General features: G+C 37.0%; 16 protein-coding genes and 1 pseudogene across 30 annotated transcripts; 10 read left to right on the forward strand and 7 right to left on the reverse strand.

Annotated features, from left to right (window-relative positions):
• Positions 1–252: 252 nt before the first annotated feature.
• On the reverse strand, positions 253–9,231 carry LOC124412437. Of its 2 annotated transcripts, XM_046892295.1 has the most exons (11): positions 8,539–9,231; positions 7,705–7,765; positions 7,353–7,624; positions 6,699–6,900; positions 6,281–6,292; positions 5,371–5,533; positions 5,122–5,199; positions 4,736–4,893; positions 4,490–4,612; positions 1,335–1,479; positions 253–1,255 (listed from the first exon to the last, which is right to left on the reverse strand). In XM_046892295.1, the coding sequence occupies exons 1-11, from the start codon at positions 8,646–8,648 to the stop codon at positions 900–902; spliced, it is 1,680 nt and encodes a 559-aa protein (XP_046748251.1). In that variant the 5' UTR covers positions 8,649–9,231; the 3' UTR covers positions 253–899. The 2 variants fall into 2 exon arrangements, with proteins under 2 accessions (XP_046748251.1, XP_046748252.1); XM_046892296.1 differs by lacking the exon at positions 6,281–6,292 and having other exon boundaries at positions 254–1,255; positions 8,539–9,229.
• Positions 9,232–9,458: 227 nt separating this feature from the next.
• Positions 9,459–20,692, forward strand: LOC124412438 (protein mini spindles). Of its 4 annotated transcripts, none has more exons than XM_046892298.1 (36): positions 9,459–9,708; positions 10,223–10,289; positions 10,368–10,561; positions 10,673–10,879; positions 10,970–11,089; positions 11,214–11,389; positions 11,545–11,768; positions 11,888–12,082; positions 12,149–12,329; positions 12,405–12,517; positions 12,610–12,820; positions 12,893–13,053; positions 13,121–13,272; positions 13,357–13,575; positions 13,662–13,845; positions 13,940–14,137; positions 14,261–14,497; positions 14,602–14,764; positions 14,852–15,021; positions 15,088–15,249; positions 15,359–15,631; positions 15,710–15,913; positions 15,997–16,132; positions 16,213–16,406; positions 16,496–16,695; positions 17,130–17,318; positions 18,061–18,234; positions 18,314–18,476; positions 18,562–18,720; positions 18,801–18,988; positions 19,070–19,232; positions 19,348–19,521; positions 19,609–19,758; positions 19,851–20,040; positions 20,132–20,292; positions 20,476–20,692. In XM_046892298.1, the coding sequence occupies exons 2-35, from the start codon at positions 10,233–10,235 to the stop codon at positions 20,257–20,259; spliced, it is 6,009 nt and encodes a 2,002-aa protein (XP_046748254.1). In that variant the 5' UTR covers positions 9,459–9,708; positions 10,223–10,232; the 3' UTR covers positions 20,260–20,292; positions 20,476–20,692. The 4 variants fall into 4 exon arrangements, with proteins under 4 accessions (XP_046748254.1, XP_046748253.1, XP_046748255.1 ...); XM_046892297.1 differs by having other exon boundaries at positions 19,851–20,031; positions 20,108–20,292; XM_046892299.1 differs by having other exon boundaries at positions 9,460–9,708; positions 19,851–20,031.
• Positions 19,950–23,768, reverse strand: LOC124412444 (transmembrane protein 165). 2 transcript variants are annotated; one of them, XM_046892314.1, is made up of 7 exons: positions 23,515–23,768; positions 23,257–23,415; positions 22,982–23,183; positions 22,561–22,736; positions 22,250–22,435; positions 22,030–22,135; positions 19,950–21,867 (listed from the first exon to the last, which is right to left on the reverse strand). In XM_046892314.1, exons 2-7 carry the CDS (start codon positions 23,383–23,385, stop codon positions 21,791–21,793), a joined length of 876 nt encoding a protein of 291 aa, XP_046748270.1. In that variant the 5' UTR covers positions 23,386–23,415; positions 23,515–23,768; the 3' UTR covers positions 19,950–21,790. The 2 variants fall into 2 exon arrangements, with proteins under 2 accessions (XP_046748270.1, XP_046748269.1); XM_046892313.1 differs by having other exon boundaries at positions 23,257–23,768.
• Positions 23,769–26,398: 2,630 nt separating this feature from the next.
• On the forward strand, positions 26,399–35,179 carry LOC124412440 (soluble guanylate cyclase 88E). Of its 5 annotated transcripts, none has more exons than XM_046892302.1 (14): positions 26,399–26,771; positions 29,225–29,370; positions 31,080–31,270; positions 31,343–31,556; positions 31,622–31,895; positions 31,969–32,092; positions 32,159–32,300; positions 32,366–32,492; positions 32,577–32,781; positions 32,892–33,038; positions 33,111–33,243; positions 33,345–33,572; positions 33,657–33,983; positions 34,659–35,179. In XM_046892302.1, exons 3-14 carry the CDS (start codon positions 31,103–31,105, stop codon positions 35,075–35,077), a joined length of 2,508 nt encoding a protein of 835 aa, XP_046748258.1. In that variant the 5' UTR covers positions 26,399–26,771; positions 29,225–29,370; positions 31,080–31,102; the 3' UTR covers positions 35,078–35,179. The 5 variants fall into 5 exon arrangements, with proteins under 5 accessions (XP_046748258.1, XP_046748261.1, XP_046748260.1 ...); XM_046892305.1 differs by having other exon boundaries at positions 34,680–35,179; XM_046892304.1 differs by having other exon boundaries at positions 33,345–33,566.
• A 3,850-nt stretch (positions 35,180–39,029) lies between these two features.
• On the forward strand, positions 39,030–42,211 carry LOC124412445. Its single transcript, XM_046892315.1, has 2 exons — positions 39,030–39,181; positions 41,507–42,211. The coding sequence occupies exons 1-2, from the start codon at positions 39,179–39,181 to the stop codon at positions 42,092–42,094; spliced, it is 591 nt and encodes a 196-aa protein (XP_046748271.1). The 5' UTR covers positions 39,030–39,178; the 3' UTR covers positions 42,095–42,211.
• Positions 42,212–44,159: 1,948 nt separating this feature from the next.
• On the forward strand, positions 44,160–51,619 carry LOC124412439 (transient receptor potential protein). The gene is made up of 18 exons (XM_046892301.1): positions 44,160–44,387; positions 44,793–45,025; positions 45,092–45,236; positions 45,319–45,414; positions 45,603–45,745; positions 45,912–46,113; positions 46,227–46,397; positions 46,491–46,725; positions 47,168–47,320; positions 47,418–47,563; positions 47,647–47,753; positions 47,827–47,960; positions 48,043–48,166; positions 48,250–48,445; positions 48,546–48,710; positions 49,611–49,833; positions 49,988–50,422; positions 50,861–51,619. The coding sequence occupies exons 2-18, from the start codon at positions 44,871–44,873 to the stop codon at positions 51,424–51,426; spliced, it is 3,396 nt and encodes a 1,131-aa protein (XP_046748257.1). The 5' UTR covers positions 44,160–44,387; positions 44,793–44,870; the 3' UTR covers positions 51,427–51,619.
• Positions 51,620–51,848: 229 nt separating this feature from the next.
• Positions 51,849–53,781, reverse strand: LOC124412447 (cytochrome b5-like). Its single transcript, XM_046892317.1, has 4 exons — positions 53,526–53,781; positions 52,801–52,929; positions 52,579–52,649; positions 51,849–52,218 (listed from the first exon to the last, which is right to left on the reverse strand). The coding sequence occupies exons 1-4, from the start codon at positions 53,646–53,648 to the stop codon at positions 52,179–52,181; spliced, it is 363 nt and encodes a 120-aa protein (XP_046748273.1). The 5' UTR covers positions 53,649–53,781; the 3' UTR covers positions 51,849–52,178.
• Positions 53,782–55,623: 1,842 nt separating this feature from the next.
• Positions 55,624–60,683, forward strand: LOC124412442 (protein cramped-like). The gene is made up of 11 exons (XM_046892308.1): positions 55,624–56,063; positions 56,179–56,408; positions 56,909–57,166; positions 57,230–57,433; positions 57,649–57,839; positions 57,922–58,404; positions 58,522–58,695; positions 58,790–58,933; positions 59,639–59,983; positions 60,073–60,186; positions 60,500–60,683. Coding segments are annotated over exons 1-11 (2,256 nt in total). The 5' UTR covers positions 55,624–56,061; the 3' UTR covers positions 60,611–60,683.
• A 5,914-nt stretch (positions 60,684–66,597) lies between these two features.
• Positions 66,598–70,319, forward strand: LOC124412443 (ETS-related transcription factor Elf-5-like). 4 transcript variants are annotated; one of them, XM_046892309.1, is made up of 7 exons: positions 66,601–66,774; positions 66,903–67,041; positions 68,480–68,749; positions 68,851–68,925; positions 69,121–69,204; positions 69,295–69,496; positions 69,954–70,319. In XM_046892309.1, exons 1-7 carry the CDS (start codon positions 66,619–66,621, stop codon positions 70,087–70,089), a joined length of 1,062 nt encoding a protein of 353 aa, XP_046748265.1. In that variant the 5' UTR covers positions 66,601–66,618; the 3' UTR covers positions 70,090–70,319. The 4 variants fall into 4 exon arrangements, with proteins under 4 accessions (XP_046748267.1, XP_046748268.1, XP_046748265.1 ...); XM_046892310.1 differs by having other exon boundaries at positions 69,304–69,496; XM_046892311.1 differs by lacking the exon at positions 68,851–68,925 and having other exon boundaries at positions 66,598–66,774.
• A 9,412-nt stretch (positions 70,320–79,731) lies between these two features.
• On the forward strand, positions 79,732–81,644 carry LOC124412754 (ETS-related transcription factor Elf-5-like). The gene is made up of 7 exons (XM_046892875.1): positions 79,732–79,847; positions 80,020–80,285; positions 80,408–80,677; positions 80,769–80,843; positions 81,001–81,067; positions 81,144–81,341; positions 81,500–81,644. The coding sequence occupies exons 1-7, from the start codon at positions 79,732–79,734 to the stop codon at positions 81,627–81,629; spliced, it is 1,122 nt and encodes a 373-aa protein (XP_046748831.1). The 3' UTR covers positions 81,630–81,644.
• Positions 81,645–82,829: 1,185 nt separating this feature from the next.
• On the reverse strand, positions 82,830–85,932 carry LOC124412490 (protein arginine N-methyltransferase 3). The gene is made up of 8 exons (XM_046892390.1): positions 85,719–85,932; positions 85,073–85,426; positions 84,817–84,989; positions 84,591–84,749; positions 84,141–84,328; positions 83,712–83,938; positions 83,260–83,619; positions 82,830–83,167 (listed from the first exon to the last, which is right to left on the reverse strand). Exons 1-8 carry the CDS (start codon positions 85,729–85,731, stop codon positions 83,058–83,060), a joined length of 1,584 nt encoding a protein of 527 aa, XP_046748346.1. The 5' UTR covers positions 85,732–85,932; the 3' UTR covers positions 82,830–83,057.
• A 728-nt stretch (positions 85,933–86,660) lies between these two features.
• On the forward strand, positions 86,661–89,184 carry LOC124412491 (annotated as a pseudogene).
• Positions 87,392–94,861, reverse strand: LOC124412488 (phosphoribosylformylglycinamidine synthase). Its single transcript, XM_046892387.1, has 19 exons — positions 94,549–94,861; positions 94,317–94,458; positions 94,090–94,240; positions 93,606–93,996; positions 93,434–93,546; positions 93,075–93,335; positions 92,893–92,966; positions 92,632–92,788; positions 92,210–92,556; positions 91,859–92,095; positions 91,606–91,731; positions 91,287–91,514; positions 90,979–91,177; positions 90,586–90,851; positions 90,287–90,503; positions 90,035–90,214; positions 89,793–89,957; positions 89,427–89,705; positions 87,392–89,333 (listed from the first exon to the last, which is right to left on the reverse strand). The coding sequence occupies exons 1-19, from the start codon at positions 94,812–94,814 to the stop codon at positions 89,161–89,163; spliced, it is 3,972 nt and encodes a 1,323-aa protein (XP_046748343.1). The 5' UTR covers positions 94,815–94,861; the 3' UTR covers positions 87,392–89,160.
• Positions 94,862–96,097: 1,236 nt separating this feature from the next.
• LOC124412489 (mediator of RNA polymerase II transcription subunit 25) lies at positions 96,098–101,185 on the reverse strand. 2 transcript variants are annotated; one of them, XM_046892388.1, is made up of 15 exons: positions 101,070–101,185; positions 100,763–100,966; positions 100,572–100,617; positions 100,203–100,327; positions 99,877–100,096; positions 99,114–99,720; positions 98,545–98,963; positions 98,037–98,218; positions 97,751–97,913; positions 97,476–97,667; positions 97,207–97,386; positions 96,844–97,032; positions 96,720–96,779; positions 96,431–96,553; positions 96,098–96,348 (listed from the first exon to the last, which is right to left on the reverse strand). In XM_046892388.1, exons 2-15 carry the CDS (start codon positions 100,882–100,884, stop codon positions 96,208–96,210), a joined length of 2,769 nt encoding a protein of 922 aa, XP_046748344.1. In that variant the 5' UTR covers positions 100,885–100,966; positions 101,070–101,185; the 3' UTR covers positions 96,098–96,207. The 2 variants fall into 2 exon arrangements, with proteins under 2 accessions (XP_046748344.1, XP_046748345.1); XM_046892389.1 differs by having other exon boundaries at positions 96,098–96,345; positions 101,070–101,180.
• Positions 101,186–101,443: 258 nt separating this feature from the next.
• Positions 101,444–104,467, forward strand: LOC124412492 (WD repeat domain phosphoinositide-interacting protein 4-like). Of its 2 annotated transcripts, XM_046892393.1 has the most exons (8): positions 101,444–101,678; positions 101,759–102,026; positions 102,110–102,350; positions 102,564–102,712; positions 102,814–102,915; positions 103,118–103,236; positions 103,307–103,440; positions 104,328–104,467. In XM_046892393.1, the coding sequence occupies exons 1-7, from the start codon at positions 101,630–101,632 to the stop codon at positions 103,411–103,413; spliced, it is 1,035 nt and encodes a 344-aa protein (XP_046748349.1). In that variant the 5' UTR covers positions 101,444–101,629; the 3' UTR covers positions 103,414–103,440; positions 104,328–104,467. The 2 variants fall into 2 exon arrangements, with proteins under 2 accessions (XP_046748349.1, XP_046748348.1); XM_046892392.1 differs by lacking the exon at positions 104,328–104,467 and having other exon boundaries at positions 103,307–103,482.
• On the forward strand, positions 104,177–105,308 carry LOC124412493 (39S ribosomal protein L22, mitochondrial). Its single transcript, XM_046892394.1, has 4 exons — positions 104,177–104,244; positions 104,342–104,560; positions 104,663–104,876; positions 105,022–105,308. The coding sequence occupies exons 1-4, from the start codon at positions 104,206–104,208 to the stop codon at positions 105,240–105,242; spliced, it is 693 nt and encodes a 230-aa protein (XP_046748350.1). The 5' UTR covers positions 104,177–104,205; the 3' UTR covers positions 105,243–105,308.
• A 103-nt stretch (positions 105,309–105,411) lies between these two features.
• LOC124412494 (60S ribosomal protein L39) lies at positions 105,412–106,386 on the reverse strand. Its single transcript, XM_046892395.1, has 3 exons — positions 106,265–106,386; positions 106,042–106,145; positions 105,412–105,538 (listed from the first exon to the last, which is right to left on the reverse strand). Exons 1-3 carry the CDS (start codon positions 106,265–106,267, stop codon positions 105,490–105,492), a joined length of 156 nt encoding a protein of 51 aa, XP_046748351.1. The 5' UTR covers positions 106,268–106,386; the 3' UTR covers positions 105,412–105,489.
• Between the last annotated feature and the right edge of the window lie 5,723 nt (positions 106,387–112,109).

Raw genomic sequence — 112,109 nt, forward strand, 5'->3', positions numbered from 1 at the left:
GGTACACCGAATGAAACACTCATACATCGTAATTCAGTATATTTATATTCTAATTTCCGAACACTTTTATTTTTTGTATAAAGTAGCTAAGTGACATTCGACTTGACTCGATATTGAAAGAAGATAAAATGAGAGTGATTGTACCTAACTTATTTTCAAATGTAAGACATAAAATTAGAAAAGAATTAAATCAGCAATTATTATTGACAGTTACATGCAAGTACAATTTGATTAAAAGGTGGTTGAAATCGTGAAGAAAGCAAATATGAAATAATGATCGCAATTAATACGTCATTTGAAAAATAGGTATCTAGATCATTAGTTTTGAAAGTCATGGAGAATATTTGCGATTCAAGAAATTTGTGGTTTTGTTAATTCAAACTCGATTGGCTACCATAATTTAATTTATTTATGCAAATGTACGACGATTAAATTAGGATTTATTAAATGCACGTGGAATGGTGTACTGGTAATTTCAATTTTGGGACAATTTAGCTGTGTCAAAACGATTTTTTCTGGAAACAGCTTAACTTTAAATGCAAAACCTTACGTATTATCTCTTACATTTATCATATTTTAGCTTCTGTTCTTTATACATTTTTTTTTTCTTTTGCCATTTGTTCTTGTTCGTCCCAAGAGTTTATAGTTCATACCTCTTTATCACGTATTTGTAAATTATGATACTTCAATTCTTTGAGACTGAAGTTAAGCGCTGATTTCAACAAAGCTACGCCGACCTACTTCATCCCATTGGCCCAGGCTGGTTCTGAGTTGAATAACGTTAAAAGATAACCAGAGTCGACGCTAGCTGCCAATGTCATGAAACAAATCTGACGTTGAACTTTCTTTTCGTAACTATAAATAAAGTTGCCTAAATATCGACTTCTTTTATTATCTTCCTATATTCTTGGTTTATAAGTCAACGTAACATGAAACGTCTGCACGTCCATTTCAGTGCAATCTTGTGGCCCTATGGGACTGTCGTTTCTTTGTGCGACTGTACCGTCTTTATCGTTTAGTGTTTCCTCATTATTTTTTAACATTTTCTCAGCTGGTTGTTCAAGAGATACTCTAACTGTCTTTGATTTGGTGACTTCCGAAGAACGAGATTTAGAAGCTTCCGCAGCTCGAACCTTTGCTCCGTTTTCCTTATTTCTACGCGACGAGCTGCGATGTAAGCGTGATTTTTCTCGAGATGAGTTTCGACGAAGGCTTGGTCGTTTTACAGATTCTGCGCTTGCACTGAGCCCTGCAGCTATAGATAAATTCAAGGTCTCACTCACAAATCCCTCTTATATTCGTAACTGAAGCACTTAAAGTTGTGAAGTACTCACCGATGTTACCAGAAGATGATCTGTTTGATCCGCGCAAGATATGCATAGCTGTGGGGTCACTGTCTGTCGCAGCAATTCGTTCACCTACTGGTGTCAGGAACCATTCCGATCTAGTCCTCATTCTTGCTGTCTGCCTTTCATGAACCTAAAGAAAAAAAAAATCACCTTACAAATGCAATCAAGTTAAGGAGTGAAAATACTTGACATTAAAACCATGGGTATGTATGAATAGACAGTATTTCATTTTTGAATCGCGTACTAAAATTTGGCTGTTTCAATTTGAGTATACCACCTGTACGTTTCACATCCTTGTTTTAGTATGCATAAATACTGTAAATACTCAATACTACATTTGACTTATACATATGCCTATGTGTTTACTGTATTAATAGAACATAATCAGTTTCTTAGAAGTTATAAGAAATAACTTACTAAAAATAAGACCAGTGATTAATTATGATATATCGAGCTAGTACGGTACGAACCATAAGGTATGGTATAACTAATTGTATATGATTGGGATGAGTATGAATAAGTATACAACAAAGGAGAAAAAAAAATAGATGCCAATAATGCTGGCACTAATTATTTTCAAAAATAGGTAAGGAATTCGTGATCAACGTGCAACATGCATAAGCAGGTGAGCCAAGTAAACAAACAAAAAACAAGAGCAAGTACGTGTATGTGCGGAATTGAAATCTAACGAAAAAACGGAATAATTTTTTTTGAAAATAACTAGTGCGTGCATTGCAAAGCAAATAACGACAAAAATTTATAAATGTATTAATATCTATTGATAATATTTGGGATACAAGAGTTTTTCATTTTGTTTTGTTTGTATATATACAGTTAAGGTTGTAGTCTAAATTTTAAGTAGGAAAAATACATAAAGATATCAGTCTCCTTAATTCTTTTACATATACAATCATGCAACGCTTGTATGACAATAATAATTAATAGCGTAAATAGTTTTTTATTTTTATATACAATTCAAGATACGTAACGAAGTAGAGTAAATCAGACTGTAGGATTTCATAAAATAATACAAACAAATAGTTAAAGAGAGAAATATTAGTTTTCATCTGATTTGGAAATGTGAGCTCATAAACATAAGAATGTCAAAAGAATAGTATTATTCTTTTACCTCGAAGCAGAGACAGAAATTGTAATAATAGTTTTGAGTTCAACGTTAGCCTAATAATAATTAAAAATTGTGATGCAGGCACAAAGCTGTAATTAGAACAAACAATCCGATTCTTCGGTTTCAGAAATAAATCAAAGCAAATATCAGAAAGCGCATCGGTATTTAAAAGTAGTTATGGAGATCTAACAACAATGGAAGATGTGGAATCCAGCCAAATCCGAGCTGAGGCGATACTTGATACTGTCGCACACTTGCAATTAATATGCGCTTTCCCAGAATCCATTAATACTTGAACTCAAACCAACATAGGATTTGGTCTAGGTACGGGTAGAATTATGGCACAGATTGTTTCACGTGCATATCTAAAATTTGGGAGATTCAACTTCATCTGTTAACTACTTTTAAAACAACGATTCATACATTGAACACAATTAACATAAAGACAAATTATTCAATGTACAATTCATGGGGTATGTGCTTTACAAACAAACAATAGCTCTAAGCACTGTCCAGGGTCTAATAATACAAGTAGTAATCACTAATATTAATATTAATAATAATAATAATAATAAGAATAATTATAACAACAACAACAACACTAATAACAGTAATAATATTAATGATAGAACAAATCATGGCAGTAATGGTAAAAAGCATAACCCTTCTCTTTGGTAGATTGAGCCTGCACTCCCGCAGTGTTGAATTGTGGGTTTATTGTGCATAATGTAAATTAGGTAATTTTTGAACAGTGAATATCATGGATATTCTGAGTATCTAACAACTTTGATAAGTCTCAAGCTGTGTATCAATGATGGGATAAACTCTGCCAAATTTCAATATCCAAGTTATACAGTATTACAGTGAAGTTGAGACCTAGTCTGAAATTCACAACTAGATTCCAGGTGATTGACAATATTGCAAACAATTGATGTGATATAGTATTGAAGATAATTTTCTTCGATTTATTTCATTTTCGATAGGATTAAAATCCAATATTTTAATGGATGACAAGAAATAGCATCATTGGAAAACCGTAAAACAAATCGAAACTGTTCTACTATTTCACCATTTTTTTAAATGCGATAATGATATTTGACAGTATGGTTCAAAAACAATGACCATCAGCATGCAAATTTAAGCTAATACCATATCCTAATGTATCCTAACTAAAAATCCTTAATTCATATTTTATATTTAGTTTATTAAAGTCTTTGAATAATGTTTGTGATACCAAAATTGTTCATTTCTGTGCATTTTAATATTACACCTACATATGACGATTATCCGTTTACAACCCGAAATAAAAGAAACCAATGATGTGTATAACAATTTACGGAGAACTGATACAGGTCGGTTCATTTGTGTGATGTATCGAATATTTCAAATCCGTATTCAGTTACGCAATAACTAATTACAGTCTTACTGCAGTGAACGAATTAACTCATCAATACAAATGAATTAATGAAAAAGAATTTTTTCGTCGCGTTTGAGCATCTCAAAGTTTATCAACTTTCGAAGTAAATTAATATACGTAAAAACACAAACATTCAATGTTCTTTAAATTTCGTATTCTAAAGCATTACATTATATATTTAAAATTAATTTGGAGATTTCAGGGCAAATATTATTTTACTTTTTACCAACTAAGCCTTTACGAATCATATCTATTCTTATGTTTTTTCGTATATAGTTTTCATTCTACTCAGACTAAAAAATTCTCTTTGAAAAACGTTACCTGCTAATATAGTAATAATAAAGCCAATACATGACGTATGTGAACTTATTGTCAGTCATTTTCTTCATTGCTGTTCTTTGAATCATATAATAGCTTTAGTACCACTATCAGATTATGTAATTGTATTTTATACATTAGGTCCTCAATTTGAACGTCAAGCAGTGCTACATTGAACATTCTTTTAACTGACAACTCAGAAACTGGAATGCTTCACTCAGTCACGTGTATTAAGCAAATATCTACAATACAAAATTTTTAGGCTTCTCCCACGCCTACCTGTGGTAAGTAACTGAGACTCTTCGTACTCTCTGCATACCGATTGACAGCTCTGAGCTCATCTAGCGTCATACCGGCATGCCGCGAATGATGACTGCCATTACTGGATGATCTGCTTGAAGCCTGTGGTAAATTATATGATACGTATCTTTCTGAGAAATCTTATTTTTTCTTTTCTCTAACCAAGTGCAATGATTTAAGAGTAAAATAAACTTTGATGCTATAAATTACGCAATTAAAACTAACCTGAAATAAACCGTTCTCTTCGAGACTAACTGATAGCCGGGTGTAACTCTCGAGTAAAGTATTTTCGGGTATTATTCCAAGAGACGATGTAAGATCCAAAGATTCTGGTACATGTATTAAAGCTGGTGTGGATTGCGATTCTTCTTGGTGTGACATTGCTGAAATTAGACAGTTTCCATTTAGAAAAGAAACAATGTGATGTTCCTCGAAGTTGCTACTTCTCAAGAATGTTGTCCTCATTTGAAAATACGAAATGTCAATTCTGAATTAAACTATTGAAATTGATTGTTCAGTATAAAGTAACCACTGAGGGGTTAATGCAAAAGTTTCATGCACAAGGATATTAGGTTACAAATATTAGATATGGAATAAGTTTCTGAACTTACATTCTAAATTAAATTTTAGGCCCCATCTTTCACATTCATACTGTAGCCATGTCTTTTCTGCTTCTAGTGATAATTGCCCTGAAACGAATGTTTTGGCTTGAAATTTTTTTCTTTTGTCTTTCAAACCTGTTCCTTGCATTGTAATTTACATGCACGGCACTCATAGTGTGATGAAATACTATTCTTAAGATGAATAGAGATTGGTAACTGACTGGGTGTACAATGGATTTGGTGTGCTAAAATACTTACTAGAAACTATTGTATCAGGAGGATAACGAAAGCTGAAAATCCAGTCTTCTTCCACCTTCAAAATTCTTCCTGTGATACGAGCATAAAACTCATAGTTTTCTCTTCCAAATAAATTTGAAACACCAAAATTGTCTATCATGAACTTCATTATTCGAGTTGCAACCTGGGAAAAATTTATATAAAATTAATTAATCTCAATTTAATTTGTTATTTCGAATAAGACAAGAATGTCTTTATGTTCATTAAAAAGGTCTTTTAATAAAATTCTTAATGAAACGAGTAAAACTTAATTGTACCAATTTAACAAAGCTATGATAAAAGGAGTACAGGAGGGGCTAATCGAACGGTAAATATGATATCAATAATGCAGAATTGCACTTTTGTGTACAGTACAAAATTATGTTTTTTGAAGAAGAAAATGTCAAGCAGAATGAGTCTGAAAAATTTCTGGAAAATTGCAAACTGCAGTTGCAAAAGATTACTCTTAGCTTCTAAAAATTCACACAGAGCTTGTGATACTTCATAGAGAGAATTTGATTTTTCAGAATTAAATTTTTGACACCCATTTTCATATTCTTTGAAACATATGGACAGTGAAATTTGACTGTGCTGTAGCATGTGGTTTATTTCAAGAGTTTTAAAGCAGTGAAGAGTGTTCAATATCAGGCGCATTACTCAGATATAAGAAGATGTGCAAACAAGTTTCATAAAACGATTGATAGAATAGTATTGGCACAAGGTGGCAACAACACCTTTTTATTACCTGTAACGCAACATTATATATTGCACTATGAGACACACGAATGCAAATGGAAGGTGGTGAAACAATGAGATTATGTAAATTAGTTAGCAACCTTGGGACAGTACAAAAATCAAACATGTAACACAATTGATAATGTTGTAAACTTACTGAGACCTCTGCCTGATGGTGATTGTAAGCAAACATAAAACAAATGGTTATATGATATAGCAGCACACCAAGTGAGCACGGCTCATGATGCATTGAAATCCAATATTGTTATGCGATCCGTATGTGTAGTTAAAGAATTTAAAAAATTCACTCACACTATCATTTATGACAAGTCATGTTTGAATTCTACTCTGTTTACTACTACACACTGTGTTAAACGTTAGTATTATTCATCACATATTAATTCAACATTATCTTTTCATTATTTCAAAAAATTAATTAGTTTATATAATCTAACTCCAATACGATGAATAAATCTTATAAAACCACTATTTTTCAAGAGAAACGATATCGACGTATTTTGGAATAAATCCATACAGAGTAAGTTTGAAAAAATTAATAAGGTATCACAGTGTACCTTGAACCTGAGCACATCTTCCATTTTTGCTGTTTTTCCATCACTTACACAGCTCTGGAAAAAGGAAGGAGCCACAGATACTCCCAGGGCTTCGCTGGACATTCCTGTACGAGCTCTTTCACTGTTCACTGCGACTACCCTGAACGTTCCAAACAACAGTACAAGCAAGCGTTGTGTGTAGACTGGTAGAGATGTGATTAATCTATAGAAAACAGATAGATAAGAAAATCATTTAAAAGTTAGACAAGTCATAAACCCTTATGTCATTTAACTAAAATTTAGTTCCAACAGAAGTCCAAAGTTCAAGATAGTGTTGTTTGATCGCTATCTTAATCTACCAATTCTCTTTGTTGATGATACTAGATTCTCTATCAGATTATAAATTGACATGCTGCCTCATTCGAAAGATAGTCCTTGAATGGATATGTTCTTAACTAGAAACTGAAATATTTCTATTCCAAAGTCATAAATTCAAGCAAGAAATTACTGAAATATTTCTATTCCAAAGATGAGTGAACGTGAACGAATGAAAAATTGCACCACACAGTTAGCAAATTAAAAAATTTAATCCCTTTCTTTTGAGTAAAATTTTTCTAAAAGTTTACTTTGTTTTTGGGTGTCTAATGGCTACAGGTACTGATCACTTATACTTACTTATGAATCTGGTCCCTCTGTTGCTCGATGCTGTCCAACTGTATAACTGTAAAAAGCTGCTGTTCACCCTCTCTGCCAAATACTCCGCCAGGAATTTTACGTAGGAACTTTTTGAGAACACTGGCTATGGTATAGACGCTAAAGTTATCCATGTTCACCAGTCGACCGGTTTGCAAGAAATGTATAAGCTTCTTCATGTTTCCTTGGTGTCCCGGCGCACGAAAAACATCTTTTCTAAGTGGTGCTTCTTTGTTTAATTTAAGAATCAGAACCTGCAATGTTATTTGTGAATGCTTGAATATTAGGAGAACGACAAACCTTGGTATTCCAACAGCTGATTAAATATTCTTACCAATAATGGGCCGGGTATATCATTCTTGCAAACTTCGTCCAGTGGTACTCCAAACTTCACTCTGAAACAATATTATTATTAACATAAACCACATATTCAACTAGCATTCAAGTACGTACAAATTTCTAATTCTAAGCAATCATTTTCTGTTATAATGTTGAAATTAAAAGCTTATCTCAACTATTGGAATAATTATCAGGTATTATTTACATGTTCAGATTACAGCTGTCTGATTAATTAATAAAAGGAAAACAGCATCAAGGTGATTTTGTTGTATAACTGATACATATTAGTATTCAACTTTCTACTGTTTGCTTTATTTCGCATTTATAATATTCTGGGAATAATTGCCAGACTAGTTTCTAATTAGAAGGTTGTATTATATAAACGAGATCATAACTTTCTGGAAGCTAGTCGTTACTTTTTACTCTAGTTTTCACATTACTTTATCAATTTGAAAAGACATGAGAAAGAATTTAGTAAACGTAGTACCGTACACAACTTTTCCAAGTTATCTTTTCCAGATTAATAAGCACAGTAAACAAATGAGCTATGACAATTAAACAAGGAGAATGGAGAAGAGTGTATTTGAGAAGATGCATCGGTATAAACGATATGTAGGGTTCAGGACTGTCGGAACAGTGCATTTACATTAACTTGCTGAAATGCTGATTCCAGGAATGCAGATGAATGGCAAATTGACTCAACAACAATAGAGTGGAATTGGAAAAACGAAGGAAAGATAAGCTTGATGTGTAAAGAATTTTGTAAAATTTTAAAGAAGCTTACAAAAGATACGGTATTTCAGTCAAGAGTGAAGTTGAAGAGACTAACTTTTCGAGACGCCTAGGGTACGGCGGGACCGAGGACGGGTGCCCGCAGCTTGTCACGACATTTCCCAACGTCGCCGCTCGACGATGCATCCTTTCCGTCCAGCTGCTCATTATACACGCGGGGTTACACCCACGCAAACTTTTTACGCGGTGCGCGTGGGACGCTAACTGGCGTCCAGGTCGCCCAGGAACTTCTGCTGTCGCTGCGACGGACGACACTTCTACCACGCGCCACACCGCGATGATAACAAAACCCCCCCCACCACAAGGCGCTGCTACCTGTGGCAGCGCGGAGCAACACGAAGCCAAGGTATAACCGTTGTCGAACTTATGTGGATCATGGGATATCCTAACCTCGTCGATCCGAATATACACGATGCATTCCTCAAGCGCGACTGGTTTTGTGGCCCACAATAGGCCACAAAATGTAACCTATCTCTTCAATAAATGATGAAGACTGTTAAACCCCGACATTTTTTAACCACGGTCTTTCTCAGACTGACCGCAGCCAAAACAATTCGACACATGAAAACATTTCCACGGGGGAGAAAGTTAACCACACCTCTCTCACTTCATTTCAAAAAATCAATATGGCCTCGGTATGTCTTTATTAAATCCGTGTTCTTAAACGTCACAGAATATTTACCATCTTCTGCTGGCCTCTCTAGTAATAAGTAGACAATCAGCAATCGCGAAACTTTTTTATACCTAGGTGACTGAAGACTGTCCGGTTACGTAAATGGCTACCGCCGATAAAGAAGCTACCGCATCGCCAACACGTCTTTTTGTGACCCCAGATTAACCCACCGAGTACTGATCACGAAAATTTTGCGAAGGGACAACCGTCTTTCATTCCTTTCGTTAACGGTTTACTCAAATAGGTGCAGTGGTGCAGTCCATGTAAACTGAACTATAATACAAACCGGGCTTAACGCCTTGTCTTTTTTGTTTGCATTCTGTCTTGACAGTTACAGTTGAGGCATTAACCATTTGAAAATAGTTGTAAGCGATCACATCGCCAGCGGCAGAGCATGTTCTTGAGGATTCTCTGTTACTTTTTGGTCTGATATTTATTATTTATTTATAACGTGAGAGTGGTGTGTAAGATTCGCGAGTAACCTATTAACTGCGACGAACTCCTAAATTCGTTGCAAGGATCCTCGATTGCAAGGCAAGTCCATTTTCCGTTTGATGAATCACTAGGGAGCGAAATTTGTTGCTCCTTAACCGTCGTTTCTATCATACCAAATAGGGAATCAACCTTCAACGTTTTCTTACCATGCAATTTCACCTTTCAAGGAATTATAACTATTGATTTTCCTTCAACACAAACCTCATGACCAAATCAGGTTACACAATTATCTCATCATTAACCCAAACATGTCCTATAATACGTTCGGGTTCCAACGTGATTAAGGACAGCTTGTCCCTTTATCCTTGTGTATTTTATCTTCATCAGAGACTCAATTGAGCAAATAAAAAAACTACAATCAACATTCAGTTGCCTCTGTTTACATATTCTCAGAATTAACATGCACAGAATTTATTCGCAAATGTCAACCATGGTCTTCCTTAGAATGAGGAAATTCTGCAAAATTTGAGCTTTTGAAATTAAAGTATGTTGAAATTCCATAATATGATTTGATTTTAAAACTTTCTTTGCTTTTTTTTTTATTGCATTACAGAAACGTTAGAATGGAAGAAGATACCGAATACACTAAATTGCCAGTCGAAGATCGCTGCGTGCATAAGGTATAAAAATTTGCTTTGATTTAAAAGATTTTATCTTTGCGTTTACTTGGTACTCAATATTCGAACAATGTTCTTTAGTTGTGGAAAGCCCGACTGCACGGATATGAAGAGTGTGCAAAAATATTCAGACGTATTGACGACGAGAAATCACCAGAATGGAATAAATTTCTTGGGCTTGTAAAAAAATTTGTTACGGACAGCAATGCTGTAGCCCAAGAAAAAGGATTGGAAGCGGTACTGGCCTATGTTGAAAATGCTGCAGCAGCTGGAAAGTAAGAAAACTGAAGATTGGATAAAAAGTTTTGTAATTGAATAGTGTCTAGCTAATTTAATAATATAATTTTCTACCTACATCATCACACTTGAATTCATTCCACTGTCAGGACTGTCGGAGAAGTAATGAGTGGCATCGTATCCAAGTGTATTGCAGCGCCTAAAACAAAGACTAAAGAACTGGCTGTTCAGATAACTCTCATGTACGTAGAAATAGAAAAACATGAAGCTGTCCAAGAAGAATTACTAAAGGGTACTGAAGCAAAAAATCCAAAAATCGTTGCAGCATGTATAGCTACATTGACGCTTGCCTTGAGGTATACTGTTACCTTATGAACTAATAAAATCATTCAAAAGTACATTTATTGCAACTTTTAAATAATTGATTGGTTTACTTTTTTTTACAGAGAGTTCGGGCCCAAAGTCGTCAGCGTGAAACCTCTTATTAAGAAGATGCCAAGCTTTTTGGAAGACAGAGATAAGTCTGTAAGAGAAGAAGGAAAAACAATGGTGGTAGAAATCTACAGGTGAATTTTACTTACTCGGTCTTCCTTTGAATTCGATGATCAGTCCTACTCTTGGTTTCTCCAAGATCTTAGGCTGTACTCGGCATATTACAATATTCCAAGTTCCAACCTTTCCTTGCTTCAGGTGGATCGGCGCGCCTTTAAAACAACAGCTTAATACTTTGAAGCAAGTACAGATAACTGAACTTGAAACAGAGTTCAACAATCTTAAAGGTGAAAAAGTTGTACCCATTCGTTATCTCAAATCGCAGAAACCAAAAGTAACCTGTGTCGTAGACTCAGGTGCTGGAGATGTAGAAGGTCAGTTGAATGGTGGCTCTAAGAATAATAAATTTTACAATATATCTTAAATAATTTTGCTACTTTGAGAAAGTGAAAATTATCTAGTATCTTGCGATTCTTCATAAAGTTTCCAAAACCATTGTACATTTGAAATAAATATATTAACATTTAAGGTGATGAAGAAGAAGAAGACGATGCAGTGGCACCAGACATCGATCCTTACGAACTTTTGGACCCTGTTGATATTCTTTCAAAACTTCCTAAAGATTTCTTTGATAAAGTTGAGGCTAAGAAGTGGCAGGAACGAAAGGAGGCTATAGAGGCTTTAGAAGCTCTTTGCAAAAATCCTAAACTCGAGAGTGGCGATTACGGAGATGTCGTCCGAGCTCTGAAAAAGGTAAATATTGTATTGGCACACACTTTGTAAACATTTTTTCACACAGAAAAGTCAGAGCCTTTACAGAGAATAGAAGCTATTTCGTCTAAATCATTGATTTCTTTTCTTTTCCCTTGTAGATTATAAGCAAGGATTCAAATGTGTTGGTTGTGGCGATGGCAGGAAAATGTATGGCTGGACTAGCTACTGGATTAAAAAAACGGTTTCAACCTTATGCTTTGGCTTGTTTACCTGCCATACTTGAGAAATTCCGTGAAAAGAAACAAAACGTTGTTCAAGCTCTGAGAGAAGCTGCAGACGCAATATTTCTCAGCGTAAGCTTGAAAACAAATTCAAAAAATCTAGATCTTTCAGCAAAGTAACAATTATTTGATTTACAGACGACCATCGAAGCTATTATGGAAGATTCTTTAGCTGCATTGGAAAATAAAAATCCTTCTGTCAAGGCAGAGACAGCTGCTTTTCTGGCAAGGTGTTTTGCACAGACTCCACCACCAAGCTTAAATAAGAAACTGCTAAAAGCATATACTGGAATGCTTATCAAGACTTTGAATGAGCCAGGTAGGGATTTCAATAGAATTTGAATATTTAGAGAAACAAGAGATTTCATACCAGATGGTTCTTTCTGTTTCACAGATCCTACCGTGAGAGATAATTCAGCTGAAGCTATTGGTACAGCATCAAAGTTAGTTGGTGAAAAAGCAATATCACCGTTCATAGCTGACTTAGATAACCTGAAGATGGCAAAGGTCCGAAGAAACCAAAAAAGCATATTTTCATTTTCAACAGAGGATATTAAAAAATATCATTTATTTGAACATTGGTTTTAAATGTTTTTCAGATCAAGGAATGCTCTGAGAAAGCAGTGATAGTTGTGAAATTACCAAATGTCCGAAAGGCAGCTGGCGATAGACCAAATACAGCCCCTGCAAAAATAGAGTCACCTTCAAAGTCAAAAGAAAATGACCATCCAGTTAAGTCTAAAAAACCAAATGCTACCGCTAAGAAGTCTACCACCAAGAAAACAACCACTTCGTCCATGACAAATTTAGGTATGTCGATCCATCAGCTGCCGTTAATTTTATTCACTCACCATTCAATTATTTATGCTTTCACTTCACTAGCTTCGAAGAAATCATCTACGGCAAAAGTACAAGTCGAGAAAAATTTGAGCAATGAAGAAGTTGATGAATTGGCAGCACAAGTTTTACCCGCTGAAGTACTCTCTGGACTTACCGATAGTATTTGGAAGACACGTTTGGCTGCTGTTGAACAATTAATTCAGGTAATTTGGATTTCGGAAGCAGCAATTTTCAAGTTAATACCGAGTATTTTCTTACTCTATTTACTAGGTTGTCAAAGAAATGGAGACCGCGGATGTTCCTACACAAGTCATTGTCCGCACTTTGGCTAAGAAGCCTGGCCTCAAAGATACTAACTTTCAAGTTCTTAAGCTTCGGTTAGAAACAGTAAAAATGCTGGCAGAAAATTATAATTTCTCAAGGTACAGCATTCTATGCAATGATGTTTAACTTTTGCTTGGCAAATTCGTAGTTAATATTTCATCGTCTATAATCTGTTCTTCTAGCACCGTGGCTGAGTATTGTGTTATAGATGTAACTGAAAAGCTGGGCGATGCTAAGAATAGTACCGCAGCTGGTGAAACTTTAATTGCAATTGCGGAAGCTACGAGCTTAGAATCAGTGGCTAACGAGGTAATGGGATTTGCTTTTAATCAGAAAAATCCAAAAGTGCAGCAGGAAACCTTATTGTGGCTTGCTAAAGCTGTTGAAGAATTTGGCCTTGTGTAAGTTTCATTCTTTCACTTCCATTCCTGATTGAAAACCTGCAAATGATCTATTTCCGTAATCCTGACAACTCTCAAATTTTCAGAATCAATCTCAAGGCTTTGATGGAGAATATTAAGAAGGCAGTTACTGCTACAAATCCGAGTGTACGCACTGCTGCTATTTCGCTTCTTGGTACGCTGTATGTCTATGTAGGAAAACCACTTCTCATGTTTTTTGAAAACGAAAAACCAGCTCTGAAACAGCAAATTGATCAGGAATGTGAAAAGGTAACATTTGAAGTTACATTGTTTTTTTGCGGTATATGAATAAAGAAAGCCTGTAAAACAATCTAGAATATTTAATGTGATCTAATTACTTCAGCGTATCGGAGAATCGCCTCCAATTCCAACACGTGGTACCAAAGGCAAGAAGAATAAAGTTGACGAAGATGACGATGGTGATATAGAGCAAACGGAATCAGTGCCTCAAGTGGATATATCTGATCTCATTCCCAGAGTTGATATAAGCAGTCAAATAACAGAAAGTCTGCTCAATGAGCTTGCGGATAAAAATTGGAAGGTACGTTTGTTTAATGTTTTCTGAATCGTAATCCTCAATAGCATTCATATTGTTTATAAACTCAAGAAAACTAAATGACTGGAATTTTTCTTGCTTGAAGTTAAAAACCGAAATCAATTTTAGGTACGCAACGAAGGGCTTCAAAAAATAAATACGTTACTGACAGAGGCAAGGTCGATAAAAGGATCAATTGGCGAACTTCCCCAAGGACTAGCTTTAAGATTAGTTGACAGTAATAGCAAAATAGCGCAGTCTACATTAGGCGTTTGTCAAACTCTAGCAACAGCTATGGGATCGCCAGCTAAACAGCATATTCGGACGTTATTCCCTGGGTTTCTGCAGTGTCTCGGCGATTCTAAGGTAAATTGACTGTCATTTACATACTGCACTAGCTCTGCGGTATATCTAAATACGAATTTTATTGAAATATGACTTGACGTAATTTTTTTTTTTAATAACTACAGACGTGGATTCGGACAGCTGCAATTGCTTGCATGAACACATGGGGAGACCAGTGCGGATACAAGGAATTCTTCGACGGAGAAATGATTGGAGATGCTCTGAAATCTGGATCTCCAACTCTCAGATCTGAGCTTTGGAACTGGCTTGCTCAGAAACTACCACTGAGTATGTTTTCGCAGTATTGATTCCACGAATATTTATTTTGTCGTATATTGAATTTATATATATATATATATATATTTTTTTTTCTAGTTCCGGTAAAACAGATTCCAAAAGAAGAGCTTACAGTTTGTTTACCGTATTTATTCAGTAATTTAGAGGATCGCAATTCTGATGTTAGGAAAAATGCCCAAGAAGCAGTTCTGGGCTATATGATTCATCTTTCATATGATACTATGGCACGTGCGTCAGAGAAACTGAAGGTAAAATTTTGTATATCATTATGTCAAGTACCCAATAATTCTACATTGTGATTTGAATTATTTCAGCCTGGCTCTAAATCTGTCGTTCTCGCAGCCTTAGAGAAAGCGCGACCTAATTTACCTGTGAAACCACTGCCGAAAAAACAAGCCCCAGAAAATACATCACAGCCAAAAACAGTTAAAAGCGGTGGAGCAATGAAAGCAGGCAAAACGGCCATCAAAACTAAGGTAGCTACATATCTACATAAAATCCTGAGTCGCAAGCCAAAATATGAATCCTAAATATAGTCGACCGTCAATTGATTGAAAAATGTAACCATTGTCATTCTGTATTAAGGCTGGAAATGGATCTAAGCCTAACAGTGCTCGCAAGAAGGATGATGATGTGGATACTAGTCCATTGTTAGCCACAAATAACTTGAAACATCAAAGAGTCATTGATGAACAAAAGATGAAAGTGTTGAAGTGGAATTTTACAACCCCACGAGAAGAATTTGTGGAATTACTCAAAGAATTAATGACTACTGCGAACGTGAATAAAACACTGATGTCAAACATGTTCCATTCTGATTTTCGGTATCATCTAAAAGCTATAGAATCTCTGACAGAGGTAACTTTACAACTGTGCAGAACTTCACCATCCAATATTTATACATGTATCATAACTTCAACATTTTTTTTTTCTTAGGATTTGGCCGATAATAGCAAAGCTTTAGTCTGTAATTTAGACCTGATTCTCAAGTGGTTGACATTGAGATTCTTTGACACAAATCCTTCTGTACTATTGAAAGGTTTGGACTACCTCCAAACCGTTTTTAATATACTCATTGAGGACCAATATCACATGCTTGAGAATGAAGCCGCCTCTTTTATCCCATATCTTCTTACCAAGGTAATTAAACAGTCTACGAGAGAAATGGCAACTTTGCAACATTATGCATCAAATACTTCTATCGAATGATAACGTATTTACAGATAGGTGACTCAAAGGACACTGTACGGAATGGCGTTCGTGCTTTATTTAAACAAATTGCTTTAGTATTTCCAGTGAGCAAATTATTTTCTTATGTTATGGAGGGTATTAAGTCCAAGAATGCTCGCCAAAGAACAGGTATGCATTTAAGTTAGTCTACCCCAATTTCTACAAATCGTTGATTGTAAAAAATTAATTTGGTCTTACCCTTTCTCCAGAATGCCTTGATCAATTAGGTTTACTAATTGAAAACTATGGAGTATCTGTATGCCAACCCAATGCGTCTGTAGCTTTGAAGGAAGTTGCCAAACAAATTGCGGACAGGGACAATTCTGTTCGTAATGCAGCACTCAATTGCATAGTACAGGCATACTTCCTTGAGGGAGAACGAGTCTATAAACTTATTGGACAGGTGAAATTAATTAACATCTATTTCCTGCTCTCAGAAATAATATCTCATGCCAAGTGTACAAATACTTACACGTACTCACACGCTAATAGATTTCCGAAAAGGATCAATCGTTGTTGGACGAGCGTATCAAGAGAGCTGCAAAGAATCGTCCAATAAAATCCGCCTCTTCAGCTAGAATTGTTGTACCCCCTACCGCCTCCACCAACCATGTGTCAGATGACGGTGAACCTGATTTTGATGAAGAAGATGAAGAACCATTTGAACAGGAGCCAGAACCAGTGCATGATCCGTAAGTTGTTATTCGAAATAATTTTTTTGCCCTTCAACTGTCGAGTTATGCAGAATCTTTATCTTATGCAATATATTCTCCATTTCCATTTCACCATTTGCTATCTACCTATAATGTTCCAGTTTACTTACAATTAGAATAGATGAAATTAATTACACACATTAATCTTCTTTCTTAGTGTTATAATACAATATTTAAATGTATATTATGTAGCAATTGGAGTTTTTTGTAAATAAGAATTGAATGTGATGAAATTTTCTTATTTAACATATCTGACCTTTCTTTCACATCGTTAACATCATCATAAACTCTGATTATTTGAAGCTTGATAAGTATTTTTGCCAAATTTGCATTCATCACTGATTATTTATCATTATAAAACTACTCATCAAGTTGTCTGACTGCATGCGCTTGCTTTTCTAATGGCTCTGCAGAATCGACGATCAGAAAAAACCAATGATAAAGGAAGCGAGTTGCAAGGTCGTCGAAGACATTCCGCAAGTTGATTTAGTTGAGCCGGTGCAAGGGAATACGGAATCTTGCGAAAAACATCAACTTCAGGATACACAATCTTCTTCACCAAATCATCAGCCCGATAATTTGCATCATGATAATGTTGAAACGTTTGTCTTTCTCATCATTTTCTTACGTGTGTTTCTACCTTTTGGGTGCTTTACCAAACGGGTTATGGATACTAACACGTAGCTTGGTCACAAACTCAAATCACTAATTCCAACTTTTCTTTGCTCACAAATTAATTTGTGAACAAAAGGACAATTTCGTCGTACTCGCAAAATTAATTTTATCGTATTGATCTTGAATGAATCCGTGAGTATGTTTGAATGAAATATAGGTTTCAGTTCATCGTGGAAAATACTTACAATTTATACAAGTTTAATTGAAGTGTGTTGGTTGTATCAGTGTATCTTGATGAGTTTGATTTTGATAGAATAATATCAAACATGTTATGTACATGTCCGTATATTTGTTAATTATAAGTTCTTTGAAACCCCTTGCATGTTTCCAGCTGAAAATTATCTGTTTTTCTCCTGTACATCTGATTCTTCTGATTTCACTAACTGCGACTGATGTGTGGGGTTTTATTTTGTAAGAAATCGCTAAGCTGGTTCGTTTATAGTGATTGCGTGATTAGTTCATAGACGTGAACTTTGGGTCTTCCTTATGCACCTATTATAGACCGGTGCAATTCATGTATTGCTAATCTCTTTTATTCTGAGTATTTCACTTATAGGTAACATCTGGAGTACAATTATCTATTGTAGATGTAGATTTGTTGTTATTGAGTTATGTCTTCTCAGACAGAATCATATATTTTTTTATCATACAATATACAATTTATTCCAGAGTTCCAGCGCAACAAATACGTCCCAAAGTTTCTGGACCGTTTGGCCTTGATTTGGAATGGTTGGAGAGAATTGAGTCAAGTGCTCCTGTAAAAGTTCGTAATCCAAAACTTATAGAACTTAGTCTCTCCGACCTAAATGAACCAGTGAAGTTGCTAAATCCTACAGCAACACAGTGAGTGTTTAAGTTTGGATAATTTACTTTGCTATCATTATTTGATTATTAGATATTGAATTACTGGGATAATTTTCAGAATAATTCCCATTTCGCCACCAAAACTGTTGGTGCCAAAATCTGCAGTTCTATCCTCGTTAACATCGCAAATTGAAAAAGATGACACTTTGGATCGTGAAATATTAGCGATGGCTAGTAATGATCTTCAGGTTGCGTTCCAGGCATTAAGCAAAGTGGACAGTGTTGGTGTCTAACTCTTAATTAATTTTATACTTCACATTCTTTGATCTGCATACTGAATAAAATAATTGAACAATTTGTTTGCAGATATTAAAATCGCATCAGGCTAATTTGCTGCAAACAAAGGAAGATAAGTTTATTGGTGCTGCAAATTCACAATTAAAAATTCTGCAAACTTATCCCTTGCATTCGGGAATTCCCGATGTATCAAAATGTTTCAGAAATACTTTTATGGTGATACTTTCGGTAAGAAATTGTTATATGTCTAGTAAATTATTGAAAATTTTATCTTTCTCATTTATCATTATTATTATTATTTTATACAGTTTTACAACACCGGTATTCTTGGCAAAAATGTCTCAGCACTACAATTGAAAGAACTTGTGGACCAACTGATCAGTTTACTAGCAGAGAATAAATTAGATCAGTTAAATGATGTTGATGCTTATAATCGTGTGATTAATACCATTGTTGTCAAGGTGATAGATTGTTCAAATCACACAACAATTATTTGGTGAGTTATAATAATTTCTACCCAATATTAATATTGAATAATACGATCTCTATCTTGTAACAATACGAAACATCGTTCCAGTGTACTCATAAAATTACTTCACGGTTGCGCACAATCTAATGCACTTCCAAAATACGAAGAATTGGTAATGAAGTGTTTATGGAAAATAGTCAAGATTATGCCAAGCTGGGCTGCAGATTTAGATTATGATCCAATTCTTCGTGAAGTACACTATTTCCTGAAAGTGAGTAATCTCCATGTAATAGTAGAATTTTAGCACACCAAATTTATGTTATTTCTGATTCGGACTTTCATTTTTTTTTTTCTCAAATACAACTTATGGTTTATTCAATTTAAAGGATTATCCAACCACGTGGTGGAAGAAGAGGAAATCCGATACTGCCCTGCGTACAGTTAAAACAGTACTTCACAGCATGACACGAGTGAAAGGGAATGCCATTTTAAATCACATGAGCTTAATAACCAACAAAGACGAGTCGGAATTGTATTCTTACCTCATAAGGCTTGTTGCGGTGAGCTGATACAATGTGTCTAAAATCGTTCATTGCACTAGAGTTTACTTTGAACAAATCTTTTTAACCTGATAAAATTATTTTCAGACTCTGAAACCAGACGACACAAATGCACAGTCGCGAGCGTCATCGAAGTCTGCTACCGTTGGCAGAACACAAAAGCACTTGTCTAAATTAACACATCAGCAGTTGTCTGAAATATTTAAAAAAATTGGATCAAAACATCATACACAAGAGGTAGATGTGAAAAGATGATTACTTACAATTTAAACTTTTAACAGTTGCTTATAAATCGATGTACTCAATATACGAATGCCAATTTTCCTCAGGGGCTTGCACAACTGTATGATTTTAAACTGCAGTATCCGGAGGCGGATATTTATGTGCAACCATTCCTACTTAAATCTCATCAGTTTTTCCAAGACTACATCGAACAGGGGTTGCGGGATATCGACCAAGCAAGAAAAAGTCAAACCCCTATTTTGCAGACGAATAATCAATATGCCACAGGTATTTCTGGTAATTGCAATATATCCATTATGCAGAAAAATTACGTAAAAATCAGTTTACTGTTCAAGGTTATCAGTGGTGGAATATTACCTTTTTCCAGATATTTCTGGAGTTCCCAGATCTCTTGCAGAAGAAAAAACTATGATGGATCCTATGTCCAGGCTTGAGAGATTGCGGAATCTAGAGGCCCAGTGTAAACCACCACCGAATCAATCAAACCAAACATGAATAAACTCTCTGTATACTTCAATAATATTTTAGGTAAGCCTTAGAGGATAATGCAGCGGCAAATTCAACACTTACAAAGCTACTTAAGATTTTGCATTCTGTACATGGGATTTTACCGATTGTCATACAATTTGAAACGTGAAAACCAAATGTTTGAGCGAGAAATTACGTACATTAATAAACATAAATATTTTATGTACAAAAAATCTCTTTCAGGGTTGCAGTGCTTAAGTAACTGGATTACAAAGTATAGCAAACAGTCTATAATCACGTACCTAACATTATACCCTCAACGTCCAGAGTGACATTAACAGTAGCTGTTTTGCTCCATTTCCTCAGTAGTTGTGTATAGTTGACACTACTATTAATGATGTATTGTTGATGTGTTATGATATTAATGAATATGAGTAAATTACAGACGCAATTAAAAGTATATACGTGAAAAGGTAGTTGGTGATTTGAGACTGATTTTGTAACTGATTTAAAATTGTGTTATTTTCCTAATAAATCATTTGGCTTTTAATTTACATACATACATCATTTTGAAATCACGCAAAATTTAAACGCCACATTATTATTATTCATATTATTTGGGTGGTGCAACATTATAAATCACTCGTTTAACATAAAAATACTTTTACATCAGACACGGTAAGTGAAAATAAATGAATCTCAAAGGTAGATCAACTATTTATGTGCATTGTGTCTATGAAACCCGGTGCAGTAATATTATAAGTCATAGTTGAGTATCTTATCAGAACTCTTCAAGCAATATATATTCCACTCACTGTTGATGATTACTAGGAAATATTTATTTTTTCGATTGATTTTACAGTAAAAATAAATCCTTAATACTTTGTTCATTTTAGTTAGAAAAATATAATACATATAATGTAAAATGATACAAATAGGAAGAAAAATACATCCACTCTGTTATGCTATTGATAAAACTTTACACAATAAGTCTACAATTTATGGAACAGTATCAACAGTAATGGAATCAATACCGACGACACCTGTATTATAAGTTACACAAAACCAGAACTTTTCACTGGAGTAACGCTGTTGAGTAAAAATATAAATCATTCTAGAGTATTAACTCCATTCATAGTAGTGTTGCGTTTTATACTTGCGCACCGCGTGTATATCATTGCAGGTTAACGTTTGGCGTAAAAATGCTATGCAATATGTACCTATTATCTTCACCAGAATGGAACATTAGTGCAGAAAAATGATCTTATCTGCAGTTCTTATGACTAAAAAAGAATCACAGTGCTCTCTAAAGAACAGCTCGTACTGATAGAATCAGGTAATGCTTTGCTCGCTAGAAAGGCATGTATGTACATACACTTTAGTGTATAATTAAAAAATACTAGAAATATGATGTGACAACGGTTTGTAAAAATGGCAACAATTTTACTGTATAGAGATGGGACGTTTAACACTATTTTATACCGTGCTTACCGTCATAAACACATAACATTATTATAAATTATTAATAGGCTGCACTCTCAATTAAGTTGTCTAATGCCTAAACATCTTCCGTTGGATTGACGAATAATGCTGTAATCGCGAACAGTAGAAATACTACACCTCCAATAATTGTAACTGAAAATAATAAAGACACTCTATAGATCAGATTTTCACCTACTGGAATGCAATTCAATTCAATTTGTTTTTGAAAATTTACGGTAAATTGACACATAATTGAATAATGTAATTGTTGATATTGTGAGGATGCATGATCATAGAACGTTTTCGATATTATACCTGTTCGAACTGATATTTTCTGTGCTATCATACGCCCACCAAGTACAGCCAATCCTGTGCAAAATGCATGTCCTAATATTCCACCTAACGTGACACCGTAAACGTTCTGAAAAACAATATATTTTTGCATGAAACAAAGTTCCGATCATGAGAATGGTTGCATGATTTCTTATATTACCATACAGTAATAATGTAAAGAACAACAAATAATGTAGCTCACCTCTCGAGCTGCAAGAATGATTGTTGTGAGTTGTGAACGATCTCCCCATTCCGCAAGAAATGTGAGAGTGAAAGCTTGTATGAAAATTCTCGAAACAAATAACCACACACTGTTCGCTTTTGTTGTTTTCCTAATTACTCCAGTTTCTGGATCCTGGACGATGCTAGTACTGGCTTCTTTTTCATACTGAAATAAATTCCCAAGTACTCCTGCTTATTTATGAAAAAGATTTAATAAGAAGAGGTACCAATTAGTAGGTAACCATCTGATCTGAAGACAGTAATATTTAGTTCAAATACTGCATCACATACTTCATCCTCTCGTTTCCGTAAGTCTAACTGAACCTCTTCCAGTTCTTCTTGACCTTCATTTGGAGACATGTAGTAACCATCACGTAGCATCTTCAGACCAAACAGTGCGAAAAGAGCGGTAGAAATGTAGTAGGTATAAGCTCGTGGAATTATGGTTGCGGCATAACCGAAAACAACTGAGGAGAAAATTTTCTTTAATAATATAAAGTGACAAATATTGAGAAGATTCTGATCATTTTTACTCTCTAATGGTGCACTATATATAACTATTAAAAAATACCCAGCACGTTACGAATCTTTTCTTGTTTTCAAAAGATGCATGCGACGTTTAAAGTTGACGCCACTAGCTATATACTTTGAGACAGTAACTGATGGAACGATTAAGAAGCAAAGAATTGGAAATAAATTTTCTCAACTGTACCAGAGAGAATAGTCATCAAAGCGAGGGCACTTATAGCACCGGAAAAAACAGTAAGTCGTGGATGTCGCATAGCCATGATAGCTGCAATGAAGAAAGTTTTGTCCCCAAGTTCAGAGACAACGATGACCGAGAGCGAGGCAACGAAGGCATGAAGCAGACCTAAATTGCCTTTGGGCTGAGTCGACGTTGTGTCAGCGGAATTCTGTAAATAATCATACACGCAAGTTTGGGGTGAACGAGAAGAGAATAGGGCTTCGTCTCAGAAATACACTTACCATTGAGGAGCTTGCAAGAGTCTGGTCTACATCTTCGAAGGGCGATTTTTCAGCAAAAACAACGGAGGTTAGGTACGAAATAAATATGCCAAGTGAAATGACATTTCGGATTCCAATATTGGGGTACATTTTGTACGATTGTAGCTCTATAACCTGGGGCTGTTAAGTGTGGAAAGATTAGAGAAAATGTGAGATAACTGTCCCATCGATAACGGAGAATAGTCACAGCCCTGTTGCTCATTCGCTTTATATACGTACATATATACGTGGATCCGCAGATTTAAAACGTGGCGTGCAAACAATTCACACCGACGTAAAGATCGATGTGGTTATACACACACAAATACAAATACATGTAATATTTCAATACTATAGTTCAAAACTCCATTCGCACGCTCTCTTTATTCACGTAAAAATCACGTGACTGTTATCCTCAGTTTACAACAGTCCATAATCGTAAGAACTGTGGTAAAAACTACGGGCAGTTTTTTCAGGTTTAATCAACCGTAGACCGTAGACGCTCATTATGCATCAATGACAACCGACAGAGCAAATATTGATGGAGATCACACGCACAGTAATTCATGAGTATTGCGTTCACATGTGTTTTTCTTGTCTCGTTCGCCGTTTTATCAATAGACGGCGTTGCAAGCGATTCATATTTCTCGCCAACTTTCTTAGGGCGATTGTAGCTTTTTGCGAATGCAGCTTTTAAAACAAATTTTATTACAAATGTCTGTCAATAAAAACGCTTCTCGGTTCAATCTCATGTCTGCCCGAAATCAAAATCCCAAAAACCGATGAAATTACAGATATTCAGTTTTGCGTGCTCGGCTTACCAAATCCAAATGTAGGTCCCCTGCACTTCGTCGGTCCCAATTCATCCCCGGTAAAAATTTCTACTATTACGAATTTTTACAGAAATTGGAACATTTCGTATTATGTCGTACGAAATTTTATATATGCATAGTTTTTCGTAAAGAATTGTTAATTTAGTTTGAAAATAGTACTAGCTTGTAGATTTCTGCCTGAAAAAATACAAATTTTCATGAAAATCTACAAGTTTTTATGAGAAACTGTGTATGCATATATTTACAATTTTGGGCGAAAACAATTATTTGTACCGAATTGTACTAAATTTTCCAATTTCTCTGAAAGTTCGTTAAAAATCGTAGAAATTATTTTCACCAGGGATATCTCTTTTTGTACAATTTAAAGGTTCATAGGTAACTGTTATAGTGCAGAATTGAGGGATTAAAAAGTATGAGCTCAGCCATCAGCTGTTATAAAAAATCGTTCTTCTCTAGAGCAGCAATAACATACAGCAAAGTATAAAAATATTTTGACTCCACATATATTAGTGAATTCTATGCAAATTGAAATGAGCACAAGGTAGCACGTTAATTACCTCATGTGCGCAGCACGAATTGTTGCACTTGTAAGTATGTTTTTAAGAATGAAAGCAAACCGACCGTTTCCTAATGTTAACAGACGCTCCCGATAAGATTTTATTATCAATTCACATACAATAAACACGATACAAAATGCGATTGCCGTTGAGTGCTGTATTAATAGGTTTTGGAAGCGATTACGTTATTCATATAAAAATTTTACAATATTACAAGTTTTTGTAATCATACATCAGCTTCTTATCACAGGCGACTGTATTTCCGTGCTATAAGGACTTTTTGTTTTACTCACGAAAATTGAGTTGAATAAATTTTATCACATGATATCAAATATGTACGTTAGTCGTTAGAAATGAATATTTATTAAATATTCGTCAGGTGTGTTGCTCTTCACATTCACACATATATTTTCAGAGCCAGGAAGCTTATTTAATACTGCCTTATTTAATGCGCGGCCAACCCTGTTTCGTTGACAATGCGCGTCACGCGTGACGTCATTATCCCCATTTGCGGCGATGGAGAATTCTTTTGTCAGTTACACGGTGCACCCACCACCATAGCAAAACATTGTAGTTACATACATACAGTAACGATAGATAAGAGCGTTGATATCGAAATAAAATGAATTTACACGTTTCTTTTTCATTCAACCGTATGAAAAGAAACTATTTTACTTTCGATGTTTGTACACCTATTAACGTAAAACTATAACACTGAATGACTCGCTTCTTATTACATGAGTTGCAGGTTCCATCATTCTTGGAAAAAATCACGGCAGAACATGCCTTGGCCCACGTATTTCTCGAGGATGTATGTACGTGCGGCATTTGCCTCGTTGTACAATAATGATCCAGACATCGTTGTGCCTAAAAAATACAAGTAAAAACATAAAGTCGAGAATGCAGTCCAATTAACATTGCCTGGTTAAGGGGGCGGGAAAGGCATGGGAATTTTCAAAAACCTGCTGTAAAATCTCGTCCGTCTCGCAGACACACGTTAATGAATTAGACGAGAGTTTGGCCAAGCAACGATAATATTGGCACGGCTGTATAAACCACTTGGTAGTCGCGGCATGTCAATGCCTAAAACCATCTACGTGAAGCCTATTTGAATTTCCGATCGGATACCGAGTATCGGGTAGCTAATAGCAGGAAATGGCGGCCTTGTAAGAACCAGCGGTTTGGATTTGGTTGGTTAGTAACGTTTTGATCGTGACACTGCAAAGAAGTCGCGTCGCCCCGCGAACGTCCCCTCAGAATGAATAAAACCGCGGCGAGAACGCATAATCGGACAGGTGCACAGTAGGTATCCTGCAGCTAGGCGAATGCTGAAAACTTGCTGAAAACTGTGAAAAACTCTGCAAGGGCCGATTTGAACGAGATATTAAAAAGCAAGTAACAAACAGTCAGAATAAAACACACACACGAAAAGAGCTAAGACTATAAACATCGTGAAATCATCCGAGTAGTAAAATTTCTTCTAACTAATTAAACCGCGCTAGATAATGTCCAATCGAAATTTAGTCAAAAATGTAAAAAAATTGCACTGAACCGAATCTCCCGGACTCGTTATAGTCGTCATAATGCGACCGGAACTCTTCGAAGTCCAGCCATTACTGCTGTTACCACTGTGAACCGAGACGAAATGTGAGTCAATCTGAATGCCAACTCAAATTGCAGGCATACGTACGTACTAACAAGATGAACCTAGCTGTCAAACGATACGCACTATGGACGTTTGTCTAGCCGCAGCGTCAACTGCGGCTGTGCCGCGCCCGTTGAAATTGATTTTTGCGCACGTGCGCTGAACAGATTGATCCCGCGACGTTTCGTGTCGAGTTAAAGGTGGTGTTTCGACTTAACTAATCGTAAGTTCGATTAATATTCATATACGTTCGAGCGATATTGACACCGATTGTAATCGACTTTACCAATAAGACACTGCAGTACCGTGTAATATTAATTATGGAAAAAATTCATTGAGTGAAACAGTTGGAGTCACGCAGCAACGACGACCATTGATTGACTTGTTATTGGCTACATCTTGACGGAAGCTTGCGTCAAAGTTTCATCCCAGATATCTGTTTTGATGATAACAAACTTTTCAGTAAGGGAGATTTACGTCTACTTGTTTTGTAACGATTGGATGATATTTTATTTCTAACATCAGCCAGCCTTTCTGCGCTATATGGATCGTCGGCGAAACACAAGTGAAATACACGTTTTCTCGAGCCACTAACACAACACGTCTTTCCTGGGTAATTGATCAAGGCAATTCAGCACGGCGTTGACTCGGGAATACAAATCGTGACGCGTATATAACGATCGTTCAATTCAATCTATCAACGGCGTTTCGAGGTAGTAAATTTTCGGTGAATGAGTGACGTAGGTATTCGCGAATTACCTACTCACGCATGTATGATCATATCGTATCACTTGATCTATACGTTACTGCGCGATTCGCTATTTCTTGCCAATTAAACACCGTAGTTCGAGATTCTATCCATAAGATGGAATTGAAAGTCGCGTTAATCTCATTACATTTATATCCTAAGAAAGCGTCTCGCTGATTGTGAGAGAACAAAGATCGAAAATGGTTTTGCCTCCTCCACGCGGCGAGTATACATTTGGCAGAGCTATAAATCACTCCACTACACTTCTGCCGTCATTCATCCCTCTAATCGTAATCTTGAGACACGTACGGATGTCCGCAGCCCATAAAACACCGACTGTGTTGTAGCCATGGTCCGTCAGCCATATACCGCGATTGCAGAGGGGATCCTAGCTCAACGTTATACTGAAGTGAAGACGTTACGTTACACCATTCGCTTCACGCTTCAATCACAGTTCCCTGTTGAAAGAACCAAAATGCTTAGAATAGGTGCTCATTCTTTAGACGCTGTTATTGCGGCCACGTCGAACGCAGAATTATGAATCAGCATTATGCAAACATATATTAATTTCAATCGATAACATTGTAATATATATTATACTCGTCGGATATCCGGCCATAGAATTGATCCTCGATCTTGGCGAGATATTATAACGAGTGTCGCGATGCAACTTATATCAAATACACGAGTCTAAACCAAGCAACAGTGATTATCTGGACGGAATTCTTTACGTATTCGTTTATTTGTTTTTCATGATTAATCATAAGATCTAGTATTTCCGGCAGATTATAGATCGACGAGGAATTCGTAGCAGAAATCCACTTTGAAGATTTTCAGTAAAATATGTTAATCAGTTGGATTTTAGTCTGTACAACAATTGCAAAGTTATTTCGAAGATTCTACGTGAATAAATATTGTGGAATTAAAAATTGAACTCAGTCAATTTTTTTACCGACTTCCAGGAGGTTGAAGTTTGCATAATTTTGGCGATAAATCATTATCTCGCAATTTTTGAATAATCGTTTGGAATTCGGTCAACTAAGTCATAAATAAAAAAAAAAAATAAAAATAAAAAAATAATAGCAATCTTCATACTTTGCAAACTTAACATCTTCAAAGTATTTCTAAAATTACAAAATAGTAATATTTTTCTGAAAACGTTTCGTCGTGTTAATGTTACTAAATTCACGTTGGAATTTGACTGATATAACCGAAAGTTTTTTCAAAAACTCGCATTGACTCGTTTGAATTTAATATAGTATTTGCCACAGCTGCCAAGCTCAGAAGTGATTCTGTAGATATTTGCGATATCAATCACTCATCGTTTCCTCAGTGACCATGGTCTCTTTCCGCCAAAAAGTTATTCTGATACCGAGCGCCAAACGCTCATTCGGCACGGATCAAGAAATAAAATTGGATGACTATAAATATATATATATATATTATATGCATAAACAAATTATTCTATAGAGAATCGAAGTAAGTTACCATAGTTTGCATTGCGGTTAATTAATTGGATTACCATTTTATGGTCAGTTTATTATACTCTTGTGAAATTGGTATCAAATGGCATGCGTATATATGTGTATGTATATACAAGAGAGAAAATTAATAACGACGACCCTTTGCTAATCGCCAATTAACTCGTCGATTCCTTAATTACATACCGCCAGGTGGCCTAAAAGACCGGCCTTCGGAGTTTTAAATTGCTGTAACGCGTGCATTGATATTTATTAAATCATATGTATACGTTATGCGTATGTTATATATGAGCGCACGCTTCTCACCTTTTGACACTTGGTTCCGCGTATTCGATAAAAAATCTTCTACGAGAAATCATATTGTTTAGAAACTTGATTAAATTTTTTTGCCAAACACATTTCGTAAAGCGTTTTTTTTTTTTTTTTTTTTTTTTTTTTTTGCGGAATTTGCTTTTGGATTATACAAAGAAGAAAAAAAAGAGGCGTATTCTATTAAAACGGTTATGAATTCTGAGAAATTCCATTAGTTCAAACCTTGGAAAATTTGAATATTTCCGAATACGTTCAATTCTTGAATTCCTCGAAAAGTGTAAAAATCAAAAAATTACCTCCATAACGTAATAATGAAAATGCATTTTTCATCACGTAACAAAACCCTGAACTCACGTCTCTCTTGTTTCTTACAGTTCAAGGATGTCTTTTAGCACCGAGGATGCAATGAGGTTTAAAGAAAGTTCAATGTCAAACGTTTGCACGGCATTACCGAAGCTTTGTAACAATATAGAATTGGGCCAGTGGTGGCACTGAAAGACATCGCTATGTTCGAAAGAAGGTACGTAACAATAACAACGTGAAACGAATAATGAACTGTGCCCATAACGAGGCTTCATTGGTAAATGATAATAATATCTGACAGGCTGTCTGCATGCAGTGATCGCTGCACGAGCTGCAGCAGCAAAAGTAATTAGTTGTAACATTAGGCTCGAGGAGTGAGTAAAACAGTCTTTTATTTGACAATAAAGTCTAATAATAATACGCGCTAAGAAGGAACGGCTTATATATATATATATATATATATACATATATATCAAGTGCAACCACTATATTTACTATTGCTAATTAAAGTGGAGCGGTTAGACGCGCAGGACAATTAATCTCAAGCAATTAGGGGTAATTAACCCTACGCTATCGTTTCTCTCTCTCTCTCTCTCTCTCTACTCCTCCTCTCTCTATCTATCTCTCGACCAAGAGTCGTACAATAGCAACGACACAAGAAGACTTGCTGTGTAGAGAGCGGGAGCCGCGTTAAAGTTAGAAGGACCAGATCGAGCCTGCAGAAAAAGTCAAATGTATAGGCGTAATGCAGAGCAATATAATAGACAATCTATAACACGCGAGAGGAATTACTTCCCGCTGGGACAAAACGGGACCATTAACTTATACCGTGTCCACCGAAAGTAAACGGCCCAGGGTAGCAAAGAGTCGACACTGTGCCGTCTCCTTGGACATTTAATAATCCGAAGCACGCTATTCCCGGTTTGTGGTCGCAAAGTTTCTTCTCGACTGCCAACCTATCCTTCCTGCCACTTTGACCGCCGAGCCAGTGTCGGCTGCACCAGCTTCTGAGGTGCGGATAATCGCAGATTTTTCACGAGTTCCGATAGTCGAAGAAGTACTACTAAAGAGATACTAGGCTTATTGTTAGTTTCGCCAAAGATTCAGATTTAGGGTAACGTTTAGTTGTCTTTTGAAGAAGGAAAGAAAAGCTCTTGAAATATACGTTTCACGAGTCACAGGAGATAAGATTTTGAATTTTTTAAGGTAGGTGATAACTTATGAACCCTTAGCGCTGATTTTGATTTTTCCGCTTCGAACTTCTTTTGCTTTTACCAAACGATTTCTCTATCCGATGTGTGATTTTACTTCTTTTTCTTTTAAATCGTGTACAGTTTCGCCGAATGTGATCGCCAAATTTTTTATACACCGACGAAAGTCTGTGAAATTGATGAATTTTTATTATTCACGGTATCGCGTGCGAATATTATAGGTCGTAATTAATAATAGATACCAAATCAATACACTGGGGGCAGTTACTTATTTCAGGATATTTTTCTCGCGACTCTCCGCTCAGTCTTCTTAAGCTGCACTCAAATATAAATAGCCATTCCGAGCAGACGCGATTGTACGTGCGCAGTTTAATCCACGATCGTATAATATAATAAGTGACTTCGGTGGCGATAAAATTTTCCAAGAATCGTCAGAAATCTCAACAACGCGTTTTATTATCAATATTCAGTTGGGCCTTTAGCGTCCTGAATCGTCAAGAGTGATTAGTTCGTTAAAACAGTTACATATTTACAATTTTAATTATCTTTTCAAAACTCACCCTGTAAAATAATAAAAATTCGACGAAGTGCCGATTGAAAATATTTATCGCAGATCTTTTCAACTTCCGGTATCCGCTTTCGCAAGGGTCGGTAACTCCGAGGAACACCTTTTTCCAGCAAGTGATAAATAGCAAACTTCTTCCCGGTGTTCCAGGTTCCTAAACACAGTAGCTAATCATGTACGGGTTAATCCTGGAAAATTTGTCCGAGTATATAAAGCAAGTGTACGGCGAAGATCGTTGGGAAGAGATTCGTCGACAGGCATCCGTCGAGCAGCCCAGCTTCAGCGTTCACCAGGTCTACCCTGAGAACCTGATACCTCGATTAGCCAAGAAGGCCATTCAGGTACTGCATTTTCCGGGCCAAACGTGGACCGGAAATGCTGGCAAACCTAAAAACGAACGTTCTTCACCGCAGGTGCTGGGCATCACGGAGAAGGAATTCTTCGACCAGATGGGCGTCCACTTCGTTGGATTCGTAGGGCAGTACGGCTACGATCGAGTCTTGTCGGTCCTCGGCCGTCACGTAAGAGACTTCCTCAACGGTCTGGACAACCTTCACGAGTACCTGAAGTTTTCTTACCCGCGAATGCGAGCTCCGTCGTTCATATGCGAGAACGAAACGCGCCACGGTAATTCCGTCGTTCTCAGGTGGCCCCGGAGCCTCGATTTGATCCAGTTGATTTCGAATTTCCAGGCTTGACACTCCACTACAGAAGCAAAAGACGGGGATTCGTCTACTACACGATGGGTCAGATTCGCGAGGTGGCTCGACATTTTTACCACAAGGAAATGCGGATCGAACTCGTCCGCGAGGAGGTGCTCTTCGACACTGTGCACGTCACCTTCAACCTCACATTCGACAACCGGGCTTTCACGTTCGCCTCTCTTGCCATGACACGGGAAGAAAAGCACCTGCCAATCGGGGCTTCGGTTCTCTTCGAGATATTTCCGTTCTGTATTGTCTTCGGGTTAGTTGGTCAGTTGGTTACACAGTGATCAAGGATAAAAGCGACTCGAGTCATACATTCGATGTTTTATCAGGTCCGACATGGTCGTTAGAAGTCTGGGAAACTCCTTGATGGTGATCCTGCCCGAACTTTTGGGCAAAAAAATCACGCACTGGTTCGATCTAGTGAGACCATTGATCGCCTTCAAATTCCAAACGGTGAGTCCAACCGTCCTTGTTCCGCAATTCAAACGTTCACGTGTAATTCTATACGATTTTTCTCAGATACTGAACCGTACGAACAACATTTTCGAACTGGTTACCGTTGAGCCGGTGCTTACAGAGCGACCACCGGATCGCCATAGGAATGAAATAATGCTAAGCGACGCGATGGAAAATCCTGAAGACAAAACGCTGAGGTTAAAAGGTGAGGTGATAAGTAAATATCGACATGACACTGCAGAGTTTTTATCGGGAACTTCGTGTCCTCAGGGCAAATGATTTACATGGACAATTGGAGGATGATGATGTACCTAGGAACACCGGTGATGCCGGACCTGAACGCCCTGATAACAACCGGACTTTACATAAACGATTTATCGATGCACGACTTCAGCAGGTTGATATTATTTTTTGCCCATAATAAATCCAGCCGCGGGTATTTAAGAACCGGGTGATATGTAACCGAAAATATTGACTCTAGAGATCTGATGCTCGCCGGTACCCAGCAGTCGGTTGAACTCAAGCTGGCACTCGACCAAGAACAACTCAAAAGCAAAAAGCTCGAGGAGTCGATGAGGAAGCTCGACGCCGAGATGAAACGAACGGATGAATTGCTCTATCAGATGATACCGAAACAAGTCGCTGACCGACTTAGAAACGGCGAAAGTCCAATCGACACGTGCGAAGTAGGTCGAAATTCGAAGCATATCGTTATTGTATAAAAATCTCTTTATACCGCCTACATAATATACACAAGAAATTTTAGTTTGATATGACTCGTCCTTAACTCGCACAGATGTTCGACTCCGTGTCGATTCTCTTTTCGGACGTGGTTAGTTTCACCGAAATATGCAGCCGAATCAGTCCGATGAAAGTTGTATCAATGCTGAACGCTATGTACTCGATATTCGACACCCTCACCGAGAGGAATCGGGTATACAAGGTAAATCGTTTATCAGCCAAATGTCCTGAAGAGCGATTCTGTAACGGGTAATAAAATTTTGTTCCTTTAAAGGTTGAGACCATCGGCGATGCCTACATGGTGGTTTCCGGAGCACCGGACAAGGAACACGACCACGCCGATCGAGTCTGCGACATGGCTTTGGACATGGTGGAAGCGATAACCGACCTAAAGGATCCATCCACAGGTCTGTACTCCGGGCGACAAAAATTAAGGAGAAGACGAGGATCGTTTCGTGGATGTTTCGATACTCGTATTAATTAATGACGCGACCCGCGCTGATTACAGAGCAGCATTTGCAAATTCGTGTTGGTGTGCACAGCGGCGCGGTGGTCGCGGGAATTGTGGGATTAAAAATGCCGCGTTACTGTCTATTCGGCGATTCGGTGAACACCGCGTCGCGTATGGAGGCAACGAGCGAAGCGATGCAGATCCACATATCGCAGCCGACGAAGGAGCTTCTGTCGCCGTCGTACAAAGTCACGGAACGCGGGGAAATTCAGGTGAAAGGCAAAGGTGGGTGGATGGTTGGGTGCGGTAAAAAAGGAGAGGAATGATCCTTGATCCGGAGCTTGATCCTCTCGAATTGCCGTCCTGCAGGTTCGATGAAAACTTATTGGCTCGAGAAGCGGGAAGAGCGTTCACAGATGACGAAGGGTATCTCGATCTGCGAGCCACCTCTGTGGCAGAATTGTGCTGTGAAAAAACGGATGTCGATAAGCGGAGTCGGGTCCAGCCTCAGGAACGAGCGGAAGGCGGAAAACAACTCAGCGTCGACGAGGACCTCCAGGGTTTCGTCCCCGGCACCGGCCAGTTCGAATTCCGGGATCCTCTGCGAGGACAGGCGAATTTACTCGCCAATTACCTTCCAGGACGTCGCGCAACGCTCCGTCGCAAATTCGCCGATAAAGAGTGTCGACGTGAAAGGTAGAATTATTCAATTAATGAAAAAAAAATCATATCTTACTTACACACGCATATAATAATAACAAAAATAAATAGAAATCAATTATCATAATGTTAGACTATGTTTTATGATTTTTGGATCAGTGATTTGTGGATACACAGCGATGATTTTCGGCGGATATTGTCACGCGACTTGCAAAATTTTGATGTAATTATTGAAAGAAAAAACAGCATAACAACTTTAATAATAATAATAATAATAATAATTAGGGGGACAAAAAATGAGAAACTCGTGCAATATTTAAGCGCATCAGCATTCCTCGAACCGTTAAAAAGCAACTGCGTAAATATTTAATCATCGTGTACCAGATCAAATATTAACTCGAACCTTTTACTAAGAGTGTTTATTATACGCAATCGCAATGAGAAATGAAAAAAGAAAATTTAAATTTGAAAAAAAAAAAAAAAAAAAAAATCCGACAGAAAAAAATTAGAAGCAACCACAAAAAAAAAAGAAAAAAAAACGTTTCTTCCTTCCGCTTGAGAAAACCTTGTTACACGATAAATTATTATACTTTTCTTATATTGCAATCTGAATTAAGATTTGACTCGGCGTGAAAAGATCGATTCGGACGATCGAAAGAGAAAACGTAATCGTAAAAATTCATCATCACCGGATGTATTAAATACTTTCAGGTTTCCGTTCGAATTCCGTAGGTGCGGTATCGGCAATCGTTCGTAGTCCTGCGGACATATTTGGATCCCTATTGTCGGACACTGAGGAGCATTTCCGTTTGCACAGGGACGGCGCGACGTCGCCGCAACACCGTAGCGCCGATACGAGGTCCGTAACATCGTCAAAAAGTGATCGTACCAGGGGTAAATTGACCCCGGAGGAAGAGGTCAAGGGTCACAAGAGGGACACGTCGAACTTCAACTTGAACTCCGCCGACGGTTTGGCCGGGATTCCCAGTTGCGAATTCTCTCTCGTCGCTGACCCAGATGCTCCCGACAATCGACATCTGCCTATTAATCAGGACCAATGCTGCCCGGGTTTCGCTCTTACCAAAAGCGGCAAACCGCGGCATCAAAGCAACGCTTGCGTTATTTTTTAAATCGATGCAACATTTGTTATATGTGATATACATGTGAAACACATATATCTCGATTTTAATGATTATACGTTGATACTTCACTTCACTTCATTTTTTTTTTTTTTTTTTTTTAGATACTTTTACAATCACTCTATTTTACACTTTATCTTATCTTTCTCTCTGTGTCGGTAGGTTCTTTTTTTTTTGTTTTTTTGATTTTTTTTTTTCTTCCTATCAAATAATCGACATATTAGACGCGATATGTTTCAAATCTTATTCTAATTGACGAGTTTTAGTTTTAGTTTACTTTTTTTCTTATTCTTATTATTGCTGTTGTTTTTTTCTCTCTCTCTCTCTCTCTCTCTCTCTCTCTATTAGAACACTCAAATTCAACCGTATAATATGATGTACCGTTAATTATCGTGATCGAGGGAGAATATATTTATATAAGGATATATTAGATCGTTATCGACGATATCAGACTGCATGTATTGTGTAAACTATAATATATACCTATATTATAAAAAACAGTTGATGTGTGTATATTAAATTGGATTGATTAATAATACACTGTGTGTATAATTCACGTGTGAATAATCGAGTGGAGGAAAAATGTATTTTGTACAATAGTTACGAAAAATTGTATTCGTTAAGATTTTTGCAAGAAATTCTTTAATCGTAATTACCGCAAAAACGATCGGATTTTAAGATTATAACATCTTATATATTATTATACGGATATTGAACATAATTTTACTCCGTATATTATTCAATATACGCATAAATATATTTTATAAATATTGACGTACAGCATATTAGATATAGAACGGACGAATTGTACGATACATTCAATAACACTTATATTATTTAAATAAAATCCATTATTAATGTTCACGATATAGAATAAATGAACGACAATTCATATCATCATAACATCTCGACCATGAAATTAACTATACACGAAAACTTCAAAAAAAAAAAAAAAAACATTTCTGCTACGATATAGAAATCGTTATTGTAAAATTGTATTTTAATAATCTGATTTTTTTTTTTTACGGTCATGTACTCTCTTAGCATACAAAATTTGTGGGTGATTTCATGAAAAAAAAAGAATATTAAAATCAGAAAAGAGAATTGAAATATTTCGAAATATTGTGACTTGTGCATACCGATAATAATTCATCGTATTGAGACAATAATTCCTGAAGCTCGCTCTCTCAACGCCGAGGAAAATCTTTCTGCAACATGTAATTGATATATTTTTTATGACATAGCTTTTTACATACGTATAATAATAACGGTAGAAAATCGACCAAATTCATTTACTCATATCTTTATAAATTGTTACAAATTGTATTGTATTTAGTGAACTCGAATTCAGGACTTGAGGTACGCACGTTATGCCAATTAGTTAATTATGAATATTCATCACGCGTGTCTGTCTCAAGTGCAAATCAAGATACTAACAATAAGTATTATATTTTATGGACATGTTCCTACTGATACACGATTACGATTCGATTTTTTTTTTTCACCCCAGGTGCAACTTGTATTTCTATTATTTCATTTCAATTACACATATTTGTATAAATATATCATGTGTACTCGAATTTAAGATATTTTTTTTTTTAACCCAACGATATGTAACAATTATAATATCGATGGATACTCATATTTACTTAATAAATGTTAACTGTTGCCAATTCATCCTGCAGTATTTTCTTTCATCGCCAACACTGTTTATATAACCAGGATAAATACATGAATACATGGTTGAGACGTAGTATAAATCAATCGCACTCTCTATAGAATACGAAGATGCTTTGTATAGAGTCAATAAAATGTCTACACGCATTACGTATTAACAGATGAATTAGTAATATTTCTATCAGAGGAGGATATTTAATTATTATCATCCGTCAAAGGCGCAAATACTCAGTTATCCCGAGCAACAAAACATCTCAACCTGCGGCCACGAGTTTGCGTAACTGCAGAAGATAATCGAACAATCAGACGATATTAAGACTCGAAAAGTATTACAGAAAAAAATGCCAGTTCTTTCGAAAAATTTCAGGTGCCAAGGATTGAAAAAATCCTGAATATCATACCGTATTACATAATCACTTGATCATTTCCTAAACGATTTTATTCTTGCCTTTATAAGTGTACATACTTCATACTTCCAAACGGTTTCGATAAAAACCAGAAAAATAAAAGAAACAAAAAAGTGAACGAAGAAATAAAATCGAGAGTACGACAATTGTCGGTGATAAAAACAAGGGGAGAAAGGGAATCCTGTGGGACTGTACATAGAAATGTCGTGCATGGGAAAAAGAACGAGAGAGGTTTCCGTAGTGAAGTATTTCGTCCTTCGACCCGGGACTTAACACCGCGAATTATACCCGCAACGTCACAGTGCCTACGCATCGTACAATGGCAGTGGGCAGCGAAGGACGACATCCTTCAAGATAAGTGTCCGCATTGTCCGCAGCCGTCGACACGTCCCTACACCATTGCAGATACCAATGCAAGGTGTAGGAAAGCAGAAGGCTAGGAAAGAAGCAACGAAACGATTGCCTGTTTTTCTTTTTCTTCTTTTCTTTTTTTTTTCTTTTTTTTTTTATGTATCTTACATACGTTTTGAATTTTCAGCAGATGGCGCCTTAATGTTGGATTATTATTAAGAATTTAGCGACGAAAAATCCCGCTTCTCAAAATTCTAGCGATTTTAACACCGCATTAATTTCTCCCCATCATCCCCGACATTTGAGAAGGAAATAAGTGAATTGGAGACACTCACCCCTTCCTCCGAATGTTTATAGTTTCTTCTTCATCCTGCCCCCTCCACCTCCCCCTCCCCCAAACCCCTCGCGGCTACCACCCCTCCGCCGTCTAACTTCTCCTTCTCCTTATTCTCACCCCTCCTCCTCCTCCTCCTCCTCCTTAACGCGGCAACAGGCGTGAAATTAACTGTGCAACGAATAGCAAGACCGTTCAAATTCATCCAGCGTCTTATTTTCTGAAAAGAAATTTAGAAAACAAAAACAGGTTATTGCTTTATCTTTTTTTTTTTGTTTCTTACTTCTTTATGACCGACTGTAATGTAATCCACAGTCTGTGTAACTTCTTAATTTTTCTAAAGACAATTTTTTTTATATCTATGAAATCAAAAAAAAAAGGAATGAAAAAAAAAAAACATTCCTAGATGGTCGGATTGTGGTGAGAAAAATCTTTACTACGGAGCTACCGAAACCCCAAGGTTTGCACTTTTTATGATCTGTTAAACGATCAGATTTTAATTGAAGGCTTCTATGTAATTGACGGACAAACGATCAAACGATAAATTCAAGTACTTTTAGCGGGTCCGAGAAAAAAATGTAATACGCACGAAACTGCGTGTGATAGCTACGGTTCGGTAGATTGCACAAAAGTTAGAATAAAAAAGATTGAAATTTGCTGACCTAATTGATGTAAAAATTTCATGTAACCAATTTTTTGCGAAATAAAATTAAAAAAAAAAAAAGAAAAGTAAGTTCTTCACCCTTAAAACTAGTTTCAATACGGAACACGAGAGTTTCGATCTGAATTCAAAGTTTTTGGATAATCTCAAGACGTACAATGAGATTAACAATTTAACGAATGCATTGCATCAGTTTTCGAATGGTATCAGGTAAAAAAGATTTGAAAATTTATGCGAGGAAGGTGTGATATGACAATAAAGGATTGAAGGGTGGTGACGTGGGCTCGTTGAAGGATACAAGGAAGAAGATACACAGAGCATCTACATAGATCACACGAAAGGGGTCAGAAAATGCGCATGCAAATTTTTCGATCACTATTACTGTTATTATCATTTTACCAAGAGCCATAAATCACAAAGGAGATTACGAAGGCGGGTGGCTAAGATATAATTGAATCAAAATAATGTAGAGGTATCATGTTGTACGCATGGCCAATCATATTTCAGGTGAAGCTATTCCGGTCCCGCGCGGTGGCTGTGCGGCGGTGTATATAAGCGTGTCATCCCTAACCGAGGGACTCATTGTACCCCAAGCCACATACTCCATACCCCAGGATCCGACAGCAACCCGATCCAACGAACCGCCCAACAACCTTAGCAACATGGTAAGCTCACTTGAATTTTTCAACTCTTCCTGCGACCTGCCATCCGCGACTCGCATTACTTATTACTGCAGCCTGACAGCCGCTTCCGGTTTCCTCGACTAATTCCCCGCTTCCTGTGTGGCTCAACAAGTTCGTGTTTGATATTTATTTATTTGTTTTTTTTTCGGTGTGGTGTTTTTTTTTTTTTGTTTTTTGTTAGGGATAACCTCCATTTTTTACTCGATCATTATACTAGCAAAGACGAAGCACTGTGTAGAGTTTACCTAACGTTAAATTGCCTTTTTAGTATTACAATGCTGATTCTTGATATTTGAAAAACTTTTCTTTGACAAAAGTTTACTTCAAGTATCTACGCCTTGTTTTCGGGTTAAATGATAGATGATTTTACGATTTTCTGTCCGCAGTTTGTTTAGACGTTAAAATGTGCGAACTTTTTCACCGTGAGTTGAAACATAAGACAAAGACTGAAATTACCGTACGTGATAAAAAATGTCGATTTATTAAAATCCTGAAATTGAAATAGTTGAAAAAGTTGTGAAAATTTTGATATGAGTTATTTTGCAATGGAGGAATTTATTTTACGCAATTCGTGTTGAGGGTTAAATAATTTCTGACAGTAAATTTTCACCACCAAATTACAATAAGCAGCTTCGAAAATGTGAACAGTGCATAGTACAAATAAAAAATTCTTTATACCCTGTACACCCTGCATATGATTACACGAGAATTTTGTGTGGCCGCGAAACGTGCAAGTGAATAATTAATTTCATTCCCACAACACAGCTTTGAAATATGCATATTTCTATGTAATTGCATTTCAATTAGATAAAACAACGATTACACGTTTATATTTGCACCTAAACGTTATAGATACCAGAGAAAAAAAACAATCACAAAGATCAATTTCAACGTCTCTCTTTATTCCTGCAATTCAGATTCACTTATAGTGACCGAATCAAATTAAGTTCGTGTACAATTAATCGTCAAAGGATCTGAAAAGAAGGGGCATAAAATTCGGCTTTGAAATGTGATCTATATTTGTGAAGAATCCAGGTCGTAATATTAGAAAAGCGTCAAATTAACACTCGGAAGTAATTTAATTTCTCGACAAATGTTTCGAAGCAATCAATACAGAGTAATGTTAATAATTTTTTACCGATCAGTAAATGTTGAACAATAAATTAGCATTTAGAAATCCAGGAATTAGAACTCAAATCGGAAACGATAGTCGTCGTGGATTTCGATGTCGAACTGGATTTCGTTTCTTCCAAAAGATCAATAAATGATCGAATATCGCGGGCCTGCATCGTTTGAAATAACGCGTCTATATTTCGCCGGATCAATTCCACATAATCGATCAATCACCGCCTCAATACTCGCGTTTTCTTTTGACTAATACGCGAGCATTCATATAAATAATCCCTCGGTTTTTCATACAGATTCCTAATGAATGAAACACAGTTTCTATCATCTGAAGATTATCCCGCATCAACATCTTTCTTCTCTTTATTCAATCCCGTTCTCGACTGTCCGAAACTCCAGCCGTTCAATTTTTAGCTGCATCTCTTTTCCCATCATTAAGCTCATTGCAAAGTAAATTCGATTCGATGTTAACGAGCTAGAGAACCGGTTCGCACCTTTCGTTCGTTTCCTATTTCAACCCCTTTCACAGTCTTATTATACATGTAAAATAGTCCATAAGTCTTGAGCAGCTAACGCGTTAAGAATTTTTTTTCTTACTTTCTCGTTAGCTTTTGATTCACTTTATTCCGTAGCGTCCAATTAGCCGCGGCAGCCCGTTAAATAAACACAAAATTTAATTACAAGTCTCTACTATATACGAGATCTTAAGGAAGATCGATTCCCCCGATTTCCTAATCAATTTCCACTAAAAAATCGGCATAATGACAACAAAAGCGACAGAAAACGGCTCGTAATTTATCACATAATTAAGTGTACGGTATTTTATTACACTAAAATCAGCGAGTGACAAACGTTTTGCAACGATTTCAAAACTATTGCAAACGGTTCCGAGGGTTTTAAAAATCATTCCAACCTAATTCAAACCATAAATTTCAAGGAGTTTCAAACGGCATATAAGTGATTTAAAGCACTCCGAATAGTTTACAAATTATTACAAACAGTTTGAAACAATGTCAAAGTAGCGTCATGGGATTTCAAGCGGTTTCAGACCAATTTCCAGCCGTATCAAACGATTTCAGAGTGATTTCCACCAGTTTTAAACTATACATTCTCAAGTGCGATTTCTTCCACCGCCATAGATATAAACATAATTATTGTTTGAAAAAAACTGTTGATTTCCAGAGCATCAACACGTTGTTCTACGGCTTGGTGTTTATAACCCTGGACGAGGTGCTCGTCAGGGCGTCGGGGATATCAGGAATAGGAGATGACGGCGGTTCTTTGAATCCGTACAACACTGGAGAGCAGGAAGTTGAGCCATTTGAATTCGCGACCTTAAAACGGGACGAAAATGGCAACGGAAAGGCGAAAGTCCCTGGTGCCGGGTACTTCCGGTTAGGTCGCAACCACGTCGAAGAGATGCCGGAAGAGGCGGAAAGAGAAGCGCGCGGAAGGTCGGACAGCTTCATAAGGTTCGGAAGGTCTCACCCGAAGGCTTCGCACCACAAAAACGAGCCTGGATTCGGCGGCTTCGGGAGAATCGAGAGAGGTAACAAGTGGGTCCGTATGGGTCGCAACGCAAGGTCTAATAACGAGAACGAAATTTCGGCGTCGTACGAATTCCTCAAGATGGACAAAGAAAACTGTCAAATAGCGCTGAACCGATGCCACAGTAGAGTTCTGGACTTTTGCAGGGCGGACGATAATGATAAAGAGACATGTATTTACTATGAAAAGTCTGGTGCAACTGTCTGCCAAAAACATGATTAAGAAATTATTAGCTTTGACAAATTTATACGCTTCGAATTATGTATATTATGTCCGCGATGTAATCTCTGGACACGAAATTTCCTCATGTCTAAATTGCATATTTTTCCTCCTTCAAGCTAAAGATTATTCTGTTTTATTTATTTATTTACTTATCGAATTTTATCGCATATCTCACTAAACCGATCGTCGCTGGACTCATTTATACATACCTATATATATATATGTATAATATATGTGTTCGACGAATTTGGTATGCATTTCGAATTCTCACAACCACAGGAAAGAAAACACTGAAATTAAACATTATTTTGATTGCTCAATAAATTTCGTTGAGGAATGGCGAGTTTTTTTCCTCGTCATTTCTTCGTTTCATTTATTTAAGCGGGTTTTGCAAAATTCGTTTCTGCGAAGCCCTGCGAAGCCATTCGAAACATCAAAATGTACTTTGGATCCTTCTGATGCAAATTTTCGACACATTATATTTGTCATGGTATAAATAATGTGTCACACTTGGAGCTGAAACATAAAAAAAATCTGACGAACATTATTTGCTTTTCCACATCTCCTTTGGATGATTAATTATTTACCCTAGAATATTATTATAGATTGGATAGTATATTTTTAGTCAAAGAACACAACGAACGATTTTAATATTGAATTGAAATCTTCTGCCAGTCTGTAATACGGGAGAATATTTTTTCCGCCATCAAGTTCGCTAATTTCCCTGAAGGCCTTTCAAAATCGTCTTGTTGAAGTTTAATATACCAACGACACTTTGTGACCATAAGTCCAACTTAATACGCCATCCTGCAAGGGGATTGCAAAAGTTGGCAGACTGCATAGAGATTTTTTGCAGCCTGAAATTACACAGTAAACGTGAAAAAGTATAGAGTGAAAAGCAGAAAATTACCAACCCCAGCCAATCAAAAACTACAGTATTCTTATCATGTCCTCGAGAAAGGGAAACAAGCGAACCTGAAATTGGCAATATGGTAACCAACATCAGTATGTAAATATAATATATACAAATAGTTCCAACATCGTTCGTTGTGCTCGACAAGATTTTACGAAACCCCAATTTATGTACCCACGTTGTTGTTTCTCTCGTTTCCTTTCACGTATTTTCACTTGATTTATTGATTCAAATCACACCCGGAACAATTACATATGAGGATCATAGACTACAACATATTGTACATTATAAATTTAAATATACACAGTTGGTATAAAAAACAATGTAAATTTAATAAGTATATACCTGTATACATATATCGATCCATAAAAGTGGCTGTACGTCATGAAATTTTAAATAATTTCTTCTCTATCATCTCACTATATGCTTGTAGATTATCCTGGAATTAAACCAAACCTCAATCCTTCGTTTGTTTCGATTCATCATCATCAGAAAGCTGCAGTTGAAAGAACATTTTCTCTGCAGTTACATACGTACTGTCCACTTGCGATACACGGAAACATTAAATCTACGCTAACAACAAGACGCATTAGGAATAATAAAAATACTAAATTCGCATTAGCGCACAATCTGCACATACACAGTTCGACGTGTGGAGTAAGTGAACCAGGCGTTTGACAGAGACGACCTCACACTATCGATCCGACATCGATCGTTCCAAATAGCTAATCAAATTTCAGCTCGCTTCGAAGAGGTCATCAGGGCGCGTGTTTCGGTCATTCACCGTTAACCCCGAAAGATTGTTTTAAAATGGGAAGATGAAAAGTTTCTCAAAACAAGGGGGGGGGGGGGGGGGGGGAACAATCAACAATATCTCGTGAAAAATGAAGTAAAACTGCAAGAAGTTCGAAAGAAAAGTTTGAGAAAGAATGGAAGTGGGAAAGTTTCACACTCTCGGAGCATGGTGTGCATGTATCACGTGTCAACGTAAATTGGTTTTGTTGGTAAATATATAAGATGCTTGCGTAGGTATATATGTGTGTTGGTCACGGTTTATCCCCGCAGATGACCGTGTGCGCACCCTTAATCCAGAGGTAGAATATGTTGGAGATAGTTCCAGAGGCGTAATGGCAGTAGCCGACTAGGTGTATACCTGCGGTAATCCAATGTTATATTTCCACTGACTAGAGAGTTCTTTTTAACAAACCCTATATATATTTGTGCTTAATCCCACTGGCAAGCTCTCCCACTCGGAAAATATCGTACGGATTCAGCAAAGTACTCGGCTACCTACGCCCCTCAGTCTCATTTCACACTCCACATAGGACAGCTGTGAAATATCACTTTTACTAGAAATTTTCAAGGCCGCTTCAAATGCAGGTGAGACAATTACTCCGAATCGTTTATCAATCCAGCGATTTATAACTTAACAATTAATGTGAAAGATCGGTATCAGTTTTGGAAAATTAAAACGTCCTTCGCTTCAATTTTATTCAAAAGTGTCCGTGGAGCCAGACCATTTTTTTTTTTTTTTCATCTTTCCTCAAATTTCATTTGTCATTTTTGAATATATGTACCTACGTATTATTTCTTTTTTTTTTTTTGCGAGAGTAAATTTAATTTGGACATTTTTCTAATACTGTTTGAGGTCAGTGTGGCGTATAGATTACAATAGATTTAGCAAACGCGAACCAACCAGCATTTGTTACTCATTGCGTTTACCATATAAGTATTAACTCTCTTGATCCAATTTACATACCTATACATACCTACGTGTGACTTCAGATAACGAGAAATAGGGGGAACACTGAAGCATCGGTTAAGGAGACGTTTTTGCCGTGATAATTGTATGGAATATCGATAATGAATCCATCCGAATCCCAGCAAAATTTACTAAGCAATGAGGCGCGAGCACCATCGGTTGCTTCGTTGCAGGCACCAGCCGAATACTCCCTCGGTTCGATAGAGAAACATTTTTTATTGAGCGCTGAACGAGGTGACTGTGCTACGGTTAAAAGGTAAATGTTCAGTGTCGCTTAGAAACTATAGTTTCATCCGTTATCACGATGCCTTCGCGTCCCCAGACTCCTCGAGGAGCACAAGGATCATCCGGAGTTGCTCAACATCAACTGCGTCGATCCTTTGAATAGATCAGCACTGATCGCAGCGATAGAAAATGAGAATATTGAATTAATCCGGCTGCTTTTGGAGTTGGGAATTCAAGTGAAGGTACGATGAATGTCGTTCTTTCGACAGTTGGAGAATAAAACTTGAGAAAAATGTTCGTTCTACAATATTCGCGACTTTTTAGGACGCGCTTTTACATGCAATTAAAGAGGAGTACGTCGAAGCTGTAGAAATATTGCTGGAATGGGAGGAAAGAACGCATGTGGCTGGTCAGCCTTACGTAAGTATACCTATAACACTTGAAAATTATGTACCGCAGTGGCGGACTTGACACGTGACAATTTTCAAGCGGCTAATGAATCGATTTAACTTACCTACCGAACAAAGCCAAGAGAAACGATAACAATGAACAACATTTAAAACGTAGAAAGTGTGTCAAGATTTATTTACACCAAAATTTATTTATAGAGCTGGGAAGCCGTCGACAGATCCTCGTCAAACTTCACCCCAGATATCACACCCCTGATACTGGCAGCGCACAAAAACAATTACGAAATATTAAAAATCCTCTTAGATCGAGGAGCGACTTTACCGACTCCCCACGATGCTCGGTAGGTGAATTGTTTAGGGTAACCCGGGTAAGACGTAGGTCCTTGAAGACAACCATCGTCACTAAGTCCTGTAACTTTTTTTCTACGACACTTGCAAACTTTTTCAATTTCGCGCTTTGACCTTAAATGCAGTTTCCTTTAAGCCTGAAACGGCCTTCAATTCCAGATGCGGATGCGACGAGTGCGTCGTTTCCAGCGAACAGGATTCGCTGAGGCATTCGCAGTCGAGAATAAACGCCTACAGAGCACTGACTTCGTCTTCTTTGATAGCACTCTCGTCTAGAGACCCGCTGCTAACGGCATTCGAATTGTCCTGGGAACTGAGACGACTCAGTCGAATGGAGCAGGAGTTTCGTTCCGAATACAACGTAGGGTCCAGTTAACTACATTCTCACAAAACTCCAATCCAGTGGTCCCCAAACCACTGGAATGTGAAAAGGGTTCAAATGAGAAATTATGTGGACTTTTAATTGACCTGCAGGAAATGCGAGAGCTTTGTCAAACTTTCGCCACCTCTCTGCTGGACCACGCGAGGACCTCGCACGAGTTGGAAGTGATGCTGAACTACAATCCAACCGGGGAGAACTGGGAACCAGGAGAAAGACAGACTCTGGATCGCCTCAAGCTCGCCATAAAGTACAAGCAGAAACAGGTGACGGCCTCTTCGGCGTTTATTCGTAATGAAATTCTAGCTTTTCGATCACCCGTCGTCGTCGCAGTTCAATCATGTCCTTGTGATTTCCAGTTCGTAGCTCATCCGAACGTCCAGCAATTGTTGGCGGCAATTTGGTACGACGGATTACCAGGTTTCAGGAGAAAAAGTATGATCGGACAGTTGATCGAGGTTGGTAAACTGGGCGCTATGTTCCCGGTTTACAGTTCGATATACATGATGGCGCCAACGTCGAAAATGGGGCTATTCATGAAAAAACCATTCGTCAAATTCATATGCCACTCTTCTTCGTATGCTTTTTTTCTCAGTGAGTTTCTCAACGAGACTATTCTCACATTAAATAGACGTTAGAAATAGAAGCAAAAAAAAAAAAAATTTCCTATAGCTTGCACGTGTAACTCGCAAACTTTACTTTACGTGTCGTGGGTGGATGGGTGGGTGGTTAGTTAAATCTGTAACAGCTTGAGTTCGTAACTTTACAATGTAACACAACACACGAGTATGGTTTTGGTTCGTTTGGTCCTATTTTATCGTTTTTTCCTTTTCCAGTTTGGTTTTTTAATTTCTTCTGGGGGTAGAAAGAAAGAGAGTTAATTGATACTGTATTATGTCGTCGCTTCTTCCTCAGTCTTCTAATTGTATCCAATTGATCGTGTACCCCGTGTGACCAGTAGCTCGCTCCACTTAACGATATTAAAATAATTTCAATTTTAATTGAAATCATCTACGTGTTTTTCTAATCATCGCAGTGCTACTCGGTATGGCTTCGCAGCGCGTCGAATACCTGGCAATCGAATTATTCGGCAATGCTTGGATGCGAGAAATTTTAGCAGGTTGGAAGCGTAGAGAACGTGGCTGTATCCCGGGATTCGTCGAATCGGGAGTTATCATATACATCATAAGTGAGTTAACGATTCCAGAAACGAATACTGAAAATTAATTGAACATTTGAAAAAGAAAAAAAAAAAAAAAAAAAATTCACCCTGCGTTTTCACGCAGGTCTGCTGTTTGGCGAGATGAAATCCTTATGGTCCGACGGCCTGCTGGAATACGTATCCGATCTCTGGAACATAGTAGACTTTGTTCAAAACGTTTTTTACGTCATATGGATAAGTTTAAGGCTCACAGCATGGTTCGTCGTTCAGGTAAAGCGTACAATGCCTCCTAAGTGAAAAAATCAAGTATTCTTTAAAGTCGACCTTTTTCAGCATTCCCCTTTTCTCCACAGAGAGAATATTGGAGCGGCAGCGATCCGTGGTACCCGCGTGATCAGTGGGACGCTTTCGATCCAATGCTTCTTTCGGAAGGAGCTTTCGCAGCAGGGATGATATTCAGGTATAGATTCAACCTTTTATTCGCATCACGAGCCGAATCCAATGAACGTAAAAATCAACGTATCGTTTTTCAGTTTCTTGAAGCTCGTCCATATATTCAGCGTGAATCCCCACCTCGGACCTCTCCAAATATCTTTGGGCAGAATGATAATCGATATCATAAAATTCTTCTTCATTTACACCCTCGTGCTCTTCGCTTTTGGATGCGGTAAGAAATCGGTATTCCGCAACACCCCAAGCCTGAGAACTTATCAAATAATATTCACACGTTGACTCGATCCTCGAATTAGGCATGAATCAACTGATGTGGTACTACGCTGACTTGGAGAAAATGAAGTGTTACCATTTACCTAGCGGGCTACCAGACTTCGACAATCAGGAGAAGGCTTGTTCCATATGGCGAAGATTCGCTAAGTGAGGATATCAGCAAATAATTCATAAAGAGAATCGAGTGTTTCGACGGTAAATTAACCACGACCATCACCACCATTTTTCAGCCTATTCGAAACCTCTCAGTCTCTCTTTTGGGCCAGTTTCGGGATGGTCGATCTGATGTCCTTCGACCTAACGGGCATCAAGAGTTTCACTCGATTCTGGGCTCTGCTGATGTTCGGCTCGTATTCCGTGATAAACGTAATCGTTCTACTAAACATGCTTATCGCCATGATGTCCAACTCCTATCAAATAATATCTGTGAGTATAATGTATCTGATTATTGGTATACACTGGAATAATGGGATGATGAAGAACGATTGCTAATGAATTCAAGTATCGATAACAATCCACGTTTTAGGAAAGAGCCGATACCGAATGGAAATTTGCCAGAAGTCACTTATGGATGAGTTACTTCGAGGAGGGTGACACTGTCCCACCACCTTTCAACATGATCCCGACCAGCAAATCCTTCAACAAAGTCCTTGCTTGCGGTAACAAAGGTCGTCCAACTAGATCGATCATAGTAAGTTTCACGTTTCACACTTTCACCGTGTTGCTAAATACACATATATAAGCTGCGAAAACCAACCCGACGCTTCCAAGCCACGATATTAACAATGAGAAACACAATTTAGGTACGCCCCTTACTTGCCCGGTGTACTGTGCAACAATATAATTTATTTATAATATAATTTCAATTAATTTGCTCTAGATCCGATCAAATTTCGAAGTCATCGTTACACTGGAAAGAATATTTATAATCAATGTTACATTTTTCCCTTCTTTCTCTAGAATTTACCTTAATAAATTCAGTGAAATACTTTGAAGGGTTGACGTAAAAGATACTTGCATATTATCAAACAGAATTTTGCCAGTTGAAAATTCATCGTGCTTTTAATTTAACGTATACTTTCCATCTGTGTCCTCGCGACTTATTACATATACAATTATAGGTAGAGACATTATTTGCACGTATATTTTATACGATGTGAACGTTACGAATTGAATAATGATTATAGCTCGATTCATAGACGCCTTAAGAGGACCGTCTGTGCAGACAGGTATAATTAATGAAATGTTTGACTGCCATTCAATTCACCAATGTATTCGCATTTTGATCGGTGGTAAGTATATTTATAGCCGGACGTGCCCCATTTGTTTAAACTTTGTATATATTTAGATACCTGTTGGATTTTTCTTAGTCTACCATGTCGTATGTATGACATGTCACGAGTCAATAATTAATAATTATTATAGATATGTCGACCAACTTCGATCGAGGTTCGTTGACAATCATTTGAAAACACGTCACGGCGATAGAAAATAACAATATTAATAATAATAAGTTAAGAAAACGTTCCAACGAAAGTATCAAACGCATGTCGGTTTTCTTTTTTTGTTTCTTCGTTACATACCTCACTAGAAAAAATCGCGAGAAAAGGCACTGGCCAGACACGACACCGTGATGCGTCTCTTGATCCGTCGCTACGTAACTGCCGAGCAGCGAAAGCGTGACGATTTTGGAATAACGGAGGACGACGTGATGGAAATTCGACAGGACATATCAACCCTTCGTTACGAGCTCATCGATATTCTCAAGCAAAACGGAATGCGAACACCGGACATCGACAAGCAGGAAGCAGCACGTAAGCGATATAACAAAAAAAAAAAAAAAAAAAAATTGTAGCATATAAATATTAATGGGAAATTCAAACCGCTGTAAAAAAGTAAAAACTAAACACCAACAACAACAATAATAATGATAATGATAATGATAATGATAAAACAACCAACTTTCAGTTTCTGGAAAGAAGGGACGAGTGATGGAGCGCCGTTTGCAGAAGGACTTCCAGATCGGAATCGTCGAGGGCATCGTTAACGCGGTGATAACGAGCGAAAAGGAGCCGAAAGACGTCTTCAGCCAAATAGCCCGGGCGATTGGCAAACGAAGCAGCGGCACAAGCAAGAAGGACTGGAACGCCGTCGTCAGGCAAAACACAGTCGCCCGCGACCCGATCGGCAGCACGAACGAAGCTTTCATAAGACAGTCGAGGAGAAGCTTGCGACGACATCTCTCTAACTTCCCAGATTCGGATCTGGCCTCGATGGACCCGGACCGTCTACTGGAGTACAATCCGAATCTGAGCGTAGTTTCCCCAACGACGCGAATCGCCTACGCGAAGTTCATCATGAGCCGAATAAAGACAGACGAGAAAGTCGCGGCAACCGGGGAAGGTTTGTACCGCATTTTTTCATCTATTATGGAATATAATTTATACAGAGCGAGCATGTTTGGACCGTTTTTTCACGCGTGTTTTCTGTACGCAAAGTTGGTATCCGTTTCTGTGATGGTAAAGTGAGTCTGCAAATGCGCATGCGCGGAGTACAGAAAAGACTACTTTCAACTCCTAGAAGCACGAAATTGAGGTTAGGGTCGCGTAATGTTAGATTTATTCGCAAGAGAGCATGCGCGCGTACTCCCAGGAGCTAAAAATAGTATTTTCTGTACTCCGCGCATGCGCCGTCGCGATGAATCTGACATTACGCAACTCTAACCTCAACTTCGTGGTTCGTGAAAAAACGCGTAACATACTCTTGTTATATAACGGCCCGAAAAGACCCGAGTTCGCCTCCTTGTTACACTTTAATGTAATTTTTTTTCCTCTCTCTTAGGAGGTTCAAACAGCGCAAACGCATCGCAAAGATCAAGCACAAGAGTAAGAAGCAACGAACCGTTGCAGAGGCAGCCAACGGCGACACCTTCGCTAGCCGGATCGTTGTCAGAGTCGATAAGGAAGGGAATGATAAAAAGCATGAGTACAAACAGCTTTGATAAAGCGGGGGAAGCGGGTGCTGCAGGGTTGGAGGTGAAAGGAACTGAGCACCGATCGCCGACACCGATACCGGAAGATCCTTCCGAAGAGGACGCAGCCAGGAATAAATCCAATGGCTCACCGCCAAACCCGAAGCCCGATTCGAGCTCGAATCCGGCGCCGCATGAGAGCGGGAAGAAAGATGAGGAGGATAAGCAGAAGGAGGAAACTAAGAAGCCGGAGAATGATTCCAGCAAAGAAAGTAAGTCCGAAGAGGCTCCGAGGGCGGCCTCAGTTTCTAAGGCTAAGGAAACTGCGAAATCACCGGCGGTCACCGCGGAACCGGAATCCGGTCCACCGGTAGCTACAACGAAACTTCGAGGAAAGTCGAAAGCGACTGGACAGATGATGGGCGGATGGATATAAAAATTTCATCCACAAGTCGAGTGACTCCAACGAACGATTCTGTTATACTCAATTTATCAACCGGTTGTAGTTATTATATATATATGTGTCAAAATTTCAGGTATAAAGCGAATTACGGAAAATCGTTGTTAAAATCAGAGATTGGATTAAGATAATGCGGTTGAAGTTAAAACTATTATACATACTTTCATTTTAACTTGTTATTCGTTAGTCCCCCCACCCCCCCTTAGGTTCTCAGATTTTAATTGACCTTCGTGTGATGAATATATCTATGGGTTTGAAACTCGTAACGTTAATATATAAACGATATATTTTCAAAAAAAAAAAAATCCTACTTCAGTGAACCGTTTAGCAAAGGAAAACGTATTTTTGCGAACTCGTTACTACTCCAAAATCAATCGCAAGCTGTGGAATGGTAGTTGTTTTTGCAATGTTTCATTCCACTCACGTATTACCCTGAATATATTACAACTATTACTTTATCCTCTTAAATATCGACGATGAATATCAAATAATAATAATTCAAAAATAATTTAATTATACATTACACATATGAGGATAGTGCCCGTTATTATCATTATCATCATCATCATCATCATCATCATCATCATCATCATCATCATTATTATTAATATTATTATTGGCAATAATATTATTAATACTATAGTTAATTATGTATAGCTTATGTTAATGTTAAACCAAAAACAGCACAGCAGCAACCAGCATCTGCCTTTTTTTCTCAGAATCCCGGATTAGCCGCATAATCCACAAGATACTATCGACAAAACACTCCTGTAGAAAGACACAGTGTATAGTTAAAAAATAATAATAATCACATTTGATCAGATTCTGCATTCTTCATGATACATGTAGAATAATATTTTCCAATCGTTTATTGAACAGTATTATTTCGTCCCTAATCTCACAAAGTGTCTGCAGTAGTTAATATTATTACGTAATTCTTGATTTTGGGTTTTAAAGGCTTTGCTATTAGACACTTCAGAAGGATCATGATTTGTGAATACGTCATTAGAGAAAATTAATTACAAGCATCGTTGTCGAGATGAAATTGATTCGGTTACACATATACGTCAAAGTTCACGTGAAATTTGTCCGGAAGAATATGGAAGATGGAGAATTCGTATAACGTACCTGTGAGACGCAGTTTTCGTCGAACTTTCAGCCGATTGATTCTTTTTCTTTCTGTTAGTCAATTTGTCTTCCTGCAGGATATAAGACAAGTCAGTTGGGCGTTTTCGCATACGCGTGAATAATCAAATGTGGGGAAAATGGATGAATCGCACGTTGCACGTATACATATATTATATATATGTATATTGTATGTATGCATGTATGTATGTTTCAGTCATTTACCTCGATTAATTCGCCAATTTTTGAACCTTTCAAATAGCTCCGCGCATCACCGGAGTGACCGACGTCGTTGAAAGCTTTTGTCGCATCTTGACCTGCATATTCCAATATAGAGTCTCTACCGCCAGGATGCTGGAATGAATAGGTAACGCAGGTCTTTGGGGTAAAGAATTAATCGAACACTGGTAATGACCTTCAATTCAAACGTCACTACCAGACGTTTCCGTCGTCTGATATGCGCAGTTTATTTATTCGTAATATCCGTTACGACAAGGTCCAAGATTAGACCAACCAACGATAACTGACTCGCGACTCATTATCGCTTAGCGTTAAATTCTTGAATTGATATTGAATCATAAGAACCGCAATTTCGAAATCGTATATGTCTATCTATAAAACCGAATGGGGAAAGAGCAAACTACGCGTTCTCTCATTATATCTATATACACGAAGTTTTTATTCACAATCTCATATAAATATATAGTTAAACCGGAAAAGTTTGATGTATTATTATAATAAATAAATAGGATGAATGAATCTTCATAATTTAATCACCTAAATTCCCCCGCAACTTCATATCTAACTTGCCATTAAAACCTACAATTTTATCTTCTCTCTGTTACATTGTAACTGCATGAAGATAATAATATATAAAAATTGCACAATCCTCTAAACTGGGAGATAATTGATTGTCATCCGACAGTAAAGAAGCAAAGTTCTGCACGCACCTCGTCCAGAGAATTTGTAACATCGAGTACATCGTCGTTGATTATTATCCACACTCTAGCTCCGTTGGTTCCGTCATTTTTTGACACCTCCTCGAGGGAGTATTTGGACATAGGTTCCGTCATTTAAGTGAATTATTCGCGCAACGAGAAACGCGGTACTGCCTTGATCCGAAAGTGGAGCTATCCTTTTATCGATAGATATTTCACGCCGAGCGTGTGACGGTATCTCACTCCTAACAATTAACCTACGATAATTCCGATAAAATAATAGCAGCCTGCCTGCCTGCCTGCCTGCGGCGGCGTGTCGTGAAAATCGCAAAATTGAAAGCCTCAGAATATTAATTGACGAACAATCGTAGTAGTCGAAAATACGTATTGAATTAGTAACTTATGTAATGTGTATACATATAATATATGTTGCAACAATGTTACTTATATTTCAACAATCTCATGACTCATTGTGAATCGATTGATACAATATTACAAGTGGTAATAATAAGAGCCACGCAATCGTAATTACATCGAGATCATTGTCGCAGAAATTATCCCTGGTATACAACACTAATCGATCGATTACTCAACATTTGAAAAAATTTAACCGCGAGAAGTGTGCTGCTTGTTTTACCGTTATTATATATTATAGAACGATACGACGGACCAGTTTTATTACAGATAAGCTGATACCTAATCAGCAAATTCATCGTATACAAAATCCTGCTTCAAGTTTTTAACCGTCTGAAAATTCATCAATTTACTTATCATAAACGTGCAAACTATGAAGGACATATTTTACCACCACGCATTTGGTTGATTTTTTCCACGAAGATTCAAAAGGTTAATGTTCGTACAATCAAAAAAATGTTTCGATATAAATGATAACCGATGTTGTATCACCATGATTAACTTTTAGAATTAGTGCACAACAACTCACCAAATTTTGTGTCCAAGCAACCAAAAAAATTATGTGCAATATTTGAGCCCTGCTTATGAAACAGTTTGATACCACTGTCTGAAGAATTTTGTTTTTGCGATATCAGACCACACTATACAATCATTTTGCAAAGATTTAAACGAGAAACTAATAATAGGAAATTTGACCTCATCATTTTAGTTCAAAATTAAAAGTGGGAAAGTGTTTGCATTTTGGAAAATTTCATTCTGTGTTCTTTACAACACTTTTCCACGTTATTACACGTCCCTGTTATTGCTAATTATTATTGATTATAATCTGACATCTGATTGACAAATAAATGGAATCCAACAAAATAGGAACTGGATTTCCATAAAACACGCCACGTCGAATGACCACCGATCAAAAAAATTGCTTAAACCAAGGTTACTTGAAGTCATGGTGGCCACTAATAATAGTCACCAAAATTCTTTCACTCCAGTTTTCCAAGGACCTGATAAATTTTAAATGGATTGGAAAGCAAAAATGATAAACACCAGTTCTCCACAAGTCTGGTAGACTTTAAATTCGCCGAAGAGTAAAAACTTTCCAACAGCCTCGATTAAATACTCTCGTCCGCATTGCTAAAATACAATTATTAATGAGCAGCAACAATCAACGATGTTCCTCGAATTAATTTGAAATTGACATTTTTATATTAGAAGAAATGTTTATAAGATAAGTGTACCAGTTATTGACACGTTTAAACCCAATGATTGACTCAATTATTTTCCAAAATTATAAATTAACGGTATAAATTGTCAATTTATCGATGATTAAAACCAATTGCTAAAGGCTTAGATACTCCAAATTTATATGTTGGTAATTTTAGAAATAAGGATCGATAATTACAACAAGGTCAGTAATTGATACACTTAACTTAATGCATCTGCTTGTTTAGATATTATCATGAGACGCAGAATAATATATAACAATATTACTATGAGATTTAGGATTTTGTCTGTAATTAATGAATAATAAAATAAAGTAAAATACAATGAATGAATACGAATATGAGAATATTTTATTGCCATCCTCTTATCATTATAATTGTATTTAATTTTAATGGCAGTGTTCGAAATTTGAATGACGCGTGACGCTGACGTATGCGCGATACGCACCTTGGATTTCGAACCTAACCTAACATCGTTTTGACGTCTCGAGAACTCGCCGTGAATATGTACATACACAATCCATACACGCATACTTGACGTATACGCGTGAACACAATACGAGTATACGATAATTTTGCGAGGGAAACAAACAATGCATTTTTATAAACTGTTTCGAGAAATCAAACTATCAGCGAATCTCAAAACTGACTGAATTCTCACTCCTCGTTGTTACGGGGCACGGTATCTATTCCTTATAATTATTTAATTACCCATTGATAAAATAGAATCAAGGAAAAAGTTTTCTTGTTAGTAGAAATAATTAGTTATAATGTAAGCAACCGACGAATCCAACAACATTCCAATGGCATCGAGGCTTCGGTTTAGTAGTGAATCCACGACACGTCAACACTCTCATGATCTATTGTCTAGTCCGATCAATCAACTTGCGCAGTTGGTTTAACCCGTCAACATCATGTGAGTAAATTCTCATTGCTCAAATTGTACAGTAGAAAGTTATTCCTATTCTTCGGACGTAAGATTTTAGCATGAAAATTTAAACGTATATTCTTTATTCTTGACGTTCGCACAGGGATGTCGAACAAGTTGTGGAGGAAGCGAGTAAAAATGAGGAGCCAATAGACCAGACGGAGAGTCAGTCTGCTAAAAAGCACTGTGCTTCAACTTCGCCTCATCAAGTAGCGACGACGTCGGATATCAAAGTTGCAACTGATCCGAAAAATTCTCAGATTCGCATTGTCAAGGGTACCAAAAAAATCAGAATCGACTCGGGTGATTTCACTCACTCGAGCGACAAAAAAGGTATACGTGATTCGATATTGCATGTAAAAGGGCTGATAGCAATTCGCCATTTCTAAACTAAGCACTTCAGGCACGCAGTTCCATTTCAGTAATATTTTGGCAAAATAGTCTTTCAGTTTTATGTAGATATTTTTAGATGATGTCGCTTATATTCTAAAGTTGCGCTGTTATTTTATCACAAGCACAGTTGGTAAATTTACAATCAAATTCAAGTAATTGTAATACAAATATATTTTCATGAAATTAGTCACCTCTGTGCAGCACTTTGTTTTACCTAACTGATAGAAATAATTTGAATGCAAAATGCTATTCTGAATTAGACATCAAACACATTATATGAAAAAAAAAAGATGAATGACGTGTTCAACTTCTCACTAACTTCTATAAATTAAAGTCATTTTTTCATAATTCTAAGATGAATTGCTTGTTACTGGCCGTGATTAAAGAAAAAAAAATACACAACACGCAACATTAATGGATTCATATTATATTTATTACAGACACAAAGGATGATGAGAGCATTGAGGCTAAAGTTGTCCGGTCTTTAAAAAGATCATCCGAATTGTGGTCCATGGAGGACAAGAATACATTTTTCAAAGCGATTAACGAGTACGGCAAGGATTTTGATGCCCTTCAAAGTTACTTTCTGAGTCAAGGAAAGAAGAAAGGAGTAGCCGAGCCAAAAAATAAAGAGCAAATACGTCACTTCTATTATCGAACATGGCATAAAATATCTAAGCACCTTAAATTCTCCGAAGGTAATTTAATTTACCGGATACATGTGCAGTTAGATGAAATTATTCATTCTATTTTTTCTCCAGATGTTAAAAAAGCTTCCCAAGAATTGTACGGACTCATTAACTATGGCGAATTGAGGAGAAAAATGCCAAGAATGCACGAAAAAGCTCAGCTTAAATTAAATGAACTCATTTACTGGGGATCCACTCAAGTTAGACTGAGAGGAAAAACGTTGCGAATCAAAACTCCGATTTGTAGAACGTTGAGGAAACTTAATCAGCTTGAAGGTACTTGTCGCTTCAATCTTATATCTCATTATCCCACAAGAATGTTGATTTACCAGTCGAAACTGAAATTTTTCACCATCTTGTGTCTCTTTTACTATCCACCGACTACTACACTGCACAGAGAAATTCAAAAAGCAAAATTTCTGCTGACCTATATTTTACCCGATAGTTTTCATGGCCTGAGATATTTCATTAATAAAAAATAATTACGTCAGATTGGCAGGAAGAAATTAAGCTTCCATCGAGAGTGAGCATAGAATTACGCCCTGGGAACAATTTGGCTTGGTGGCAAGTGCAGGCGGCTGCAATGAATCCAAGAGTACGTGCCCTGGTTCCAATTCAACGTCGCTTATCAACGTTATTGATATTCTTGCAGCAACGATGGCGTTCTTCAAAATACAAAAGCGTATCCTTAAATCAACAATAATCTATTGCTCCAAATATCAATCTCACCTATTGCCATATGAACATCCTTACATCGACGCTAGTGCGCTAACATTGAGAGTCAAGCAGGCGGAGATCTCAAAGAATCCAGACTGTTGCGGGTAGCTCCACCGGACGGATGTAAAATATCTTTGCCGACTGTTAATCTTGGGGAATATCTCACCAGCGATAGTGTTAGTTTGAACTCTTATGAAAAAAAGCTCTGTCTCAAAAGTTCAAAACTTGAGCTGCTTGGATCGGTGCAACAGTTGAAAGGCGTTGGTAGAAAAAGAATAAAGAAAAATAGATCTGATAGAAGATTACCGAGTCGCACGGATGATCAGGCACTTCCCACAGATAATAACAGCGACGTCGATGCCACAGATTCGACCTTAATGGACAAAACTTTATTTGGCAATGATCGACCGGTATCAGAACACCCAAATGGACCTAATAGGTTTCCTGGTAGAGAAAATGTGTCTAGAATACGTCTAGGGTGGAACAACGAAGAAGCAAATACCATTACAGTTGGAGATCTGTATCTTATGGTATGAATAAATGAGGTTTTGCAAACATACTTCATTTCCTTGTTACCGTTCTGAAAATTAATTATAATTTTCACATATACTTATGAAGAGAAATAAATAATCTGTTTCGCTTCACAGTTTGGTCGGGACTCAAAAATACTTTTGGAATATTGGTGGGACCCGCCAAATAGAGAGGCGCAAATGCAGCTCACAGACAAGCCGAAATCTATTAGCAGTTTTTACGACGACACTTTATCTTTGGCGCTGCAAAAATTATTGTCTATAGCCAAGCACAGCTATGGCGCAAGTAAGGTAACGGATAAAATTATAGTGCAGTGTAATAGGGTTTGTGTATCATCAAACGGTCCAAGACAAATTGATTAAATTTTGGGTTGATTTTTTTCAGGGATACGAAAATAATTCAGGAAGCAACGAAACAGTCGTATCGTCACGTATTTTGTCAACTAAGGATTCGACGTTTAGACGCCCTCTGATCCCGCAGCCATATCACAAAATTGGTCCGTCGGATTCTTTCAAATCCCAGCTTGACGTAAGCCGGAAATGTATTTTAGTATAAATACATTAATACACAATTCTGAACAAAAAGACTATAAAAAATTTTCATTTGATGTAACAATAAAGAAATGGCACGAAAACTACGAAATCGCAATATTAAATTCGTAGTTTTCGTGCCATTTCTTTATTTATGCATCAAATATAAATGAACTGGAGTCTTTTTGTTCAGAATTGTGTATATAATGGGGCCGTTAATCCCTTTTTTGCGTTTGAAATACGTGAACTTTGATATCTGAAAATATGTACGACAACGTTAAAATCGACCAAGGCACCCCCTTAACGTGTTAATTGAAGTACTTCCATTCCGTTTTGTAATCTTAAAAAAAAATAGAATATATAACAATTCCCCTCGCTGAAAACCGCATTAAAAACTCGAAACCGAGGAACTTCCGTACAAAACTGATAAAGGGTTTTAACATTTTATGATAAATCGTGCTTGCAACTTCCGTCAAAGTAAATGATATATACATATTATTTCATGATATTTTGTAAGTGTATTCCTGACATTTGTTCCCGCGATAATGATATCAGCAAAACTTCCCGCAATTGGATACCTCACTTGGAAACGAATAATATTCGTTTCAGACATTCGAGCAACAAAGAAAGACGGTGTAAACAAAAATGTAATATAATTACTTATATATTCATTTTTTTTTTTAATTTTTTTTTTTTTCTTCAGAAATTCAAATACCGTTACGGTAAACGAGCGAGGACGGTGCGGCAAAAAAATCTCGTTCAACGCGTTGTACCTATGCAGATATCAAAGCCTCCCGAGAATCCGGAGGCTTTTATCCACGAAGAATCGGGCGGACATCCGCTATTGCAGGGTCCAATTAAAAACGAGTATGAAAAAAATCAAGATACTGATGAGTTTGACGAGCAGCAGGGCAACGATACAGAGAGAAAACATTTCTTAGGCGTCTTGTCGTCCGATGAAGCTCAATCCAATAAACCATGCAATTCAATAATCACTAGTGCAACTCAAATCCTCAAAGAAGGGGAACAGCAGTGGTTAAACAGCGAGGTAAATATCAACGATAATAAATATTTACCACTGCAAAAAGGGCTTGGAGAGAAAATTGGTCACAACAACAAATTTTTCCGTTATTTCAGGTCGCCGACTTTTCCCTCAGCAGCTTCTTAGGTCAGCTTGAATCGCCGGTAAAAATTTCTCAACAAAGTCAAGCTGGGGGGCATATTGCGGAAGACACTCGACCAGCATCAGACGTGAATATCAATTATACTTAATATATTTTACGAGTGATAAAGAATATTTGAAACATCGAACGTCCTTCGTAGACTTCTGCACGTATCGATTACACTGCGAATTACACGAAAAACCATACGGACAATTACTCAGGAATACCGCATTTCCTACGGTCGTCGTAGATATGATTCATGATTCGATTGCCAATACGGCGTATGGTTAGACAACTATCCAATAATTCCGGTAGCGGATCAAGGAAACTATTAACTAAGGAAAATAATAATAATAATAAACTAATAACTGAACATAGGATAATATGAAATTTATTTTCAGGTCGTATCACAAATGCAAGGATTGATGGGAGAAAACAGCGTTGACTACCTCGCCAAATTCGCCAATCTCGCATCGCAAATAGCTTACGACGACCATCACAAGAATAAATGAACTTACATCGATATAATCCATAAATAATGCCGGAATCAGCAGATGAAGTTGGAGTGTAAATAATAAAAATAAAAAAAAGTTTTTATAACAAGCACGTTATTTTCTTATCGCCAAAATCATCGAAGAAAATAACAGAACATTAATTTCGTGGGAAAGATGCTAAAATTTATTATAAGATGCTATTTATTTATTTATATAATTTCGTTCAACCTGACTTACAACGTCACCGTTTGTTAAAACTGATTCTTTGTACTGAATATACATTGCCAAAACACTATGATTCACAACATTCGCTGAACGAGCCAATCAAGTACATATGCAAGTGCACATGGCCAAGAATCCTGTTTCTACGATCGAAAGATGCAAACAGTAGGAGCGGAAACACCCAGTGTAATCTACACCTGGTAGAGGATAAAAAAATCTTCGACAGCAATATTTACTAATTTTTCACAGCAAAGATCGTGATTATTTCTTAGTTTTTGTAACAAGCTTCTCAAGTAGAGAAATTTGTAAAATATGCCGAAGGAATTTGGAAAAGAATCTCGATTTTTCTCACTTGTAATGTATTTATTCTATATCCTTGATTTCCATTAACACTTAAACATTTGTTTACTTCTACTTTTTTTGTTCAGTATCTGAGGACGGTAAATAATTGCTGTACTCGAGATATGGAATCATGTATTGGATGGTAATATTAGGACGCGAAAAAAAAAAATAAATAAATAATTATCTTTCGATTAACGCTATGCTTCTTTGCTTATACCGTAGATATCAAATGGAAAATTGAATGAACGGAAATTAAATGCCTGCCATTTTCCTCATTGGGAATTACACAAAACCGCAGCGCAGTCAAGGCATGAGGAAAAAAAAGCACATATGTGGCCGTATGTTTCATACATACGTCGAAAAAATCATGTGATACCACAATTCTGAGTTATCGTAATCAGATATACACGTCCGAGGAAAGTAGCAACCCTCGTGTCATTTTCGATTTGTTCATAATTATTTGTTAAATAATTATTACACTAAAAGATAACACGATTAAGTAATCTGAATTTTTTTCCAATAATCCGGTAAGTATGATATGATTTCAGCAGGGCGCTCATTTCAAGATTTTTCCCGAAGTGAAATATTTGAAAAGATCAATTTGAAAAACCAGGTTTTTCGAAAACTGTAAGAAAAATAAACAGTTTAAAATTTTACGTGTTTCCCTGTAAGCGTTAGTTTATCATCATTTATATCGGCACGATTACATTAAACAAATAAAGACGATATTAGTGGATTAAGATTGTGAAAATTTACATTATAATTATTAGCGAATAGAATGATAGTAAACTATGTGTATAAGCTTCCTGTGAAGAATTGTGGACGCCCCTAAGCAACGTCCGGTTATCTCTCTTAACATATATCCAGGTAACAGCATGCGTGCAAATTTCGCAGCAAAAAGACAGCAACGGTTGCAAAATATTGCTATCAAAATCCACGCAAATCATTCTGAGTAAAACTTGTCAGCAGCAAAGGATTTTCTAAATACAAGCAAGTTTTGCTGTACATCAAAGTAACAAACAATTATCGCAGTACGTTTTCTGTAAAAAAAAATTATTCCGCCAAAATTTTCGGTAAAAATGCTACAAAAACCGCAGTAGGCGAAGCAGACTTTTTGCACAAAAAATCTCTAATATTTCAGATTTTTATTCTCAGTTCTTATCCTCCTTGCAGATCGTATATTACACACGTACGAGTCGTGGGAGTTTAAATTTCTTATATTATTTTTTAATCATTTATCAAGCTGTATAACGTCGTATTTTATAATTTTTTTTAACCTTCGTTGAATTTCGAATCATCCTTATTTCCGATTGTACAGAAAGAAGATGCGCCAGAAATTTCATTCTAGTGTGCAAGGATTAATTACAGAAAAAGACCAGCAAAGAGACTCAGGACTTTACATAGAAATCTGAAAAAATTAGAGATTTATTCATTTTTTATATATATAGCCGATATACGACCATCTAACATTGAAATCCCCCCCCCCCCCCCTCCGCCAAAAAAAAACATTCAACGACCACCCTAATGTATACTTGTATTACTGTTCTATGCCCATGTTAAAATAATTTAAACTAGATAATTCAACTGAAGTAATTTATCCCAAACGTTTGCTTTGGGATTTCCCGAGTTTACATATATTAGGTCCAAGAGAAGATAAACCGTGGACACGGATTCGTCGCTTGCGCATATATGTATAGATATACATACACCTTTTGCTTCAGTATTTTTATGTAGTTTGGTATAATATTATTATGACAAGAGGTTAACGACTTGAATTAAATTCATGGCTTTCCATAAAATAATCTCAATTAACCCTTGCAACCTAGGTACCAGAGGGAGATTGACGTGTAGATAGTGTGTTTGTATACACGATTAATTATAGATTCTCGCCATTTTTCCTCAATCGCTTCTCGGAAAAAATTGCATAATCAGGTAAGTCGTCTTCAGACGAGCAGTTGTATGCACGTATGTGTACCGTAATAGGTACATACGACGAAAACAGTCCGCTTCGGAGAAACGTACTTAACAACTTATAAATAAGTGAACAACTATATATAATCATTTGGCTTGTATATGAAAAGTATTTGATTAACCATATAAATATAAATAAAAATCGAAGACAGATTGTCATATTTTTTTCTAATACAGAGTGTATAACATTACGCAAACATTTCAATTGACGCTGTCGAAAAAACCCGTATTATACGCGATTACATTCACTCGATACGGTTTACATGCAAATGCAATTTACTCGTGAATGTAATGAGCAACACATTTTATTTATTATTTACTATTTTATTATTATTTTATTTATTTATTTGCTATTTTTTTTATTAAAAAATAAAAAAAATAAAAAATCAATAAACCAGGTAATTTAATTGACGCGAAAGTTTTCCGTGGTGAAACGGGAAACGAAATTCACAGAGATTCTTTCGAATTAATAATAAAACCAAAATTACAAGAATTCGTTTGAATGAAATAAAAGCCTCAGTTTTTTTTATGAACGTACAACTATTTCCTTGTTCCATTTCCGAAATAAGTCGTGTACGGTGCGAACTGCACTATGAGCATAAATTCCAAGGATATAGTTCCGTTCATGTTTCAGGACATTGCCGCCTCCGACCACGTGTTAGTCTAGCGTTGTTGATGTTGTAACCCCGTAAATCATATTAACGAATGGAACAATATAAAAAAATAAACAGACATATAAACAGTACTAAAGAAGTCGACTAATCTGATATATCGAATCATTCTACGTAACATTTTGTGATCGATGTGACTCGTGAGGTAATCAATACGTTATACGATGTGATTATTTTCCTGGTATAATAATAATAATAATAATAATATAACAGAAAAATAACCATACTTCTAATCTTAGATATAAAAAAAACAACCGACAGGAAAATTTGATAGCACCTATACATACGTATATCGTTGTAACGAATGTACAATTTACGAATTATATAATTGCGCATCAAGCAAGTATAAAAACTGCGATACGCAGATCGAGAATTTGTCCTTTACTTAGCACGAAAGGTGAAAAAAAATAAACAAGAGAGCGGAGAGAACACATTACACGAATACATACTCGCAGGAATGTATTACACGAATGTATTCGACGTGGCCGGTTTTGGTTGACGACCTGATCCTTCCTCGAATTTCGACTATTAACTTTTGATTGAGAATGCGAGAAATTGGCGGGAGCATATCGCGATATAGAAATGGTAGATGAAGCTGCGGATTAACTCTTGAGATAAAATCATCGAGAACAGAGATCGATGTCGTTTATCTTTTCCACGAACGCGTATAACGCGATATTTTTCCGCTTCCTTCAAAATATTCTGCGACACGTGAACGGCACACCCACCTGTGCACCTGTGATACATACACAAGATGCTTTTATCCCAATGTCTAAAATTCCAAGTAGGCTGCATCAGCAATTTACGGCGGCTTGAAAGGCGTTCGACCAGTTGGAGAAACCACTCTGTGACGTCAATGGCAAATGCAAAAAGATACGGTCTGACACACTGCGTCATTGAAGTCAACTTGACTTATCCTTGTACAAAGATTACTTGCTTTCCCTGTATGTTGTATCCTGTGACCGTCAACGTCCGAAGCGATTGTTTTAAGTGATGACCTGATTTTATGCGTATAATAAATTTGAAGAAATGGTAAAAGCTTTTTCGAATCGAAACGAATGAAATTAGCTCACAATTCATTCGGGATGTACGAGTACGAACTTTATTTCTAGCGTCAATTTACGTCTGGTTATAACTGATCAACGCTCTTGGTGTCGCTATTTTTTTCCGACCAATTAAACCGGAATTTGGCATCATATCGATTGAAAAAAGAAACGAAAGAATTTGTGAATCCTTACAGTTCAAAATAGCGCGTAATTCCTGTCGAAATAACGGTTATCAACGTTATACGTAATAAAAATAACTCATGAAGAAATGATGATCGAGAGAGCGAAAAAAGAAGAAAGAAAAAAACAAACAGACAACAAAACTCCACAATCAAAAAATCATTTTATACCAACATTTCCCTTCTACTTTCGTACTAGGTTTCGGTTTCGTTTCGTGTATACATATAAACATATCATACAAGGTATGAATAGGTTATTAGAAGCAATTATAACTCGTCACGCGCGTATTTCTTCAAATACCTTGAATCGGAGAATCGAAGGTGTTCATTATCAGATCATTATCGTTATCATTATCATCATCATCATCATCGTCGTCGTTGTCTTTGATCGTTGAATCACAGTATTGACTTCGTATGATGGATAAAATAAGACGATGGCAAGGTAATGTGCCGGCGGCACGAACTTCGCCGCATCGTTGAAAGAAAAACAATGATTTAACCCGACTAACGAATAACAATTAATCGTCGATCTACGGATGACGTTGGACGAATTCTTTACACCACTCAAAGTACATACGTACGTGTATATAAATAACGGATACTTTCCTATCTTCAATTTCACTCTAGCGTCGTTCACGGAAAGATGCTAATTGAATGACCTGCTGCCGCAACGTCACCGTAATCCTGCGATTGTTATACAATAGAGATCAGTGTCAACAACGACATCAGAGTATGAATAAAAACTGACAAATCATGCAGAAGTAATATGTTACGTGACATTTTTTTAATAACTACAATAATTCCATCGACGCCGTATAGTATAGACTGTATAGTTGAAATTTGTCAATTTAATACGATAAAGACAATGAAATATACTTAACAATACTCGCAGTCCAGTTTCTTAAATTATTGAACACTAGCTATATCATAAATTATGACCGCAGGAGCGATAATCGAATCGAACTTACTACGCGGTTCGTGTTATTATCTACACACCGCAGTACCAGCAGCTGGGGAAAAGGATCCGACTTTTTTCCTTGTTGCTTACACGATATACGTATGCGTATGCGTATGCGTATACATGTACATATATCTATATATACATACATGTGCATATATGCAAACACATATATATAGGCAATGAGGAAAAATTTGTTGGAATATTATATTTACACACACGTACGTGTGTAACGGAACGATACTGCAATAATGTGAGGATACTATTAATACACGGCGTGACTCGAGAGTGGAATTACGTCACGAAGTCAAACGATGATTTTGATTGGACAAACCGGCGTCGAAGCGGGATTTCCCGGTACAACCCATGCTCCACTTCAAAACCCGTAAGATACATTTGAAACCGAGTAGAGCTAGCCAGTACGTAAAAGACTGCGGATGTACGAAACGTCCGATGCACGTGAACGCCGCAAGTTTAAAGCAACTCGAACAGATAGATGATATTATGCGTACGCAGTTCGATTTTCGATTTCGATTCAATAGTAAATAAACGTTCAATAATCTCTATTTGATATAAAAGCGAAGCAGCGAATAGCGGTAGATGACGAATCGTTCGATTTTCACCACAATTTGACAAAATGAAACTTGAACATAGCGTGGAAAACCACTCGTTGTGCACGGAACAAATGAATGGGAGTGTTCTTCGTTTCTGCAATTACGCTCCGATGATCGCATCAACGAATGACGAAGTCTGCTCCATTGACCATTTTCACATGGACAACCAAATATCACGAGTAAGTAATGTAGTGACGGGAAAACAAACGAACTACGAAACGTCCACGATGCAAAACATTCGAATTTCGGTTCCTGTAGAATCGATTTGAATGTTATTTAAAACTAGATTTATTTTGCTTGTCTACAGGTCGAGTGTCCGCGTGAGCCTTACTACGAGGATGCGAAACCTCTGCAACTGCTGAACCTGGATTTGCAGAGCAAGGCGAAGAGCGAGATTCACAATTGGAATATCGATATCGAAGATCCGTGCAACAAGTCGTATTACAGTAAGCAACCAGCATACTAATGTTGTATCTTACAGAACGTAGAATCGAAGAATAAATATGGATTTGAAACAACCGCGGACATCACGAAATGTAACTGGGATTCAAAAACTTTACGTCAAGAATTTTCCACAAGTCATAATATTCGACGAACATTCGTGAAAAAAATTACCGCCAATCCTTTGTCGCAGATTTTCAAAATGATCATTTTGTGGGTTGGAGTTCCACCTTCAAAATTCTTTGTTTAAACTTCGTCTGCGATTATTTCTCGCCAAGTTATCCAACAATATTAAGAAAAGTAGTGTCCGCAAAACTTTGATCGTGTCAAACGAAAAAACCTTCGTAGAGAAATTTTGAAAAAAAAAAAGGAAAACTAATCTTTGAATGTCGCCATTCTGAATTTTTAATCACTCAACCGCTAAGGCATCATGGCGGCGTTAAGCGAGCTCGTATCGTAACAGTCAAAAATCGCAAAATGGCGTCATAATGTAATTCGATGTTTTTGGTGTTTCAGGTGAATATTTACTTTTGAAAGTGGTTGGTCTAAGGATTTTTACAGTTCGAGAAATACGATTATGTCCATAAAATGTTATTTTTTCCGCGCATTCATACAGTTTTGAGCCCTCAAAGTTGACGAATTTTTTAAATCGTGTTCTCAAAATGGCGGCATGGAACAAACTATGATCTAATTTCTTTGGAATGTATTTTTTTCTTTTCAAAAACATTGAATAACAATACTTTCGAGAAAATTACCGAGTAATTTTTATAATATAAACTTTAGTTATGCTGTATAATAAATCAAATTTGGCATGTTTCTAAAGATGGCCCTTAAAATTCGGTGATCGAAATTTAAACTCAACCGTGGCAGAGCTTCCGTAAAAATGGTGATCATGTTTCTCCATCTTCCAGATTTTCTCTATCTTGAAGAAATGAGATTTTCATTCAAACCTCTATTTTTTAATTATTCCTACGTTTCTGATAGCAAAAATATACTCAAAGCAAAGAGGATTTTTTCACTTGTTATGTAGATTAAAAATTTTTCGAATACTATTTCTTTTGATGTTGGATAACTTGACGAGAAAAAATCGTGGACAAAATTTCATAAATACCCTACTGAAAGAGAAAATTCGTGCTACCAAATGGTTATTTTGATTAAAAAAAAAAAGAAAGAAAAAAAAAAAACAACTGATCATAGTGTATGATCGCGCGAAATCGAAGCTTCGCCTTACAAATTTGACACGTGTGACAAAATAAGATTACTCGAGAAAAAGTCCATACAGACTAAATCTGAAAAATGGTGCTTAAAGCTAAAATTTTTAGCTTGAAAATTGTTTTTGATTCGATGTTCTACTTTTGCAGTTTGCGTCAAGTTACAGCGTTTCATCTTTTCGAATATTGATTCAAGCATTTCTTATTTATTGCTATTTGGTTTTTTGTACAGGTAGTGACGAAGAGATGAAACCCGACTACAACAGTTGGATGAGAAAACCGATTGAGTACTGGGATACGTCAGAGACAAAAAGTTGGCTTCTTTCGAGTTTCCTGACATTAGGTATTCACTATGAAAAACTTTGCACTGTTGCCGAGGAATTTTATATGCCAGGAAATGAACTCCTACGATTATCGCTACAAGATTTCATCAACCGTGATCACGTCAACGGAAGAAGACTTTACGAAATGTTACAGGAGCACCGCGACATGAAATATCACGGTAAGTTTTAAATCGGTAATATAAATTAACGGTGAAAAATATTTAAAAAAAACACACCAAATCATCGTATATTTATTACGATTTTCTTTTTTCTTGTACAGCATACTCGTTCACAAAATGTCCACCACAATGTTCCGACGATGAAACATCCGTTACTATCAGCCAAAATTATTCCGGTAAATAATACGTCCAATTAATACTTATATAATATTACATAATATAGTATCTATATGTTATTAAGTCGACGAAAAGGATTTTATAAAAAAAAAAAAAAAATTTATTAAAATCGGTAGTAGAAAATTTTTGTTTACGATAGCAATTCCGCTGTATGTATTAATCGGGTTTAACACGTGTAACCGTTGAAATTACAGACGAAGAATCGGTGATCAGTACGGATTATATTAAAAAACGACAACCCGGAAGGCCTCGAAGTTTGAATACCAAACTAAAACCTGGTAAGCTGATAAAGGAATTTTCGAAGTGCAGTCTTAAAAAATATTTATCGATTGTGTCTAATCAATGTGATCTTTCTTTGTGTAAACCAGCAGCCAATCACAAAAGCGAGAAACTTTGGGAATTTGTGAGGAACTTGCTACTCAATCCGGAGTTTTGTCCGCAATGGATACGCTGGGAAAATTACGAAAAGAAGAGATTCCGTTTTGTGAAAAGTGACTGCGTAGCGAAAAGGTGGGGATCGCGTAAAGACAATCCAGACATGACTTACGAAAAATTCAGCCGTGCGATGAGGTAAATTCAACGACTCTTAAATATTTTTTCATCACCTTTAGTTGTATAAGAAAAGCATTGATTTCGGTCGAAAATCAATTTTTCTAATATCAACGAGTCTTTGCGCGTTCTCAAACCTCTAGAATCCGAAAAACAGGATTTTATAGAAATGTCGATTTGTCCGACAAAGAGCTGGATTTTCACGGGTATAAAATTGCCGCGACGGCGAAATATCGGCGATTTGAGTTGCGCTTTTATACGAGGAATTTAAAAATTTCATTGGAAGTATGACATTCGACATTTTTCTCCTCTTCTTTATCACTTATTTTCATTCTTTTTACTGACAAACGTATACTTTTTCTTTTCTGATGAAAAGTATCGCGGAACTAAAAGTTTTTCCCGTCTCGTTCGCAACGGTTTGTCAACATGGATAAAAACAACGCAATATTAACGCTCAATTTTCTTCCTTGTGTTTCAGATATTACTACAAAAAAGATATATTCGTTGCTGTCCAAGGTAGGCGTCTCGTTTATCAATTTGGTTCTAAAGCGACGGGCCTAGAAACGGACGATCCGAATTTCAAAAAGACCATGATGAGTAACTCAAATTGTTAAAACAGGTGAATCATTCCCCACATAAAGCGATCCTTACTTAATTTATAGATCAATAATTTTTTTCATTTAATTTATTATCTTTCCATCTGCCTCTCCACGTAACGAAAAATCTTCACGCATCATTCTATGTACATCACATATATCATTTTATACGATATGAGGCTATAATTTTACGTAAGCGTATATTACATAAGGATATAGATTCGACGGTATTGTATTATATTATACAGAAGAAGGATATTTATGGAGGAAGTACGATTGTATAGATCGAGATGAACTTGTACTCAGTCTCAGTATTATAAATATTTAAAACATAATTTAATGTGTTCCCAAGTGTATAAGTTATACTATACGACTAAAAAAATAAGATATATGTATACGTGATCTGAATTGTGTGCCAAATAAATGCCTACACAGATTAACTGTATAGGTATATTTGTGTATGAGTAAACGAGTAGTTGTAGCTTGTATCGAGCATATAAGTATTTGACCTGTAATCAGTACTCAATTGTAAGCTACTAAAGTAAGGATACAAGCGTAATTATCCTGCAAAATCTCGTCGTATATGTGTTTTATTTCAAGACTGTAGTTGAGAGAAAACTGGGGAAAACTTGAAAGAAAAATATATACAAAGATTTTTAATAATTCCATTGAATCGTTGCAAAAAAAATTGAGGCTTGTGACTAATAGTTAAAAATTGATGAAACGATATTTCGATTTGCTTGTTATATTAGTCACTTTAGAAGATAAGAATTATAAAATGAAAACAGAGCACCGACTCTATTTCGATTTATAATTTATCCCTCGGGTTACTTAAGTTATTCGTAGAATTCCTTTTATAATTAAACGATTGAATATTAGAGATTTGTTAATATATTTAATTTAAGAAAATGTATGATAATGGAGGAGGTACATGGAGGAGAGAACTCACGATGTATATATATCATGCAACATTAAAGATATATTGTAATATAAAAGAAAATTTGATTGACTGTTGAGACGGATGAAAGTTTTTGTTCTCTTTTTTTTTTACGTTTGAACTATAAGGTAAACCTTTCATCAATTTGTCTACACAAAAAAAAAAGTATGTTTAATTCCATAAGCATTATAACTATGCATAAGTATACGAGTTTAAGTAGTCTCGATGTAATACATGCTATTTTTATACTTTACAACTGTGTGTACGTGATGATTAGAATACACGAAAACCTTTCATCTTTCTCAATATTTCTGTTAATATTGCATCCATTGCGAACCAGTGATATCGGTATTGAATGAATATAGCGCTGTACGCGTGATTGAAATCGAAATTCGGTTACAAGCGCGGATCCAAGACAGATTTTTAGGAGGGAGCGAAGCCGAGTGAGATACGGGGGGGGGGGGGGGAGATAAAATTACTAAATAAATTTTATAAATATGAAAAAAAAAAAAAACACTAAACAAAAAAGAACGAATTACTCTCGGTTGTCGACAATATCTCAACCGTTATAACCACAGTATCGCTGCTGTCTAATTTTTGCAATCGTTTTAGTCCTCACTTAACTACCACACTCGCCAACAGAAGCCAAAAGGTTAAGTCAAAATAATTGGCTTTTGAAAACATATGAATTGGTCGAGGTCCGAAATTTTTTCAAATGTTTGTTTTTCCTAAAAACCACGGTGTAACAACGATACGCCTCGCGATATAAACTCGCCCCAGTCTTCCGCACCGTTTAATCGTCCTTAATGAGACAATTAATTAATTATTTGAATGAAAAATCTATTTAAATAATAACCAAAATATTGATGTCGGCACCATATTTAAAGTTGTTTATGTAGTTTTTTTTAAAAGTCCACAAGGGAAAAAGCAGAGTTGAATGGCTACTTGCGAATATCTAAATATATTTTATAGTAGAATATAGTATAAAGTAGGTACTAATAATGTACTAAGATCCTGAAAGTATTGGACTTCAATATCAATTGAATATGAAACAAAAGAAAAGAAAAAATATTTACTTACGATTGACCAGACCAATTTATTTAAAAATTCAATATGTTATTGAGAGTCAAGTTAAGACTTTCTATAGATATACAATAGACAGATTTTGATCTTGTTACGTGTGTGATATTATTTTATTTTGTTCCTTAGTTACTGTGATACTTTTCCAGTATAAAGGTAAATAAACTAAAAATCTGTCCATTGTGCATATGCATAAAAGCTCTTGACTCTCTCACTACCATAACAAATTTTCAATCAAATTGGTTATGTTACTTCAGAGAGAATTTTTTTTTATTTTGGTTATAATCTATTTCTTTTATACTAATAGGTTAAGGTCCAATTCTTTTAAGACCGTAGTATTTTGATGGTACACATACAGATTCCGCGAGAGCAAATTTTCCTCCCGTCCGGAGGGGGCAATACCCCCCCCCCCCCCCCCCCCCCCCGCCCTTTCCGCCGCCGTTGGATACACGTAGTTTATAGCCCACGACGTCACAAAGGAGTTTCAGAAGTTTTTTCCGGATTGCTAAACATGCTGTGCGATATTCGCATACTAACTTCGTGTGATACGACATATGAATAGCAATACAGCGTCGGTTGATTTGATATGCTACATCGTAGGTCCGAGAATGGCCGAATGAGTAGCCGGAATCCCCGATGCTAAACTAGATGGGTGAAACATCGGTGACCGATCAGTAGAACTTGTTGCATAAAAGCGTCCGCATGTTGAACACGGAGACATTGGTTAACGCTTATTGAAGAACGTTTTACAGATGATAAAACAAGAGATTGAAAAAAACCGTTGAAAGATACTGCTCATTCATTATAAACCATTATAAATCTCGGTACAAGTGGATAATTGAATAAAGTTTGAGCATCGTAAGGGCGTTCGGGTTAGTGGAAGAAGTACAATTCTTCGTTAACGCAATTACAAGATTATAAAAAATCTGTAACACTAGACGATTGCCTCTGTTGTTAATTGCACGAGAGGAGCAACAATATGTCATCCGTAAGTTTCCATTTTGTTTAACGTTTCTCCTACATTTCGTTAGAATTTCACGCGCCTTTTACAAACTCACGCACGAAACTTGGTTGCCTTATTTCTTATCTCAATTCTTTTTGTCTTATACAATCTCATTGTTGTTATAAATGCAATATAACTCTTCGCTATGACACAAGTATAAGAAAATAATAAGATTTAATCTAATTTAATTTGAAGTTTATCTTTTTTTTTACCCCTTACCCGATTTTCTGCAGTTTGGTTATCTGGTGTGTGATCTAGACGCCATGGATTTAAATCGTCAAGTACCGCTAAACCAAGATAATGAAACTCAATCCGATCGAATTCTTCGAAATTCGAAATACACCGAGAGATCCGTGCGTGGAATCGGATGACGGTAAGTAACTGCTGCTCTTTATTATTATATCTGCCTAGGAAACAAGCGAAAGAATGATATCATTCCTCGCAGTCGTTAAACAGTAATACGTTATATTATACTGTTACATATCTTCTCATATTAATGAATGATTCGCTGTTTTTTTTTCCATTTTTTGCCATCACCGTGTACAGATAGCAAAGAGGATGAGAACGAAGATTGCGAAAGTTGGAGCAAAAAGCCTCCAATTGAATGGGATAAAGACGATACAAAAAAGTGGCTACTTTCGACGATATTAAAGAAATTGGGTGGACATTACTCCGACTGCTGCAGGAGTGAGAAACTTGTTATGCCAGGAGAAGAACTTCTAAAGTTGTCGGAAAATGATTTTATAAATTTCTGCGGAACCAACGGAAGTAGGCTTTTCGAATTGTTGCCGAAGCAAAGCGTCCCAACGATTCGTCGTAAGTTTTATAGTAGAAACGAAAGTCGAACAAACTCAAAAAGAATGTCTGGGACATTAATTTTACGTGAAACAAATCGGTCCGGATGTAAGATATTATTTTTCCGATTTTTACGCAAACAGGTGATAGAAAAAGTACGAAGATCGATGCCCAAGGGTGGAAGAAAAAACGGGTAGAACGGTGGGAGATGACAGATACAAAAAGTTGGCTCCTTTGGATATCTCATGAATTAAAGATGCTTTTCGAAGAATTTTCCAAATCTCGCCGGCGCCCCGCCACCCTGTCAGACATCCAGAAAGCCCGGCCTTCCACTTCCTTCGATCCTTCGCCCCTCCCCAGTTCTTCTTTTCACCGCCCACGCTGCCTCTGTTTAACGCTTCACCCTATGATATATACCACTATACCTATACAGATTGAACCCCTTACCCTACACTCGTACCCTTATATCTACGAACATTTGACCCTTCAACCCCACTTCCATCCACCCTCCCAACAAAACCCGAAAACGAGAGTTGGCGCGCAGGGCGAAATCCCGCTAGTATTTACATACATATATTGTGACGAAAACAAATTTCTCCGCGATCTGGCAAATATGGTCAACACGTGCAGGGGCACGAACGGGCCGATTTCTCATGGCTCGCCGACGCGAAGCTTTTTCTAACCTTCCTTTTCTCTTTCGTTAAGCGCCAAGTCAGATGTGAGTTTTCTTACCTAGACCCAAACCAAACTAGGATAGTTTACAGTTGCCGAGGGCTGAACGTCTGTGACTGGAGCAGGGCTACCGAGCAAGGCTTTCGAGATAATATGTCAAGGAGGTGCAACGAGCAGAGGAGGGGATAAATAATACCTGGACGCGATGAGGTTGATGTTCACAATAATTTGGTTTATTACCTTTTGTAGATTCCGGTAACAATCCCCAATTGTGGCTGCGACCAAGATACGAAAATCCAGCTGCTGGCGCACACACACACACACACTCACTCACGAAACTATCGATGACACTTGACCTGTCGCTCATGGTGTTATTAATCCGACTAAACGCTCTCGGCCCGTCGGCAGAAATCTCGGCCGCCGCCCCCCTCCCGGCCCCCCTTCGCATTCGGGGGTTGGCGGACTCGATCACTGTTTTCGTTTCGCACCTTTGTGTTACACTATACAATACAGTATATGTATATATAATATAATTATTGGCGAGATTACTTTCTCTGTAAAAGAAATGATCTAGTTTGAATCTTGAAATTTTTGTCTACGATATAGCAATTCCGCTGTATGTATTAATCGGGTTTAACACGTGTAACCGTTGAAATTACAGACGAAGAATCGGTGATCAGTACGGATTATATTAAAAAACGACAACCCGGAAGGCCTCGAAGTTTGAATACCAAACTAAAACCTGGTAAGCTGATAAAGGAATTTTCGAAGTGCAGTCTTAAAAAATATTTATCGATTGTGTCTAATCAATGTGATCTTTCTTTGTGTAAACCAGCAGCCAATCACAAAAGCGAGAAACTTTGGGAATTTGTGAGGAACTTGCTACTCAATCCGGAGTTTTGTCCGCAATGGATACGCTGGGAAAATTACGAAAAGAAGACATTCCGTTTTGTGAAAAGTGACTGCGTAGCGAAAAAGTGGGGATCGCGTAAAGATAATCCGGATATGACGTACGATAATTTCAGCCGTGCGATGAGGTAAATTAACGTCTCTTAAATAGTTTTTCATCACCTTTGATTGATATGTCAGAAAAGCGTTGATTTCGGTCGAAAATCAAATTTCAAAAAACGGATTTTAGAGAAATACCGGTTTGTCCTGCGAAAGGCTGGATTTTCACGGGTGTAAAATTGTTACAACGGTAAAGTGTCGCGCGTAAAAACTACGTGGTTGAATTACTGGATCTGAGTTGCTTTTTCATACGAGGTATTCAAAAATCTGGGATTGTTAATTGGAAGTATGAACAAACGGGAAAAACGAAGAAGCAAAAAGGAACTCGAATGAAACCGTAGCTGTTATTGGAGGTAAGTAAATAATCTAATTCATTCTTAGTGTTCCAGAATCGTGCACTAATGCATAAAATGCCTTTTCATGTTTATTACCGCATGCTATAATACTGAAAATATAACAAAGTGTCCAGGGAATTTCTTTTCAACAATAATAAAAAAGATGTCAACAGTCAATGTCAATGCATTAAATGTATTACGATTCTAGAATAAGAGACGGATTAGATTATTTTTGTATACCTCTAACAACTACCTTTTCACTCGATTTCCTTCTCGCTTCTTTATTTTCTCCGTTTGTTCAACCTGGCAAGTAAGAATCCTTGATTTTTTAATTTCTCGAATGAAAATGTAATATTCATCAACTAACTCAACCACGTGGCTTCTGACGTCCGTGAAAATTCAGCCAAATTTCCGCGATGATCTCGAAAACCGTTAGATGAAAAAATCGGAGACTTGCAGGATTTTACAACTTAAAAACGCAAAAAAAAAAACGCAATGTTAATCATTAATTTTCTTCCTTGTGTTTCAGATATTACTACGACAAAGATATATTAGTGGGTCACCAAAATAAGCGTTTCGTTCGTCAATTTGGTCCTAAAGCGACGGGGCTAGAAACGGACGATCCGAATTTCAAAAATGCCATGACCAGGAAAATTAAGGGCAAATCATGAAAATGTGAAAAAATAATAGAGCAATTTTTTTTACATTTGGAGCCGATTTATGGCCAATCAACATGATCTTCCATTTAACGACCACCCTAATAGGTATATTTGTGTATAAGCAGACGAGTATTAGTTAGAGCTTGTATCGAACATAGTATTTGACTTGTAATTAGTAATAATACAATTACAATTTGTAAGCTACTAAATTTAAAAGGATATAAGCGTAATCATCCGGCAAAATCTCATCACCAATTTATACGTCGTGTTCAATTTTGAGATTGTAATTAAGAAAAAATTGTAAAAACTGGAAGGAAAAATATACAAACATTTTTAATAATTCCTTTTAATCATTGGAAAATAATAGAGATTAGAAGATATGAATCTCGATAAGAATGATCTAACGAAAATAGAGCACCGACTCTATTTCGATTTATAATTTATCCCTTGGTTTACTCAACTCATTGATACAAAAATGTAATTTTGTATTAAATCGACGCGTATATTACGGACGTTGAACGATCGAAAAGTAGAATTTTATATATATGTATATATTTGGGGGGGGGGGGGGGGCAAAAACGGGGTACTTGAGGGAATACTTAGTTTTCGAGGACTCTAATACGCCGTCTTTTTTTTTTAATTGGAATCGAAAAAAAAAAAAAAAAAAAATGAATTTCAGATGTCAGGGAAAAAAATAAGTTTAAGTAAAAGTAAAATATTTTATAAAATTTAGAGGGTTCCCCGTTTTGCCCGCCCCTCCCCTATATATATATATATATACATATAATGTAACGTTGAAGATATATTGCAATATAATAGAAAATTTGATTGACTGTTGAGACGGATGAAAGTTTTTGTTCTCTTTTTTTTACGTTTTCATGCTTTGCCCTTAATCTTCCTGATCATTGAATTTTTTAAATTCGGATCGTTTTTTTTTTTTTTTACGTAATTTATTTTTTTCTATAGGTAAGGTACGTAGTATACAGAGCCGTGGTTACATTCACATATATCTTTCATCTTTGTCCAAATACTCTTTTATTATGAAGTTCATAATTATTTACAATCTGGCGTACACACGTGTCACACACAGTTGTTATAAAACACGGCAATGCATCGAAATGTCTTGATTCGTGATCAAGGAATTATAAATTCGAAATGTAGCGCATGTATGTACATTCTGTGCCCAACGCTGGAGTCCCAACGCGGTCGCATGAACATTTTCAAAACGGTGCCCTGGTCGATTCCGACGTTGACCTGTATGTTTCGAAAAATATCGAAGTCAACGTATCTCGAACGCAAAAACAGGGTTTAATGGGCACATTGTATTGGCAATTCATTTTCATTCGACGAAGAAATAAAGAAATGGCATGAATCCTACAAATTTACCATTACGATTTGGTAAAAACCATGCTATTTCTTTATATATGCGTTGAGTGAGAATGTATTGAAGTGTTTTTGTCCTTTCAACAACGAGAACAATCCGGAACAATGGTCGATTCGATGTGTGCAATCTGGTGATAACTGGTCATCACCATGTTCAGAGGACAGAGCTCGACTGCCAATTGCCAAATCTGAAACCCAGCGTGCTACGCTTCTGGCCGATTGTAGCGCCGGACTCTAATGGCTAATCGAAGAAACTTTTGACTGACAATACCGGGTCCGTTACTTTTTCCATGCCTCGTACATAATTCAACTCAAATCTCTATCTACGTAAGGTTCCGTAGAAATTTTTTTTTTTTTTTTATCTTCTGATTTGAACTAAACATTTCTTCCTCTGTATTAACATAAACGTGAACATAAATTTTCTTATATGTATATATTTTTTTTTTTCGATTTCAATATACTCAATTTTAATTAGTTGGTGACACATAGCTTGATAATATAAGTTACAACCATCCCTCCCCTTGGTTTCACCAAAACTTCCGACCCACCGCAACATTGCGAATGCATGATTAATGCGAAAAAAAACTCAACTCAACAACGACTGCACAGTACACTAAAGCAATTCAACGATTAACCAGCAAGTCAGGCGCAAGTTAGGCGCACGATGCGGTACGTATGAAGAGAATGTTTATGTTGTACGAAAGCCGATAAGCAAGCTGCATAGTGAATACGTTACACGACTGATAAAGAAAACCAAAGGCATTAAAAACACATTATGTACAGTTCTGTCTGTCACGGTGCTCAAGTCAGTAGCGGTCCATCAGTGTAGCTATAGTTAGAAGTTCCTCGTTTGGAATACAAATCGGTGAGCTTTTAAATTTACATAATTCTGTAACGCTGTGTGCGTAATTGAAATCCAAATTTAATGTTTATGGCCCATTCCTTATCTCGCGAGGGTCGTACGTCAAGAGAGGAGTCGTAGAATTTTTTTCCTGGTTCCTATACACATGTGTGCGACCACTTATATATATATATATATATGAGAGTGCGTACGACATTCCCACAATAATATCTTGATGTGACACGACATACGTAGTAACATACCGTCCGTTGATTTGGTATGCTACATAGTGGGTCCGTGATTGGCCGAATGAGTAGCCGGAAGCCCCGATATTAAACTAGATGGGTTAAAACATTGGTAATCGATCAGTAAAACTTGTTTCGTAAACGGGTCCGGATGTTTAAACGGGAGACATTGATTAACGCTAATTAAAGAAAGTTTTACAGATGATAAAAAAAAACGATAAAAGACACTGTTCATTCATTATAAATCATTATAAATCTCCGTACAAATGGATAATTGAATAAAGTTTGAGCATCGTAAGGGTGGTCGAGTGAGTGGAAGACGTACACTTCTTCGTTAACACAATTACAAGATTATAAAAAATCTGTAACACCAGACGATTGCCTCTGTTGTTAATTGCACGAGAGAAGCAACAATATGTCATCCGTAAGTTTCCATTTTGTTTAACGTTTCTCCTACATTTCGTTCGAATTTCACGCGCCTTTTACAAACTCACGCACGAAACTTGGTTGCCTTATTTCTTCCCTCAATTCTTTTTGTCTTATACAATCTCATTGTTGTTATAAATGCAATATAACTCTTCGCTATGACACAAGTATAAGAAAATAATAAGATTTAATCTAATTTAATTTGAAGTTTATCTTTTTTTTTACCCCTTACCCGATTTTCTGCAGTTTGGTTATCTGGTGTGTGATATAGACGCCATGGATTCAAATCGTCAAGTACCGCTAAACCAAGATAATGAAACTCAATGCGATGTCGAATCCTTCGAAATTCGAAATACACCGAAAGATCCGTGCGTGGAATCGGATGACGGTAAGTAACTGCTGCTCTTTATTATTATACCTGCCTAGGAAACAAGCGAAAGAATGAAATTATTCCTCGCAGTCGTTGAACAGTAATACGTTATATTACACTGTTACATATCTCCTCATATTAATGAATGATTCGCTGTTTTTTTTCCATTTTTTGCCATCACCGTGTACAGATAGCAAAGAGGATGAGAACGAAGATTGCGAAAGTTGGAGCAAAAAGCCTCCAATTGAATGGGATAAAGACGATACAAAAAAGTGGCTACTTTCGACGATATTAAAGAAATTGGGTGGACATTACTCCGACTGCTGCAGGAGTGAGAAACTTGTTATGCCAGGAGAAGAACTTCTAAAGTTGTCGGAAAATGATTTTATAAATTTCTGCGGAACCAACGGAAGTAGGCTTTTCGAATTGTTGCCGAAGCAAAGCGTCCCAACGATTCGTCGTAAGTTTTATAGTAGAAACGAAAGTCGAACAAACTCAAAAAGAATGTCTGGGACATTAATTTTACGTGAAACAAATCGGTCCGGATGTAAGATATTATTTTTCCGATTTTTACGCAAACAGGTGATAGAAAAAGTACGAAGATCGATGCCCAAGGGTGGAAGAAAAAACGGGTAGAACGGTGGGAGATGACAGATACAAAAAGTTGGCTCCTTTGGATATCTCATGAATTAAAGATGCTTTTCGAAGAACTTTGCATTGTTGCCGAAAAATTTTCCATGCCAGGAAATGAACTTCTACAATTGTCGCTACAAGATTTCATCATCCGTGATCCTGTTAATGGGGAAAAGCTTTACGAATCGTTGCACGAGCAACGCGACGTGATATATAACGGTAATTTGTATATATGTATACATGTGTGTGAAATCATTTGAATTAGAAAACAAGAAAAATGGAATGAGAAGAAAAATTAAAACCTTTTCAGGAAGTCGATTCCAACAACACCAAGCACCATATTCCGACGACGAAACATCGGTCGACACCACAGGCTCGATTTCAGGTAATTAATACGTCAATTAGGCTACAGGAATAATTTACGAAACAAAATAAATTCCGATTCGATAAAGATGAATCTGCTTTCATCGGGATTAAGTTAAGAGAATTTTGTTGCCAAAACGATTACGCGTTAATTGTATTTCTCTGTTTGGATTATGCAGATGCAGAATCGGTGAACAGTATAAGTTTGGAAAGAATAAAAACACATTCAAAAGGAAAATCTGGCAAGTTGGATAAAATGTTTCGAGTGAGAAAAATGCATAGATAATTGATGTTCTAATCTATTCGATATTTCGACAGACAGGAACACCATGTGGGCTTGGGAATTCTTACGGAACTTATTACTCGACCCGAAGTATTGTCCCGAATTTATACGTTGGGAGGACTACGACAATAAAATATTTCGTTTGATTAAAAATAAAGAAATAGCACAAATGTGGGGCGAACGTCGGGAAAAAAAAGGGCATAAGATGAACTACGACAAATTTAGCCGTGCGTTAAGGTAAATTTTGACAATTCATATAACTATATGTATAATTACAATAACTCGTTCCTTCTCTTACACCACAGCAGTATGAATTTTTCTCAAATAAATCGGCGAATACTCGTAATCGCAATAATCATAAATGATAAATTGTAGTTTATAATTTCACATTTCAGATATCATTATAAAATTGGCACACTTAAATCTGTTTCTAAACGGCGTCTTACTTATCAATTTGGTCCCACGGCAACCGGATTAGAAACAGACGATCCCAACTTTCAAAGGGCCAACAACCTCAAATATTAGATCTGATGAATTCGTTTACAGGGATTTTTTTTTTGTGGAAAAAATCAGGAAGCGAGTAGAAGGAATTACCAGATTCGGAAATCGTATTATAGAAACTAAAAGGGGTGATAATATAAACGAAAAAAATAACAAACACGGTGTGCAGTCAATGACGAATCTGTCAAACTTGTTATTGCTCTTCAACTGACAGAACAAATTTACGTAAGGTATTCGATAGAACAAAGAACATTTGAACAACATCTTTGAGACAAGAAGGAATTTACACAAATCCGTCATAGGAACATTTTTTTGATGCCCTGAATAGTATTTCAATTTGGTACGCGACAGTCTAATGGATGTAAAAGTAATTGAATCTTCGAAAGTATCGTTTTATTTGCTTTATAATGTATTCGGCTTCTTGAAGTTTATTATACCCATACGTATTATTACGTACAGTTAGAATAATGATTGTCAATTCTACAGAGTGAAGAAGTAAATGCATATAAGCTTACTAACAAGATATTAAACAATCCGATAGGATTTATAAATATTTCGATTAAAAATTATCTCTAGAGTTTATAAATTATTTTAACGTTAATTATTATAACGTTAAATATACATTGTGATATATTCGACAACGTTCTGGTTGTCAAATAAATAACTCTTTTTCCTGTTTTTCATTACGATAGCGGTATTGGATTGAACTTTTATAATTTTCTATAATATGCATTATAATAGAAGTTTAGAGAATAACAATTACATGTAACTGCGTATGTTTAATTTTATTTTTTTACACTTTTTTACTATAGGTGTACGGTTAATAAAATACATGAAGGCTTACTACCTTTTTTTTCAATATTTGCGTATAGATAGGCGTGCGTAATTAAGAAATGCTATTTCGTTGCTGATCTAAATTCTCAATATATATATAATGATCATTGGATATAGATATCACAGCCGGGCATTAGACGGAGCCTAGAGAGATAAAAGCTATACTCTTGTAAGATTTAGGTCTATGTGATAAAAGTTCGTACCGTTATTATTACTATAAAGGATAAAAAAAAAGATTCGCAAAGTGAATTTTGCCCAATAGATAGACGTAAATTTATATTCGAGTTTTACCTACATTATTCGTATACGTTTCACTGAATATATTTTATGAAGACTGAGATAATTATAAATAAAATTGAAGCAGTCCAAAGTAAAAGAAAAGAGAAGAAAAAAAAAAATGTGGACACGACTTAGCCACTGCGTGTAAAAAATTACGTAACAAATACTCCTGCATTATATCCTTTTTGGATAGAAACCATTTATAAGTAATGCGGACTGCATAAAAGTTTCTATTGCTAAAACTCACCCTAATAGGAAGTATCTCTTACACCCAAAATTCGATGTGAATTTTCATCAATTTTTTCGAAATTCTACTGGTTACTCAACTGCGTTGATTTCTTAGTCCAAATAGTACACTTGACTGAAACTCTTTATCTGGATTGTCACAACAAGACCTCTGACATCTTTGACATGCCTTCGGCATATTAATTTTCCATTTACTGACTCTCCTAAAACAATTATCAATATTAAAATTTACGTAATCGACAGTTCTTTTTTTTCTCATTTTTCTACAAACCAAAAGAAACTTTGGATGACTTGCCTTCCGTAACGCTTATTGGCTCGCTTAAAGAAAACACAGTTTGCTTCCAATGTGTGGGTGTTGCGTGAGGGCCGGTACTGAATTGTATAGGATTATCCAAGTCAAAAAACACGTCAAAATATCCGACAATGGCGGTCAAAGATCCAGTTTTTTTGACCTTAAGGCTGAACGGTGATGTAAAATTCATACATTCTGTCGTTACTTCGTAGAGATCAAATGATTGGAGCTCACAAGCATTTGTGATCAGATCTTGCACATGGCAAACTTCTATACTCGGTTCTCTCACCACTTCTGGCTTCATACAACTCATCTTAAATCCGTAAACATTTGACCAATAATCCACTAGGTCAATATAGCGGTCTATTTGGTCGAAGAGTGAAAAACATGCCATTAGCTTTCTTAAATACTTTTTTCTAGTGCAACAGGAAAACAGAAATATTTAAGACACGTACTGGTATCCCCACTACCAACGATACTGATGTTGCACCGGTTTGGCAAAAGTTTACCGCCCGGTGCGAGGTAATTATCCCTTGCAAAAATAACCGTGTCCAACATTCCTTCGAATAGTAAAAAATATCCCATCCATTCAGACACTATTGCATCAACCTTATCAACAGGAAGATCGATATCTTCTAATCGACCCTTTTTCAATGTTATAACATTGGCGAGATTATTTTCTCTGTAACAAAAAATAATCCAACTTGAACTTATAGAACAATTGGTGCAGGAGAATTGCCAGTTAACGAATTAAATCAACAAAGAGGGCTTGCGTGTCGTTATTTAACTGATTCTTTATCAAAAATGCAGAAGAGAGAATATTTGGATTACTTGTCTCTCATAAATCACAAGCACAACCCATATTTGTTCTTGATAAAATTTACCTCACAATGTCCATTGCATGGTATATGATGTCTGATTGATCGACGCTAATAACTTGCCGGCAACCCGATTTTGCTGCAAACATAGAGAGAATGCCAGTTCCACAACCAACATCCAACATGACACAATTATTAAACATGTTTGAATTGGTCAGCAATGCATCACGGTAGCTTTCGGTACGAACTTTGTCCTACAAAAATATTACTATGGATGGAACAGATTTAATAATTTTAACGCTAACCTACATACTACATCCAGCTCTGAATAAAAAGTTTGATATTAGCAATACACTGTTTTTATGTGGCCAGATTAAGACACATTTACTTCTTAGGTTATGAAAATATAAAGGAAACTGATTCCTGTTATAAAAATAGATTTTCTTCTCCTTTTTCAACCTTAGATAAGTACTTGATCGGCTAACTTAAAAGGGAAAGATTTACTGCAATAATTACCGTAAGCATTTCATGATGGATAGCGAAATGACTGTACGTATTAAAATATCCTTCATCGCATTCCAAGCTTTTATTTTTGACACACCTTTCGCTCGTGGAGTGTGTCAAATCATCGTCTAATACAAGCCTTTGTGCCTTTTCCTTCATTTCGTCGATTTGCTGAAATGGAAAGAAAAGTCATCAGATTATGAACTAAGACGTGCAAAACCAGTGATTGATTTCATACTTCTTTTGCCAGTTGACACGCAATTTCGCGATGTTCAAGTTGAGCTCTTAGAGACTGTATGGTTCTCTGAAGTTCGACAAAATGAATTTCTGACAAAGTGACGCAACCGTTTTCCGAGTTCACAGGATAGGCGGTCGGTTTTTTGATATCATCGTCGTTAAAATCGTCGATATCTTGGGGTGAAAATGTTTGTAAATCAAAAAACGTTTAACCACCTCTCACCACACAGGTAATGGAATAATTGATTTATCTTTACCCAACATTAACCAGCTATCATCTTGAAGCACGGGTGCCAGATATTTATCACTTTCCCATATTTTAGGACTCAAAGAATCCAGTTCTTCTGGCTTCGTTTTATTAGCTCTGATGAAATTTACAAGTTTAATATATGAATATATATCCAGCGAATACTTTCTCCTGAAAGCTGCAAGACTAAATTTGTGCAAAGATTCTAAATGTTTGATGGCCGATGGAAAATTGTCAAAAACATCAACACAGAAGAGACAGGTAATATTTTGCGTTCCGTCGTTAACTTCGTCCCAATCATCGCCGCTATCGTTATCGCTTATCCTGTCAGTTTCAAAATTACTATTATCCAATAGAGGAGGAGCTGTAGAAAGAATAGAAAGAATGCATTTAGAAATCAAATTAAATATGAAGTGTGAGAAAATTCAAAAAATAAGGCGGAAAATAAGCAAGACATTATTATTATTACTTGCATAAAAGAATGAAAATTTAATTACGAAATCTTCTGAGTTGGTGGAGTAATTGGACGAAGAAGAAAAATATCTTTGTCAATTGTCACAACAATCAACGTGAGGACCGTTATTTAATGCAAAACTGCTGCTCTAGATGTAAACTAGATGATATCTTAAATAGAACGTAGTAAAATGGAACTTTACCTTCGTCAGTCATCGCAAGAGTATATTTATTATCTAAAATAAAATTACAGCTCGTAGTGCAGCATAAACTGTTTTGAATTATAGGTTAATTTTGACGAAGCACGCGTGTTGACCCTGGATCAACCTTCGACTGCAAATACTACCATAGACGTCTAACCGCCTCACACAAAATACGAACCATAGAAATAAAATTTATGGCGACGATGTGCCGAGCAGCGAATAGATTTTTAATTATCGTAGGAGAGGGATATGCCATAAGCCCCTGGACCGCGGAACAAAACGAACAAATAAGATACAAATATAAGGAATGGCTAAGAAAAGACAGAAATGAAGTGTATTGATTCAAAATTCATTTATGCAGAGAGAAACTAAGAAAGCCGACTCTCGCGTTTTTGGTGTTCTCGATTTCGTAGCGCCATGTGACGTGAAATAGATTTTTAGAACTTATTTGTGACTGGATGGTACGAACGCATATCGGTTATCGATCCGTACGCAACCATATATACTTAGCCGCAAGCAGTAGACGATACAAAGCAAAGTGCCACTGCAGTGGTCGAAACAAAGCAATCGGATTACCCGTTTTCGTCCTTACTCGAATTTGGCCATTCTCACGATAGTTTCACGTAGAAGATCTGTCCGAATGCGCTCTCCAAAAATCACCTTAACTACTGTCAATTTGATATGATATCAGTATATTCAATACACTAGGTAGCCTATCGTTTCGAGAAATTCGAACTTCAGGCGATCGGTAGTATAGAATCTACTACCGGAATATAACCGGAATTGAAATGCTCAATGACCATTGTGTATAATACCCACGGAAAATACTAGTAAAGATCTATTTATCCATGGTAGAAAACTGTCTGTACTACTCATGACTTACAGAACTGTATAGCTCATGGTTATTGGTCGCACGTTTGAACTAACCGCTTGAACGGCTGCAATTAATATTGTTTACACTGCGCTAAAGCCGCACACATATAGTGCGTGCGTATGTGTAATTTAAAATCAGGATTTAAAATTGAGGGAAACAAGCAGCGAGTGAATTGTTATTGGAGCAAGTGCATTGTTGACCAAATTGCATTGCTGACCAAAAATTCGTCTGCAATGTTTCCCGTCGAGATATTGGAGATATTCTTCAAATATTCACATGGTACTGACATAATTAATTTTCGCTTCGTATGCAAAACATGGAATAACGTTATCACTCGACTTTCAAGGGTAGGTTCTATTTACGTAATTAGCTCGAACCCGCATCCAGTTATTGTTATTAATCTATAACTATACGAATTATTGACAAACAATAAATGTATATACTCAATTCTTAGTTTCATCACTTGATCAAAAGTTGCTTAGCCGATATTTCATACATGTTTCAGGATACAAATATGTGGCAACATAAATGCCAAAATGAAATATCCATTCACCTTCGTAGATCTATCGCACAAAAACTTTATCCAAACATTAGCTGGAATGACTTTCAAAAGTCAAAAAATAATTTGAAATGGCTATCGATGTACAGGACATGGATGAAATGGCACAAAATAAACGAATTCAGTGTTTCCACTGAACAATTTGAACCATTTTTTATCCGTCTACCATCAGTTCAAATAACTTGTCTTGCTGTATCAGGTACGACTACAATAACAAATATTCAACTAAGAATTCTGATAGGCCTTCTGTATTTTCCTTGATAGCGATTGAATCAAGCCACATGTAAAAAATTTTACACCGCATTTGTTAATCAACTATTTTTCTGTACAGAAAGTCTGCTGGCAGTCGGTAGCTCAGAAGGATTCATTGCTTTCTATGACATTGACAGATCCATAGTTGAGCCAATTTTTATTGCTGACCAAATGGAACACGTATCAAATGTACAATTTTTACGAGATGGTAGAGAATTACGTTCATTTACGCTATGGATATCTTTTGTAGTTTTTTATCTTTGTTTTCTATGTTTTGTATGCTTACAGATACACGGATAGCTGCTATCTCTGCTTCTAACATGCACAGAGTAATGTTATGGGATATTCTATTAAAAAAAGTGATTTCAGCTCCTAAATATGGGAGATTAATAAGGTAAAATATGTCAAAAGTAAACAGATGAAAAACATCTCGTTAAAAAAATTTCTAAAACTATTATGATACTCTTGATTTCTTAGTACTACCCACGGATGTGTTTGGATCACAATGAAAAACAAGCTGATTATCCGGAGCAAGTGTATTGAAAAATCTTATGATTTCCTTGAACTATATGGCACCATTGTTGCTTTAGTAGCCGATGGTGAAGAGGTGCAGTACTTGCTCAATTCTTAATAGACATTAAAAAGAAACTGAATGTTTGACCGAAAAATGTTTGGCTGAACCTACTTATTCAATATTGACCAAAAAATTGAATGTAGTTTTTCCTTTTTGCGTCAGGCCTTTCTTTGGACTGATTTGGGTTACAACTATAAAGTAAACAGAAATGATGCTCCGTACATGGAGGAGGAGTACGTCGAACCTCCTGCAGATAGAGTATTAAAATACTATGTGTTCAGACCTTGGACTGCCATGTGTATTACAAGTAAACAATTTTCACTCTAAAAAGATTTATGCCTATACCGTTCATTTCGTGTTGCATAAAATTCATATTTTAATCTTACATTGTCCCTTTTTACCTTTAGTGAACGGTTTTTTGGGGATCTCTGTAAACAGTCAGCCCTGGGTAATGTACGAAATTCTATCAAAGCTTCATGGAACACCAACTGCATTACTTTTCTATGCCGATGTACTGGTTCTAGGATTAGACTCTGGTATGTACAAAATTTAAAAAAAAGTGATAAATTTTTGCAATGGAATTCACAGTTTTACATGATGTGAATTTAAACTTGCAGGTTCTGTTCACATGTACTACGTCAATAATGCAGAGTCACTAACTACTTGGGACTTTCGTTCTAAGAACTGCAAATCAATTGTAGTCGCTAATCAAGCTATAATTGCGTTAGATATAATGGATCAGCTTGACAAGCAATATTTAATCGCCGCCACTACTGAGAAAGTAAACATACTACAACTATGTGATCTGAGCTAATTACCTGTGATATTCACCTGGAAATGTGATTAAACTCCATCATTTAATCAACCGACATACTATATTTATGGAATTCACAAACTTATTATTAACTGAAAGTTAGTCAATAGATTATCTATTTTATACTCATTATACTATGTATTCATATGTCATTTATCAGCAGTTTTTTAAAGTAAAGATGAATTAATATATATATTTTTATTAAACTGCCAGCATTCGTTAACCGTTTCATTGCGACTTGTTAAGTTGGACGAAAAAGAAATCATCTACTCGAGTCTGCATGACGAAAATTTGCTCTGCAAACAGCCTTATCAATAATATACACAGATCTTACTTCTCTAATTGTAAGATAACATAGTTAGTATTAATTTAGACTGATTGACACCAAGCATAGGCATTTTGAAAAATACGTCCCCACGGTGATTGCTTCTGCATCCAAGAGACTGGGGCCCATGGCCACTGCCACATTTGAGTGCACCTCTCTGGATGAGGCATCATAGCTAAATGCCTTCCATTGAGCGAACAAACACCAGCTACTCCCTCTGCGAAATTAGTTAAAGTAAATTTATGCTGTTGAGGGAAGACTGGATTTTTCAATCAATGAAAGTATAAGTTATTCAGTCTTTAAATCTTACCAATACTGCCATTCGGATTTTGCGGATATTGTTCAGTTGGGATACCTTGATCATCCGTGTACCTGATAGCTACACATTTCAGTTCCTTTAATTTCCTGAAAATTTTCTGATTTCGGAATGTGAACCTTCCCTCGCCGTGAGCTACCCAAACCCCAAACACACTGCCTTCCATTCCTTGTAACATGATAGATGGAGAATTTTCAATTTTTACAGTACTCCATCGGCACTCAAACCTTTCAGAATTATTGTGATCCAATACAACGTCTGGGATTCCATCATCTATAACCAGGTTTAAATTGCAATCATTGATATAACGTTCACGCGGCGTTCGTAAAGTTATACTACGCGTGTTTATACTATACTTACTATTTTCTAGACAGCCTATCCATCCTAGTAAGCTCATTAGTTGACATCCATTGCATACACCCAAACTGAAAGTATTTTCGCGCTCAACAAATTTTTGTAGTTGTGTCTTTAGAGTGGGATGGAACAAAAGGCTTGCTGCCCACCCTTTAGCTGACCCAAGTACGTCTGCAAAGTGTACAAGAAATTATGGAATATCCTGATGAGGAAAAAAAGTCATGTTTTATTCTGTTCTTCAAACTCACCAGCATAACTGAAACCACCCGGGAATATGACACCTCTGAATGTGTCCAGTGTTAGCTGATTATTCAAAAGATCTTGCATGACCACATCCCAAACTTCGAAGCCAGCTTGTATTAGAGACGCAGACATTTCTCGGTCCCCGTTTGAGCCCTCTTCGCGTATCACAGCAACTTTGAACGGAGCTGTTAAAATTCAAATTACTTGTGAGATTGATTCAAGGATACAAGAGTGTCATTGTGAAACCGTGTACTTACATGCTATATGCTTTTGAGTGATAATTGGACTAACTGCAGGGTCGAATGTGAGTTTGTAAGCCGGTGAACTCCTCGTCGAAAGTTTGAGGAATTCTTCTTCAGCACAAGCTATGTTGGCTTGTCGTAGTTCCAATCGGTAACTTGTTTCCTCCCAAATCTTCATGAGAGGAAATACCGAAGAATTGAGTACAATTTTATCGTTGACTGATACAGACACCTGAAAAATATTTCAAAAGAAAGTTTACAACACTGACTAGGTGTAAAATAATCTTAGGTAACTTGTTGTGTTATATACGTACCTTTGATCGCAGGCCGAAACTCTTTGAGTTTCCGATAATATAAGCTGGAACATTATCGCGTTTAAAAACTTTCATAACATAATCAACATTTATGGGATCAACTTCCAAAATCCAGCCCAGCTCTTCAGAAAACAGAACATCAATCGGGGAGCCTGATTTGTGGTTGATATTTACGTCTATGCCAGATATTCCAGCGAAACTCATCTCCAATAAACACGTAATTAAACCACCATCACTTACATCATGCCCTGACATGAGCTTGCGATCTGAAAAAAATTTTACTTAAATTTTGCAAAGTCGATTCACTAATTAAAATGTGTTAGCATCCTACTATCACCGAATGAGAAACACTTGAATATTCGAAAAATCACGGATGATTCCACTTTCTCGTACCTCTTATTAAATTCTGTATGGCATTGAATGCATTCTTGAAAGTTACCGCATCTTCGAAATCTGGGCAGTTGTTACCAATTTGTTTGTAAACTTGAGCCAGAGCTGTGCCGCCTATACGGCTCTTTCCAGCGGATAAATCCACAAAAACGAGAGCTCCGTTTATTTTAATGGATGGACCCTTCAAGTCAGGAGTAATAACCTGTGAACGAAAAGCAAGAATTGTCCAACAATAAACGCAATAAATAAATCAATGAGCTTCGGAAAAGACAACGAAACTACCTAAATATTATGAAAAAAACTTGTCTGACCTGTCTTATGTCAGGACATGGTGCATAGGATGAAACAACTAGTGTTCCTGGTGCCTTGACTACGTCTTTTCCAATTCGCGCAGCCATGCTCAGAGAATCTTTACCCCCATCAACAGCTATCCCCAATTCCTTCATTACAGAGCACATAGCAACACAGGCTTCATATAGCGCTGCACCTTCGCCTGGCAACTTGGCAGCCCACATCCAATTACCACTGCATTTAACATCCTGTAAGAGAAATCACAAGTCAAAACCTGTATTGTTTGATTTCTAAATTTTTACGACTCGTGGAATTACAAATCTCTAGTCAGAAACTTACTGCAAGTTCTGATATTCGAGCAAATACAAGATTCGTCAGAGATTCTGCGACTGTCATTCTTGCACCAGCAGCCGCATCAACAAGGCCTTTTATCGGCTGTTCTCCTATGGCAGTTGCGGAGCCGACCTGAAATCAGTAGGAAAACGTGTCATAGCTAAAATTTCATATGTATATACAGACACACGCACGCATGCACACACACACAAAATATGCATCCATTATTTATATGAATTGAATCACTTCCTATACGTACTGTGGAAAAATGTGAAAGTGCTGTAACAGCTACATCAGCTAGAGGAGTGTGAAGCGGACCTACGCACTGCTGTTGTGCAATCAAACCTGTTACGCAACGATCAACTTTATTGGTCAAGTAACGTTTACTTGCAACGGATGGTAATCTTAAGACTCGATCCAATGCAGCTTCGACACTCAAGCCAACAGGTAGAGTGATTGGGATAGAAGTTACTTGGTGTTTGTCAAGATTGAACATCTGAAGATATACAAATATTTGTAACAAATTAATATTTTTTTGGGATTAACAAGTCAACCAGGCAAAATGAACAATGTTCTCATTGGAGAACAAGTATGCATTTTACATATATACCTTCTTCGGCATTTTGCCCAAGACAAGCTCGAGTTCCAGATCCACAGGATGCCTAACATTTGTGGTTGCCTCTCCATTGAGATATTTAGATGCATCACAGTCATCTTCCTCTGATAGTACTATTTTTCCATTTCCAGTAACTGTGCCAACAAAATTAATCGGACACCGTTCACGTATCGCGATTTTTTCCAACAAACTAACATGTTCTGGTTTGCATAATATAGCATCATTTTCCTGATACTCTGCACCCCATAATTCAAGAGTACTTATGCTGGGATCTCCTAGCTCAAATTTTTTAGTAAATATTACAGCGCCTGCTGGCTCTACCAATTCCTTCAATACATTTCCTGCAAAGCGGTATTTTATGTCAAATTTTTGTTGCAGTGTGAGAGCTAAATTCATTCAGTGAAATTCTTACTAACCGTTTCCTCCAGCTCCTTGATCGTGTATGCTCAATATTGGATTGTCGTTTCCCATTTCCATACAAGCCCTCACAAGGCGATTAAGTTTTTGCTCCATCTCTGCATCTCCTCTTTGTACTGCACCGAAGTCCAATTCTGACTTGTTGTCTCCCTGGACCTGTTTAAAAAATATTTTCAATATCAGTGAACCCATATATCTCATGATATTTGTAATGCCAAACTGATTTCTTCGGACGATTATATACACTAATCAGAATATACCTCAACCGAGCTTGCGGCTCCACCTCCAACACCAATTCTGTATACTGGGCCTCCAATTTTAATAACTTGCATTCCTGGAAGAAAGTTCCACGTTTATTGATTAAATAAAGTAAGTCACTGGTGATGCTAGATTTTTGACACAAACTGGTCTGAGAATAAATTAGATGTTTTAATGAATTTACCTTTTGCAGCTGGTAATTTCTCCGTCATGTTTGCTTCCATAGATCCCAACCCGCCACTGAACATGATAGGCTTAATCCATTCTCGACGACCACCCTCAGCCTCAACTAGCCCAAATGACCGGGCAAACCCAGATATTACTGGTTCTCCAAATTTATTACCATAATCAGAAGCGCCGTTACTAGCCTCTATTATAATTTCCAATGGGTGAGCAAAATTCGCAGGATACAAAACATTCTTTTCTTCCCAAGGCAAATCATAGCCTATGAAAATACACAAATTTCATAGCTAATTAAAATCAACTCCCTCAGAACAATATTAATTTAGTTTGATTCAATTGAAATGATATCCAGCAATTTACCTGGAATGTGAAGATTTCCAACACAATATCCTGCAGTACCCGCAATGTAATAGCCGCCTCTCCCGACACCTTGAATATCCCGTAAACGTCCTCCAGTACCAGTTGTGGCCCCGCTGTAATTTACATGTATATAAGCTTGCTTTTTTATTCAAGTATGAAATAAAGTCTTTACCTAAATGGAGCAACGCCAGTTGGAAAATTATGTGTTTCGGCAGTGAATATTATATGCTGATTAACATCATCAACACGGAAGTGGCTAGCCTCATGGGTTTTATCAGGGCGAAGAGTACGTAAGTTGAAACCCTTGATTGCGCTACTATTATCACTGAATTTGATGACGTTATTTGAGTTTGAGTAATTCTGCGTGTCGATAATCATGTCGATCAGAGACTCTTTCTTCATTTCACCATCCACCACCATTTCGCCTTTGAAAAACCAATGGCGACTGTGCTCACTGTTAGATTGTGCAAGGTCGAAGCACTCTACGCTTGTTGGATTACGTTTCAACTTAGAACCAAACAGATCTGCATAGAAATCCAAATCCCAGTCGTCAAAAGCCAGACCTGATGATGAAAAAACAAATTTAAAATGTAGGCAGCAAAGTTTTAAGTAAGATGTTCTAGTTTGTCTCATCAAAATTTGCCTGTCTATCTTACCCAGCTCTGAGTTCACATCCTCCAAGGCTTTTCTCCCGTACTTGAGAATGTCAACCTCATACCAGCCTTTTGGCTTAATACCGTGATCAAATGTTTCTATTGGTTCCAGGTACCTACACTCAGTCATTTTATCGTGCATCGCATCAACTATCTGATTGGAAGAAACAGTAATTAAGAAGTCGATATGGAATAACAATTCGATAGGACAATTAATTTCATATACGTACTGCAGATACTGTTTCTTCATTTAGCATTGATTTAAGCTTAACGAGATATCTCGTCGAAACTTCTAATCTTCTCACTTTGTTCAGCTGAACAGATTTGCATATCGATACAGCATTGCTCGAAAACGCAGTCGAGAAGTTCAACCTAAATTTTTTGTAAAACACATTCAAGTCACCAACATTTCATGCACATTTTACTGAGAATTCAAATGATGAGACTATAAACTGTACAAACCTAGGGCCAATTTCTATAAGCAGGGTCTGAGGATCCTGGATCAAGGTGGAAGTACTCCATAGGTTATCTGGCCAAAAAGGAGAGCCCAAGATCCATTTTAATCTGGAAATCTCATCTTGGGTAAGCTCCTGGGTAAGTTCAATGTTGTAGCAGGTTTCAGTTTCCAAGTCATTAACGGAACTTGAAATTTCTCTCAGGGTGTTCAGTTTGTTGTTTCGTTGCCCCGACTGAAGGCCGGGAATTTTGTAGAATCTCAGTATCGCCATGTCTTTAATTTACGACTATGAAAACAGACGTGAAAAATAAATATGATCAAAAGCTTTGTATGTAAGTTTAAACAATGATCTGTAGCACTCAGAGACAGTTAAATCTTTACTGACGTTAAACTTGAATAATCTAAGACCCCCTGGGGTGAACTGTGCAATAGCACATGGGTCATCGCGTGTCATCGTGGTAATCCTTATCTGTTTAGACTTGTGAATTATAACAAATAACAGATATGACGCAGTGTTGATGTCAGAGTAGAAGAGTTATGAATGTTTATTTGTGCTCTTTTAAAGTGACGTAATCAAAATAGATACAATAGAGATGGGCATAATACTTTTACACCTAGATGTTATTATCCAAAATTGAATCTGCTGGAAGAATATTGTTTCGTACATGAGCACAGATTGAGATGAAAATAGTTTCATCACAGAGCCGAGAAGTGATAACATTTTGCCTGACTATGAAAGACAATTTCACTAGTTATTAAAACTCGGCAAATATTATAATAATTTTTTCGAATATACCAGCATTGGATTTGAATAACATCATTAGGTTTCCGAGTATTTCAGAGTTTCTCAGAAATTAAGAAACCAACTGTTAAATGTACCCCAAATTAATCCCGAATTTCAGAGACAAACGGACGGCGCAACAGGTGACATGAACAGGTGTTTGTCGACGCACGTGGCCGCCACGTGGTTATCATTGCAATTATGCAACGAAATCGGCGTCTGTTAATAATTATTAGAATTGGCGATACGAAACTGTTTGTACTGAAATACGGCGATTAAATTACTCGACAATTTGTCTTCATACTTATCACCGATTTGCAACTAAAGCAGCGTTACAGTACAAACGGTACAAACATTTTCACGCATGAACGCATATAGATGCATCTGCATTGAAACTAAATGCTGTTCCAAAGGCTTACGCTATTTATTCTTATTATCTTCGTATTTTGCGATACTCTGTATCCTTTACAAACACCATTCAACTCACGGCAACTACTCAGCTCGTCAAATTCAGATTGATGAGAGGCGATAATGCGGGCACACACCAGATCATCGATATAACCTAAAATTTTTCATTCCTGCAGACTGGACAGGAAGTGTTGTGTTGAATTACAGTGAGAGACCTAGTCCTAGACTATCACCGTAAATTGCTATAAATCTATAAAGCACTGTTTAGGAATAGACAGTATTTAAAATAAGAAATGATTATAAATGAATAAAGTAATAATATAATTGTATTCGTATATTAAAAATATTGTTGCCATGTTGTCGTGTTTCTATCCATGCGTCTCTTTTTTATTGTACAGTAGAGTATCATCAACCATTTATATACTATTTAGATATAGCGTATGAAATTAGGAATATGCATGCCGTATCAGAATAATTAGCCAAGAAAATCGTAATTAGAGACTTCATCAAATTGTTGAGATTGCGGATTCCCTGGTGCCATCGGCCTTGTCGGCATACCTCTTGGACCGACCATTTGCTGTTGCATTCCAGGTACTTGTCTGTATTGCGGCTGCTGCTGCAACATAAGGAAGATGTATTGACCACCGTCTCTTGGTTAATGAACTGATTTATTTGTCGAAAAATAGAGAGATTTTCACCTGCTGGAGCAAATTTCGGAGACCAGGACTGTTCGCCATTACAGGACGCATCATTCTCTGTGCATTAGGTTGTTGACCTGCCATCCCGCCACCAGAGTTAAGAGTTCTTTGGACTTGTTGTGCCTAAATAGATTTACAATGTCATCAATTTCAAATGTCAATTTCAAAATTCAATTCAATCAATTTCAATAGCTCGATGTAGTGCGTGTAGTAGATTACCAATTTTTAGTATAGTGATTGTACAAAAAACAAATTGTATAAATAATAGAAATAATTCTCAATATTTTACCTCAATTTGCTGCTTGAACTGCATTTCTTGTTGTTGAGCCACTTCTAGGTTCCTTTGAATCTGTTTCAACAAAAGTCATACATAAGTCAATTTGTCTTGTACAAATTACTTTACCGATACGCACACTGACTTCTATCTGGGATTGATATTGGGCTTCTTGTTGCTGCGCAGCTTCCAAAGTCTGCTTTAACTGTTTTATTTTCATAAGGTTCTGCTGCCTAGCAAGTTCTATGGCATCGTATTGCGGTCTTTGTTGTCCCATCATACCACCAGGTCCTTGGCCTACTGGTTGAGGTCCAGATAATCCACCACCCTACGAGTAAGGCAATGAAAAAAATCACGTTTCCAATTCAATTTTGCACAGACAATGAGCATTCAAATACAATGAGTGGAAAAACTTTCATTATCATGTTCATATTTTATCTAAAGGAAGAAGACAAAAAAAAAAAAGAACAGAAAGTATTTTAGTTACTGTCGTTATGTTTACCGGCATATTTATTTGTCCCTGTGGCCCACTTGAATTGCCTAATGTTTGCTGTGGTCCGGTACTAGGAACAACGTTTTCTGTTATTTGACCTCCCCCCATAGCCATAGGATTTGTAAGAATCCCACCTGCTGACATACCCGCAGTTATTGCTGGCAAATTGTTTCCAGATACATTTCCTCCCTAAAGTAATTTATTTTTTTTATTGCAATTTCTTTAGTTTGATATTTATTTACTATCTACCTCACCGATTATATGCGTCATCAACTTACCTGCCCTTGTCTCATTAATGCTTGGGTGGTTTTTTGATGCTGTATTACTCTACGTAGACGATCTACAAACGCAGCTTGATCGTTAGGAATAAATCCAAGGTATGCTCTTTTCTCAGCAGTATATAAAAGAATAAGCACTTTTATATCACAAGCTGCCGGAGATGGTACAGACGTGAAATGCACACAACCGGCCTGAAATACAAAAGGTTTTTATAAATACAAAACGTAACTTTTGTAAGATATGGACTCGAAATACACTTTTGGATTATACATACAAAACCAGTGCTCATAACTTTCGTTAAACCGTCGAGAGCCTCACAAGATGATGGGTGAAAGAGAACAGACTTCGAATTTTTTAAATAAGCTCCTCCAATATTACCTATCAGCTGTTTAGGCATCAACTGCATGATCAGCTTTTGTGGCCAAGAATCTGCCTTTCTGTAAGTAAAGATAGAAAATTGAAATTTTGTACGATTTCGAAATAATGTTCATTTAGGTAATGCCTTATTGTATCTTCTGAATTTCAAGAAGAATTAAAATTTTGATACAATCCAAACTTACAATTCTGGTTCACCATCTTTAGAGTTGGCTGATACTTGACATGGAACGTGTCTAGTGAGCTTCTGTGTATCTGTGGGATTCTTAGCTTTTTCAAGCCATTCCAGAACACCCTGCCAGATTGTGTGACGCTCTCTGCTAGGTGCCATTTGTTGACCTGCCACAGGTCCTCCAGCAACGTTTCCCTTGAGACGATAAATAAAAATAATTATTTGATATTATTCAAATCAAACGTTCATGCACTCGAAACTTATTCATGATAGACTTATTCATGATATTTTACGAATGAAATAGGTTTAACTCAAACAGATAATGTCAGTAAATGTCAATAGTAAACATATTTTCTTGGGTGGGTTACTCAGATTTTCTCAATAATCCACCAATAAGTTGAACTGCATAGTTACAAAGATTGACTCTAAAGTGAGACTACTTCATGAATATTATGACAAATATGTAGTGAATGATTCAATAATGATTTGATATATCCATAAAGTTTTCTGGATAAACTGACTTGTGGTTGGCTATGCGACACTTGCGAAGGTACAGAGGACACCGAAGCAGAAGCTTGAGAAGCTGGAGTAGTCTGCTGCGCTTGTGCAGGAAGAGACTGGCTCACGCCAGATACCATTAATTGTTGTCCAGCTTGACCTTGCACCGCTTGTCCCTGCATACTCATTGTTGTTGTTTGCTGGGGACTTTGTTGTTGATTTTGTTGGTGCTGCATCAGAGTGAAACGTAATTGTTGTTGCTGCTGTTGATGCTGCTGCTGCTGCTGCTGCTGCTGCTGTTGTTGCTGCTGCTGCTGTTGCTGCTGTTGTTGTTGTTGCTGCTGCTGTTGTTGTTGCTGTTGTTGCTGCTGCTGCTGCTGCTGTTGTTGTTGTAGTTGCTGTTGCTGTTGCTGAGAAGCGTTCGTCATGACATTAGTGTTTCCTACAATATTAAAAAACAGTAAGTTCCATTGTCTGGAGACGTTTATCGGTAATTTAAAAGAACTAAATGCCAATTGTAATGTAGAATCCTAGATACAGTCAGAACAGTGAATTCTTAACGAGAACAATCTATTATAAAATTCAACCTTACCATCCATACGCTGTCCAAATTGATTGACACCTGGTCCCAAGACAGAAGGAGGCTGTGTTAGCTGGGCAATAAGTGCGCTTCCTTGAGAATTTGATTGAGCTGTGGCTCCAGATGCAATAAATGGAGGTCGTTGTTGTGGAGGCATAATCCAACGTCTAGGACCCATTAAGGTGGGATGATAGTTAGGTGGAGCTGTGATTTGCGGATTGAAGTTTCCACGGCCGGCCATGAGAGGAGCAGACATTGGAGGAGCAGTTTGCTGATTAACTGAGGTAATATTTTGAGGTGCTTGGTTTCTAAATGCACCAGTTTGTTGCTGAGTCGGTTGGGGAAGATTCTGTTGTGGTTGATTTGGATTTGGACTGTCATTACTTTGTAAAGGACTGGGTGGTATTTGCACCGGATTACCAGGTGCGAGATGACCCGTTGCTCCCATTGGACTGACAGGCCGTTCCTTGAGATTATAATTTCTCAGGAGAACAACGTGCCTTACATCCTTAGCATAATTTTTTGTCTGTGATGACTGTAAATCACCACCAGCTTTTTCAAATAGTTTAAATAATGCTGGTATTTTTCTTGGAGATATTATTGAGAGGTTGATATTCCTCTGCAAGAAAAATAAAAAATTCAGAGAACGTCACCATATCATAATTCAATTAGAAAAATGATTGGAATACAATTAGAGAATTCGCGTGTACAAAGTAGTGAGAATAATTTTCCAAATTGCTAACCGTTCATTCAGCTGTAAATCGAAATCTCTTACCTCTTGAAAAATTGCTGCCAACTGTTCCACGGTGTGTCCAGAGAATTTGTATGATTCCTGGACAACTGTTTGGTACGGAGGCGAATTGCAAACTAAAATACAATGTTTTTGTGAAGCGGTATTAGGTTCTCTGCGCAATTGCAAGTCTTCGAAACATTGTAACGCAGTTGCCAATCCTTCACCAATATTTGCATTGGATTCACCTTTGCCACCTACCATTCTATTACAAAACAAAACACAATGTAGTAATTGTATAAACAAATACTAAATTTTTAGTTTTGTAGTGGTTTTTTATGATATGACGTATTGTTGCAATATGGACTTACTCAAGCTTGTCCAACATAAGTGAAAGTTTGTGAGGGTTTGAATAAGGCCCGAATGTTCCAGTGCAGGGTGCAGGTAAACAGTCGGCTGCATGGTAAACCACCACTCCATAAAGTGTTGTGCTATTCTGTAGCAAGAAAATATTGTCATAAGTTAGTGTACGACAAGAAAATTATATTTTTCAATCAAGTGCGATATTTGCGTTCAAAATATTTCGTAATTTAGGCTGTGAGAAATATCTTAGAACAAATATATTGTTGTTCTAGTTTCTGTTTTAACAAAATAGCATCACTTTCTATACTTTGCATATTATATAATTATAGCTATTGGATTCTTAAATTGACTGTAGTACAACGCAGTAGTATTCTTACCTCAGAGACATATTCTCGATCCTCTATGCTTCCTTGATTGAAATATCTGAAAAAAATTATTTTGGAATTGGAATGATAAACTCAGCAGTGACTTTGCTACTGCAAAAGATGAACTTTTCTTCTATTTGCTCACTGTTTGTGGATATTATTTAATTAAGTTACTTCATAGAAATTTGAATACATGAACTTACTCCAATGTTGGCATAAGATAACTGGTCTTGATATCGTGAAGGTAAGCTCCATTCACAGCTGTACCCTCGATGACGAATATCACATCAGCTTGCATCCCATGCTCAGAAGGACCAGCCACCATGATAAATCACTCCATGTATTGTACTTTCACTAATTATGAGCGGAATCACGATACTCGATACAGATCCTTGAAAATATTCCTCCTGTAACCAATTGTAAAATGAGAGTATAACAAGCGATAAGTTGCTATCTGACAAAATGAAAGTAAGAAGAAAAAAATTAAAAGTTCAAGAATAATTAACCCACCTGTGTATTGTCAATGTATACAACAAACAAAAAAAACTTTTCCTTTGACGAGAAAAAAGATAGATATCGTACTGAAATGTGGTTTCGATGAAACTTCTCGTCCTGCCGTATGGTTATATTCTTTCAGGAAGGTGCCAATTTGATGAATTACATGCGGAATATCACTGTGTGAAATAAAAATATCAGGAGATAGGGTTATGGAACTTTTGACGGCTTGAATAACGTTTATTTATAGGTTAGGTGTTTACCAGGGAACTGCCAGTGACGACAATTACAGAAGTTACCAAAGACCCCAAAGACTGATGATTGGCTGATGGGTCGTGTTTTACGATAAGCATAAATAGACTTTAGATTTTTGAGTACCGTCACGTTGGACAGCTTGATTTTTCTTTGTCTACGGTACAACAGCTGATCTGGATGGCGTTTGTTTTGCGTTTTAAAGGGAAATAACCGTCTGACATGAGGAAGTCGTATGAAGCAAGAGGACTTGAAACATCGTCAGGCAATTAGAAGATCGCTGCTGTCACTGACCGTGTTGAGAAGTATCGCAGCAGATTAACATGGCTGCGAATCGAGGAGTAATTAGCCTGAGGTTTAATCAAGACCAAGGTGCGTATTGCCATTGTTTATCGCGACAATAACAAAGAGCTCACTTTGCATCCCCTTTTCTCATCTCCGAAAATCTTCAGGATGTTTTACCTGCTGCATGGAGACTGGGATGAGGGTCTATAATGTAGAACCACTTGTGGAAAAAGCTCATTTTGACAATGAGCTGATGGGGAGTATTGGAATGGGTGAAATGCTATGGAGAACAAATATTGTGGCGGTTGTTGGTGGTGGAACCAGGCCCAAGTTTGCTGACAATACAGTTCTCATCTATGATGATTTGGCAAAAAAATTTGTCCTTGAGATAACTTTCACCAGTACGGTTAAGGCAGTTAGATTAAGAAGGGACAAGTAAACAAGATTCGATCTTCAATCTTTCTTTGAACTAATGAATTTTATACTTTGCAGTTGTTTACGTAATTTTATCTTCGCAGGCTGATTGTTGCACTGCAACGAGAAATTCATGTATTCTCATTCCCTGCGCCAACCAGAAGACTGCTGACTTTAGAAACCAGGGAAAATCCCAAGGGTTTGGTGGAGATTGCAACGCTTGCCACAGCGCAAAAACAGCTGCTTGTATTTCCTGGGCACAAATTGGGCCATGTTCATCTAGTCGATTTAGCTGCTACTGATGCAGGAAGTTCTAGCACACCGGCAACTCTCTATGCTCACCTGGTAAAAATCACCAAGTAATTAAAATTAACATGTTCATCTTGTGGCATAGTTATGCCTCGTCACAGTAAAGCATGTTTACAGCCTGTATTTGCTAGAATTGGTACATAGGACTGTCAGCAAGTAGCTTTTGAATTTTTCGAACAATTCTTGGAATCATAATGTTACTCGCACTTATCGCATCTTTAAATGACTAATAATTGAAAATGACAATAGGGTGCGCTAGCCTGCTTGGCAGTAAATGCTAGTGGTACAATGATCGCAACAGCTTCAGAGCAAGGTACCCTGGTCAGAGTTTGGGACAGTGTTCGCAGACATCTCATGGTCGAATTAAGGAGAGGTGCGGATCCTGCTACTCTGTATTGGTAAAGCATTAAAGAGTACTTTAGTCATATATATTTACACTAAAGAATATTCCATTCAGAAGAATAAATCTTAATCTACAGCAGAATTGTCATTTTTCCAGTATAAACTTCAGCAGGGATTCTGAATTCTTGTGCGTATCAAGCGACAAGGGGACTGTGCACATATTTGCATTGAAGGACACACACCTCAACCGCAGATCAACGTATGTAGTTACCTATTCACTATAACAGCAAGATAGAGTTATAAAATTTTAATCACTTGAAATATGATCTAATCTAAGATCTAAAATCTCTTGAAAAATGATTTGCCACATTGAATGGTTTGTAAAGTGATAGGCCGTGAATACTTTACTGTAAGTATCAGTATCTTGTCAGCGCTGTTGATGATTGAAATTTTTTTTTTAGATTTTCAAGCATCAGTTTCTTAGGCAATTATGTAGAAAGTCAATGGGCGCTAGCTACGTTTACAGTCCCACCTGAGTGTGCTTGCGTCTGTGCATTTCGCTCTCGAAACTCCGTAATTGGTAATTATTTTATAAAGTAGATTGTGTTGTCAAAGGTTTAAATAAACCTAATCACTTTTACTTGTTACAGCTGTGTGCTTGGATGGTACCTTCCACAAATACGTTTTCACAGCTGATGGTAACTGCAATCGAGAAGCGTTTGATGTTTTTCTGGATGTCTGTGATGACGATTTTTAATTATAAACTCATCTATTTACATAACATGTACATATTAACTACAATAAATATAGGAATTATTTTTACGCTTTAATATGCGCACATCATTAAAAATATTCTTATAAGCTGATGGAATTCATGTGCAGGCGAGGCACAATTTTTCTTATCTCTTGTATTCCACAGTATATCAGATGGTTTGCTGATTATTTTACTTTCAGTTGAGGAAGTACCCTTTCTCGATTTTTCTCTGAAAAAGTAAGAAAGGATTATTCTTTACTTCACATTTTAACGCATCGTTTCGCCACAGAGATGTAAACTCACTATACGGATCTGGATTTATCATTGGAGATATCAATGCCGGATAAACAGCCATAGCTAGGAGGCCTACAAATCCGCTTATAAAAACTGCGTATGACTTGCCTGTCAATCTAACCATATTGTCTGTCACAAATTGAATATTGATGTGATTGATACTGATGCTTGAGAACCCTTCAGGTTATGTTGCGCGAATGTAGCATACTTCGTAGTGATCTGGTATATGACTATGGACCTGGGTGAAAAATACTTTGAAATTATCAACGCCTCGTCGAGGTGGAATTGAGAACTAAGGCGTCAGTGGACGAACAGTAGAAGCTGTTTCGCCTGGTGCTGTCGTCTGCTCAAAATCGTATTTAATCGCTGTAAGCCGATAGAATTACATTATTTAAAAGTCTAGGATAGAGATGTGGAGCATTAGCTCCGAAGTCTAAACGTTAGGACGTAATTAGGAGAGAAAAACCAAGATTCCATGGTTTTGGTTTTAATTTATAGGTTATGTCCGTTACGCTAGTATCTTCAGACTGTTTCTACGTAGTAAATTACCAGTTCAATCGCTAAAAGATATTTTGTTTGATGCCAATTCGTTTCTTGTTACTTAGGTTTCTCAAAATCCATAGATTGCATAATGCAGGGGCTCAGGATGTGCACTCGGTGGCTCGGTGCAGCCACAAGATCAATCAATAAACAATGCATTCTGCTTGATGCTAGTAGAACAACTGGCGCATCATTTCCAAATGAGTTTCACACGACTGCAACAAAGGCTACAAACTCATCAAAACCTTCGCATTGGCTACAGTATAACAAAAAGATTTACCCCCCTCAAGCTCCCGACGAAGAACCAAGAAAAGCAGTGAGTATGAAAGAACAATGAATCAAAAATTGGCTTGTAGTGCAAGCTTTCCGTAATTCACGCCCATCTATTTAATTTTGAATTGTTTTCTTTCCAATTTAGTTTGTTTGCCACATGAAATCAAACATCAAGTACCCTCCTAAAAAAATGTGGTACGTAGCTGTACTCGTTAGGGGAATGACTGTCGATGAGGCTGTAAAACAATTGAGTTTCGTTTTGAAAAAAGGAGCTGAGGCTGTGAAAGAAACTATTCTCGAAGCACAGCAGATGGCTGTGGAACAACACAATGTTGAATTCAAGAGTAATCTGTGGGTTGGTGAGTATTTACAGCGTGCTTGATACTGCACTAGAACTTTGCGATCGAAAAACCTTCTAGAAGCAAGGTCACTACTTGACTTCTGTTCATTGAAGCGATGTGTATAGAAAGAAATTCCTACTTATATACTACAATTTTTTCACAGCTGAATCCTTTGTTGGCAAAGGATTAGTGATCAAGGGTCTTCGAAGACACGCCAGGGGCCGGCCAGGTGTGATACACTACAGGTATTCTCATTACTACGTCAGATTAGAAGAGGGAAAACCACCTGAGAATTACTACCTTCCGGCACCGAAAAGCAAGCAAGAAATGCTCGATGACTGGCTAACACAAATGCGAAAACGCAAGATCACGTCTTCTCTATGAACTCACAGATTAATCATCAATCAGCATAGAACCTATGTAATAATAAAGATAATTTCTTCACACTGATACATCGGCTCTGTAACTTTTGAATCTGCTGAACTCACTTCAAGAATATCCTTTTAATCTAATTTATGGTTTAAATAGGCGGATAATCAGATTGACAAAGAACTGGATTTAGTTTTATTTATTTAAAGTGACACAGTCATGTTGATCCATAGAAATTGACAGCCAAGATTGATGCGCCAGTTTACAATTTCAACTTTGTTCTCCTCCAATGACGCCTCTTTGCGTTGTATCTGTAATCAGAAACATGTTTACAGTCACGATAGGATATGTGTTGAGTTCCTAGTAACTACATTAACCAATCATTTAGGTAAGAATCATTGAATACAACTTTCAACATCTTAAGAGAGTATAAAAGTTGAATTTGCTAACGAAAATTACAATTCCAAACATATTGCTTGCACTTGACGATAACATGCATCATATGATGACAGAACGGAGAGTTAGCAGAACAGTATTTCAAACGATCAGATTGGCGATTCGTATATCCTCCAATGGATAAAAATGGTAATAAAATCAAGTAAGAAATAAATTAGAATTGATATACGTACGTATATGTGTCGCATATTGAAGTTGTATTCTAACCACAAAACATTGAACAAAAATACTGTTAAACTCAAATCGCCCGAATATTTAAAATCTGATTACGATTCAATTTGAGAAATAATGACATAAGTCTACCTTTGGGGAAACACGTGGGTATTAAGTTTAACTACTAAAATGAAGCCTTACTCACCGAATTGTGTTGCCTGTTCGCATTCTGACCCATTGTGGAATGGGCCGGTTCTGCTTCAATTTTTTAGCAAGCTTTCGCTTGACGATAAAGGTTTTGTGTGCCGACTGAAATACAAAAAACACTTCGTTAAATATGTGGCGATAACAATAGATTATACTTGGCGTAGTAAGACGCGGGATGTCACGGTATCATTACGATTTTCTTCGTGGAGAAAATAACCTACCATGTTGTCAGTACCTCCAACAAAACGCGAAACGGAAGAGCAGTGAGCAAAATGGACGCAAGCAGGTTCCCATTAGTTCCCAGCTTGCAGCGCCGTTTTCTCGTTTCCTACGCTGGTCAAATTTATCCTCATTTCGTAATTTACGCTGAGTAGGATCATTTTCATGGGGTGAAAAAAATATTTATTTAATCAAATGAGACCTGAAAGTATATTATTTTTTAAGATTCATTTGATTCAAAAATAATTAGTTGTTGGATTTAACATTTCTCCATTCATTTCAGCCTTACCGACATGAAACCATGCATCTTTTAAAACTTGCGTTAGCGGCGGAATTAAGGTGTCGTATCAATATTCAATACATCCAAACTGCTAAGTTATCTCTTTTTCTTATTTGGTGTTGGTATTAAAGAATACGTTGATAAAAATTCCCCATACCAATTTGATTTCTGAAATTTTTTTTTATTGCAAATAAAGAGCTTGATTAAGAAAAAAGTTGATTATGGATGACGTTAATTTTTTCCCTTTAAAAGTGTAGATTCATAGGGATCGGGACACAACTTAGAAGTGAGATGAGATCTTGGGATTTCAGCTTCAGTTGAAAAAAAATTGTTTCAAAATATTTCAGTCCACGGGAGCAACGAAATTCACAAATGACTACTGAAGATCGACCTAATGTGGATACGTAAGACTGTATACTATTACAACATTTGGAAAATAATAGCATTTATGAAATTGATACATTATCGGATGAAATTTTTGGCGATGGGTTCTTCCGCTTAAAGTAACGACACCTGCAGGATTGGTGGTAGGACATTGATTAGAAATCGATATTCGTCGGACTGTAGTATTTCAACTAGTTGATTTGAAGATTATTTTGTAAATGTCATTGAATGTAAGATCTGAAGATATGTCCTGAGAAAACGTTGGTTAAAGAGTAAAAACGGGACCAGAGGGAGCGATTTTCAGAGGAAGTCTGAAAAAAGAGGAAGTAGAAGTCCGAGGAGACGTGAACGATAGGGAAACATGACGGGAAGTACAAAGTTAGAGTTCGGAGATAAAAATGGCAGTCCGGGATTTTGCCGGTTATTTGAGAAAAATGAAATGATTATTGTACTCGTTTCCACGCCACCGTGAGCGGTAGAGTATTTGGCGCGTTTTTTTTAACGTGGTATCCCCCGTAGGCCTATTCCACGAATGAAAAAGTAAAATCAACTCTACAGCTTTTTCTAATTATTCTAATAGTTTTAAATATTTCTTTAATACGGCTGTGTCCGACAAATAACCAGTCTCGACCGCTTCCGCCCCAACACAGACGCTCCCCAGACGTCGTGTTCCCACGACTAGAACTTACAATGTAAGTCCAAACGCGCGACCCGCCGCCACCAGGATGTCGAGACACCGCAGTGCACCAGCTTCGTCTTACTTCCATACGCACTACTTAAATCCGGTACCCTGGCCGGATATCGGAGCAGCTACGTATGCAAGAGAGATATAGGCCTGGGATATGCCTACTGGCGTCACTATGCACAAAGCATAGTGAAACTTAGGGGCCGCCCAGAACGTCGTAACGTCTGGAACGACTCTACGGGTGCACGGCCTGCTTAGAGACGAAAGCGCGGAACGGACGCAGTCTTCAACTGGAGATTTTTGCTACCCACAAAACGTTCGCAATTTGATTTTGAATGGAAACGGCTACGATGAGACGCGATTATTCTACAATTCCAAGGTGTGATACTTGCTTGAAGGGTTCAGACTCCAAGTTCGAGGTGTGGTACATGAAGGGTTCAGACTCCAATTTCGAGGTGTGGTACATGAAGGGTTCAGACTCCAATTTCGAGGTGTGGTACATGAAAGGTTCAGACTCCAATTTCGAGGTGTGGTACATGAAAGGTTCAGACTCCAATCTCGAGATGCGATCTCAAAAGGTGAGAGGTATTCTTCGCTTCTCTGTCACGGGTGAGCCGATCAGAGGTTATCACTCCTCTGTCACGGGTGAGCCAATCAGAGGTTATCACTCCTCTGTCACGGGTGAGCCGATCAGAGGTTATCACTCCTCTGTCACGGGTGAGCCGATCAGAGGTTATCACTCCTCTGTCACGGGTGAGCCAATCAGAGGTTATCACTCCTCTGTCACGGGTGAGCCGATCAGAGGTTATCACTCCTCTGTCACGGGTGAGCCGATCAGAGGCTATCACTGTTTGGAAATGTGGAAACCGATCGAAGCTTGCCCGTCCTTCGTAATTAACAAACCGATCAAGGGGTAAGGCATTTTCCGAATTAATATTAGCGTTTGATTTTGGACCTAATATATTGATCGCGGCCGGTGAAAAGTTCGCACTTGGATATCGAGGGGAAATCGCGACGACGGGTTCAGACTCCCATTTTGAGGTGTGGTACGTGAAGGGTTCAGACTCCAATCTCGAGATGCGATCTCAAAAGGTGAGAGATATTCTTCGCTTCTCTGTCACGGGTGAGCCGATCAGAGGTTTTCACTCCTCCGTAACGGGTGAACTGACGAGGGGGTTTTCGCGTTCGAATGTACTATGTTTGAACTCTTGGAAATTGAATCTTAGTTTAAGAATCGTGCCCTAAAGCATCATCGGCATCTGCTTCTTGAAATTTGCCATACAGCTTCAGCCTCCGCAATTATCGACTATGCTACTCATGCAATTCTTATCTATTTCAAAGACTAAACTCTTAAAAATTAAATCTTAGCATAAGAATCGAGCCCTAAAGCATCATCGGCATCTGCTTCTTGAAATTTGCCATACAGCTTCAGCCTCCGCAATTATCGACTATGCTACTCATGCAATTATTATCTATTTCGAAGACTAAACTCTTAAAAATTAAATCTTAGCATTAGAATCGAGCCCTAAAGCATCATCGGCATCTGCTTCTTGAAATTTGCCATACAGCTTCAGCCTCCGCAATTATCGACTATGCTACTCATGCAATTATTATCTATTTCAAAGACTAAACTCTTAAAAATTAAATCTTAGCATTAGAATCGAGCCCTAAAGCATCATCGGCATCTGCTTCTTGAAATTTGCCATACAGCTTCAGCCTCCGCGTTCATCCACTATGCTACTCATGCAATTATTATCTATTTCGAAGACTAAACTCTTAAAAATTAAATCTTAGCATTAGAATCGAGCCCTAAAGCATCATCGGCAACTGCTTCTTGAAATTTGCCATACAGCTTCAGCCTCCGCAATTATCGACTATGCTACTCATGCAATTATTATCTATTTCAAAGACTAAACTCTTAAAAATTAAATCTTAGCATTAGAATCGAGCCCTAAAGCATCATCGGCATCTGCTTCTTGAAATTTGCCATACAGCTTCAGCCTCCGCGTTCATCCACTATGCTACTCATGCAATTATTATCTATTTCGAAGACTAAACTCTTAAAAATTAAATCTCAGCATTAGAATCGAGCCCTAAAGCATCATCGGCATCTGCTTCTTGAAATTTGCCATACAGCTTCAGCCTCCGCAATTATCGACTATGCTACTCATGCAATTATTATCTATTTCGAAGACTAAACTCTTAAAAATTAAATCTCAGCATTAGAATCGAGCCCTAAAGCATCATCGGCATCTGCTTCTTGAAATTTGCCATACAGCTTCAGCCTCCGCAATTATCGACTATGCTACTCATGCAATTATTATCTATTTCGAAGACTAAACTCTTAAAAATTAAATCTTAGCATTAGAATCGAGCCCTAAAGCATCATCGGCATCTGCTTCTTGAAATTTGCCATACAGCTTCAGCCTCCGCGTTCATCCACTATGCTACTCATGCAATTATTATCTATTTCAAAGACTAAACTCTTAAAAATTAAATCTTAGCATTAGAATCGAGCCCTAAAGCATCATCGGCATCTGCTTCTTGAAATTTGCCATACAGCTTCAGCCTCCGCAATTATCGACTATGCTACTCATGCAATTATTATCTATTTCGAAGACTAAACTCTTAAAAATTAAATCTTAGCATTAGAATCGAGCCCTAAAGCATCATCGGCATCTGCTTCTTGAAATTTGCCATACAGCTTCAGCCTCCGCGTTCATCCACTATGCTACTCATGCAATTATTATCTATTTCGAAGACTAAACTCTTAAAAATTAAATCTTAGCATTAGAATCGAGCCCTAAAGCATCATCGGCAACTGCTTCTTGAAATTTGCCATACAGCTTCAGCCTCCGCAATTATCGACTATGCTACTCATGCAATTATTATCTATTTCAAAGACTAAACTCTTAAAAATTAAATCTTAGCATTAGAATCGAGCCCTAAAGCATCATCGGCATCTGCTTCTTGAAATTTGCCATACAGCTTCAGCCTCCGCGTTCATCCACTATGCTACTCATGCAATTATTATCTATTTCGAAGACTAAACTCTTAAAAATTAAATCTCAGCATTAGAATCGAGCCCTAAAGCATCATCGGCATCTGCTTCTTGAAATTTGCCATACAGCTTCAGCCTCCGCAATTATCGACTATGCTACTCATGCAATTATTATCTATTTCGAAGACTAAACTCTTAAAAATTAAATCTCAGCATTAGAATCGAGCCCTAAAGCATCATCGGCATCTGCTTCTTGAAATTTGCCATACAGCTTCAGCCTCCGCAATTATCGACTATGCTACTCATGCAATTATTATCTATTTCAAAGACTAAACTCTTAGAAATTAAATCTTAGCATTAGAATCGAGCCCTAAAGCATCATCGGCATCTGCTTCTTGAAATTTGCCATACAGCTTCAGCCTCCGCAATTATCGACTATGCTACTCATGCAATTATTATCTATTTCAAAGACTAAACTCTTAAAAATTAAATCTTAGCATTAGAATCGAGCCCTAAAGCATCATCGGCATCTGCTTCTTGAAATTTGCCATACAGCTTCAGCCTCCGCGTTCATCCACTATGCTACTCATGCAATTATTATCTATTTCAAAGACTAAACTCTTAAAAATTAAATCTTAGCATTAGAATCGAGCCCTAAAGCATCATCGGCATCTGCTTCTTGAAATTTGCCATACAGCTTCAGCCTCCGCAATTATCGACTATGCTACTCATGCAATTATTATCTATTTCAAAGACTAAACTCTTAAAAATTAAATCTTAGCATTAGAATCGAGCCCTAAAGCATCATCGGCATCTGCTTCTTGAAATTTGCCATACAGCTTCAGCCTCCGCGTTCATCCACTATGCTACTCATGCAATTATTATCTATTTCGAAGACTAAACTCTTAAAAATTAAATCTTAGCATTAGAATCGAGCCCTAAAGCATCATCGGCAACTGCTTCTTGAAATTTGCCATACAGCTTCAGCCTCCGCAATTATCGACTATGCTACTCATGCAATTATTATCTATTTCAAAGACTAAACTCTTAAAAATTAAATCTTAGCATTAGAATCGAGCCCTAAAGCATCATCGGCATCTGCTTCTTGAAATTTGCCATACAGCTTCAGCCTCCGCGTTCATCCACTATGCTACTCATGCAATTATTATCTATTTCGAAGACTAAACTCTTAAAAATTAAATCTCAGCATTAGAATCGAGCCCTAAAGCATCATCGGCATCTGCTTCTTGAAATTTGCCATACAGCTTCAGCCTCCGCAATTATCGACTATGCTACTCATGCAATTATTATCTATTTCGAAGACTAAACTCTTAAAAATTAAATCTCAGCATTAGAATCGAGCCCTAAAGCATCATCGGCATCTGCTTCTTGAAATTTGCCATACAGCTTCAGCCTCCGCAATTATCGACTATGCTACTCATGCAATTATTATCTATTTCGAAGACTAAACTCTTAAAAATTAAATCTTAGCATTAG

This window comes from Diprion similis, chromosome 11 (genome assembly GCF_021155765.1).
Source record: "Diprion similis isolate iyDipSimi1 chromosome 11, iyDipSimi1.1, whole genome shotgun sequence".
NCBI lineage: Eukaryota > Metazoa > Arthropoda > Insecta > Hymenoptera > Diprionidae > Diprion > Diprion similis.

Coding starts and splice junctions, on each gene's coding strand:
- LOC124412439 (XM_046892301.1), top strand. CDS start 44,871: ATGAATCCATCCGAATCCCAGCAAAATTTACTAAGCAATGAGGCGCGA. Junction 48,167..48,249: donor ATATGGCGAAGATTCGCTAA/GTGAGGATATCA, acceptor ACCATTTTTCAG/CCTATTCGAAACCTCTCAGT. Junction 50,423..50,860: donor AGTCGCGGCAACCGGGGAAG/GTTTGTACCGCA, acceptor CCTCTCTCTTAG/GAGGTTCAAACAGCGCAAAC.
- LOC124412438 (XM_046892297.1), top strand. CDS start 10,233: ATGGAAGAAGATACCGAATACACTAAATTGCCAGTCGAAGATCGCTGC. Junction 10,880..10,969: donor ACATTGACGCTTGCCTTGAG/GTATACTGTTAC, acceptor TTTTTTTTACAG/AGAGTTCGGGCCCAAAGTCG. Junction 11,090..11,213: donor ATGGTGGTAGAAATCTACAG/GTGAATTTTACT, acceptor TCCTTGCTTCAG/GTGGATCGGCGCGCCTTTAA.
- LOC124412754 (XM_046892875.1), top strand. CDS start 79,732: ATGGATTCAAATCGTCAAGTACCGCTAAACCAAGATAATGAAACTCAA. Junction 79,848..80,019: donor GTGGAATCGGATGACGGTAA/GTAACTGCTGCT, acceptor GTGTACAGATAG/CAAAGAGGATGAGAACGAAG. Junction 81,342..81,499: donor AAATTTAGCCGTGCGTTAAG/GTAAATTTTGAC, acceptor TTCACATTTCAG/ATATCATTATAAAATTGGCA.
- LOC124412444 (XM_046892314.1), bottom strand. CDS start 23,385: ATGTACCCCAATATTGGAATCCGAAATGTCATTTCACTTGGCATATTT. Junction 23,184..23,256: donor CTCTTGCAAGCTCCTCAATG/GTAAGTGTATTT, acceptor GATTATTTACAG/AATTCCGCTGACACAACGTC. Junction 22,136..22,249: donor TCATTCTTGCAGCTCGAGAG/GTGAGCTACATT, acceptor ATTGTTTTTCAG/AACGTTTACGGTGTCACGTT.
- LOC124412443 (XM_046892309.1), top strand. CDS start 66,619: ATGAAACTTGAACATAGCGTGGAAAACCACTCGTTGTGCACGGAACAA. Junction 68,926..69,120: donor TATCAGCCAAAATTATTCCG/GTAAATAATACG, acceptor TTGAAATTACAG/ACGAAGAATCGGTGATCAGT. Junction 69,497..69,953: donor AAATTCAGCCGTGCGATGAG/GTAAATTCAACG, acceptor CTTGTGTTTCAG/ATATTACTACAAAAAAGATA.
- LOC124412489 (XM_046892388.1), bottom strand. CDS start 100,884: ATGGTGGCTGGTCCTTCTGAGCATGGGATGCAAGCTGATGTGATATTC. Junction 96,780..96,843: donor AATCCCAGATAGAAGTCAGT/GTGCGTATCGGT, acceptor TTGTTGAAACAG/ATTCAAAGGAACCTAGAAGT. Junction 96,554..96,719: donor AGTTCAAGCAGCAAATTGAG/GTAAAATATTGA, acceptor AAATCTATTTAG/GCACAACAAGTCCAAAGAAC.
- LOC124412493 (XM_046892394.1), top strand. CDS start 104,206: ATGTCCGTTACGCTAGTATCTTCAGACTGTTTCTACGTA. Junction 104,561..104,662: donor ACGAAGAACCAAGAAAAGCA/GTGAGTATGAAA, acceptor TTTCCAATTTAG/TTTGTTTGCCACATGAAATC. Junction 104,877..105,021: donor CAAGAGTAATCTGTGGGTTG/GTGAGTATTTAC, acceptor ATTTTTTCACAG/CTGAATCCTTTGTTGGCAAA.
- LOC124412447 (XM_046892317.1), bottom strand. CDS start 53,648: ATGACGGAACCTATGTCCAAATACTCCCTCGAGGAGGTGTCAAAAAAT. Junction 52,650..52,800: donor AAATTGGCGAATTAATCGAG/GTAAATGACTGA, acceptor TATATCCTGCAG/GAAGACAAATTGACTAACAG. Junction 52,219..52,578: donor ACGAAAACTGCGTCTCACAG/GTACGTTATACG, acceptor GTCTTTCTACAG/GAGTGTTTTGTCGATAGTAT.
- LOC124412490 (XM_046892390.1), bottom strand. Junction 84,329..84,590: donor TCCATCATGAAATGCTTACG/GTAATTATTGCA, acceptor ATATTTTTGTAG/GACAAAGTTCGTACCGAAAG. Junction 83,939..84,140: donor CATGCAATGGACATTGTGAG/GTAAATTTTATC, acceptor TTTTTGTTACAG/AGAAAATAATCTCGCCAATG.
- LOC124412488 (XM_046892387.1), bottom strand. CDS start 94,814: ATGGCGATACTGAGATTCTACAAAATTCCCGGCCTTCAGTCGGGGCAA. Junction 93,547..93,605: donor ACTGGCGTTGCTCCATTTAG/GTAAAGACTTTA, acceptor TGTAAATTACAG/CGGGGCCACAACTGGTACTG. Junction 90,215..90,286: donor CACTCAAAAGCATATAGCAT/GTAAGTACACGG, acceptor GAATTTTAACAG/CTCCGTTCAAAGTTGCTGTG.
- LOC124412442 (XM_046892308.1), top strand. Junction 56,409..56,908: donor TCACTCGAGCGACAAAAAAG/GTATACGTGATT, acceptor TATTTATTACAG/ACACAAAGGATGATGAGAGC. Junction 60,187..60,499: donor ACACTCGACCAGCATCAGAC/GTGAATATCAAT, acceptor ATTTATTTTCAG/GTCGTATCACAAATGCAAGG.
- LOC124412440 (XM_046892302.1), top strand. CDS start 31,103: ATGTACGGGTTAATCCTGGAAAATTTGTCCGAGTATATAAAGCAAGTG. Junction 32,093..32,158: donor TCGCCTTCAAATTCCAAACG/GTGAGTCCAACC, acceptor GATTTTTCTCAG/ATACTGAACCGTACGAACAA. Junction 33,244..33,344: donor CCTAAAGGATCCATCCACAG/GTCTGTACTCCG, acceptor CGCTGATTACAG/AGCAGCATTTGCAAATTCGT.
- LOC124412492 (XM_046892393.1), top strand. CDS start 101,630: ATGGCTGCGAATCGAGGAGTAATTAGCCTGAGGTTTAATCAAGACCAA. Junction 101,679..101,758: donor GAGGTTTAATCAAGACCAAG/GTGCGTATTGCC, acceptor GAAAATCTTCAG/GATGTTTTACCTGCTGCATG. Junction 103,237..103,306: donor CTCTCGAAACTCCGTAATTG/GTAATTATTTTA, acceptor TACTTGTTACAG/CTGTGTGCTTGGATGGTACC.
- LOC124412494 (XM_046892395.1), bottom strand. Junction 105,539..106,041: donor CGAACAGGCAACACAATTCG/GTGAGTAAGGCT, acceptor TTCTGATTACAG/ATACAACGCAAAGAGGCGTC.
- LOC124412437 (XM_046892295.1), bottom strand. CDS start 8,648: ATGAGCAGCTGGACGGAAAGGATGCATCGTCGAGCGGCGACGTTGGGA. Junction 6,901..7,352: donor CAGAGGGACCAGATTCATAA/GTAAGTATAAGT, acceptor TGTTTTCTATAG/ATTAATCACATCTCTACCAG. Junction 1,256..1,334: donor ATCATCTTCTGGTAACATCG/GTGAGTACTTCA, acceptor ATTTATCTATAG/CTGCAGGGCTCAGTGCAAGC.